Here is a 144,179-nt window from a genome sequence, read left to right on the forward strand (position 1 = left end):
GCGCCAAACACAGTGCGGTTGGCGCGGCGAGGCGGCGGAAGTTAAAATCATTAAACCAAATTTTGCGTTTGTTCTTTCATAATTTTTTCGTTCATTTCTTATGAATGAAAGACCTTGTCCATTAGAGATAGGTTTACAAAACTTAACTGTTGCTAGTAGTGTTGACAGGGCATCCCCAAAAAATGTGTTCAACACGAGTAAACGCGCCTTATGCACCCCTCCCCCGCTGGCACGTTCACTTGATGGTTTTTCGATGTTTCAGTACGAATGAGAAGGGGGCGGCAAAATACAGGAGGCCCATGGGCGGCAAGTAGGAAAATCTGGCCCTGGAGCGCAGTGAAAAAAAGCTCCCCCTAACTGTCGATGCCCCACATTTATTCCCCCCAATGCCCCCCAAATGCCCCCCGTGGCCCCCCCGTGGTCCCCCCGTACCCCCAGGTATGAATAAACTCTAAATTGTATAACACTGTAAACTAGGATAATTCTGTGTGTCTTATTGTTTACCCGGCCAATTCCTGCCTTGGCCCGGCCTGGGACACCTGGAATAAATAATCTGTAAAAGACCCTGTCCCAGTGTCCAAACTCACAATAAGGCTGTACTCAACCCACCAATTAGCATAATTATTCATAATCTCTATATTACTCTGTAAATTTCTTAATATTGTAAAATAGGTGATATTCTGAATAAAATCTAGAAAAAAAAATAATAATTATAATAAAAAACTGTCTATGCCCAATTGGACGTATTTCTATCAAACGGAACTATGTTCATTGTGACGTGAGACCTGCAATGCATATATTATTATAGGCCTCAGGGCTCATGTTTTAATGCACATAGTTCCGTTTGACAGAAATACGTCCAATTGGCTGAAGATCAACATAACGACGGTGAAACTACCAAACCATGTATCTCGGTTTGCGACGTCGCAGACTTCCTGTCATACTTTATTTTTTAAATGAAAAACTACTTAACATCCAGTCTTGAAAATTTCTGTGATTTTTCCTCTTTGTGCGGAAAAAATTCCGCGAAAATTTCAAGGAATGATATTGATTTGGTCTACTTCAAAAACATAAAATGTGAGCGTAGATTTTTAAACACCGCAAACGAGATACGTGGTTTGGTAGTTTCACTGTCGATAAAGAACTATTAGCAGAAACAGTATTGGAGGAATTCCATTGCAAACTACTCGTTTCGGGGTGATAACGGGAGATCGATCTCCGTCTTTGAAAGTACAATCTGAAGCAATTGGAAAGGAAATCAATTGAAATAGGTTCTGATGCTTCGTGAAGGTTTCGCGTGCGGTACGGAGGGTGTGACGTTAGCGTTAGCCTGGTAACCGCGCCGGTAAGCAAGTGAACATTGAAAATGGCAAATTACTCGTCCACTTACATCCCACGCTCAAGGCTTGTTTGCTTGCGTGAATAATGTCAAAACTTGTCTGTCATTGGTCATCGGTGATGCAGTGATGTTACACAGCCGCCATATCTCATCAGCGGACCGACAAATCTGCCGTGATAGCGAAGAGAGCAGTAAGGGTCAAATTTCCGAAATCGAGTTTCCATCAAAATTCGTCTAATCTCTTTTAGATGATATCACCGAAATAGCTGAAACAGCAAAATTAATCTAGTTTTCATGAAAACGAGACATGAGAAAGCCGTAAGTGCGCAAAAAATGACGTAGTTTCAGGCAAGACAGCAGTAAGTGACAATATTCCTGACTTTTTATGTAATTGAAATCGATTTTAATTATCTATACGATTTCTGGGAGTCTTTCGGACGATTGGTGATAATTTGAGAAAGAACGGAAGCTTCTTTCGATAAAATTTTCCTGTCAGATACTTCTGAGCCTGTTTTCTCAATACTTCAGTTTTGCACTTACTGTTCTCCTCGCTATCACGGCAGAACTGTAAGTATTCCGTCCGATGTAAATTCATGTTACTCAAGAACGCGAGACAGAAATTTTCGATAAGGGTATGAGTGAGCGTACCCTCAAATATGTTCAACTTTCCGTTACACACCGTCACAATCTTGGGGTTAAATCCAGAGTGGAATTCATTCCTGAGCCAAGTACGCCCCCTAAACACCTGAACGATATGAATAAATAGTGAAGTTCACTCCGTAAGAACCAATTTCACTCCACACTCATCATTTCGACGGTGAAACTACCAAACCACGTATCTCGGTTTGCGACGTCGCAGACTTCCTGTCATACTTTATTTTTTAAAGGAAAAACTACTTAACGTCCAGTCTTGAAAATTTCTGTGCTTTTTCCTCTTCGTGCGGAGAAAATTCTATGAAAATTTCAAGGAATGATATTGATTTGGTCTACTTCAAAAAAATGAAATGCGAGCGTAGATTTTTAAACACCGCAAACGAGATACGTGGTTTGGTAGTTTCACCGTCGATTTGCGGGTTTAGTATCATTCGGGAGTACACTCGATGTGGATAATGTCTACAAGCACATTACCAAAGAATGCCGAAACACTCATACCGACGAAGAAGCTTCCAAATCACGTATCTTGATTAACAACGTTTCTGACTTCTGGTTTCTGATTACTTAATTTTCTAATTGGAAAACTATTCTACAACAATTCTTAAAAACTGCCATGACTTTTCCTCTCGTGCGAGGAATATTCTGTGAAAACTTCAAAGAATCATGTTGATTTCTTCTCCTTTAAAAAGGTAAACTATAGGAGCGGAGATTTTAAAAGACTGCAAACAAGATACGTGGTCTGGGATTCTCACCGTTGGTATGTTGTATGTCTATTAGAGAGAGAGAGATCACAGCGAGCGATGATGCGCCTTCATTTTTGGCAGATAGGCCAAAAACTCACTCGCGGTTTAGTAGCAGGCTTGTTGTCTGAGCTGAAACTGGGAGTACTTTGGATTAATTTGCTATTTCAGTTATTATATTTCAGTCATACATTGAATAGTTATTGGAAAATATATGAAAGAATGATCTAATCTGCTAAAATACATGTGTTTCAAAGGGAAATGCCACCAGATGACGTCACTAGGCGGTGCATTTTCTCACTTTTAAAACTATTTTCACACTATTTCCTATATCAGGGAAAAATTATAAAAAAATACTGCAAAATCAGCTCTTTCAGCACTCTCAGGTGAAGCAATAGAAATTCTGCGTGCAAATTTTCCATTCCTCAAAACTGATGCAATTGTTTTCAGGGGACCAAGACCACAGAGGTTGAAGTACTATCCGTAAGGTACGGGGTCGTTTTTTGGACTTTTCTTCACTGCCTCAGATATTTTTTGAACATCATGGCAACCAAGGACACTTTGAAGATGCTTTACACCGGATTGGAGGCTTCGAGCTTGGCTCGGGAGTTGGGACCCAAGCGGGAAAGAAGTGGCACGCGACATTTAATGGTTTTCACTCCTTGTGTCTCCCTGTCAAGTGTCCACAATCCCGACCCATGCCCTGACGCCGCGTCGGCTTCCTTTTTCCAGACACCGCTCTATTCATTCCGTGGATTCTGGTGGATGGTGGAATATCCTCGGCTCACTCATCCGTCAGTAATTATGTCCTCCGTGAACAAGTGCTCATTAACACTAGTGAGACACATCACTTCAATTTTTGCAATGGAGATGTTGCATGTGTGAGGAATTTGCGATTTGACTATTGATTCTTCTGTAAAAGTTCGCGAGGAACACGATGGTGCCACTGGTTTTCTCTGAAATCAACTCCCGAGCTCAAAAAAAGCTCTCAAGTTGAGGCCAAAATGGAGGGGATATCCCACGCTATCCTGAGAGTCCACCTCTACATTAAGACAAGCTCTCCATGCTCTCCATGCTCCATGCTCCATGCTCCATGCTCTCAAAGATAGGGAGCAAATACATTGGCAGGGTTGCCGTGTTTTCAGTTTTAGAGTCCCCAAATAAAGTGGCAACCCTGTCAATGTATTTGCTCCCTATCTTTGCATGGAGAGTTTGTTTTGATGTAGAGGCGGACTCTCAGGATAGCGTGGGATATCCCCTCCATTTTGGCCTCAACTTGAGAGCTTTTTTTGAGCTTGGGAGTTGATTTCAGAGAAAACCAGTGGCACCATCGTGTTTCTCGCGAACTTTTACGTAAGAATCCACAGTCAAATCGCAAATTCCTCGCACATGCAACATCCCCATTGGATATTTGGTGCACGTCAAGTTCACACACTGAAAATGGAAACGATCGATCCTTAGCTCAACAAAAGTAATTTTGTCAATTTTGATATCCTAAGTGCGAAACCACGTATCTTCGTTTGCGACAATTCAGACGTCCTGTCATAATTTATTTTTCCTTTGAAAATCATGCAATATAATTTCCGAATTTTGTTTCCGTTTCCCGCAAGGATAACTGGCTACGCATTTTAATCAAAAGAAGCTATTATCCATTGCCCGGTCATTAGCCAGGTCATGCGCTTATTCTCATATGGGTCTAAGGGCTCATATCAGAACGAATATTGATTCTTTTGATTTTCATACGTCCAACTATTCGCGCTTCTGGTATGTTTTTTGTCTATGCGACACAATTGCGAGAGAAAACTTAAGGTGATTCGATGGACGCCATATTTTGTGTCAGAACGGCATGCGATATATCGTATCAATTGGTTCCATTTTTTCAGCTACTCGTCATTTTTCTCCAATTTTGAGATCGCAATTCTGTTGTCAGGAGACTAGAGCACTCACCAATTTTAACAAAGAAATTCAACGTATTAAAGGCGTGGTTTTTTCAGAGAGAAAATATCGCATTCAATACTGATATCGAAACTGCACTCGAGTGCGATATTTTCTCTCTGAAAAAAACCACGCCTTTATCACGTTGAATTTCTTTGTTAAAATTTGTAAGTGAGTGCTTTCGTCTCCTGACAACAGAATTGCGATCTCAAAATTGGAGAAAAATGACGAGTAGCTGAAAAAATGGAGCCAATTGATGCGATATATCGCATGCCGTTCTGACACAAAATATGGCGTCCATCGAATCTGTTAAAGTGAAAAATACCCACCATTAGATTAACAACATCGGCTATTGGCTCGTCGAAGATCTTGGAGCCATGTAATTGTGTGTTCATCGAATCAGTGGCGAGGCGTGCTTTGCGATACATCGATTGATTTGCCATTTAAACCTATGGAAAAATATCGGTAAACAGGGCGTTCGCAAAGAATACATTAATAATCGATTCTTCGCCATAGCTTCAATTGAGGAAATATAGATAGTCGATCATTCACGCCCCGCTACTGCATCGAACAGATAATTATTCACGCTTCCCGGTATGTTTTGTTGCCTACGCGACGAAATTGAAGGCGAACCTCCTGAGGATCCGTCAGCAAGTTTACGCATGGTTTACTGGTTTATCAAAGATCAGGGAGCGAGATTAATGTGTGTTTTTCGAACAGATGATAATTCGTACTTTCCGTTATGGACTGCTGGCGGCAAAGCTATCCGTACCGTTCTCTTTGACATCGCTTTCGTGATGCTAACGATTTGATGAGGATGTCTATTTCGCAAGTAAGTAGTCAGTCGTCCGTTAAACCGCCGAGGCTGGACCCCTCCTCGTTCGGAAGGAGTCACGGTAAGATGTCTCTGAGTAGGAAGTGGTGTCACTCCCTTTGATTGTGGCAAATGCATACTCTTCCAGGCAAGGACGACTACATTACAGGTTAAAAGTGAGGTGATAATCGGTCATAAAAAGAATGAAAATATTTGAAAAGTGGGTATGTTAAAATGGGATCAGTCACGGAGAAAAAAAACTCGTGCGTGGGACTCGAAGTTTAGGTCATATGGATCTCTGAAGTTTTCAGATTTAGCATCTGAACACTTTAGGTCTAGCTGCCGAAGTTCGGATCATACATCTGAAACTTCAGTTCTTACATCTGAAGTACTTCAGATGTGAGAACCGAAGTACTTCGGATGTGAGAACCGAAGTACTTCAGATGTAAGAACTGAAGTTTCAGATGTATGATCCGAACTTCGGCAGCTAGACCTACAGTGTTCAGATGCTCAATCTGAATACTTCAGAGATCCATATGACCTAAACTTTGGGTCCCACGCACGAGTTTTTTTTCTCCGTGGTCAATGTGTCTTCTTACTTGTCATCTTGCCTGTCATGCTCGAAAAATCTAAAAATAGTTTTTGTGCGAAGATTACTAAAAAACTCCGAGAATTGTATAGGATTTTCGAAACAACCTGAGTAGCATTGACTGTTCTGTCGTGCTAAGGAAGAACGCCGTATGAACATTCGAGATTTGCCAAATTGCCTCCGCTCAGGGCCGGATTTACCTACTTGCCGCCCATAGGCCGCCTGCATTTTGCCGCCCATAGGCCGCCTGCATTTTGCCGCCCATAGGCCGCCTGCATTTTGCCGCCCCCTTCTCATTCGTATTGAAACATCAATAAAAACCATCAAGTGAACGTGCCAGCGGGGGAGGGAGGGGTGCATAAGACGCGTTTACTCGTGTTGAACACATTTTTTGGGGATGCCCTGTCAACACTACTAGTAACAGTTAAGTTTTGTAAACCTATCTCTGTGCGGACAAGGCCTTCCATTCATAAGAAATGAACGAAACAATTATGAAAGAACAAACATGAATGTGGTTTAATGATTTTAACTTCCACCGCCGCGCGCCGCGCAGACTGCACCGTGTTTGGCGCAATGCGTGAAGTATTCACGCAGTCTTATAGGTGCCATGCGTTTCACGCTGACCGCACTGTGTTTGGCGCAATGCGTGAAGTATTCATGCATTCTCGTAGGCGCTATCCGTTTCACGCTGATCGCAATGACCGCACTGTGTTTGATGCAATGCGTGAAGTATTCGTGCAGTCTTGTAGGCGCTGACAGGCCCGCCACAAGGGGGGGGGGATACTGGGTCCCTGGTACCGGGGCCCGAGCCCCGGAGGGGGCCCGTGTTACCCGTGAAAAACCACTACGCATTCACATGCAACCCTTGTTTCGTAAGAAAAAGTGAAAAATTTACCCTAAAAATTTCGCAGAAGGTGAATAGATTTTCAGAAACACGCTGGAACACTGTAAAATTCTTCTTAAATTTTCAAAGAAGTATACTTTTTGGAAAATTTCTATCTATTTTCAAGATTTTGAGTACAGAGGGATATTTTTAGTAAATGCGTTCCATTTTCTTCCGTCGTCAGATGCTAAGAGTCTCCAGTCTGGGCATCCTCGACTTCAATGGCTCATGGCTCAACTCCCTTGCCATAGACAAACGAAGGGGGAGTCTAGAGGGACCTGGCCCTCTGAGTACTGAAAATGGTATCATATGCCCCCCCCCCCAAAAAAAAAACAACAAATTTTTCCAGATGTTTTGAATGCAACAATTCGCAAGTATTTTGTGCTGAAAGTAGAAAAAAAAAAAAAAAAAAACGTAATTATTCGGCAGACATCGATGGAAAAATTCTTTATGGAAGCTTCACAATGCGTCCGATTAGTTGTATAAATTCTAAAATTTCTCGGGGGATGGCCCTCGGACCCCCTCCCCCTCCGTGCTTGGGGCCCGGACCTTAAAACTGGTACCAGGGCCCGAGGTGGGATGTGGCGGGCCTGCCCCCCCCCCCCTCTTGGGAAAATTCCCGGATTTTACATTTTATTTAAATAAAGTGGAGGCTGGGAAATTTTTGCCAATCTTTGTCCAGTATCTACAATCTTATCGTCAATTCTGGAACCATTCAATCATCGAGGCATAGAGGTAAGCAACGTTGCCCTTTTAAAATAATATTTCTTTCTCTGCCTTTTCTCATAAGAGCCAACTCGGACTATGCGATGGGAGCCAACCTCCCTTCTCCTATAGAATAACTGAATACTTGAATAGGTTGACAGTGCATGATATACCCCGAAAATTTCGAATAATTTTTGTTTAATCACAAAAGACTTCGAAATGTCTTAGAAATTGAACCCAGTTGTGCCCAGGAAAATTTTGGGCCAATCAAGAGCCTGATGAGGTCTCATGATAAACGCAGGCATACTTGCGACATTTGCCTTTTAATTTTGATGCGCAAAAATATTATTTTAATGCTTCCACACAAACATTAGAAAATTAAGATAGCCAAGGGACAGTAAAAATCCTCTAACAATAATGCATACTCGAAATCGGAATACTCGGCACGATTGAAATTAAATCGAGTACTTGTATATGTTTAGGCAAATAAAATAAGAATACAAGAAAAAAAAAAAATTGGAAAACCAATAATGCACCTTTTCAGAGGTGGTTTGACTTTTATAGAGAAGAATGAGTTTTGGACGCCTGAGAGCTGAAATGTTTAGGCACTGTTAAAATAACTTTTAAGATAACTTGTAAACTGGAACTAAAATGCGCATCGAGTCTATTCAATGAGCTGAACACACGGTAATCGATGCGAATCATGCCCAGCATCACTATTACCAATGTGATGCTTACTAAAACCCAACGAAATCCTTCAAAAAAGCTCTTAAACAATCAGGGCCGATTTTCCATTTAAAGAACCCGCGCTATGAGATCGCCGCGGCATTCTCATATTACTACCATGTTGCCGCCGTTTTAACCTCTCGACCCGTTTCATTGGGCAGTAGACGAATATTACAAACTAGCGAAATGCCCGTGACTGGAGTCACGGGTCTAGAGGCCGCTAAAATATCTATAACCCCGAAAAAATGGTGGTAGGGGAGCAAGACATTCCATACAAAAAACATGATAAAATCGATAGAAAAATGAGTTGTGGGGAGAGGGTGTTGGAGCTAGAAAAATGAGCTGTGGGTGGGGGGGGGGGGTTTAGAATAAATGCTGGCAAAAAAATTAGAACTAACCTAGCAATGATTTATTAAAAAAAGAAAGAAAAAAAATGAAAAAAAGAAAAAAATAAATTGAAATAAAACATCAGCTGATAGCAAACAAAGGTTACCACGGAAACCAAGAAATGGAACTTTCATAAAAACAGTTTAGTGGAAAACAGCGTAAGTAGGGCACTTACGTTAATTACCGTGTATAAGTAAACGGTAAATGCGATTTAACCGAAAATTTATACAGTTCTTCATAGGACCAAAATGGACAAAATTGCAAAATTTGAAGAAGCTAACGTAAATCGAACGATAGTTATCGTGAATGAAAGAATTGCTGACATAGGTCGGGTAACTAAAGTGGGATGGGATAGGGCTGGCAATGCTGTTGGTGATTTCGGACTCCGGATACCTGCGACTCCGGAAGATTTAAGTTAAGCGGCGCGCGCGAAATCAGTAAACGCGCATTGGAGTCATGCAAAACCCATCCCCCGGATGTTCCCATTTACAAATTCTAAGACAGCTCATTAGGCATTCCCGTGAGGCATTTAAATTCATTTATCGATCGAACAGATGCCGATTAATTCTATGGCTCGCACAAGCCTCATGCAAGATTAAAAAAAATGTAATTTTCGATTGAAAAAGTGTCGACGAAACGGTGGTTTTTTCCGATAAGCGTTTTTCGAGCGAAAGAGTGTCGATGTAAAGATTGTCGATCGAATGTATGTCGATCGAAAATACGTCGATAAAATCTATGTCGATGAAAAATGTTTCGACTGAAAGGATGTCGATGAAAAAAATGTCGATCGAAAGAGTGTCGATCGAATCGAATTCGATTGAACTGCGTTTCTATTTTTCGATTGAACTGTGTCGAGTGAACCGACGTCGATTAAAACGATGTCGACGTAAAACTGGCCTTTTTCAACGATTTTAAAGAGGTTGTTCCAAAAATGCCGATTTTGGCCCCCCCTGGATCTGGCCCAAACTTTGCTCAGATGTTGTACTAAGTGTCCCCGATGTTTGGGCAAAATTTCAGCCCCCTCGGATAATTAGGGGGCAGGGGGCAGGGGGGCAAAGTTGCAATTTTTTTAAAACTTTAAAAATCGATATCTCGCGAACGGTTTGAGTGTAAGTGTTGCGGTTTGCGCTAAAAAACGTCAAAAAATATTCTCCACAAGAATATCAATGCTGTTTGCAAGGTTGCGTAACTTATCGCGGTCATAAATCGACTTTTTCGATTTATGACCGCGATAAGTTACGCAACCTTGCAAACAGCATTGATATTCTTGTGGAGAATATTTTTTGACGTTTTTTAGCGCAAACCGCAACACTTACACTCAAACCGTTCGCGAGATATCGATTTTTAAAGTTTTAAAAAAATTGCAACTTTGCCCCCCTGCCCCCTGCCCCCTAATTATCCGAGGAGGCTGAAATTTTGCCCAAGCATCGGGGACACTTAGTACAACATCTGAGCAAAGTTTGGGCCAAATCCAGGGGGGAGGGGGGGGGCCAAAATCGGCGTTTTTGGAACAACCTCTTTAAATTTTCGAACGAATCAATGTCGTTTGAATCTATGTCGATTGTGCCATCTCATATGAAGTAACCGTTATTTGTATAATTTCCTAGAAACCTTTTTTTAAACCCATTTTTGTTTAAACCCATAAAAACAAAGAGAAAACAAAAAATCATACAAAAGTTTTCATTTTCTTACTGGAATTATGTAATAGAGAAAACTTGGAATAAATTAATATAATTTATTACACAAAAACAACAGTAAAATCGGAAGTAAAAAGAGTGGTGACCTCTCTAGCGCTCAATGCGTAGGGTGAGTGTGTGGATTCGGTGTATGGAAAATATATCACTGGATTACCTTTTTGTGGAATGTAAAGTCCATACTGATCTGACCATTCTTTCGAGAGAACGTACCCCATGGTTCCAAACCGTTTCCTTTGTCAGTCGGAAGCCACATTTGCTTCGGTGCAATATACCCAGTCACAACAGGTGCTGTGCCATTCGGATACTTGTAAACAAAGGAAGAGTTGCACATTCTTAGCGATTTTGATATGGGTATATGATGTTCGGTCGGAAAAGTCTCCATTTGTGCCATCTCATATGAAGTAACCGTTATTTGTATAATTTCCTAGAAAACTTTTTTTAAACCCATTTTTGTTTAAACCATGTTTCATGCAGAGAAAAGGAAAATTACCAATAGCTACTGAAGTTTCGAAATGGCGAAAATGCTTCAAGTAGACATGCACAGCTAGAGTTATGTAATTCATGAACTGAGACTAAGTTGTCAAATTAATGCATCAGAGAGATATTATAATACAGATCTGATATAGGAATAAAAGAAACAAATAAATACACTTAATTTTTATAGGTAACAATTATTTAGGGTTATTTCACAAAAATACAGACTACTGCTATAAACTTAATAGGTATTAACAATATAATACAAAATAACGAGATAAAGAGGTTAAAATAAGAAATCGCTGACATTATGATCGCTTTGTACACCATGAAAATATAAATATGTATAGGTAGAATTATTAACATGTTATGGAATGCTAAAAAAAACCCATCCCTACAAAGTGTCAAGATCTCTCCTAATGTTGCACTTCTTTAAAGAAAACTGAGTGAGAGCTATTTTTCAAAATTTTCACGCCATTAATGAAAATCAAAAAAAAAATAGCATCTTAATGTTCAGCAGAGCTAGATGTTGCATTAATTATATGCGAATCACGAATTTCCAATAGTATTTTAGAACTGTTCTACATTTCATGCAGAGAAACGGAAAATTATCAATAGCTACTGAAGTTCTGGGCAGGAATGTCTTTCCATGTCTGCAGGAATAGTCGTTTATCCATCTGCCCGTCTTCTACGAAATAAACATGCATCGGGACAATTATTGCAAAGTGAAATACGTCGATGTTATTTTTCATTGCAACGTGCAAGTTGGTCACGGGCTCCACCCTTTGAATGGCTCCGGTTGTTGCAATTACTGGATGGCAAAGTCCATCATTGGCTGCATACCTTTTTGTGGAATGTAAAGTCCATACTGATCTGACCATTCTTTCGAGAGAACGTACCCCATGGTTCCAAACCGTTTCCTTTGTCAGTCGGAAGCCACATTTGCTTCGGTGCAATATACCCAGTCACAACAGGTGCTGTGTCATTCGGATACTTGTAAAAAAAGGAAGAGTTGCACATTCTTAGCGATTTTGATATCGGTATATGATGTTCGGTCGGAAAAGTCTCCATTTGTGCCATCTCATATGAAGTAACCGTTATTTGTATAATTTCCTAGAAACCTTTTTTCAAACCCATTTATGTTTAAACCCATAAAAACAAAGAGAAAACAAAATATCATACAAAAGTTTTTATTTTCTTACTGGATATTTTCATTCACTCCAGTGAAGAACTATATTCGCAAATACATCATAAGTCATCTTGATGTACAACAAAGCTAGGTGCCTTCAGATGTTGCGTTAATTAGGTATAGGCGAAATACGGTTGCAATTACTGGATGGCAAAGTCCATCATTGGCTGCATTACCTTTTTGTGGAATGTAAAGTCCATACTGATCTGACCATTTTTTCGAGAGAACGTACCCCATGGTTCCAAACCGTTTCCTTTGTCAGTCGGAAGCCACATTTGCTTCGGTGCAATATACCCAGTCACAACAGGTGCTGTGCCAAAAATGTCACCCAACAGACCAGTTGTGGTGGAGGATATTTGGGCATCATTGCCTAGCAAATTATCAAGACCGGTTGCCAGAAGATCCACAACTGGTGGGGTTGCTGAGGGTGGATTATAAGTTGGAGGAGCATTTAAGTCCATTGATAGTAAGTCACGAATTAATGAGTCTTGTGCAGGAAATATATTCGCGCTTGGTTGAGGAGTGGGTTCAGTTTTAGCTGGTAGGAACTTGCGTAATCTAGAGTACCTGTATAGGGAGAGTAGCGACAGATCGGTTCATGGAGGGCTTAGGGCCCAAAAGTGCAGCCACCCTTCTGAGCAACTTCTAACACACAAAATTTCACTGCCAGCCTACAGATTTCAATTCTAACCAAGATGGCTAAGAATGTACATAAATGAGCGTTCTTTCGCAAAAATAAGTAAATTTATGCAAAAAGTAAACCAAATACATGCTTTCTAAACGACGGTTCGTAACAATTGTATTTTTAAATCGCTCTGGACATTCGAAATTCATAGGTTGGCCGCCCTTTTGGGCCCTAACTTTATTCGCGGAGGCTTCGGTGAAGGCCTGATGGACTTTCGGAGTTTCAGATCTGTCGCTACTCTCCCTATACAGGTACTCTAGCGTAATCCAGCGCGACCTTCGACAAATGCTGTTGGTGGTTTATGGTATACAGATGATAAGAAAGAGATGTGACAAATCAATTCATCAAGCAGAGTTGGCTCCAACAAATCTGGCTCCTCAGAGATAGGTGGATTTTCTGCGAGTACAACTTATTTTGCTGCAGCAGGATCTGTTGATAACAATCGCCAGTAGATAAATCTTCTGTCACGCACATCTGGGTTATCTAAATCTTGTGTGGCCAAGCTTAGAACTTGTTGAACAAGTCCCTGGGTATCCGGAGGAGACTTCAAAAATAATTTGACAATCGCAGTTAGAAGCTGAAGTTGAACTGGGGTATTTTCATCATATAAACCTTCTAGGAAACTTTCTAAAAGCTCATCTGCATTATCGATCCGTTCAGCATACTCACCAATGATTCAGATCATGGAAGCTCGAGCTTCCGGCTCATCTAAAGTATCAAGATTCTCACAAAGTGTTGAGATAATACTTTCATATTTATTCGGGTACTTCCGGAAGATTTCTTTGATCACCACAATGGCCTCTTGGACAACATTGTTGACTTTTGTTTGAATAAGATCCAATAAAGTTTATACACAACGCTCAGCTGATTGTTCAACTTTGATGGCACATCTTCCAATCGCTCTCACAGCCTTACGTACTAAATCGACATCAACTTCTGTTGCGTATTCTTTAAGTTCAGAGAGCACTTGAGCAACTTTTCGCTTGAGAAGCCAAACGAATCATAATGTCAAGTTGTTGCGTTTTGCGCAGTTTTGCGTACATAAGGATCCTCATCATTCAAACATTTCCTTAGTGGCTCACACAAATACTCGGTGATCTTGTCAACTCTAATACATCCCATCGTGCGAACAGCCAAAGCTCTGATAAAAGGATTTGTATCTTCACAATCCTTGACAAATGTATTAACTACCATGATGGCCATATCTGGATGGCTCTTGGTGTAGTTCATCAAATAAAGGTAGACAAGCTTTTTAAGCTCCAAATTATCCGTTTTCATACAATTAACAACATCTGGAAACAAGGCAGAGACATATTTCCCTACAGTCATTGACGCAATCACTTTTTTCACAGCCTCTCGCTTCTTCTCTTTTTTGTCACTGTTCAATTCCGATTTCAGCTCGAAAATCTCACCTTTCTTGGTGGTTGTAAAGTATTTTGAGTCCGTCATGATACTTTGGAAGTTTGCCAAGGAGACTTTAACAAGTGAGGACTAAACTCACCCTTTGGAAATAAACAGTGCCGCTGGCTCAGTTGGGGTCGTCTCTCTTCTCAATTCACCCGATTCAATCAAGAAAACGCAGGAAGACGGAGGCAGAAAATAAAAGGGAGATCCAATTAGTGGTTCTGAAATTAGAGAAAAATTAACATCAGAAACTATTATAAAAGAGAAAAATCTACTGATTTTCACATTAGCAGAATTAAACACATCACTAGAGTCATGAGTGGTGGGTATGAACGATTTAGTCCACCTTTTCGAAGTTGGATGGCTGTAGTGTTTCCCTGAAGTGAGTCAGGTACCGAGTGGTTCGTCTCAGCATCATGTATATTATCTTAACTCCTCACTTAAATGACGAGTTCGATAATATTCTACAGAAAGCAACTAAGGAACAGCTCTTATCAGAGGCACGATGTCTACAGTGATTTGGTTGCTGCGCATCAGCATAGTTCCCCAGTTTACCAAACCTTAGGACTACTTAATATATCATGCTGACAAACTGAAAGTCCGAGTTTCTTTTGTCTTCTTCTTTCATCACCACCTACTTCAACTACCAACCGTTAAGCCTAATTCACACTATCAAACTTTTCATTCAACTTTTGGATGCAACTTGTCCAATGAAAAGTTGGATAATGAGATACTAAGGAGAGAAAACGACAATTTGATGAAAAATTGAATAGAAACTTGAATGTGACATCACATTCAATTTTTCGTTCAACTTTCCATCCAATGCCACCGATTTGATGGAAAGCTGAACGTAAGGCCTTGTCTCCACGAGCCGTTTCACGAGATTTGTCCCAGGGAAAAATCCAACTTACGAAGTTGGGGAAAATATTGAGTTAATCAATATTTTTCCCAGTACCAAGTATGGTACTTGTATCCCTAGGACCCACTGAGAGAAGAAGAAGAAGTGAAAACGAATTGTGCGATATTTTATTCATTACTACATTGTTCATGTTTGTTTAGTTAAAATAATGTGTCTAATTGTCAATTGAGTGCAATTATTCTTTTAACCCCGGTTATATACCCGACTTTAACTAATTTATCTTCCCGCGCAAACTAGTCGCAGGACTGTATGAGCCCCGTCCCGTGGAGACGGTAACTGGGAAAAATCCCAGAAGTTTCACTCCTGCGATTCGAACTTGGGACAAATCCCATGAAAACGTCCCGTGGAGACAAGGCCTAAAGTTGGAACAAAATCTTCCAACCGACATGAGCCGAAGCTGTATCTTTGCGAACCGCAGGCTGATGACTATATCACACTGTAGCAGTGATTGAATCAAACTTTTTTGCGTCCTGCTTTTTTCGTTCGACCATATTGGATGATAAGTTTGATAGTGTGAATTGGGCTTATGGATCCATCTTGGTGCTTGCACAAATTTAGGATGGTCACCTTGAGAGTAGAGGGCCAAAATGTACCATGCTCATTTAAGCGTATGACTACGAACAGCTATGGAAATAAATTCAGAACTTGTGTTGAAGGTACAGTAGAAGCTGACCAAATGATTTGGCGTTACTTAGCCCTAACCAAGAAATGAATGTTTCTGGCCCCGGAAGAACTGGCGTTTCTGGGGTCATGCCCCACGAATGAGCTTTGAAACCGCGATCAAAGAGATAATATTATGCCATGTTAAGGATGATTAGTTAACTAAACCACGCAAAATAAGCATAAACTGAGAGACAGAGCTAAAAGGGAGGGTTCAGTTGATAGAATTACCTATTGCCTCCTGTGACTTGGTACTGGTTTCCACGCTCCGCTGAAGAGGTAAAGTGGTGAAGATGAAGAATGGGTATGAACTTCTGAATGAGTGAAATCTAGTCTCATACAAGCGATTGGAAATAATATAGGCGCGACTAGCGATCAAATGGTGTAAGTGCCGCCCCGATAACAAGTTATTGATAAAATCGGAGAAGAAGAACGATGCCACGTTGGATGCCACACAAACCCATGGAGAAAACACAGAAGGCGGTGGCAAGACTGCCATCTTGAAGATTTGCTGTGACGTAGAAAATTACACGGACTGGCGCGCTGTTCAAAAAAAAGTACACTTAATGCATTTCATGATGGAACCTGTATAAAGACCTACATCACCAATTCACCACTCAAACTAACATTGAAAGTCATATAATTGAACATTACGTACCATGACTCTCCAATTTCTGCTTTTTTGACGCACAAAACGTAATTTAACATGGTTATACCTTCAAAACGGGACGAGTCAAGATAAAAGTTGTTATTATATGAAATATAAATTTTTAACTTAAAAATTATTTTCAGTTACAGTCGAACATTGATAAAACAAACATATTGAAACATGAAAGTCATAGTTACGAGTTTTTAGAGCCAATATAAGTGGGAACCTCACAACCTTTCCCGCTCCTTTTTAAATTTTAAAGCGGTCTCAGTTTTCCCGCGATCCTCTTAACCAATCAGAAGGGCGACTTCATTTTTAGCTGTGACGTAGCAAAGTACATTTCCCCGCTTGCCACCACCTTCATCTGTATTTTCTCTATGACACAAACCAAACAAACCGCAGTAAAGGAACGAGCATATTCTTTGCTGACGTCATGAAGCACGAAGCAGCTGAACCAATCAAAATTTAAAATGACATAAACAAATCTTAATAAACAGTGACGTAATCTTGAATTCTAGCCTCAATTTTTGGATTGTGAGTCGATGGTTTTGTTTACCAACGAAGTAAATGAACTAATAATGCATGTCTTAGGCTAAATTACTTTCCAACAAGCTGGAAAGAGCCTCCCAAAAAAAGGGTCTTTTTTGGCCCCTTTTGTGAAACTCGGGGACTTCATTCAAATGTGACCTAAACGAAACCTTATGATGACCCAAGACTCCAGTAAAAATTTTAGCTTGAGTATACGTCTGGTTTCGGAGATACAACGTTGCAAAGTTTGCATATTTATAAAGCTTTAAAAATCTTCATATTTTCAAATATTATCTTCGTAAAACTAACATGAGAGTGAACTTTACAATACTGAAACAAAGCGTAAATGAAGCATAATGATAAAGCAAGTCTCCAGTAAAAGTTTCAGCTTATGTATGACCCCTGTTTAGGTAGTGCAACGTTGCAAAGTTTACCTTTCTGAGCTTTAAAAATACTCATATTTTTGAGTTTCTTATTTAAATTCAATTTTAGTGAATGTCCAATTGTATTTTGTGGCACAAAATTAACCCCTAGTGGTACTCGTGGATGCATAGTGCATTGATGTAAGGCTACAATAATTTCAAATAACACAGCGTTGCAAAGTTTACATCTTATACCTCTGAACATGTCTTTTCTATTGTTTTTTTATTAAAAAAAAACTTCCATCAAACATGTCTCGGTATTTTAAAGCAAAATGTTAGGACTCTAGTTAGAGCTAGATGACAATTGGTATAAAAAATTACACTGTTGCCCATTTTTTTGTTTTCCTTCAACATTTATACATAAAATAATTTTAAAATTAGGATACTTCCAAAAATAATAATCTGATTTCAAAATCAAATTCAAGAGACTTTGTCATGCTTAATGGAATACTCATCAACAGCGTTTCAATCTCAAATGGATTGGTATCTCCCTCTGATCTTCTACCGTCTCATAATTACAACAGCAGGCATAGAGATATCAAAAACGTAAAAGTCCGACTGAAACTACCTGAACAAGATTGCAAATTTTTGGCTATCCAAATTATAAATGCTCTACCTTGGAACATTAAACAAAAACTCCGCGACGGTGATATACAGACACTTTTCAATTTACTTCGAGATCTACTTTTAAGGAAGGCATTTTATAATTTGAACGAATTTCTAAATTCAGCTGTTGAGTAACGTTCTATTAAACACCACCTAATGTAACAGTTGTAATTTATACTTTTAATTATTGTATAGTATTTTTTGACCTGTGCCATAGCCCTTATAATGGGGCTCTCATGTACGAAAGTTATAATAAATAGGACATTCGTGCCCAGGACATTCGTGCCTTATGAAGAGAAAGTGGCAAGGCCTGAAGGCTCATATGGCGTTTTTCCTCAGCACGGCAGAAAATGGAACCAGTCAATGTGTCTTACTTGTCACTTTACCTGTCATGCTCGAAAAATCTAAACATGGGTTTTTGTGTGAAGATTACTCAAAAACTCCGAGAATTTTATAGGATTTTCAAAGCATTGGCTGTTAGCAGCAACAGTGAACACTATGAAGGCTAGACTCTCTTGAGTACAATTTTCGAATAAATTTCATGTAAATGCGAGGAGAAACTACAATAAATTTTATGCAATGACAATGATTGATCATCCTTCGACAAAGCAAGACGTAACAAGAAATCTGAAACGTTCTCTCGCCATTTCTTTCAATTTGAAATTAATTAATTACATTACATTAAATTTAACATTGTTTGATTGCAACTACAAATTCTGCCCTAGCACGTGTTTTCTTGCTGTAACCTGGTAAACTAAACATGAATATTGCCAAACAGACGCGCCGTGAAATGCACATATCGAAAGAATTAATGGCTACCAAGCATTTTAAACTTACTAATCGGTGTATGCGGTTATTCACACAAATAAAATAATAATCCATAAGCGCATCTTTATCATGCAGTTGGCGCGGTGTGGCGCCTCCTAGTTTAGATCATGTTGGAAAGAGTGAGAATATCTAACACTAGTGACCCCGCTGCAATAAAAAGTGTAGATTTTAGTTTAACCTGATAACCTCTGAATAAAAATAGAGGAGGAGTCTCTTTTGTTTAATGTTGTTCAAATGGCTCCCTAGGTAAACGCTGAGATGACTCCACAACATGAGTGAAGTATACCTTCCTCTGCCTAAATTTTCTTTGACAACATAACACTTCTGCACATTATAATGAGTGTGCCGTTTTTAACCTCTGTCACTGTCTAATGTATAGTTCACTCCAAAGAATCGAAAAAAATAGCAAAAGGTGCTTTCTTTAGGCACAATATCACGAGGAAGTGAGTGTGTATTTTACTCCCTCTTTTGCGAGTTAAAAACTGCTACTAAATAAACCAAAATTATAATGTTGTTTCTACTGTTCCGTTTTTTTCTGTCTTCTGGGAATACCTGAGTGTTTAATTCAAGTGGTGAAAGCTAATCGGCATTTATTTCATTCTTTAAAATAATCGTAGGTATGAAGTAAAAAACGTATTGTTAGTATACTTAATTTTGTGTTCTTTCCTCAGTTTTATACGTTTCAAACTAGAAGGAGGAATTCCCAGATTTATAAGGGAGAGGAAGAGAAAATAGAAAACAAAGTAGATTGAACAGGTAGATTAGAGAATAAGAAAAGCTTTGAGTAAGTGGCAAGTGTAAAAGTGAAAGCGCTAGCTACCAGAGGGGCCTGGAAAACTCAATACAGAAGATGAGAGTAGAGTAGGGCGTTTCGAATAAACTGGGTCGACTATACTGCCGTGCTAAGGACAAACGCCGTATGAACCTACAAGACGTTGCCAACTTCCCTTTGATAAAGCACAAATTTCCTGGTAAATTTAAAACTATTTTTCTTCATTCCACTTTTTCAGATACTTTTGTTCGCAATTTCGTCTGAAGCTCTTGAAATTCTCAAAGAAAAATATTCATAACTTTCCTCAAAAATAAAAATTTCATCGAAGGAAATTTGGCAACTGTCGAAATTCATGCGGCGTTCTTAGCACGGCAGTATATCCACTCGAACTGTGACTACGATGAACAATGGATGGGGATGGGGATGTGAATGCGTTTAAAACAATAAGCCACCAGGGGATGGTTTCATTGACTATGTTCGGCAGTGGCGTGGCGTGAATGATCGATTATCGATATATCGCCATTTGAAGCTATGGTAAAGAATCGATTACTAAGGTGTTCGCTGCGAACACCCTAATAATCGATCTTTTTTGATTGGTTTGAGTGGCGTATCGATCGATGTATCGCAAAGCACGCCACGCCACTGACGGTCATCTGCAAGACATTTCTCGAGACTATTAGACTCGGATCAATCACAAGTAAGCACAAACCGTGAGTACATTTGCGGGGCACCGACGAGGCGTTGGGGCGGGTCAAAAATCTACAAAGCTCGGCCCAGCCCATCCAGAATATTACACTGAAACGAGGAAAGTCTCAACACTAAAACCCGATGCTCGAAGCATTTGGTCGAGGCTTTTGTTTGGTAATTAACCGAGTTCAATTCCAATTTCGACTAGAGTGATTAATGGTGATGACCACTGATGTTCGGTTGTAAGGGCTCACCGTTTGAAAACCATTCATTTTATTGCGACTAGGAAAATTGTACTAACTTCCAAAAAAGGCTAATTTTTGAAACGTGCTCACGGCCATGCTGAGGTTTTGCGACATCGCACCGGGATGCGTAATATCGTAGTTCCACCATCGCTGAGCGTTACTTCTCGTTACATTTTGTACATGGAGAGAGAAACTTCATGCACGGGACCTGAAGTTGAGGTCATATGGATCTCTGAAGTCTTCGGATTACGCATCCGAAAACTTGAGGTCCAGCTGCCAAAGTTCGGGTCAGACATCCGAAGTATTTCGGTATATACCGGGGGTTCGGGTCACACATCTGAAGTGCTCCAGTACATACCTAACTACTTCAGATGTCTGCCCCGAACTTCGCAGTTGGACCTCAAGTTCTCGGATGTGTGATTCGAAAACTTCAGAGATCCATACGACCTCAACTGCGGGTCCGATGCACGAAGTTTTTTTCTCCGTGTAGGCGCAGTGCAGAGTACAGTCCTGACTACTCGAGGTTTTTTTTCCAGTGTGGCCTTTTTCATGGAGTGTTATAGGAAATTTGGGGGTGAATCTACTCAACTTTATGAAAAATTATCTTTAAAGGCATGGAAAAGATCGCAGCCAAAACTGTTGCAAAGCTATGGCACCAACTTCTGTAAAAACTTTCCTCCAGTTATGATGTTCGCTAAAATAACTTCGTTTGAGGTGAAGTGTATTAATTTTTAACTATTATATAACATTTCTGCCCAATATTTTTGTTTTGTTTTAATAAACTTTTTTAATGAGCAGGATTTTTGGTCATTTCCCCTGGCCAAATAGCTTAGTTGTGGAATAATGTGGATCATCCGGGAATTCCCCTTATCCGCGGAAGCTCCGATCCCAAACATCGCGGATAATCGAGACTCTACTGTACTGCCGTGCGAAGGACGAACGCCACCCAAATATTTAAGAGTTGCCAGATTTCCCTCGATAAAATGTTCATTTTTGAGAAAAGTGATGAACATTTTTCCTTGAAATTTTCAGGAACCATAGGTAAAATTGCGAACAAAATTATCTAAAAAATTGGAAGGAAAATATTCATATAAGTTCACCAGGAAATTCGTGTTTTATCAAAGGCAATTTTGCAACGCCTGAAGGTTCATACGGCGTTCTCTCTTAGTAGCGCAGAATAAGTTTATTATCTGCACCATGATCTTTTACGGTATTCTTATTTCATCTACTGACACAGATGCAAATTAATTCTCTCCCAGAAAACCTGCTCGCGTTCTCAAGGTCCACAGATGAGACAAGCACATAATCATCTTGCTAGTCAGCAATTTACGTCAAATTCAATCAGTCAAATTAATCCAATATCCGTTCATACGTTCAAAAAATATGTTCAACGTTAGTATAATTCCTCTCTTATTTCCTTAAGGTAATTAGAGTTTTTCCATAGCTTTCACGCTCACAGTCTGGAGTAAGTCGTCGATCATCTCACGAAAGAACGTAACTGCTATTGGCGGATCCAACAAATTGGCAACACTGTCTTTCCTCCATTTAAACCTATGGAAATGTATCGATTCTTGGAGGGACCAGGTGCTCCGACAAGAATCGATAATTAAGCATAGGTTTAAATCGAGAAAATCCGCTGTTGCCAAATCGCTGGATCCACCCCTCGTAACTACATTTCAATATTGACAAATTTCTAGATTTATGAGGACAAATTACATTTTTGCGAGGGAAATATCAGGCATTTCTTTTTGAATGTTTTACTTTTGTCCAATTTCAATTTCACAATTTTCTCTGATCTCGTGTAAAAATAAAAAAATGTTCGGACCAAAATTTATTGTCTGGGTACATTCTTGTGTAAAATCGGATTGTCTAGTCGTCGATTTTGCAACTTGGAATGGAGTCAGAGGCGGATCCAGCAATTTGGCAACATCGGATTACTTCCCTTTAAACCTATGCTAAATAATCGATTCTTGTCGGAGCACCAGGCCCCTCCAAAAATCGATACATTTCCACAGGTTTGAATGGAGAAAAGACGATGTTGCCAATTTGCTGGATCCGCCAATGAATAGAATTACGTTCCTTCGGGGAAAGGACGAAGTGACATTTCGTGAAAATGGGTGTGGGGGAGTGTAGGAGAAATTTGTGTAGATGATAACGGTTGACAAATTATTAATTTAAAGTTAAAACTTAAAAATCTGCGATTCGGTCGTTTTTTTCCGACAGGAAAGAAAACGCAAAATATTTCTCAGAAATTTTATGTGAATATTTTTGAATGAGTTAAAATTATTTTCAGAAAATGTCAAGAAAAACTTTTAGTGGGTTTGCTTTTACTAAATTAAAGAAGCAAGAAAATAAAAGATACCAGCACCGTCACAGTCAGAGACGCACATAATCCGACTATACCCATCAATATCACGACTAGAATAGAGATTTTCTCCATTAAATAAACTTTTAATTGATAAAGGCATCACAAAAAAGCCATCGAGCTATGGTTGACCTCGCGAAGGAATCATTTGATGAAAACCAAGGAATAGGTTTAAATTTAAAGTATACGGATGGAAAATCTAATCTTACGTATTTAAAGAATCTTCAACGCAGTCTCCCAATATAAATAATGCAATTTTAATAGCAGGAAAAGTCGATCACCTGTAATATTTTTTCATTTACGTCTAATGAAGAAGCGGAGGAGTACTAATACTGGCCGGACGGATGGGAACGTTGATCCTTAAACTCGTTGAAAACCTGAATTCCACCCAGTCTAGCATTCGACCGATTTTACTTTTTTCACTTAATTGTTGCCCTATAAAGTACATCCCTCTAGTTCTCGGAACTTGTCAAATGATGGGAGGATTTATGATGTCACGGGAACACATTCAGCAGAGAGTTAAATCACGAATTAAAGTGAGAAAGAAGAAAAATGTAAGGGCGCCTGATTATGCACTTTGAGGCTATACATTCCGCCGCTGCTTTCATTCCATATACTGGCTCAGCTGCCAAATTTCACACACAACTCACCAATAATAATTCTGACTCACGTCTCCGTGAAAATTCAGAAGAAATTGAGGATGTCTTTCGTTTAAGAGCCTGTTCTGCCGTGCTAAGGAAGAACGCCGTATGAGCCTTCAAGCGTTGCCAAATTTGCTTATAAAGCACGAATTTTGGGGGAAAATTTTTAAACGTTTTTCCTCCAATTTTACAGAAAATTTTGCTCGGAATTTCTCCTAAATTTCCTGCAAATTCCAAGGAAAAATATCCATAGCTTTCTTTAAAAAAAAAAAACACTTTTTATCGAAGGAAATCTGGCAACTCTCGAATGTTCATACGGCGTTTTTCCTTAGCACGACAGTCTAAGGCTGGCAACGCAATTAAGATAGTGTTTTTTCAAGTACCACCCTTGCTGAAAACGACCAATTTTGTGACATGTTGAGATTATATTGGAACCGTTTGGATTGTGTTGGTGTCAATTTCAAAACATCTCAACATGGTAGCAGTATGATATCGATTAGATCAAAGATACTACTATAAAACCAGTACGTTACCGTATTGGTCCCATCGTGGCAAGGGCGGTCTCGCGGTCTGGCATGAAGTGCTATAGGGTGTCTCAGCACTGCAAAAATCCTGATGGGTGGTTTAGGGAGCCTCGGCAGGACTTCTGTAGGAGCCTTTTAGAACCTTTTAGAGCCTCTAGGAACCTAAAGTTCTTGAAATTTAATTTTAGGTTTAACCCAGGAAAAAACAGAAAACGGACGTTATGCTCTGTTTTTCATACTTTGAATTTCGGATTTTGCTGAAATATCGACGCCACATTGTACCTATCTACTTCACGAAGTAGTCAAATCCTAAAAATGCGCCAACCTCCTTTTTTCTCCACGCGTGGCAACATACTGCATGATTTCAACATGGTACCGCGCATGGTAACATGTTCGAGCCATGTTGGCGTTGACGTAATAATATGATTAACTTACCACTTTGGTCATTCTTAGTAGGGATTTACAGGAGGAAAAAGTATTTTAAAGCTTATTTTGGAAGAAACGAATTGCAGAGCTGTTGGATTTTTGCCGAAAATTATTTACGAATAAACCCAGTACTCTAACAGAATGAAGAATGAAAGACAATTTTGAGACACCGCTACCGAGAAACGTGTTCATGAAGTTTCACAGTTGATATTGTTTTTCACCGGATGAACCGGGAAATTTCAAGCAGTTACGTTCAGTTTTCAGAGGTTGCGGAAGCCACGAATCATGAACAACTCCACAAATAACACTAATGTGGCAACACGGATCTTTTAACTTTGTTACAGCCAGTGGTCAGGGCATTCCCAACATCACCAATAGTGCAAGCTATTTTGCTGGTGCTACATTACTAGATCAATGCTCAACTTTTCAGATTCGGCAAGACTTGAAATGACCATTTGAAAAAAAAGGGGGAAAAAAGAGCAAACCCATCGAGAGCAACCAACCTGTTTTTTCCCCTCCTTTTTTCTCCCTTCCGCTCAAAGTCACAGACAGGTCAATGCGTTGCGCATGGTACTGGTTTCAAGAACTGCAGCATTCGTTCCCAGAACCGAGGTTGCAAGACTCGTCGCGTTTGTTTTTAACCTCTCGTGACGCTGAGTGGATTTTTGGAAAAACCAGGCAACGAGGTCCTAACGATTGCAACGAGAGTCTCATCGGACCATGACCAAGTCCAAAAGCCGCAGACGGATTATCACTGATGTCGAGGATCGGTATATGATTCAAGGTCGGGGGAATTTCGATGAGTTAAGAGTTAATGGAGAAACGATGTAACACAACTCTTAAGATCTCCTTGAGGATGGATCGGTGCCTTCTCGAGGCTCAAGGAATATTAACCCCGAAAAAGACGACCCTTGCGGAACTTCCTTGATTTCAAATCTTCTCAGTTCTTCGTGTTCATGGACAGGGCTACCGATACGTGGGCATTTGGACGATTATCCATTTCGTGGGTATTTTGAGCTTCGATGGGTAATCGGTGGGTAATGGGTGATTCGTGGGTAATCTAGGCAACGGTGGGTAATATATGGGTATGTTCCTCTTCACCAAAATAAAAAGGAATAACCTTTAAAAAATTCAAATTTGGCAGTAAACGGTGGGGGAACATGGGTAAAGTTGGGTATTGTTGATGGGTAACCGTGGGTAAAGTTGAAGCTGGTGGGTAAACGTAGGTAAAGCTGGAGTCAGTGGGTAAAGTTTGGGTAAAATTAGAACCAGTGGGTGATCTGAGAGTAAAAAATAATCTGGTGGTCAGTTGTGGTTAGCAGAATGGGTAATCGAATCGGCAGTCCTGCATGGGAATGATTAAGTTCAAAGTACTCTTAGAGAGACTAGTTATGACGCAATTTCAAGGAGCCTTTGGAATTTTCATTTGAATTTTTCCTCTATTCCTTTTTCGACTAAAAATAAATTTTCAAGAGCGTGGTTGATTACTAGAAATCTACTTACATCAATAATTAAAATTAACGAAAGAATGACCCAAAAAAGAGAGAAAAAATAACCTTAAATATTTTGAATGGGTGACAAAATGTGTTAGACGAGTAATTAATACATAGGACCACAGCCAGGGGCGGTGATACCCGAGGCAGTTCGGGAATATTAGCAAATACCCTTAAAGACTCCACTATTCTGCTATGCTACGGAAGAACGCCGTATGAACCTTCAAGGTTTCGCAAAACTTCGCTTGATAAAACACGAGGTTTTGGGGAAACTTGTGCATATTTTTCTTCCAATTTTTCAGGGGAGTTTTTTCGCAATTTAATCTAAAGTAGCTGAAGACTTCGAGGAAAGATGCTCATAAATTTCGTCGAAAATAAACGCTCGATCACGAGAAATCTGACAACCTACAAATGCTCATACTGTGTTTTTCCTTGGCAAGGCAGTATTCGCCATGGTCACTCAGGTGTTTATAATATTCGTTGGACCAGTGCTGATTCCTCTACTTGGTACTTGGTATAACATCATTTTCCTCCATTTAAATGTACGTATACGTAGAACAATGGACTCTGGGTAATGACTGTTAGAATTGATATTTATTATGAATCTAAATTAAAGGAAAAACAACGTCGCCACAAAAAAAAAAAAAAAAAAAAAAAAAAAAAAAAAAAAATGAAACTTGCAAGGACCACTACTATGATGGAGCTCAGGAAACAAGCTACTGGCCGAATCGGCTAGATTTTGTGATAATTTCCTTGTTGCAGTGCTGGCAGCGATTTGTTGCCCAGCGCTAATTTAATGTGGTTTTATTGGGATTGTCGAGTTTGGCAGAGAAAAAGGATAAGAGAAAGTAAGCAGTGGTTTCAAAGCTTATAGAAGCCGCTGAAAACAAGAACAGAGAGAGCTGCGCGTCATTGCCACCGCCATCATTTGACACGGCTGCGCCGGCGACAACGACGCGTCGCGTCGCGGTGCGTCCGTCGCGTGGCGTCGCGTCGTTGTTGCGTTGCGGGTGGGCGCGCACCCGGTAGTCTTCTCGTTCGGCGGGTCAGGCGCCGACGCGCCGCGCCGGCCACCGCAAAAGCAGATGCATCCATTCAAAGTTGCCAAATCCTGCTTGAGCCCATTTTGAAATCCCTGAATTTCTCGAGGTGAATAGTGTTAATTTATTGAACTCCCGATCATACATTTGGGATCTTCAGTAGTTGTGGGTCCTCCTTGTTTTGGATGAAAAGTCAACAAGAACTTTGAGAGGGATGAGGTAGGAGCAGAGGAGGATGAGGGGCAAAAATGAGGAATAAGGAGCAGAAGGGAAAGAACACGGAGAAAAAAACCTCGTGCGTCGGACCCGAAATTTAGGTCATATGGATTTCTGAAGTTTTCAGATTGAACATCTGAACACTTAAGGTCTAGCTGTCGAGGTTCGGATCACATATCTGAAACTTCAGTTCTTACATCTGAAGTACTTCAGATGTGAGAACCGAAGTTTTTTGGATGTGAGAATCGAAGTTCTTCGAATGTGAAAACCGAAGTACTTCAGACGTAAGAACTGAAGTTTCAGATGTGTGATCCAAACCTCAGCAGCTGGACCTTAAGTTTTCGAATACTCAATCCGAAAACTTCAGAGATCCATATGACCTAATCTTCGGGTCCCACGCACGAAGTTTTTTTCTTCGTGAAGAAGAGGAGGATGAGGGAGGGAGTTAAATTGAGGATGAAGAAGTTGTAGAAAAAGATGAACGAGATGAAAAACGACGGCGAAACATCCAAACCACACATCTCGGTTTGCAACTTTGCAGACTTCCTGTCATATTTGAAACTACTCAACGGCTTCTTTTTGATAAATTATCCAGATTTTTCTGCTCTGAGCGAAGAAAATGCTGTGAAAACTTCGAAAAATATGATGTTGATTTGTTCACCCACAAAAAAGTAAAACAGGAGCGGAGATAATTGAACGCCGCAAACGAGATACGTGGCTTAGAAGTTTCACCGTCGATGAGAAGAAGTAAGTAGAACACGAACTCGTATAAGAAGTAGAACAAGAAGAAGGATCAGACGATGAAGGAGAAAAGGAAGAGAAGACAAGAAGCAGAAAAAGGATATAAAGAAGAGAAATAAAGCTCGTGGTTTTGTGACATTCATATTTGAAACTTGACCCACTATGTCCCTTTTTTCTTCCGAGTTGCGGGGTGTCTTATCCTTTTTTCGACGAATTTTTGCTGTTTCGCCTAATGGAATTGATTAGCCAATCGAAACTATGTAAACCCGCACCAATGAGATTACAGTATTTTTAGATGGTGATTTGCCCAGAGAGCAATAAAGTACGCCAAATGGATGTTACAACGTGAGATTTGTTTAAAAAATAAAAAAAGTTGAATTTCGTTAATGATGGACTTTCCTATTTTCTTTATAATCTCCTCTTTCTTTTTTCAGTACCATCTGGCATCATTGATTTCTTTTTTCATTTCAGTCTATGGATTCCAGGGTTCCGTCTTCTGCTTTCGACGATGGACAATGCTTTGCGACGCCCTTATCCAGCTGAATTCTCCATCTCAGATGCAATTGCAACTCCTCCGCAATTGCACTGGGCTGACCTGCTTCGATGATCGTAACCAACAATCGTTACTCCAAGCGTAAAGAGGTAACAATAATAGAGTTTGATGGCGAAATATCGAGACACGTTGGAATTCAATCAAAATCAAATTCGACGATTAAATTTGGACATTTTTTTCGCCTTTCAGTATCCCAGCTACCGGTTTCAAATAACCCTGAAGTGGACTGAACCGCGGCCATGGCCTAGATTGTTGTGCGTAGTTCAACTTTTAATTTCTGGTTCGCAAATTCTGCTACTCCCCCACTGTGAGGCACAGGAATCTCTCCGATTTTTGCCGCTCACTGCACCCGCGTAGCGCCGCACGTAAGCGACAATTGCATCATTCTTTCCTTAATGATGCAATTAATTCAGGCCTCCCTGTATGTCAACATTAGGAGGAATGAAAAAGTTGCGGTGGTAGCTTCAAAACCACAAAAACCGTTTTCATTCTTGTGGCTCTATAATGTAAGTAACGTTACTCTGAACCACCATTCTTCGTAAATGTAACGTTTATTTATTTTCAAACCATCTTTTCTTTTAAAAAAGGGTTGAGAAAAAACGGAGAATTCCAGAAAAAAATGAATCTTGTCTTGACGATGTGTTTTTGAAACAAAATGCTTAAGAATCCTCGAGAAGAAAGACGCAGTTCTGTAAGAGGAAGTTAAAGTCGACGTTTTTCAAAAAATGCCGAAAGACTAATGGAGAGCCTTGATTTCGATATATCGTTGTCAATGGATCGAAGTCAGGGCTCCCTATTGGCTTCCGTCTTTCACTCGCGGCGATTAATAATCGCCGTGTGTATTTAGGCCTTTATATAAGAAACCTTAGTCCTATTTCCGAAATCTAGTTACAGCGGGCTCATCTAGGGACTATCACCTCTCGATAACGGCAAAATTCATACTAAAAAACATGAAATAATTTGGGATATTCGAGTTTTTTAGCAAACGTGCGTAAAAAGTTCAGCTTAAAGCTGAAATCTCATTACACCTCTGTAATGGGATTTTAGCTTTAAGCTGAACTTTTTACGCACGTTGGCTAAAAAACTCCAACATCCCGTCTTACGACCCGTGCGTTCACCGCAATCGGTTTGTGTATGAAATAATTTACAAAATTTCAGACACCTGCAAATTCTCCTTTGTCGCACTGTCAAATGCATTGATGAGGCGATGATCTGATTGACTTTTGCCGATGCAAAAATGAGAGCCAACGCAGGGAACAGAGACAGGAGTCGCGTTGCCTTTGGCGTTTAACTGTATGTTGCATGATGAAGGGTTCTCGAAACTAATTAGAGAAAAGTTAGCGGCGGAAATGAGGAGCATGACGGAGCTCACTCTGAATGCCCACTTAATTGATTGGGTACAATTCACCGAAGAGCAGGAGCAAATGATTAGAGGTGTGCAAGTGTCGGAACCGCCTCCGATCGGCTTATACAAACAGGTTAATTCAATTTTCCACTTTCTACTCCGAGCGCCCACCTCATTGCACGCCGCGCTTCGTCAATGAATCGAGTAGCGAGTTACCAGGAAATCGTACCGCCGCGAGTTTACATAGTTTTGACCGGCTATTCCCTTTCCCGAGGGGACTCAGACATACACTGCCGTGCTAAGGAAAAACGGCGTATCAACATTTAAGAATTGCCAAATTACTCCGGATGAAACATCCATTTTGCAGGAAAGCTATGCAGACTTTTCCTTAAAATTTTCAGATATTGTAGAATAAATTTTGCGCAAAATTGTCTGAAAATTATGAAGGGATTTTCCCCATAAATTCCTTTTCTATCGAAGGAAATATGGCAACGCATGAAGTTCTATCCGCTATCCATACTCGATGGATGTCCATGTTGCATAGCCAAAAATTGAAGGCGCTTACGCTTTCCTCATACCAACATAGTTCAAACGTCTCGATACAACTATTCGTACTTGATGGATGTCCATGTTGCGTAGCCAAAAATTGAAGGCGCTTAGGCTTTTCTCAAACCAGTATAATTCAAACGTCTCGATACAACTATTCGCTCTTGATGGATGTCCATGTTGCATTGCCAAAAATTGAAGGCGCTTACGCTTTCCTCGTACCAATGACACAATGACACGACGCGCGTCGCGTCAACTTCACTCGAAGAGAAAGGAATCGTTGCCCTTACAACGCTCATAACACAACACCCCACTTACATTTCTAATTGAAATTGCAATGTTGATATCAACTCTTCTTTAAGTCCTGCTCCTCGATTGTTGAATCGATATCGAATGACCTTGATTGATATATAGCATTGTTAAGATAGGGGTTTATCGATCGGAAGCATTCGATAACGATTCAACAATCGACCCGCTGGTAGGGAAGCAGGTTAGCATAAAAATTACATTAAAACTACGGCTAGAAAACTAGGTGACGCCGTGAGAGTCCTGGAGTCCACCGTGATCAGATTCCATATGTAAGAGTTGATTCATTTTTCTCCGTGTAAGCTCCTGACTCAACCAAGGCATGGAGGAAATTCCATAATCGAATCTGGGAAAAAAAAAAAATGTGGGATAGCAACTACGACATTCCTCATTTTTTTTTTCACTTTTTCCGAGTGACCACTGACCACGGAGGGCAGTAGATGGGGCTATGGGGCAACGACAGACACAGCGGCGATTGCGGCGAAGCGCAGAGTGACTCGGCTTGATTGTGGATTCCCTTTTTTCATCGCTCGTCCAAGCCAGGAGGTCGGCCACTTCGGGCAGTGCTGCCGTGCGCGGGAAAAACGCCGTATGAACATTCGGATCTTGCCAAATTTCCCGTCATACACTGAAAAAAAAATCTCGGTGTATTTACTAAGAAAAGGGTAAAATTACCAAGAATTCAGGGTTCTATTTGATCCCAGTTTTTTCTTAGTAAAATTACCATTTATGGAATTGGTATTTTTACCGAGAAATCTCGGTAAAATTACTGAACTTTCTTGGTAATTTTACTGGACCTTGCTAGAAAAGCCAATATTTGCTATCGACTGTGGTAGAATTACCGAGATAAAATGACAAAGTTACGGGAATTGATTACCAATAAAAGTGGTATTCTTACCTGAAAAAAACAGTATAAATACCGGTTTTTAGGTAAGCTTACCATCCTGTCTTGGTGAAATTACCAATAATTGGTAAAAAAAAGTGAGATGGTAAAGGTGCCAACGGACCGTGGTAAAAACGGCGAGAATTTTTTTTCAGTGTAATACATTCGTTCTCGAGATTAAGACAATTTACGAATGTTCTTCCTCGAAATTTTCAGATATTGTACATGAAATTGTGAATGAAATCCTCTGAAAAATTGAAGGAGAAATTGACCGCGTTAAGAAGAGCCACATCAGCTATTGCCAACTTTAATCGGACAGTTCGATTATATACGTGAATACGAATGTGCAAATTTCAGTGAATTTTCTGCATAGTACGCAGCAAATTCCTTAAAATTTTCAAAGGAATCCACACAAACGTTCTCTCGTAAAAAATTAAATTGCCAAATTAAATTTTGCAGTAGCTGATGTGGCTTGGTTCCTCTCTGCTGAACGCGGTCCTAGTATTTATTTTCCCTCAGAATTCGTCTTTGATCGAGAGGCAACACCGACAGGCTCATACGGTGTTCTTCCTCAGCAGACCTGGACTAGTGGTGAACATATTCCTGGCATGACAGATGGACACTGGCTCGCTTATTTGGCTATCAGCAATTTCCATCCGAATCAGCAACGCCACATTCATCTTGACTCTCCTTTCCTCTCCCGTTTATTCCTTCCGATTTCGAGCTGAGACCCGATGTTTAATTTCCTCCTCATTTGAATCGGGTGCCCGAAAGCAACAACGATCTATCTGCCATTGTCTCCCGCTAACAGTAAGATCGTTTTTCGGTCAAGCGCATTTCAATCGATTCACGATTTTTCTTGGCTAGCTTTCATGGCGGTAGCCTTTGTTTGCTTTTGGTCTTTGACCTGTCCTTATCCGCGGCATATCGCTGTAGCTAGATCGTGCGAAAATTCGAAAGTCGACAGGTGGTGCCTCCGTTCGCGAATAAGATGGAAATTCATTTTCTCCGCGGGGACTTGACAGCGTGTTTCTTATTTGTAAGGCAGTGGGTAATCGTGCGTCCGTTTCTCTTTTTTCTCCGTCTGTGTTCAGCCCCGCGATGTGTCGCAAAAATGTGGAATTAGAATACGATCAACATTTCATCCGAGTCGGATTGTCTTGCCACGTTGAGCATTGCATCTTTTCAGGACTTACGAAGTAACGGATTAGCTAGACTGCGTTCAGCAGGAAGGAACCAAGCTACTTTTTTACAAGAGAAAGTTTGTGCGAATTCATTTGAAAATAAGGTATTTGTTTCAGACAAGACAAGAACCTGAAGAAAAAGAACGAGTATCAATACAGCCGAAGACAGGAAAAACCTATTCGGACCTCCTTTCCAACTTTTCTCCCGAATCTGAGCGCCATCTCATATAATAGCAGAGCATTGAGAGCTCACGCTTCGCGTCATCGCGCCTTCAATTTTTCAGATGCAGCACGGACGTCCATCAAGTACGAATAGTTGTATCTCTGCGCCGTCGCAAACGCGCATCCTTTCCCTCCCTCTATTTCCACATTGTGTTTGTTTTCAGTTTGTCTTATTCGTAATTGTGCTTCAAACTAGTAGCATGGAGCAGAGCATTGCGAGTTCACGACTCACGTCATCGCGTCTCACATTTTTCATATGCAATGTGGACATCCATCTTGCGCGAATATTTGTATCGCGTTTACACTTTAGATGTCTCTTATTTTTGAATTTCGAGATAAATTAAGGTTAAGTTTTCCCGAGGTATGCTATGGTATGTCCAAATCAATAGTCATTTTGAAAAGGAAGAAATATGAATAAACGTCTCTCTTGAGGTCTATAAAGGGTGAGTATGTCTAAGAATCGAACCGATCATCGCTTCTAAGGGAGTTATACATAGCGAATGAAGGAAAGGGATGATAAAGCGGCTGTATGTCAACAAAAAGGTGACAATTTCGCAGAAAAGTGTTTACGCCTTTGAAAGTAGTCCATGGACCTTGGTTCACCACTATCAAAAGCACCTTTCTTCACTCCTAACCCTCTCTTCTTCCGTTCATTTAGGAAATGTTCCGCATAAATTTTCGGTCGTAATTTTTTTATTTTTTATTTTGCTATCTGTCAGAGGGGCGCGTTTGCGGTGCGTCAAGGGGGCGTATCTGCCAAGGGCAGATTGGCCGTATGGCCAGTCCGAGCCTGCTCGTGCGCATAAAATAATGCTCTCAAAAATATTGCGATGTGAGAGGAATGAAATCGAACTATTTTTTGATGACGTAGGCCTCAATGACCACTGAACTGCACACAAACATGACAAAAAACGCAGAGGGCGTCGGATTAATTGGTTGAAAAACGTTAATAAGATTCGACAGGTTCCTTGGTAAATTGAAATTCCAAGATTTCGGGATCTGATAAAGAACGAGGATAATTATTCACGGAGGTTATTCTGTAATCACCAGCGAGGTGATGAGTTATTCAAAACTCTATTATCAATCATGATGAAACGGATATCTGTTGTCAAAATCTCTTTTTAATACGGGAATCCTCGCATGCCTCCTTTCATGGCTGAGATTAACCGGCATCGTGTTGAAGGAACGCACGGGCCGTCATCAATTTTACTCAGTTTTCGAAAACAGATCTATGGCTCTGGAGGCGCCTTAAAGTGGATCGAGTCAATCAGTGAGGTCGGACTTGAAATTTTTGACTAGAATTACAAATTTTGCTGTTTAATTCGTAAAAATTTAAATTTTAAGGGGTGTCTCTAGAAGATAATTTCACGAGAAAACCAACGGAACCAATTTTGGAACCCCAAGTTTGAAATAAGCGGAGTTGTAAGCGTTTAAAGTTTCCAAATTTTTTCCGACCTCTCCCAATTATTCGATCCACTGTGCGCCGCGGTTCCCGATCCCCAGTCCTCTGCTGCTGTGCTGAGGAAGAACACCGTATGAGCATTCGAGAGTTGCCAAATTCCCTTCGATGAATTGTTTATTTTTTAGGAAAGTTATGAATATTTTTCTTTTAAATTTTCAGAATACTTGGGTAAAATTGCGAACTAAATTATCTGAAAAATTGGGAGGAAAATGCTCATAAATTTACCAGGAAATTCGCGTTTTATCCACGGAAATTTGGCAACGCCTGAAGGTTCATACGGCGTTTTTCCTCAGCACGGCAGTTCGGGTCCGCGACCTTCCTCCGATCAGGATGCCTTAATCCGTCCATCCATCCACCCGATTCCAAATCCTGAATCTCAACTTTGAAATGGAATCAACAGTGCAACCCTCACCTGAAAGAATATCTGTCCTACGAATAAATCGAAATAAATTATACATTTTCATCAACACCGCAGAGTTTAAATAGATCGTATTCCATAGTGTTACAATTGTGGTCGTATTCATTTGTTCCAAATTTCAATAAATTTGGTCCTCCATAAAAATAAAAACTTTTAAAAAATGCACATTCTGAATGAATGCTGCTTTACGGTAAAAACCAACATACTAATACCTAATAAATGGGCTAAGAAGAGATTCTCATAATTTTTCAGCTTTGTCATACCCGCAAGATTTCCGCTCACCGTAGACAGAAGGTGCCCCTACCTACACCTTTGAACCCTTCTGCTGATTAAGACGACGGGAAAATAGTGAAGTTTATCGATAAAAGGGGTGCGTATACGGTAGAGACACACGCCATCTCTTCATTCGATTATCATCCGGAAGGGTTTCCTTCGAGAGAAAGCAGGATGTGGCGTATTTCCCTTTGAAACGGTTATCAATATTTGAGAACGGTCCTCACTTTACACAAAGCGTTGAGTCGGCTCAAAAGAAAAAAAATCAAAACGCATTAGATCCCCGGGCTCAGCAAATATTGATCTGGGCTCTGAAAGGAAGGCATTGAGCGATGATATGGTACTCAAGTGCCCATTTTATCTGGGTCTGCAAAGGTCAAAACTGTCTCGACGAGACGAAAAGTGATAAAAAGCGTCTGATTCATGTCGCGCCATAATCTACGCGAGCAGCCTCATAAATTAGGATGCACGTTGGCTCGATGTGAGTTTTCACCCTGAAGATAGACAATCGATATCGGTAGGATCGGTCGACGAGAGCCATTAGTTTTTGAAGATTCTTCGAAATTCCGAAAAAGGACAGTCAAATCTGAGTTTAAGAAATCGAGGCAAATTACGAGACCTGTGACATTACGATCCAAACAGCAAGTGACAATCCTGCTTCAGAGGAGTTGTAAATTCTTCGGGGCAAGAATCAGCTCCAATCACAATAGCCACACAATTTCCTTATTTGGAAAATTTTCTTCACTTCGCGAACAGATTCTAAAAAATCCCAAAAATCAGCGTGATCTTCTGGTTTTATATCTCATTTTTTCCATTCCTCGCTCGAAAAAAAGTTCCATCGAAAAATATCACACAGTTGTTTTGCTTGCGTTTTCAAGCGAGCATTTAGTTCGCCCCTCTCCTGCTCGAATTTATTGAAGCGCTGAGGATCGAAAGCTGCTATTCACATTTATTTCGCTGTCTAAAAATTTTGCCGATGATTTACTTTTTTACAAGGAGATCTGATGAGCATCTGTTTTCATACTTTCCCTAGAACTCTCTGTGTACTGCGAGACAATTATAAAGGTTTTTACGGAGGAAGTCATGTTCGTTATTACTCTTTTTGAAAATGTAAACATGCGTCAAATTTCTCGACAGGGGAACGGAGATGCAGGTATAGGGTAGGGTAGGTGCCTCAATAGAGAATTTGCAAGTGTCTGAAATTTGGTGAAAATTGTAACTAAGTGGAAACGACTGAGTGAACTGAAAACGAGGATACCCTTTGTTCATAAATTGAACAATTATTGGCGGAGATCCGACAAAATGATCTAATCTGCTAAAATACGTGTGTTTAAATGGGAAATATCGCCGGATGACGTCAGTAGGTGGTACATTTTCTCAGTTTTAAATCTATTTTTATACTATTTACCACATCAGAAAAAAATTATAAAAAATACTGTGATATCAGCTCTTTAAGCACTTTCAAATGAAGCAATAAAAAATCTGCATGCAAATTCTCCATTGAATCGCTGGGTGCGGAAAGGCCGTTCCTTCGTCGCAATGTCTCAGAATCTCCGCTAACGTTTCATCCATTTTAGTTACAGCATATGAATGGAATTCTTTAATACTTTTACTAAATCTTCATGATTTTACAACGTTGAGAACGAAAAATGTCAGAAAATTCACCGAGTAGTTTCCACTCTAAAATATAAATTAACAATGAAGATTTTGAGACACCGCAACCAAGAAATGCTTTTTCTGCGCCCATCTCAGTTATTACACAGTTAAAAAAAAAATACACAAGCTTAAGTTTATACGGGAACTGGGTCAAATGATTTCACAAGCCTTGTGTCAGCGTAAAAACTCGCACACATCCCCGAGTATATACTTGAACAGATTTGTGTTAAAATAGTCCATACTTTGATATTCATACACATCATTGTAAATGTTTTTTAAACAATTTTTTCCACAATTTTTACTCGTGTTCCAGGAAAAAAAACCCAACCCTGTGAATAAATACACAAAAACACCGAAGTTTATTCCTAGTATTGTGTTTTTAGAAATAGTCATTGAGTTTGAATAAACTCGGAAGTTGTCGATTTATTCCTAAACTCAAGAGAAAAAAAATATAAAATTTGAGTATAAACGCTGATCATTTGTGTAAATTCAAGCGAGTTTTTTTTTCAGAAATATGCAAGGCTTGTGTAAATATTTGACCCAGTTCCCATATAAACTTAAACTTTAGTTTTTTTTTCACATCGTTGTGCAAATTCCACTGAGCACAATGGAAGAAGTTAGTGTCCCTCCAACAGTTATCAAAGAATTTCAAACATCACAAATTCGTATCATACTCACAAAAAAATCAAACAAATTAGACTATAGAAACAAATCTTTGGATAGAAGATAGCACTGCAATAGTAAAGGCGTTCTATATCTATCGACTGTTCAAGTGTTCAGGAAGCAATTAAATAAATATTCACCATAAAGAAATTAATCTTGAGATTTATTTATTCAACAGTGCATACATAGATGCCGCCAAATGACGGCTATGATGCATGTCAAAAAGCAGGCTGTGTTAAAAGATTAAGAAGAACAATCACGTATAAGAACTCTTTTGAATCTTATGCATTTCCTACTAAACAGAACGTTTTCAATTGATAGAAAATTGCTACTAAGTTACCTTCACGAGGTAGATCCTTAAAATCATTAGGAAGAGAATTATACATCTGTACACAGTGGTCAGGAAAGCTAGAGTACCTTTATACCCAGAGTTAAGACATCTCGATTGTCAGCTGGCCATGGTGTCACAAAAGTGTGCACCCAAACGAACGATGAGAGATAAGGATAAGGAATCCTACGATGTCTGTCATCCAAAAACAACAAAATCAACAAAACTGATCAAGACCTAACAATAAAATAAAATTAGATTGATTAGTGGATAATTTCATGATCTATTTTTATTTTGGTGCGATGAAAAAAAAAAACAATTCCCTCTTGATAAACCACAATTTAGATATATATTCATTACTTTCGTTCACATTCGAGGTACCGCAATCTTGGTGCACTCACTTGTGACTCCTTGAGCGAGGACCAATCATAATTGGATTTTTTTTTGGGCCTCTTTCAGCCCAACCAAAAGTGAGATGTCATAACTCTGGGTATAAAGGGACTCTAAGGAACACTGAAAAAAAACTCTCGGCGTTTTTATCAAGGGCCGTTGGTACTTTTACCATCTCACTTTTTTTTACCAATTATTGGTAATTTTACCAAAACAGACTGGTAAACTTACCTAAAAACCGGTATTTTTACTGTTTTTTCAGGTAAGAATACCAGTTTTATTGGTAATCAATTCCCGGTAGCTTTGGCATTTTATCTCGGTGATTCTACCACAGTCGATAAAAAATATTGGCGTTTTTACCAAGATCCAGTAAAATTACCGAGAAAGTTCAATAATTTCACCGAGATTTCCCGGTAAAATTACCAATCCCATAAATGGTAATTTTACCAAAAAAAAAAAACTGGGATCAAATAGAACCCTGAATTCTTGGTAATTTTACCCTTTTCTCAGTAAAAACACTGAGATATTTTTTTCAGTGAAAACAACTTCCGCCCGGATTTTCAGCTAGAGTGTCAACGATTTTCCCCGTCCATTTTTGACGAGGAAAATCGCTGGAGCAAGCTCCGAGCCGAATCGAATCTTTTCATTTTGATAGGCGCCGGCTTCAACCCGATTGATTATGCGATGACCTTGACACTGCTCTAGCATCCCACGGCTTCGAAGGGGCGGGGCGGAGGGGGGAGGGCCGCGCGCAGTCGGGAGGAGGGGGTGGGGCGTGCACCGCGGATTAGTGCAGTGGCGGATTAGCGCTATCAGTGACAGTTCAGTGACGATAGTGGCAGGCCACCCCACCGCGGACAGAGCAGCGATCGAAGATGCTCACCTGATTTCTCGATCCTCCATCGTTCCCGCGGGTATTTCGCGTGTTTTGGTTTTCTGATCAGTGCATCTTATCGTTTCCCGCGGCGGGATTCCAAGTGTGAAGTGAGCGAATTGTGCTGTTTATTTTGGATAATTTGGAGCCGGAAGCTGTTTTTAGCGTAATGAGTTGGAGACTGCCTCGGAGCGGTGCACCGATACGCAGGTAAGACCGTAAGATCCTCTTGCATCTCATTCATAACTTCTGGCCTAACGCCCCGCCACCCCTCCCTTCTTCGCGTAGTTGGCTCCCCCATGGCTTACTAGACGAGTCTATTTGTGTTGGAGGTTAGAGTCCCTCGCGATGCATCAGCTGGGAGTGTGACACCCGTATTTCGTCTCCCGCATTCGGGTTTAGTTTGGTTCGCCCGGTCCTCCGCGTCAGACGGTCGCTGTTCTTCTCCGCGGATTATCACGTGGTGCGCCCCGTAGTGTTTCCGCAGGGCCAATTGCGCTGAATTAAAAAGGGGTGCTGTACGATTGAGTGTTCTCTTTTCGATATTTTTCGGAAATCGGCAGTATTTTGTGGACGTCCGTGCTGGAGAGGAATTTGATTCCTGTTGTGAAAATCTTTTCCTCGCGATCAATTACCGGCACGATTTTCCTATAAATTGAATAATAAACTTATTTTAAGGATTTATAACAACGATAAGTTTACGCGTTACTCTGTGTTTGTGCCTATTGTAGTGTTGATTTATGGAGTGATACTTGCCTTACAGAGGGATTATTCAGCAGCACTTTTCATGCGTACGTACTGATTTTATTTTTGCAATAAACTGATTTTCATTCTCACGAGGTCGGCGTCGGATTTAGGGCGATGGGAGCTCTGATACGAATTTGTCGTGGGGGCACCCAAAAATCCTCCTCAAAATCATACTTTTAAGATTGAATCGGATCGGGCAAAAACCGCTAATGCCCATTTTTCCAGCTTTAAGTTTTTCTGTGCAATTTAATCATACTTTTCAAGAGTGATTCAATCATGACAGTGGTGCAGAGACTTGTTATTGGATCATTATAACTCTTTATTATTACTAATGCCTCTTCAATGGTTGCATCTAACTCCAAAAAGAACCCCCCCCCTCCCCCAGAAATCAAGACTGGAAAACGGACATTAGCGGTTTCTGCCCGACTCATTATGAAAGGTTGAAATTATGTGAAGAGAGATGCTTAGATAGAAGCGCCGTCGAAAGGGATAGTCCACAAATTTGACTGCGTTTTGCAACCATGCAGGAACCAATATTTCTGGACTATCCATGGAGACGCGTAGCTGGAAGAGAAAACTAACATCAGATAAATGTCGTTTCTAAAATAAGCCAGAAATAGCAGTTTCCTATTCTTTTGCAAAATGTGGTCCAGTATCTAAAGAAGCCTCCGCTTCCCAAGCTTTGCCAATAACGCATCCGATTCTTGTAACATCGACCGCACCAGATAGCGTGGCGTGCTCTGCGATCTATCGATTTAGCTGTTATTGAAACCTATGGAAAAGGATGGATAAATAGAGTGTTTGCAACAAACACCTTACTAATCGACTTTTTACCATTGCTCTAAAAATGAGAAAATATCGATATATCGCAAAGCACGTCACACCACTGGACCGCACAAAAATGTCAATTTACAGGACTTCCATACAATCGACGCAATCTAAAATGAAGACTAGGTATCCCGACATATTTTGTCGTCTCTAACACAAATGGGCAAAACGAAGATTCTACCTTGCAAAGTTTCCACTCGCAAATTGAACTCTTATCAGGAAACTATTGAGCATTTCTAACTGAAAATCCACTCATTTTTCCTCTGACTGCACCGAAAAATAAGTCAAATTGTGGAGAAAAACTTGCACCGTGATTTTCTCGTAAAACATTAAATTGTTTGGTCAATTTTGCAACCTCAGAATAGAGCTACGTTTCTTCGTTTGAGGAACTGCAATTTGTATGAAGACGCACATGCTGTAGGTAACACAGGGAAAAAATCGTTAGCACTTTATTGTAGTGTAGTATTACTCTGAAGGACTGTAGTTCCTTTTTTTAGAGTAACTGAGAAATTGAACGCTCTTTGGGGAGCTTCAAACTGCCGTGCTAAGAAAAAATGCCGCATGAACCTTCAGGCGTTGCCTGATTTCCTTTGATAAAACACGAATTTCCTGGTATACGTATGAATATTTTTCTTCCAATTTTTTAGATAATTTTGTTAGCAATGTCAGCCGAAGTGTCTGAAAAGTTCAGGCTAAAATATTAATTTATTTCCTCGAAAATAAACATTTTAGTTGAGGAAATTTGGTAACTCTCGAATGTTTATACGGCGTTCTTTCTCACCACGGCAGCAAAGTTTGGCATCATGACGTTAGGTCAAAGTGACATTTTTTCACTGCATGCCGGGTGAATGCAGTCATTTCCGGGCATTGCCCGTCAACTTTTTAGCCTGCGAACGTTGTGACCTGGATACGTGACTTCCGCCAAATCCACCCCTCAACGACCTTGCACAAATGCGCATCCCCAATGTCTCGGAGATTTTGAAACGAGAGGGGTTCTTCCCGATTTTTCATGGCAAGAAACTATGCAGGCGTCAATTTTTTGCTTTTTTACTGGGTACTATCGATGGGATTTTTTACAGTCTGAATAATTCTAATGCTTGGTGGACACGTTTTTTTTCATCATCGAAGTTGGCTTAAGATAGTGGCAATAAATACCTACTGTTCGATTTAATTTTAATGAGTCAATGTAAAAAAATTGACCAATTTCCCAAAGTTATCTTTTGGATAATTTAAGATAGCAATGGAGCCAGACAAAGTTTGGTTTATCGGTCCCCATGCAGTTTTAAGGATCTTACTACATAAAAACTGTTTTTTCAGTCAGAATAATTGTCATAGTCGGTGGCGAGTAAATAATTTTCCAACATCCAAAACTAAGTTTGACCGCGTTGACTCAAGATAGCGTCAATAATCACTGTTGGAAGTAATTTCGATCAGGCCTCAAACGTTGTGTAAGTGATTATTGTGACAGTCGGTGGCAATCAAACATTTTTAACATCCAACATCCAGGTTTAACCGAGTTGACTCGAGATAATGTCAAGTCAATATATACTGTCGGAAGTCATTTCGATGCGACAGTGTGAAAGCATTGACTCATTTTCTCTAATTTTTTCAAAATTACTTTGAACAATGTAAGATAATGGAGCCAGAAGATAGTTTTTTTCCCATTCCATTTTAGAAATCATAATGCACCGTACAGAACTATTTTGTCGCAGCCGTATTAGAAAAGAAAATGTTTTTCAATGCAAACGATCCTGCACACTTGGAAGTATTTGTGCCAGAGGGAACTATGCTGTACGCAAACTCTATGCTTATGGTTCATTTTAGCATGGAAACGTTCATTTTACCTCTGTTCACAAAGTCTCCAACGTGATTCCCTCAGTCAATGATAATGAACAGGAACGCACACTATCATCAGAGGCGAGGTATGAATGTTCGATTATCGATATTTCCCCATTTGGAGCTATGGTAAAGGATCGATTATTAAGGTGTCCGTTGCAAACACCCTGTCTATCGATCCTTCCCCATAGGTTTAAATGGCAGATCGATCGATAAATCGCACAGCACGCCACGCCATCGACTATCATGTGCTAAGTTGGCCGCCCTCGAGTAGATAACATAAGCCATCAAAATAATTTTTTGCTCCCTCTCCGTCAGCGAGCGAGGAGTGCAACCTATGAGCGATATCAGTAAATATCGGAGCATAACATGAGCTGAAAAAAGTAATTTGGGTTGCAAACTAAGTCGATTTTTCCGATCGTACTGCTGAGATAGAGGAAAATGAACGATCAGAGGTGCACGGTGAAGCATGAGGTCTTGAGTCTTGAGCGCTAGCAATCGGTTTCCACGTTTGATGAACTCTGTTCATAACACCACATAATAATATGAGATCTATAATAAACACATTTCTATCGTCCATCGCTAATGAAGATATGAGTACTTCATTGCTTTGGTACGTGTGTGTTTTCTTATTTGATTTGTATGGAGCTAAGTCATGAAGTAATCCCAAAAATTTACGCTGTAAAGCACACATATAGGTACTCACAAATAAAGAAGAATCAGGGTTAAAATTATTCATTGCTCGATGCGAGTTCTTTATCTATAAGAAACCATAGCCAATAATAGTAATAGTTTACTAATAGGCGATCAACTAGTCATTTTACTACCGCGTAGTGGTAAAAAACCACCACTGATGGTTATGACTTGTGTAAATTAAGATTTTATCGGATCGTGCACCAATACCGTAATTTTAACCATATATGCTTCTCGGTGTAGTCATTTGTAAAAGTAAGATATCGAGGTATCTAGAGTTATTTCCGTATGGCTTCAATTAATTGGACGTCTTTCTGCCAAACGGAACTATATGCATTAAGACATGAGCCCTGATACCCAAAAGAATATATTCATAACAGGGCTCACATCATAATGCACAAAGTTTAGTTTGGCAGAATCACGTCCAATTGCAAATAGGTGTATGAATCGCGCAGTCGCAGCTCAATTTGGATCGTGAGTTTTTAATGTTATTGACGCGCTTTTAGATAAACATCATGCGCTTTCCACTCGAAGGATCTAAAATAGAAAATTCGAACTTTTGCTCCTCACTCTGGAATCATTTGTTCAAAGTTTCTTTTCATGATGGTTCAATTACTTTTTGAATACATTGATCCGTAACTTCGGTTTGATTCATGGGAGAATTGCACTGGCAACCCTGATAAAACCTAGTTGGGGCCCGTTTATGATTGAGCACTGAAAGGATCATGTAAACGGACCCTAACCGGTGAATGTGGGGTCCATTCATAATTCACTTATTTTTACCAGGGGAAGACAGACATTCATCAAACAACTTATAAATTACGCTTTAATGACGTTTTCGACGCCTGACTGCAATATTGAACAATTTTTTAGCACTCAATCGAAATGTTACGCATAAAATCGTACATTTTCAAGTCAATCGAAGTCAACGAGCAATGAATGCTCCACCATAATCTTCATTTCCGTTCTCGACACAAGACTTCGCGGAAAATTTTAATCTTTTCCATCCTCACACATACTGGAAAGAAGATGACGTTGGATTTTTCCGAAATTACGCAATTTTGACTAATTCCGCGCAATCTCCGGCGGAAGGAAAACATTTCCGCTCTTGAAAAGTCATAAAAGTCCCTGTAAGTGTTCAGCGGTATGTACACTTACACTTTCTCACCTCGGAAGACGAGACAAGCGTCGCGTCGCACGGTGGGTCGAGTCAATGACAGAGGTCGGACACGAATTTTTTTACTAAATCTGCAAAGTCCCACGTTTATCTCGTCAAATTTCTAATTTTAAGGGTGCCATTTGATGTAAAATTCACGAGAAAACTAGTGGGGCCATTTTTAAGACCTCAATATCACGGAATAACGGAGTTAAAAGCTTTTAAATTTTCCAAATTTTGTCCGACGTCTCCCATTGACTCGATCCACTGTGTGCCGTCAAAATTGAATGACCATCGTCTATTAAAAAGCGCGCTTACAGATCTTAAATCAAACTGTCTCGTTATCCATTTTGGATGGTCCTCCGCTTTAATGTTACGTTACGCAATTAGGCACCTCAAATTTTCTGAGCGATCGTCTGTTATAAACGATGACTTTGCTCGAGCTCGCGAGGAGGTGTCATCTTTTCAGTCTGTTTTATCGTGCCAAGATAAATGAATTGGTGCATTTTCGAGGCAAATGTGGGGCGAGGCACCAGACAAATTGGAGCCTGAGGCGGCGCGGATCTGTTAGGACCTATCGGAGCAATAAACTTAGATAGTCTGCAATTTGGACTAAACCCGCCACAATTTATCCGCCTTGACGCTCATCTCTAGATACCACTCAAAATTCCTTCGACGGGACTCATCATTATTATTAGCACCGGGTTTCATATCCATTCTTAACATGCGAAACCACGTATCTCCATTCCGGGGTTTCATAATTTTCGTCCCTATTTTTTGCTTCAGGAGGAAGAAGGCAATTTTTTAGCAAGGAATTTATATCGACGGTAAAACTACCAAACCACGTATCTCGTTTGCGGTGTTTAAAAATCTAAGCTCACATTTTATTTTTTTGAAGTAGACCAAATCAATATCATTCATTGAAATTTTCACAGAATTTTATCCGCACGAAGAGGGAAAAATACAGAAATTTTCAAGACTGGACATTAAGTAGTTTTCCATTTAAAAAATAAAGTATGACAGGCAGTCTGCGACGTCGCAAACCGAGATACGTGGTTTGGTAGTTTCACAGTCGATATGGAATATTCTGCCAGCAGAGAAGAAAAATCAAAGAAGCTTTCAAGAAATTACGTTGACTAGTTCCTCAAAGAAAAAATAGAGAATTTAAGGAAGTCAGCAACATTGTAAACTGAGGTATGTGGTTTCGCACTTTGGCCATCGAGATATGTTATCTTTTCAGTCAAAATTCTATGCAGAGACGCAAAGCTCGTAAGCGCCTCTTCCCTCTGCGTATCTACCCATCGATAGAAACTTGTCCAGTTGTCTACATAAACCTGTGATTTACTTTCCTCCAAAAATCCGCATTGTAAAATTTCTCAAAATTGAAATGTTGTGCAGGGTCGGACTGGCTCGCATCTGAGGCCGTAGACCCTTGGCTGGTTAAAGGGGCGTAATGTGATATTTCCTGGTAGGGCATTCCCTACGTGGAGTGGGGTTCAGAAAATTTTGGCAAATCAGCACAAGTTTACGCTATTTTCAGGCTCAAAGTTTATTGATCGCATGGAGTGAAAATTGCAAAATTGAACGTGAAGCACAGCATTGAGAGCCCACGCTTCGCGTCATCGCGCCTTCAATTTTTCAGATGCATCACGGACGTCCATCAAGTACGAATAGTTGTATCTCTGCGCCGTCCTAAACACGCATCCTTTTCTCTCCCTCTTTTTCCATATTGTGTTTCTTTCCGTTTGTCTTATTCGTAATGGTGCCTCAAGTACTACGTGAGTAATACAGCCGAAGGTAGGAGAGATGTCTTCAAGCCTTTTTTTAACTTTTCTCCCGAATCAGAGCGACGCTTGTTTGACAGCATAAAGCAGAGCATTGAGAGCTCACGGTTCGCGTCATCGCGCCTTCAATTTTTCAGACGCAACACGGACATCCATCAAGTACGAATAGTTGTATCTCTGCGCCGTCGTTAACGCGCATCCTTTCCCTCGCTTTATTTCCATATCGTGTTTGTTTGCGTTTGTCTCATTTGTAATGTTGCTTCAAACTAGAGAAGAGCATTGCGAGTTCGCGACTCACGGCATCGCATCTTACATTTATCATATGCAATGTGGACATCCATCTTGCGCGAATATTTGTATCGCGTTTACATTTTAGACGTCTCTTATTTTGAATTTCGAGATAAATTAAGGTTACGTTTGCCCTAGCTATGCTATGGTATGTCCAAATCAATAGTCAATGCTGAATGCGGTCCAAATAGTAGCTTCTAATTGAGATGTTGGGTGCAGTAAGGGCATTTCTTGGTTACGATGTTTTGGAATTTCCACTGCTAATTTATATTTTAGAGAGGAGACTATTGGGTAAATTTTTTTTAAATTTTTCGATTACAGCATTATAAACTTTCAAATAAAATTCATTAAAAGTTTCAACGAAGTCCGTACATTTGCTTCAATTATAATGAATGAAACACCAGTAGAGATTCTGAGTTACCGCAACCAAGAAATGTCCGTTTTGCATCCAGCGCTTCAATTTTAAAATGTAGTCCAATTCCTTCTTACAATTTGCTGTGCAGAACTTGTTCCACGAAATTACCTCTCGGAAACGGATCCAAAGCTCAACTTTCGCGGATCAGCTCCTTCCTGCAATAAGGAGCCCCTAATCCCATTGAATCGCGTTCACAGCATGTAAATCTACCGTAAGGAATGTATTAAAAAAATAGATCCAAGCTCGATTTGAAGCTCAAACAAAACCGTTAGCGTTTGACTCGCCCAATTAACGAGGGAATCCCGAAGTGAGAGTTCAAAAGCCGTTCCGACGACGGCGAGCTCAATCGCCGAATCTGACAACTCTGCGGTGACGCTGAATAATTAACTAATCAAGAGAGTTGGACCGAAATATTTCAATTTAGCGTCTGCGCGGCACACGGCCATAGCCTCATCTCCCCCTCTCTCTCCCTCTCTTATTCTCTCTTCGCCGCGCCGTATGGCGCTTGTACTTAGCCCTCTGTATCATACCTACACAGGGTGACTCCAAAGTCTCAGGAAATCCGTGTGACTTTTGAGCGACGGGAGTTAGGGACTTGACATTTTGACAGTCCCATTTGACAGCTCTTTGGTCAAAGTAAACTATTTTTTTTTACCACCCATCCTCAAATTTTCGGGGCCTCGTCCGGGGTGATGGGGGGGGGGGGAGCTATTTTTTTCACAAAGCGGCCCTCACCATGGGACACATCTTTTGATGAAGGTCTATTTTTAATTCTTGACACATTGGCAGCTTAAAAACGGCGGGAAATCCGTTTTTAAGGGTTTTCCGAGGGATTTATTTTTCGAGCAAGGCATTGCCGCAGAATCAATATGCTACAGTTTTTTACATTGCAGGAAATTCATCGGTAAAAAATGCAAAAAACCTTTAACTGAGGGTTTCCCCCCATTGCAGCTGTCATTTTGTCAACTGTTCTGATATCAACAAACACTTTCTTTTTTCATTTTCTATACAACAATATGTCTTGAAGTGGGGGATGCTTTTTGGAAAAAAGAAAAAATAATATTTCCCATACCCTAGGGGAGCGAGAAAGTAAAAAAATAATAATAATAAAAAAAATTGGGGTTTGTAACACACCCCCTATCCTAGTATAGGTGGTCCTCCAAAAATTTGGGCGGTTCAACATGTAGTTGAGTTTAATCAAGGAGCACTGTCAAAATTCGAAGTTTCTACTTCAATTTTCTCAAAAGTTACTGGGGTGTCCTAAGACCTTAGGATCACCCTGTACATCCTGTATCTCAATTTGAACATCATCGCCACATCGGATGATCATGGACAGACCAATCAGGTGGCCCCGTTGTGGACGCGCGACGCGCGTGCCGCTCCGCTCCGCACCGTAACGCAACGCAACGGTCTTTCCTTAATAACGCACCCCGACCCAATTCTTAATCCCCCTCCCCCTCCCTCACGCGTTGGCTGTGACTCATCAAATTTCGCAACAGGCCATTTTGCATCCCATCCTCTCGGTAGCCTTCCTTAAAACGAATATCCCCACCACTAAGCTGACTAGTACGAATATGCTTCACACCCCAATTTGTCCCTTTTCAGACGTAAGGGTGCAACTTCATTTCCACGTGAGCCCGCAAAAGCATGGAGTTGAATGGACGACGCGTATCAACTCAAAATTTAGTTACGCCTAAGGAGTAACGTATCTCCGAGAGCATATAATATATATAACTGTAATAATCATTGAACCCTGTCTCCATAGAGGAACGCGCCCCTTTTCGAGATGAGCCCTGAAATGCGTAAGGGTGCAATGTTTTGAGGGCTCTAAAAAAATGGACATGGTCGATTATTGATTATAATAAGGGTCGTTCACGAATTATAAAGCTGCAGGGGTTGGTGAATGTTTCCGCTGGCTGTGCGCAGCATTGCAGGGGGTGGAGTTGGAGTATTTTAAGCGGATCGTTATATAACGAGCTTTGTATCATAATTTTCAACAGATAATTTTTCTGTTCTTTTGTTCTTTTCACAACTGTCCTACCGTCATTATTTGTAGCGGGAAGCAACCCTCATACACTCGATTCATTCAATACCCTCTCGAAAGCATTTTTGAAACTCGAGATTAATTTTTATGGAACCAGCGCATCTTAATTTTTGGGCTGACGCATTTTGGCAGTTTGGTCATTGAAAGGGTAACTTCTCTTAATGATAATTTTCCATCGTAGTAAAGTAAATGTTCTCCTTAAATATTTGGAGATAAGCATGGATTTGCGGGAAGAAAGTGAGCAGTTCTTGTTTGGGTCAACAGCTCAACACCCCAAAAAATTATAAAGTTAGGGATCAAATTTGATCGAAAAGTTCTCATGAATAATCTGGAGATGACCGTAATACACCGTGATTTGTTTCGTGACCTGAACTTGTTTTCATGAGCATTGTGACAATTATAATGATTGATCTAACACTGAAATATATTTTTTTGCCGTTTAGTAATTGATCGTAACCTTTTGCTCCTTCTTTTAAGATTGATTGCGATCGTTAGTGTTTGAATCTTGAAGAGAAATCAACTCAATAGAGTAAAGACGGGCTGTAATAGCTTCGTACACGGTTGCGTGGCTGTCACTTTGACGTCTTTGGCCAATCTCCATTCCAATGAAATTCTTGGATGTGGTTTATTAATTTGCATCGATAAAAACGTGCCCTATGGTCAAAGTAAAAAGTCAGCATACTTTTACTTCTCTCAGGTCGAGACCTAAAATGGATAGTGGACGTCTCTCTATCACAGTTTTAGCCAAACGGATTTAGAATTCGAGTCATGTAGATTTACACGCCGTTTCATTTTATTACTTTCTTTCTAATTTCGTCTGATCTTATAAAATTTATTAATTTCGGCGATTTGACAAATTCTGCTTTGAACGTCTTTTCTTTATCTGTCAATACGTAACTACAAAACCGTGACACACGAGATAGAACGTACTATGTTATACCCGTGCTCTCGGCATTCAAAACGATCACAATTAAAAGTTTATAGGTTTTGGAGAAAGTTCAGCAACTACCGCTGACTTCTATCTTGATAACGAGGTATCGGACCAAGAATTTGCCTCCAAAACGAGAGCAATATTCTTTGAGCGCGATGAAGACGGAAAATGAAAGCTTCTAAAGAGAGGACTGGTGGTCTCGTATCGGCTCTCGGAGCGAGTTACCTTCTACTCTTTTTCCCTCTTTCTTTGCCCCCCTCTTTTTATGAAGCCATTGTTTAATTTTCTTATTTTCCTTGACCGACAATCACACTGACAGAGAACAACCGAAGTTTATCATGAGCGTATGAATGCATGGATGAATAAATTAATAAATTAGTATTAATTCCTTGCATGCCTACTTACTTTCAAGTTTTAACAAAGACGAGCAATTATAAATAATTCAACAACCTCTAATTTTTTTGCGGATATATTTTCATATCTTTTTGAAAGTGAAAACTCATGGAGAAAAATTTTACAGTTCTTTTCCTTTCTTTGAAGTTTTAAGTGCCGTAATTCATAATTTGTGTAGCTTAAATTGTTCCACTTGGACTATTTGTCCCTCTTGGCGCCTTGTGGTTTAACGACCATTTATCGTCACAATTTTCTTGGGGGCATCTTGGATAAGCCAGGCCCCCTTGGACCCTTTTACCCGCGTGCTGAAGTTTCTTTTTGTCTCAGATATACCTGTGCTCTGTAAATAACCAATGATGACTGCTTTATTTGGATACCGCCACGAAATAATTGCGTTAATTCATCAAAATCCGACGCTAATCCTACATTTTGACTGCATTTTGTAATTAAGAAATACTTAATACTTCGTTTTGGAACTTAGGAAATTGAGGTATCTAGAAGAATTGTTTTGAATAAAGTTCGGTAAAAATTTCTCGTTTATCAGATGGTAAGAAGCAAAAGCCTTAAATTTAATAAGATAATCTTGAGACGATAGCTGAATTTCCCACTGAATCTTCTGGAGGATTTTTCTTTTTCTGGAAACCCAGCTTGAATTCGATCGGTCCGATTAAAATGTCCTCATATTTCCATTGAAGTTTTGTTACAAATTTAGTTTCGCTGACGAATTTCATATTCAATTGGAAACTACTGTCTAACCTGAGCACGAGAACATCCTCTGTTTCTAGACTGAAAAATTATTGGAGGAGGTATGATCAAATGGACTACATTTTGCAATTTGGAACTATAAATTCTAGCCCGGTTTAAAAACAACGTGTGTGCCATTAGTTTCCCTATGAACATAAGTGTTTTTCCAGAGGAGCCAGAATTTATAGTTCCAAATTGCAAAATGCAGTCCAAATGATCGCATCTGCTAAAATGCACGTGTTTAAATTCTGCCTTTATGACGGTATACAAGGCGGTATATTTTATCACTCTTAAATCTATTTTTCTACCATTTTCCATATCAGAAAAAAATTGTAAAAAAAATACCGCCAACTTCGCTCATCAAGCACTCTCAGATTGGTTTGTCGGCCTCCTGTGGTGTAGTGGTTGTAGCGCTGGCTCTACAATCAGGAGGTCCCGGGTTCGATTCCCGGCTAGGCGACCCGAGTTTGATGGTCTCAAACAACGGTTGCCTTGGGCTGGTACATGGTAGGGACGGAGGGGGGAGGGCTCTAACTGGAAGCGCAAGGATTACCACTTGTGTGGTATTTGAAGTAGTAAAAAAAAAAAAAAAAAAAAAAAAAGATGGCACAATAAAAAAATTTCGTGCAAATTCTCCATTCGGATGACTGGTGGGTTGCGAGGGAACGAATCAGTTTCTGGCTAGTATTTTTCACGATGTCATCATGGGATGGGCTTTTTTCACATCGTGGACTCGGTGCATGAATCATCGCCGTATAGTGGATCGAGTCAATCAGAGAGGTCGGACATGAAATTTTAAAATAAAACTGCAAATTTTGATGTTCATTTCGTTACATTTTAAATTTAAAGGGGTGCTTCTAGAAGAAAATTTCACGAAAAAACTAATGGAGCCATTATTAGAACCTCAAAATTATGTATAAACGGAGTTATAAGCGTTTAAAGTTTCCAAATTTTGTCCGACCTCTCCTATTGACTCGATCCACTGTGCGGCGCGCAGCGTGGACGCGTGAGTCAGCCTCACTGTCACCCTTTCAAAATCTTGCTTCGGAATGTCAACTTTCCATCACGCGCCCGGGCGGATGCAGCTACCAGATCCTGAGAAAACACAATGGATTAAGTAAATATAATGCATCACACTCTGGCGGCAACTAGGAAGTTCAAATTTCGTGTCCGCTATTTTTACATTAAGTATCTTAAACATTTTTTTAAGTTCTTGTGTAAAGATTTGCACCAGAAATTTTTATTGGTTCACATAAAAGCATTTGATGAGTCGAATTTACAGGATTTGTTCACGATTACACTATTTTTCTGATGTGGAAACTTGGTGTAATGGATTTAAGAGGTAAAACATTTACCACTCTATGCCGTCATTTTAACGCGTGTATTTTCGCATCCCCATGACATTAGCAACCAATTTTTTTTAAAAACAAAAAAGCAAAAAAATACGCAATATAAGGCAAAAAATAACCAGTCTCTTGCTATTCTTTACCAAGCGATGACTAAGGGACAAAACCGCCTATCTGCGAATTGACAAATTTGCAGGACTAGAGCAAACTTCGCCATTTTTGTAATTTTGTCAACTGAATTTTATCGGCAGCACAAAGAAAATTCAGTGAAATTTTCGGACAGTTGCGTTGAACAATTTCTCTTTAAAAAAATAAAATAGCGGCGGAAATTTTGAAACGTTGCATGGCGCTTGTGATAATTTGGCCGGCAGGTGACGATATCTATTTTTCCCAGAGATTTTTGCCTATTTAGGAGTCACAGAGAGTTCACAAAATGAAATACATTTTAGTGAGCGCGGTGTGTTCCGCTCAGAAGAATTCGCATCCCCCTGGCGCTTGGACTCTGAACTCGGAAGCGCCGCGAATTCTCGATGACCAACCATCGACACGTAAGAGACTCGCTCGGAGGCAATGAATGACATCTGCTCTAGTAGTGAGGGGCGGGGCATATTACGCAAGCATAGAACCAGGATGACCGCGTTTTTTGGCGGTGCGGTTTTTTAACGGCGTCGCGCTGGCGCGTCGTTAAGTTCAAGAGCGAACTTCCCCTTTCGCGAGTGGTGACCCAGCGGCCGCAGCGCCCATCGGTCCTGACGCCGCGCCGCACAGTGGATCGAGTCAATTAGGGAGGTCGGGCAAAATGCGTAAACTTTTAACTCAACTTTAAACTCTCATATAACTCCATTCATTCGAAGCTTTGAGGTTTTAAAAGTGGCTTTATTGGTTTTCTCGTGAAATTTTCTTCTAGTAGCACCCCTCGTTTAAAATGTGACGAAATAAACATAAACATTTTCAGTTTTAGTCGAAAATTTCTTGTGCAACTTCTCTAATCGATTCGCTCCAGTGTGCGCCGCACAATAGATCAAATTCGTGCGAAAGATTGGACACGATAGGAAAAATTTAAAATCTCACCTTTTTTAAAACAAAAAACACAAGTTTAAAAGTGTTTTCATTGATTTTATCGTCCAATTTCCTGTAAGAGACATCTCTCAAACTTTATATTGCGACGGTTTAAACTTGAAACTTTTCAGTTTTAGTCAAAATTTAGTGTACGATCTCTAGCAATGGCTAGTTTTATTGTGCGTAGAGCCGCCAGGCGCAGTTAGCAAATTCTGATATCTTCGTTTACACAAAAAATAGAAGTTTAAAAGTGGTTCCATTAATTTTCTCGTAAGATACCCTGTGGGATACACGTGTTAAAATTTATAATGTGACGATGTAAACGTGAAACTTTTCAGTTTTAGTAAAAAATTGAGCGTCCGACCTCTCTGAATGGCTAGTTCTATTATTGTGCGCAGTGCCGCGAGGCGCAGTTAGCGAACCGTGCCAGTCAGCTGATCGCTCTGCACAATAAGCCCGACCCCGAAAGGTTTTTTTTAAATTTTTATTTATCTCCCATTGTTGCGCTCACCCCGCGGCGGACCCCATGGTCGTCGCAAGTGGTGTTAAATCCCATTCAAACGGGTTCGAATTGAGGAAGAACGTCGAACGAACATTAGGTCATTGCCAAATTTCACCCTGATGTAATGCGGGGAACGTTGCGAATATTATTCTTTAAGATTTTCCGATACTTTAGATAAATCTACGAGTAAGAATCTATGGCAGCCTGAAAGAAAAATGTTTGCACGACTTGTTTTGACCCCAAAATCACCGGGAACTAAACATCATCTCTACTGCCGCGCCGAAGAAACACGCCTTATCAACATTCGAGAGTTGACAAATTTCCTACGACAGGTAAAATGTTTATTTTTAAGGAGAGGTTTGAACATCTTCTCACGGCATTTTCAGATAATTATGATCCGATTGTGCTAAAAATCCTCCGAAAAATCGGAGGGAAAATATTCCCAGATTACCCTGGAAATTCGTTTTTTAACGGAGAAAATTTGGCAACTTATAAGGGCTTATATGACGTTTTTCCTCATCACGGCAGTCTATCACCAGCCTAGGGGTAGCGTCGGACGCATCTCTGGCCGTTTTTACTGTCCTGCTGCACTTGGTGCAGGTCAAAGCGAATTTTCTTCTCGCTCATGATAAAAGGAAGAAAAGTTTCCTTGAAAATTCGATATTTATCAAAGTAAATTTGGCAACATCTGAATGCTCATACGGCGTTCTTCTTTAGGATAGTAGAATTGGCCAATTAAAGCGCCCCTCTGACACCGCGGAAGGTATTTAGATCACGTTTCACGAGGGTTGTGTAATCTCTACCTGAGTGACTTCTGCACTCGCTCAGTCGCTCATGCCCAGGAAGGGTTGAAATCGTTTTGTACTCAGGGTAAATCTGCCAGCAAGGTGAGGCACGTCTGCACGCAACCCCTCTACGTCGATCGGCGGTAAATTTAAATAATAAGAATCCTTGAATTAGTTTTTAATTTTGTTGAGAAAACAATGGCACTTAATGAGTAAGAAAATCTCTGTGCATTGTCTCTTCTTTGATAACTCTATCGGCGTTATTGCTTTACATTACAATATCGACCTCCCGATGGTTTGATATTTGGCATTTTGAGATGATACTCTGAAGGGTTATAATTTTGATGTACCAATATCGTCCTCCCGATGGTTTGACAACTATGAATTTTAAAATCGGACAAAAAAAAAAAAAAAAAAAAAAAATTGGCGCATAACGCCTGAGGCGTGCAGCGCTTCGGAGGCTGGATTTCGAAACGTTCAGGAAGCGTAGCTACCTAATTAGTTTTAAAAACAGGCCTGTTTAAAAATTTGATCATAGAATACCCCAGGAAGTCTTTTTCTCATCTGGCGAAAAGCATCTAGTCAAAGGAACTCGCCTTTTGAAAATTAGTAGTATGTGTTTAACCCGCAGCGAGGACGTGAACCCCCAAAACTTCGGATGTTAAATAAAAAAAGCTCCATTGGGCATAGAACATCACCTTAGGTTCATAGGGCCGTTGAGACCTTCTTTTGAGACACCCTGTATAACTCGGAAACTTAAACGCATCGTAAGAAAAAAGTCGGCGAGAGCTTCAACTTCCCAATCCTTATACCTCGTTAGTGAAACTATAGTTGGACACCCCGTACAACTCGGAGACTTAAACGCACCATAAGAAAATATTCTGCGAGAGCTTCAACCTCCCAATACTTCGTCAGTGAAATCAGTTAGCATCCATGCCAATCGACCGAGAAACTCAGACATTCCACAAAACGGACACAAAATTTCGCGCAAGTACATGGAAAGGTATTTTTTTGCGTGGTTTGCCCGGAAGATAAACGAATTCTTTACTGAAAGCTGACCATCCGCTCTGATGGCTGAGGTTTTGAAGGCCGTTTTCGCAAGGTTTTGCCAATTTCTCACACGTACTTTAAAGCGTAATTTTCTCCCATCAGAACCGCATGGTTGCTTCTCAGTCCTTCAGTTCCTCGAATTTTTGGGACTTATCCGATGGTGGCCGATTCGGAACCACGTGCGTAATTAGGCCCGGCCTTGAGACGGGCTTCAGTTTTACTTTCCAACTTCCAGCTGCTGCTGTGTGTTATAACTGTAATTTAATCGTAACCACCGACGCTTATTAGCCACAACGTGATCGGTGCGTCTGATTTTCGTTTTTTTCCCTGATAACAATCTCAATAGACAATAAAAATTAGACCACTTTATAACCATGGTCATATCAACATCCGAGATCAAAAACCACAAAAAAATAGCGAAACGGTACGTTTCGAAATTTAACAAACCCTTTTTTCAATCTCCAAAAAACAAGGCTAGACAGAAACAATTGGCGATTTGCTTCTCCCCTATCAAGGTCGTCGACAACATTTCGACCGACGACGATGGCAACTCATCAAATTTTGAAGATCATAGTCGTATTTTGTTCGAAGGCAACACTCGCAACATGTTGGGAAAACAAGCAACAATCACATTTTGTACGAAGTTGTTTCGTGTTGTGGGGGTGGGGCTTCTTTTCGCGTGCAAAATTTGGGAACCCTCACAGCAACATTGTTGTACAACAACTGCAACGTGCTCAGAGGCGTTTTTATGTTGTTACTCAAGACAACGCTGTTTTCTAACCTAAAATTGGAATTCGCTTTCTCATTGGTTGTTCAAAATCACGCAAAAGAAACAAGAAAAAAAACAGAAACAATTTGTTGTTTCGAACAAAATAGGACTCATTTTAGGACACTTTGCAAAAAAACATGTTGTACAGCTGGCCGATTACATATGGTCTCGAGGGAAACATGTTACGTTTTCACTGTTTTATATCTTGAAAGCCCGATTTCTCTCTGCGTTTCATGCGTTGTAAATGATACCGAGCTAATTTATATAGTTTTTAATTTTAAGCCTACTGGTGCTTTTTCAAACGTTACGCCTATTTTGACACGAATGAATCTTAAATTTTAAGTGAAAGTATTTTTACACCTATGAATCAGCTCCAGAACAATGAACTATCCACGTATTTTTCGGCTATATTTAATTCAGATTTAAAATGCGCTTTCATTCTTTTATTCAATACCTACCTCTATAGCTTTAAAAATGTATGTTTTTTGTGGCATGCACTTTTTCCTTTGCATAGAGAATCTTTTTTTCGCCTTTATGATATGCTCCTGAGCAGCGTGCCTTTAACTCTACATCTGGAAGCCATTCATCGTCTGACCTTGCGTCTAGAAAGCGGGAACCTTTGAGCCACTCGGCATTGAGAACAAGGTTGGACCGAGAAATAAACAAACAGTTATCTTGGAGAAATGACACGCATTATTTTCGGGGGTGCGGCCGGTGGCATGTTGGAGCCAGATGTAGGGTGACCCGCGGACAATGCCAGGAAGGGGATGACACTTTCGAACAGGACCGAAGGAACCACGCTTTTCACATCTTCAATTCTTCACTCCGCCCTCTTCCTTTTGATTTAGACTCGCTTGCGATCAGCGACAACAAACGACTGTTTTAAGGTTTAACAAGACGAGAGCGTGAAATTCAATCCACTTAAGAGCGAGAGCGCGGTTTTAAATCACCGTGTATTTCACAGTCTTGTCAGTTCCTGCATTATGAATTTACACGCATGTATGAGCGCGACAAAAGGTCCTTATCAAGAATGATTTTCGAATGACACTAATGATATTAACTCATTTTAAAGAGTGACATTCAAATGTCACTACATTCGTGCATGTAAGAGAATTAGAATGCCTCATGTTTTACGTCAGCATTTAAACTAGCCAAGGACGATTTATGATTTTATCTATTCCGCAGACTATTAGCATAGTAAGCCACCAGTGAATAAATAGATAAGCATAAATTTCCGAAATAAAAGAATAAGATTAAAGTACTGATTATTTGCCCTTAATGTGATTAGACAATTTTTCCTATGATAGTAACGGGCACACTAAGGATAGCGTGTAGTGAAATCCGTGACCTTAGTTGGGTTTAGATTAGGCAAGCAACCAAACTAACTCCGAGACGATGCGTAGAGTATCACAAGAAATGAAGGCGCTCGTATAGCGTGTATGAAATCCGTGATCTTAATTGGGTTTAGATTGGACGAGCAACTAAACTAACTCCGAGACGAAGCGTGAAGTATCACAAGAAATGATGGCGCTCGAAGCCAAGATCATGCTTTTAAAGTTCATCGCCCATCAAAGTTTCCCTATGCTGATTTATCGAAACAACACATAAATCGATTGAAAATTGCCAGCCACTGCTAATTGCCTTGAATTTACTTGACATTTTCATGGAACTAAACTCGCATTTAGCTTCAGCGCATCTAAAATTTGAAAGAAAAATATTTGTGTATGTACTTCGAAAATAAATATTTCATCAGCGACATTGATAGTGATACATCGCTTTTTCCGGAGGACAACAGTATTCTGCCATGCCAAGGAAAAACGCCGTATGACCCTTCAGGCGTTGCGAAATTTTCTTTGATGAAAAATGAATTTATCGGGAAAGTTTTAAATATGTTTCTTCCAATTTTTCACACAATTTCTACGTAATCTAATCACTGGAAAAAAAAACACATTGTATCTAGAGTCCAGATCTTAAAAACATCGACAAGAAAAAATACTCTTGATTCAATCGGATTTTTGCTTAAATTGAGAACCAAGCCTCTTAATTTGAGCGGATTTCCTTTTGATTTAAGCAAAAATCTGATTGAATCAAGAGTATTTTTTCTTGTCAATGTTTTCAAGAGTCTGAACTCTAGATCCAATGTGTTTTTTTCCCAGTGAATCATAAAAATGTAAACATTTCCGGAAAAAATACGCATAACTTCTCTCCGAAATACATTCGTTGCCAGGGGCAATTCGGCAACATTCAAATGTTCGTAGGGCGTTTTCCCATAGCACAACCATTCCAACCGCCGTGTAATGAGTTAATGTTCGTCAACGTTTTCGGGAGTCGTGTTTTGACGGGGCGGCGTGAATAATCGATTATCGATATCTCGCCATTTGAAGCTATGGTAAAGAATCGATTAATAAGGTGTTCGCTGCGAACACCCTGATAATCGATCTTTTTCCATAGGTTTAAATGGCATAACAATCGATATATCGCAATTCACGCCACGCCACTGGTTTTGACGGGGCGGCGTGCCCCATGGCAATGAGAGAGGAGGCCGTTTTTGGGGAGAAACCCATTTTTAAACCGGAGTCTGGCAGTGCGCGTTCTCGTCATCGCAGCCGTCCGTCTGTCAAATCCGACCTCATCGCGGCCGCGGAACCGCCACCACCCCCCCTAGCCAACACCCCCGCACCCGTCGTCGACTCTGCCAGTTCCGAATCATCGGTTACCGGTCGGCAGTCGGTTACGACTTATTTTCGTCACTTTCACCCATGCACTCGCTCTCGCAGCTCCCGCACTCCGAAGCCACGCTTACACAGACAGCGGGTGGCGACGTGCCGTGATGTTGGCCGAGCGAAGTTAACCACGTACTAATTTCACAGAATAAATTTTTATAATGAAACTTCACGACATTTTTTTACAACTTCCGCAATGGAGTCGCAATAATACACGGAGGAAAAAACTTCGTGCGTGTGACCCGAAGTTGAGGTGATATGGATCTCTGAAGTTTTCGGATCGCGTATCTAAAAACTTGAGGTCCAGCTGCCGAAGTTCGGGTCCGACATCTGAAGTACTTCGATTTATACCGAAGTGCCTCGATGTCTGATCCGAACTTCGGCAGTTGGACCTCAGGTTTTCGGATGCGTGATCCGAAACTTCAGAGATCCACATGACCTCAACTTCGGGTTCCATGCACGAAGTTTTTTTCTCCGTGTATGCAATGGAACGCATACGTATAAAGCAGTATAAGTCTTTATTTTGACATTTTGAAAAAAAAGGAGCTTGAGTCAAACGAAGTTCCTTCCCGAAATTTTGGATGCTGGTTACGGGTTGCATACGCAGCCCCTGAAGAATCGTTGGAATTTCGTAGAAAATGAAATTCCACTTTTCGGGAAACTGAAAGGTTTGAAATTTTCACTATAAAGTCTTAGCATTGTCGTGCCATAATGATTTCTAATGCTTTAATTAGTCAATTGGTAAAATTCACGGTGCCAAAAGGGAAAATATACCACCATTTTTTCACTGGCTTTCCCATGTTTTAGGTCCCTAACAGCCCCATCTAGTAAGATAACGGCCCTGAGACATCCAGAAATGGATCCCGTAATGGTGTAGTGTCTATACTCTCCCCATAAAGGTACTCAAGCTACTGGTAGGTTTAAAATTATTCGACCCAATCGCATTGACTTGGCGCGGCTAATTTCCCGTCGCGCATTATTTGTGGAACCGTGGCTCTTGCATCCACTGCATGCTGCCTCCGTCCGTCCGTCGCCCCGGAATAATTTTTATTGCAGCAACAGGAAATATTATTTTATTGCTGCCGCCTAGAACCGACTCAAATGAACGCGCCGCAAAGTTCGCGCAGGAGTCGTTAAATTAAAAACTTTCTACGGAGCCGTAATTTTGGGCGGAAAATGTGAGCGGCACGTTTACTGAAACGTCCTTAAATTAGGCGAAATGAGAGATGGAAGCCCTGCCTTCCCCCTTCTTTTCGTCAAATGTATATATGTGTCAAGACTGGGAATGTAACGAGAGTACATTTTTCGATTTGCAGTAGGGGTTCATGAACTTCCTTACGCCTCTCATCTGATGAAATATATCCATGATAGAAATTGACAACCGCGTGTCTCCATTGCAACGTTAAAAAAACTCAAATCGTATTTTCTTTTTTCAGAAACAAATGGTTAGAGCTCCTCTTATACGACGTTTTGTCAGTTTTCTTTACGAATCCAAACAAAAAAATAAATAAAAAAATAAAAAAATAAACTAATAAAGAAAAAAATAAATAAACAAAAGAAAAACAACAAAGAACAAAACAACAGACAAACAGTCGGATAAACAAACAAACCAAAAAGGAAACATTCACGGAGACTTTCAAAGTCTTAATCACAGATACATAGTTTTTGCCATGAGCATGATTTTGATTTCGTCTACGATCTTTAGATATAAACTGTTTTTTCCATTTTTATAATTTAGACGCAGTGCAAAAGATTAAAAAAAAAGTAATGGATCAAATCAGTGCGTACATTTTTCACTGAAAATAATATTGGTTTGATACTCGAATAGTAAAACTTACTCACGCGTTCTCCCTGCACGGAAAAAATTAAATTGCTGATTTAACAATTCAATTGCTAAAAAAAGTGACTGCAATGTTTCAACGTAGAGTTTGCAACAAAATAAATGCTACTTTAACCACTACTGTATGCTATTTTAACCACGGGGGGTAGCATTTTTTGTTGTAAAATCTACATTGAAACATTGCAGTCACTTTTTTTAGCAATTGAATTGTTAAATCAGTAATTTAATTTTTTCCGTGTGTCTTTCTGATGAAGTTAAAATTACATATGAAATTGAATAGTGAAATGAAACGAAGACAAATCGTGTTTGTTCTTGAGATAGGAGGAGAGAATGATGGACGGGCTGGAATTGCCCTCGCTGAGTCATTTAAAATTAACCGACCGATTTTCCGAAAGTTTACACGTTACGTAAGTTGTTGAATAATATTTGACTCTGCAGAAGACGGCAGTACCGGTTTCTCCATGCGCTTATTCATCGGGATCTTCGCAACTAAATTGCGACTCCTCACCCTGAATTGTTCCGCAATTATTCGTAATGAATGTAATAATTTCCTCACCGGCATGCAATTCAAACGCAGAAAAAATCGGCTCTGCGAATTTGTGTCACTTGGATGCGAGCGTGGTGACCTCAGAAGCTGTTACTCTTTAATTGTATCCGCAAGTACGGGTTGAGTGGCTTGTGTTTTTATCAAGGAAGTTTTTCGATTATTTTAATTTCTATCTTCTCGGAGTTAGTGTCACGACCGTAACCTGTGCAATAGCGCAGCAGTGGCTGACCTAGGTTTTCCGTAGTTGTTAAATATTAAAAAAGTGCAAGGGTTGTAAAAATTGTGTCTCTTGAAATAAAGGTTGAACGGGATTTTTAAAACACTGAGGAAAAATTTCCGACCGTGGAAGCCGCACTTACAAGCTATATAGGCATACCGACCGTCCGTTCCGGGCTCAGAGGCCGAAAGTTCTGAACGCTAGAGCAGTCGAAGCTACGGCTCCAGCACCCGGATATCATGGCCTCTGATCTCGGAAAGGACGGAATGTCTATATATCTCGTGACTTCTCTTTCAGTGTAAAGACATTAAAAGGCTCAGGGATTCTCTAAATTTAACATTTGATGATTTTAATTAAAACGCGTAAATCTGTTGAAATATCAGTATGGAAAATAAACACATTCAGTTTTTCAGTTTTTTTTTTTTTAATAAAACAATTCAAATTCCACTGAAGTTATTGTAATCAGAACAGTTTATTATACCACGCCTGACTTAAACATTATCCGTCCTTTTAATAAACTGAAATATTCACAGGGTTAGGTTGCGACTAAACCCTCCTTTTTTTCTAAAATTATTATTTTCATGTAATTAAGGTTTTTAAAACCTCACTTAAATACCAGCACCAAAACTCTCAAGTAAAGATATGTCGACCGAGAGAAATAAAAACTTCAGATCAATCTTATTCCGTTATAGTGTAAGTGCTCTGGCTCCCGCCTCTAAATCAAATTAGATTCCACAACTTAATGTATATATCAACAAACCATAGCGTTGACGATTAGAGAATGATTGATGCTGGCCTTTCATCAAACTTCATGTCGCTCCTCGATTCCCAATTTATTCTCAGGTTCAAAAATTGAAATGTCGACGCCACACATTACGCGGAACTGCTCGCTCAAACTGCCGCGCTAAGGAAAAACGCCATATGAGCCTTCAGGCGTTGCCAAATCATCTCGATAAATCACGAAATCTCGGAATAGTTTGTAATTTTTTTTCTGCGAATTTTTCGGAGGGTTTCGCTCATAATTTGATCTAAAATGTCTGAAAATGGAGATGTTGCATGTGTGAGGAATTTGCGATTTGAACGTTGATTCTTATGTAAGAGTTTGCGAAAAACACGATGGTGCCACTGGTTTTCTCTGAAATCAACTCCCAAGCTCAAAAAAAGCTCTCAAGTTCAGGCCAAAATGGAGGGGATGTCCCACGCTATCCTGAGAGTCCACCTCTGCATCAAGACAAACTCTCCATGCAAAGATAGGGAGCAAATACATTAGCAGTGATGCCGTGTTCTCAGCTTTAGAGTCCCCAAATAAAGTGGCAGCACTGTCAATGTATTTGCTCCCTATCTTTGTATGGAGGGTTCGTTTTGATGCAGAGGTGGACTCTCAGGATAGCGTGGGATATCCCCTCCACTTTGGCCTCGACTTGAGAGCTTTTTTTGAGCTTGGGAGTTGATTTCAGAGAAAACAAGTGGCACCATCGTGTTTCTCGCAAACTTTTACATAAGAATCAAATTCCTCACACATACAACATCTCCATTCCAAGGAAAAATATTCATAAAGTTCTTCAAAAATTATTTTTTCCGAAGAGGCAATTTAGGAACATTCAAATCCTCTTACGGCGTTTTTCCTTATCACGGCAGCAAAGCTCCCTCGTTTGCCCTGACCGTGGTCGTTAATCTTGGAGCGAGAATTCGAGATCAGCGAATCGCAAATTATTATGTTAACAATCGAACTTATATCTCCTATTCCGGGATGTTCAGCTTTGCGATTAAAGTTCAATGCAGTCGAAGTTAAAAGGAAATCGCACTGTAAATCAGCGCGGTGGTTCTGCTTCAAAGTTACGCTCGGACCTCAACGAATTGTCAAACGGGTTCGCAGGGTCGGAGCGGGCGGCGTGATCGAACAGGTCAATATTCTTAAGGCTTTTATCTGTTTTTAATCTACTCCTTAACTGCATTTAAAAGAAGACCTTGTTACAGCTTTTATATAAATGGAATCGTCCCATTAATCAACGCTACCACTCAGAGCTTCGAAGAAAGTCACACCGACGGATTAGTGCTGTCATACAAGGAGAGCACATCGTGATGACACGTTAATTTTATAAATAAACTGGAACGCACATCGTGCATGGTTTACAGATCTCGATTAGGGATGGTCAAGATCATGAGGGGGTCCTCAATAGACGAAAATATACAAAATTATACAAAAATAGCCTGAATAGTTTGACTGAAAAACTTAAGAAAACAGGTGACCAAGGCTAAAACAACAAAACACAAAGTCTGGGACTTTTCGGAGTGGTTTCATTATTTAGGTAGAAACGCAATGAAACGTTCACGGTTATTCTAAGCTAATCTTCCGAGACAATTAAGGTAACTTCGAATAAAGGAAAACGCGGAAAACCTGATTTCACGTGTCTTTTAAATTAGGATTATTTAATTTGTTAGTCTTAATCTCAAAATTGATCTCCTAAGAGTAGCTATTAAAGGTAACAAAGTTACTCTCTACCTACTTTGTAGGTTTGATCACCGGTTTAAATGGGAAATCAATTTTGAATATTTACCTACGAGTTTAGATTGTTCGCGATTCCCCCCGGTTTTGTCTCTAGAGAGAGGGCAATAAACCACGGTCAGCCCAGAAAGTGAGTGTAAATGTTTTTAGCAAATACTTTATTTTGTTATCAGTGTGTTCAAAATTTCAGATGCTTTTTACCTTTCGGCCCTCAATAATTTTGTTGTTCGTAATCGAGTCGTTCCTCGTTACTCTGTGCGTTGACGTTTAACCACTCTCCACGTTTTTTCTGTTATCATGGACAACATGTCGTTCGCATTATTCAAATACAGTTTTTTCCCCGTCTTCTACCCTTCTTAGCAAGTTTAGTATCTTATGATAAAAATAATTTATTCAGAGGACACAATTTTAAACGGTAAGCATCAAACAGTAGCGCTTATGGTTGTTTTTCCCCGTAACTCTCCTTTCCGATGAATTACCTCAAAGGGGGCAATCATGTAATATACAATAAGGAAAAATACCAAATGCTTTTACCATAAAGCATGCTTTGACGACGGCTCATTAAAGTTGAAACTCTGTAATTCGAGGTTCCTCATGTTTTTTTTTTTTTTTTTTTTTTTTTTTTTTTTTTTTTTTGAAATAGCACAGACAAGGCAAAAGAATATTTATGATTGCTACTTATACAAACAGTGATAAGAGAGGTGAGACACAATAGCCCGAATGCAGACAACACTAAAAACACATTAAAATACAAAAAACAAATGGGTATACAAGGCTAAGGATAAATAAAACAAACCAGGACGTTTCGGGCCAATTACATGCCCAATTGCCCATTCTCAACTGGAACAGAATCTAAAAAATGTAAATATTAAAACGAGAAATTGAGCATGCTACTAACCGAGGTAGGAATCAGTTCAAACTGATACAAGCTTCTTACACAAACATGCTCAACTTAAATCCTCTTGTGTGTTGAGAGTTGAGGGTTTCTATTCCAAAATCCTCTTGACGAACGGAAGTAATCATAATTTGTGTTCTTTTTACACTCTTCTATCCTTAAACCTTTGTCAGGATCATATAAGAACACTCCAAACTCTCTACTCGGTCAAGGCGTCTCGATTATACTTCAAAGATTCTCAGTAACCTAGATGAGCATCTTTAAGGACCCGACTCTAGGGTAAATAGATTGTTATTTGTCTATTATTTTTATTTCAACGCCCCCTGACATTCTTTTTATTTCCCTGCCGAAAGTGTTCGACAGGGAGGAAGGTGTAATCCTCATAGCACGTGTACCTGATTAGTGCTTCAGAGTGACGCGCGCAGGCGCAAAGTTAATAATTGGGCTTACATAAGGCACTCAACTGGGCAGAATTACTGTTGCCATTTCGTCGTTTCCCGAACGAGGGGACGTAACTTCATTCCAAGGTTGCAAAATTGGCTCAAACAGTTTAATATCGTACAAGAATTTTCCTGCGCTTTTTTTTTGGTTAAACATTTTTTTGATTACAGCATGAGATTAGAAGAAAAATCAGTGGAATTTTCAGTCAGGAATTCTCTATATTCTCCTGGAAAAATGAAATTTGCGAGGAGAATTTGGCAACATTAAAATGTAGTTACGTTCTTTTGTGAGGAGAAGGCCAATTTGTGCCTCTGGCTCTGTTCCTCTCTCCAAAAATATGTAACGGCACCGACACTAAAATGGACAAGCTCTAAAGCACCGGGTTCAGGTCTCTGATCGTAAGTTTCGTTTCGAGATTTGCATGCTGATAAGGACAGATTTTACGGGCAACGGAACTAACTACCCAACCAGAGTTGGGAATTTGCGGAATGCCTTCGACATGTGTTCTCCCTCGATTTTCCTTTTAAAGCGGTCCAGTATTTAAATTAGCGGGTCAAAACGTTTGATATGTACTTTTCAAGTGAGAAAACCATTCGATCCAGTAGAATCATGATAATATTACGAGATTAGCGGTAATTTCTTCCATTTGCAATGCTGTCCCTAGCAAAAAAGTTAAAGTCTAATGTTTCAGTCTCTCCAAGTGCGATTTTTTTTGTCAACGAGGGAACTAAAAGTTGCTTTACAGTAAGAAGTTCAGGTAATCCCATGGAATAAATGATTCAAAATAAATTTGATAGAATTGCAAGGATAAGTGTGCACTTTTTACTGAGAAAAAGCGCTTTGAACGAGGAAAAAATGGAAACATTTTGATCGGCTAATGACTTTCTTTCTCAGAAGGGCAGTGAGGAATTGACCAAATAGGGACCAGTGAAAATGTTATTCAATTCCCCGGTAACGTGTTGATCTTGAATTTTTTCAGCGGGATTTACGCTCTCAAAATTTCTCAAAGAATCAACTACTGTGGCGTTCCCTGACTGATCATTGAAGAATGTTCATCAAAAACTCAACGTTGGAATTTTCGATCTTTACCTTGACGATAACCACCGTCCTGCACACCATTTCTCCATGTACTGAGGTTTCTTTCCCATGGACGATCACATTCAGAAAACGCCGGTTCTTATACAATGATACTATACAACCCTTACAACTCGGCTTCACGAGGCCATCGAGGTAGTCGCTCTGGGCGGCAAATTTTAGGACCGAACAATTTTAGAGGGTAGAAAAAGAGAATTTTAAAATGTATTTATTCTTTTCCCTTTAAGTGACAGCTACGCAGGCAAGACTTGTCGAAAAATAGGCCAAATTTGTTTAAAAAGTACGTAGGTTTTTTTGTTTCGGTTAATATCCCTAGAGAAGCCCTCCTTGGTAAATGCATAATTTTTCCAATCGCAACTATGACGAGGGTGGAAAAATACTACATTGCAAAAAAAGTATAGACATACCATTCGATCCGGGTTCAGAAGCCGAAATTTCCGGTTGCTGAAGCCGTAGTTTCGATTGCTCCGGGTGCTGCGCTCAGAATTTTCGTCCTCTGAGCCCGGAACGCAGAAGGGTATGTCTAAATAGCCCGAGAGTACGGCCTCTACGGCCGGATTTTTTTTCAGTGCACTTGCCTCAGGGCGGCAAAAAGTCAAATCTTGGCATTATCTTGAGTTGATTCAAAGAGTTTTTAGGAAACGAGCTCTGTCGTACAGATATCGCGTTTGAACGAGTGGCGTACACTGCCGTGCCAAGGAAAAACGCCGTATGACCCTTCAGACGTTGCCAAACGTCTTTGATAAAACATGAATTCCCTGGTAAACTCATGAATATTTTTCTTCCAATTTTTCAGAGAATTTTGTTCGTGTTTTGATCTAAAGTTCTTGGAAATTTCAAGGACAAATATACATAGCTTTCCTCAAGAATAAGCATTTTATCGAAGGAAATTTGGCAACTCTCGAATGTTCATACGGCGTTTTTCCTTAGCATGGCGTTCAGCTGCAATGCTCAATTTACGATTACCTCTTACAATGTTCCTCGGAATACCTGAGTGGCGGGCCGCAATCGCAAGTGAAGTGGAAGTAAGTACATGACAATGCCATCGAAGATCAATCATCGCGAGCGGTCCAAGTCAAATTCCGGCTAGACAGCGCGACGTCGCGACGCACGCCACGTCTCGGCGGCGCGCGATTGGAATCATATCATCATCCCCGACACACAGTGGAGCTATCCAATCGAAGAAGTAAACAGCCCGTAAGTACTAGAGTCCCTTTATACTGAGAGTCAAGACAATTTGAATCCATTTCTGATTGGTTCCCGTATTTTAGGCCTCCACAGTGTCACAAACGAGAATAAAGATTACATTTTCACCAATTGCAAAGATTATAATCTGAAATGGACCAGGGAATTACGGGTTCGGCAAGGAACAAACGGAATGAGAGGAGGAACGGAGAAAGGCATTTGAGAATGGGCCGATCAAAGATTACGAAAAACGTTCAATTTCTGTAATCTTTATTCCCGTTTGTGACATCCATGAGCCGAATTTCTTGACTCTCAGTATAAAGGGACTCTAGTAAGTACGGCTTCCACGGCTTGAGTTTTTTTTTTCAGAGCGCGTGGTAAATATTAAATGGTACAACTCCTGGCCGCTACGCGGCTCAACCCCCAGAGGGCGCTTAGCGCTTCCTAGGGCTCACTTTGCGGGTAGCGGGTACCCGTGAGTTAATCTACGGGGCGATGAAAAATTTACGCATCACCAGCACCACCAGGCATCATCCCGAAACTTTTGAATAAACTGAGAAAGCTACTTGAAATGTTGTAAACGCTCCAATGTCAAAGTAAACGACTTTTGAGAGCGTCCAAATTTTTAAGGTATCACTCTGAAAAGGGACGAGAATCCTAAGGGTTATGGGGTTGGTGCGAGATTTTTGGATCACCCTGTATATAGAGCGGGCTCACCTGGAAACCACTCTATCAATACCCGCAAAAACCATTAAAGTCGGCCCGGTGTAGATCTAACTGTGCTCATAAAATTGACTTTTACATCTTTTAAACGAGAAAAATTACAACTTTATTTACAAATATCTTGGTCATATCAGGGCCGGATTTAGGGGGTGGCCACATGGGCCGCGGCGCCGCTGCCAAAGTATTAATTTTGCAATTTTTTTAAATTTAGCTACAAAGAAAATTCGGATTCGGAAAAAACATTACAAACGAGAAAAGGTGACAAAATCTTTCATTTTCTGAGAGTTTATCTCTAATTTTGTCGTCTTTCTGTGATACAATAGACTGCACTTTTAATTAGTCGAGTTAAGACTAAAAGAGAAACCAAGCACGGAATTTGGCCTGGAACGGCGCGGCGGCGTAGAGAACAATGTTAACGAGAACGTGCGATGAAAAGGAGAAACGCGCGGCGCGGCGGTCGGCATGTAACACATATTAGCGCCTACAAGACTGTACGAATACTTCACGCATTGCGTCAAAGACAGTGCTGTCGCTGCGGTCATCAGCGGGCGGCGGCGCGGCGTGAAACGCATAGCGCCTACAAGACTGCATGAATACTTCACGCATTGCATCAAACACAGTGCGTGTAGCAGCGGTCGGCGTGAAACGCATAGCCCATACAAGACAGTAGGAATACTTCACGCATTGCGCCAAACACAGTGCGCGGCGGCGGAATTAAAATTATTAAACCACATTTATGTTTGTTCTTTCATACTTTTTTCGTTCATTTCATATATAAGGAAGGCCTTGTCCACATAGAGAAAGGTTTACGGAACTTAACTTTCGTGCCAAGTTCGGTGAACTTTTACTAGTAGTGTTGACAGGGCTTTCGCAAAAAATGTGCCCAACTCGAGTAAACGCGTTGATTCAATCGGATTTTTACCTAAATCAAGAACCAAGCCTCTTAATTTGAGCGGATTTCCTCTTGATTTAAGCAAAAATCTGATTGAATCAAGAATATTTTTTCTTGTCAATGTGTTCAAGAGTCTGGACTCTAGATCCATCGTGTTTTTTTTTTTCCAGTGTAATGATCAATCGTCAGAGCTAATAAGTAAATCCATCAGAGCCACCGTGAAATTTTCTTTGAGAATCACTCCTTAATATCCAGATCGTGACATTGTAAATACCCAAATTTTCAGGTCAGGTACCCGACTTGTTGCGATGACTCGTTCCTCTATGCGACGATTGAGATGCACGGGAGGGGCGTCGTCGCGTCGCACAGTGGATCGAGTCAATTACAGAGGCCGAACATACAATTTTTGACTAAAAGTGCAAATTTTGATGTTTATTTTGTCACATTTTAAATTACAAGGAGTGCTTTTGAAAGACAATTTTACGAGGAAACCACTGGAATTACTTTCACACCTCAAACTTTGCTATAAACGGTGTCACAAGCGTTTAAAGTTTCCAAATTTTGTCCGACCTCTCCGATTGACTCGATCCACTGTGCGTCGCATCGGCGTCGCGGCGCGCGTTGTCGACGTCGACGTCGACGTCTGTTCCGTCTAGAGGACGAGGCCGCGCGCTGCGTCGAGCGTCGCGACGCCGGAATTTGTCACAACGCGCCGCGACGCGACGCGGCGTGCGGGCAACAACCGCGAGAGACGCGCGGCCTGCTGGCGTGGCGCGGGCGGGTGAGATGAGATATGTAAGTACTTACGTGAGTGCGTGCGCGTCTCCGAGTTGCCCGAAATTGTTGCCCGGAATGCACTCCGGCGACTATCGTGGCTGTCACTGCAACGCGACGCCGGGTAGTTATTACGCCTCGATGGCCATTAGGTAATATTATTAAATCCCGCGTTCCTCGCTGTAATTATACATTGAGATGAAATATTTTTGAGTACCCCGGAGTCATCCAGATGCGTGTTTTCTTTCCTTGAGGATTCGTTTCGGAGAATCCGATGCCGTTGTTGGCAATAATGGACCATTCTGCCGTGCTGAGGAAAAAAACCGTATGAACATTCGAGAGTTGCCAAATTTCCTTCAATAAAATGATTATTTTTGAGACAAATTATGAATATTTCTCCTTGAAATTTTCAGGAACTGTAGGTAAAATTGCGTGCATAATGATCTGAAAAATTGGACAGAAAATATTCATAAGATTACCAGGAAATTCGTGTTTTATCAAAGTAAATTTGGCAACGTCTGGAGGTTCATACGGCGTTCTTCCTTAGCGCGGCAGCATTAGGGTGCACTTAACCAGAATTCCGCCATGCTAAGGAAGAACGACGGCGCCGCATGAACATTCGAGAGTTCCTAAATTTAAAACGAAAATTTTCGAGGAAAGCCGTGCATATTTTTCCTTGATATTTTTACATATTTAAGTTTTAAGTGCAGAAAAATTTAGAGACAAAATATTCGCAATTTTCTTAGAAAAAACTACTTTTCACTGAAGAAATATGACAGATTTTGAAGGTTCATACGGCGCTCTTCTCACGGCGCATTGGCTGAAAAAAACAAGAAGAAACAAATACTGTGGAATCGTCAACCCGATTGGAAACAAAAACACGCCTCCATATACGTAAAGGGTGGTTGCATTTCCGCACCCTAACAAGTGAAGCAAAAATCAATATCAATGACCTTGATTATTTTGAACCTACTGATGATTGATGAGCAACTTGTTGAACAGTTTTTGGCCCTCCGAATGATGACGGTACGATGAGTTGATTGAGAGGTTTGCGAGGCGAGTCAAATAGAGTCTTGGCTGCTGATGAGGTCGCTCAACACGTCGCTTGTCAATCATCATCAAGCATCAAGCAGAGAGAAATGTTGATTATCGATCGTCGAGAATGACTTTTTCATCCTCTGGACTCTCTGTGTCCGCATCATTTTACTTTTGAAAGATCGCTGAACTTTGGAATAGAAGAATATCATTTAGATTCAGAGCTAATTTTAAAATCATTCCGTTCTCTGTTCCCTCCTGTCCCTGGTCCCAGTTCATATTCCGTGAAAAATTCACCGCAGAAATTCAATTTTTAAGCATCAAAAAGTGAGTTAGAACTTTCTTTCGGCCATGAGATAATGTTTAACTTTTAAACGCGTATATCTTGAAATAGCAAGAACTGCACTTATCCGCCTTGTCCTCAAAGCTTCTCAATTCAGAGGAACATTTATCGAGACCTTACTGCTGTTGAAATCTCATGTGGGTATTTTTGGGCCTAAGTAAGGTGAATTTTCCGTGGTCAAACCCCTGATTTCTTTAATCTCTTGAGTCGTTCTTTATATTTTTAATTATTTAGTTATGAATTCAATAATTTGTTTGTCTATGAAAAAAGAAGCAGAGTTCATGTGGCGCAGTTTCATATTTTTCTTCGGAAGTCACAGCACGCCGAGGTCCTTAATTTTCGTGAGTTCCGTTTTTATTTACGAATGTAGGCTCATGCGTTACTCAATGCGACTAGATAACCTACTTCAATAGGAGATCGTAAAAAGAATTCCGGATTGCATCAGGCTGATGCCTCTAAAGAAAAAGTGATCTATGAGTGAAAGGGCTCAGACGTAAAAAATATCAGATAATACGGAATAAAATGTTAAAAATAGATAATGAGCAAAACATTGAGGTAGGTGAGTGGATGTTTGTAATAATTATTGCCTTCGCAGCTTCGTCAGTCGCATCTTCTCGTCCCTTTATCTAATTATCATAGTTCAGTTTATATATTCTTGAATATAATCTATCACTATTCCTCTCGTGCTCAATCCAGTTGTACAATTGATTAAATATTAATGTAAATAGATGAAGAATTTTTTAGTGCTTTGGTATCTCTTTAAATTGCGTCTTAATAATTATTAGCGCACTAGTGTAGTTTAAATACACTTCTGTACAGATTTCTGCGCGCTCCACTTGCGATTTAGCAAACAATCCCCTCAATACAGAAGGGCTCGTCTCGCAATTGTATGCGTTGCACAAATCCAATTAACATCAATAACGTTTTGAAATATAGTTTCATACTTCAGGGAGAAATCATTTCAGACTGGCAACTCCGTGCGTGATGTCATCATCAAATTGATTTTACAACTTCAAAGGAGAATTCGCACGCAAATTTCTTATTGCCTCATCTGAGAGTGCTTCTTGTGCTGATTTTGCAGTATTTTTCATAATTTTTTTTCTGATCAAGGGAAAAGTATAATAATAGCTTTAAAAGTGATAAAATGCACCGCTTAGTGACGTCATCTGGCGGCATTTCCATTCGAATAACCGTATTTCAGCAGGTCAGATCATTTTGTCATATTTCCTCCTGCAATTGTTCAATTTATGAGCCAAAGGTATCCTCGTGTTTATTTCTGTCAGTAGTTTCCCCTTAAACACGAAATTCATCGAAGTCCGGTTACCTGCAAACTCTCCATTGACACCGAAACGTCTTCAATGATTGGATTAAATTTAAGTGCATTAAACAGTGTCCATTTCTGCCATTCATTGAAATGAAAGAGTTGCGGTGTTTGCTATATTAGAAAAAAGAAGCGCAGTGTACACTGGAAAAAAACACAATAGATCTAGAGTCCAGACTCTTAATAACATCGACAAGAAAAAATACTCTTGATTCAATCGGATTTTTGCTTAAATCAAGAACCAAGCCTCTTAATTTAAGCGGATTTCCTTTTGCTTTAAGCAAAAATCTGATTGAATCAAGAGTATTTTCTCCTATCAATGTATTCAAGCGTCTGGACTCTAGATCCAATGTGTTTTTTCCAGTGTAAGAATTCCAGCGAATAAACAAATAAACATATATTTGACAGCAAGTTTAGTGCGCGCGGCGTAGACCTGCGCGGGCCTAGATTTATTGGTGAATCTGGAGACAACTTGCCGTCGGCAAAGCGTCTTATGGATAGTCCATCTCTCCGCTCGGACGTCAGAACACTAAAATTAAAACAAACGGACATAAAGGGCTTAACTTTCGCTGCAGCTTCCCATTCCGTTCTCTGTTGACCTATGCATTCGTAGGGGTAACGCAAGAGAATAAAAGAATCCCTGGATCCTCCGCCGATTCCGGCCAATGATTTATTTCAGCCTGGAACTTTCACTGGACTTGATTTCGAAGAGAAAAAAAGTATCAGCTTCGAGGAAGGATGAAATACGGACTCTGGTCAACTCTCGGCTTGAACTTGGGCTGCACTCCTGTGCTGAGGAAAAACATCGTATGAGCCTTCAGGCGTTGCCAAATCACCCTCGATAAATCACGAATTTTTTGGCAAATTTGTAAATATTTACCCGCGAATTTTTCGGAGGGTTTCGCTCATAATTTGATCTAAAATGCCTGAGAATTTCAAGGAAAATTACTCATAAAGTTCTTCAAAAATGAATATTTCCTAAGGGGCAATTTGGCAACATTCGAATGCTCATACGGTGTTTTTCCTGAGGATGGCAGTGCAGTGGGTAGGCGAGCCGCCGTCTCGCACCATAAATAGACCATTTCAACAGGAGTCCTCCTTTCGATTTTATTCAGCTCACAAGCTGTCCGCAGCAGCAAGCGGACAAGTTGGAATCGATGCTGGTGATAATGTGACCTGCGTTTGGAGCAACAACTTCTCTATAGGCTCGACGCCTATCAATCGTCTCTACTCGCGTTTGTCGAATATAATTTTTTCTCTTCACTTTTACTCGATTATTTATACCAACTTGTCGGAGATAAGAGAACCCGCATCCTTAAATAGTCATCAACTTGTAACGAGGGAAATAAATAAAGCGGTGTATGTAGCTTCACAGGGAATCCAAGTGCAATGAAGAATTCAACTTAGTTTAATAAACCGTGAAACAACAGAAACAAATGGACCACTAGACAGGGTACGAATTTAAGCGATCTGATACATGTCTCTTAACCAGAATTTCACGTAGAAAACGATTCACACAACAAAAATTACTGAAACCAATTCCTAACAAAGATATTAACGTTTTTATTACACATTGGTTACGAGGAATTTGAACTGCCCGCTTACAAGAAACTCAAAGCTCTATGTGAGTCAAATCGCCCACTACAACGGTTTCAGCAAGCTTCTCAATCGAGCAATGTTCATTTCCCACCATGTGTTGTTCAAACTATTAGCAATTTGCTATAACTGAGCCAAAGCGTCAAGATTGAGGTTGTCAGATTTTTATATCGCAGAGACTGTCATGATAACGTTTATCGCGCGATGTGAATCACGTAGAGCATTGAGTTTTCATGAGCGAGTGGTTTGAATGCACGCATCAAGAATCATTAAATATCTTCGTAAGGAGTTAATTTTGGTAATTTTCGTTGTGTGCATCGTGTTTTACGTAAAATTTTGGTTAAGAAACATGCATCAGAATGCTGAAATTCGTACCTTATCTAGTGGTCCATTCTTTGGAGCCAAAGGTTAATGTATTAATAAACACATGGATGAGATTTGAATTTTTCCATAGAGTGGCTGCGGGCTGCCGTTAGGAGGATGAGGGAACAGGAAAAATCTTTTAGAGATTTTGCGTTCATCTTTTTTGTTGTGTGTGTTTTGAAAAATTGAACGCAACATGTCTCTGAATGTTCCCATTTTGAATGAGGGTTCACCCTTCAATGTACTAATGAAAGAACCGATTAATAATTCCTTCCTTAAAAAAACTATAATGTTTGTAGGAGTATTCTCTGGTGGTTGTATGTGATAAGCCAGAAAGACGTAAAATATTTTATCTAAAAAATACGACTTTTTCCAAATTTTCGGTCAACAGTAGTATCCGGAAGTTTAATGCATGGTGTCATCACAGTCATAAGTGTGTTTCAGCAATTATATCAATTAAGGGCGGAAAGGTCATCATTATTTGGATTGAAATTGATAAAATTAAAACCCATTACAGCGATTAAACCAAAGTTTAATCCAAAAACTCAAAACTCTTTTAAAAGTTACCGCACGGGCATCGATCGATCACCAAATACGACTCGATCGTTGCTCATAAACAGACAATGACGCTTCTTGGCGTACTTCGCATATTTCTTGTATGAGCAATCTATGGAGCTGACTTTTCTTCAGAAGTTTCGTTGCTTTGAAAAAAGGGGTCACGAGCACATAGGTACATGATTAGAGTCAAACGATGAAGAGATGAGGATGAATTAAGGAAATTGCCGATTCATTCTTTGAAATTGAGCTGAAATAAGATAGTCTCTTTCAAGCTGGTGAAATCAAAACTAGCCTCATTCATATTTGGGAATGGTTCATTAACAAATTAAATCTGAGACAGCTGGCAGGGTCACCTTGGCGTATATGCAGACGTAGAGAAATTAGTCTCGTCCGATATTTTACTTACAAAATCATTACCTTGAGTCTCAGTTGTTAAAATCTGTAAAAATTACACTGCAACATTTCAATATAGGATCGGCTGAATTTTGTACCCCCCGCCCAATCTATTAAGAAGCAAATTTTGAATTAAGGACCTATCTAATGGTTGAGGAAAATGCTTGTGTTACTGTGTTACTTTTTGATTAAAATGGAAACGGAAAAACAACAACAAAGTTTATTTTGAAATAAATATCGTTGATTTCCACACACAGGAACACTGGAACTATCGAAAACCCCAGAATCAACCAAAAGCTTGAGTTATTTTGTGTTTTTTTCTCTATACCAATTACATTTCAGCATTATTTTTCACTTGGCACAACAGCACAAGGCAGCAACAGCTGAACATGAAATTATGAGATATTCATTATACATATAAAAAAAATACGCGATAAAGGGTCTTAATTTTCTTATCGTTTATTTACCTCCTTTTACCTCTGTGTAAAATAATAGCTACTTACATGAATTAGTTTCCAGGTCAAAGGTTTTGGGGACATGAGGATCCTGTCGGAACATAGATTTCAAATGAAGAGCCAAATCTCCAAACCGGTGCTCAATGCACCATTCTTTAGACACTAGAGGGGGTCTTTCTCAAGACGCTGGTTCACTTTCCTTACAAAAAATTCCACGAATCGCACAGTCGCCAGATTTCAAAGACACGCATCTCCCCCTGCTTTAGCGAAGTCCTTCTGTGTCCCTATTCCAACTTTTTTTAATGTCAGATCATGCATTTCTCTTCCCTTTTTAAGTGCGGAATCATTATTCTTTTCGGTATCCAATAGTGCTCATAGCGTCTCTGCTGCGTAAGGTCTTCTTAATTTTTTCTGTCGAATCGGTACCCGCAAAAATTGAATTTAATCAAACTTGCATTAGACATAATGGGATCGTTAGCGGGAATTTACCACCATAAACCATTGTCGGCACTTATATCAATAAATTAATGGTGGGTAACCATGAGCGTCCACCCGCGATCAAAATGCTCTGTTTGAACCTTGGATCACCAGTTTGCAAATTGCAGCAAATGTATGTGAAGATCAAGGCAAAACTGCAAGGGCGTTTGCTGCTTAGTGAACACAGAATTTTGTCATAATTACTTTCCCTATCGTAATTACCTGAAAATTATATTTATAAGTAGCCCGGGATCCTCTGATGCTGCTGACCAACATTACCTTTGTTATATCGTGGTTTTGGCGGAATGTTCCTCCTTGGAGCGAATGTATGAGTGAGTATTCGTCAGTGCAAGGTGTCACCATTCGGCAGATTTCAAATGAAGGACTGAATCTCCAAACCGGTGCTCAATGCACCATTATCTGATTGCAGATGATGAATTTATGAACGTTAAAATAAAGTTGGCATCGTTTTGTAATTTTCCGTTTCCCGGCGCTGGCGCTACCAGCACTGCGCCTTGGGTAGCCGCTCCGCGCCGCACAGTGGATTGAGTTAATCAGAGAGGTCGGACAAAATTTGGAAACTTTAAAAGCTCATAACTCCGTTTATAAAAAATTTTGCGGTTCCATAAGTGAATATTTTGGTTTCTTCGTACAATTTTCTTCTATGAACACCCATTGAAATTTAAATTGTGACGAAGTAAACATCATCATTTGCAGTTTTAGTCAAAAATTTCTTGTCCGACCTCTCTAATTGACTCGATCCAGTGTGCGCCGGCCGCTGCCCGCGAGACTGCATACTATCTCGTAGTGAAGAGATTCATTGATACATCTTAATTCTGAAAGAAAGACGGCAAATGATATTCATGGCAGTGCATAATAAAATATTCATCACTCCTGTAGTCCATTTGCTACTTTCCTCCAAGGATAATAATAACAATTTAAGTGGCAAATGTATCTTACATGTTTACAGTATAGCTTGGATATAGTGCGAACGCCAGATTTCCGAGGTGATTTTTGGGAGGACGATTTTTTTTCACCCAATTTAAGCTCGGCGGGCAGTGAAACGCGCATAACACTTCTTTACGAGATGTGAGCACACATTACTAAAGCGCAAAGAGCTTTAGGTATCAAATTCAACTTTACGCGCACTTTTTTGCATTTTAAGTCGACACGGAATTGAATTTCATTCAAATAGTATGAAAAACTGCAAGAATTAATTGCCCTCTAGAAATCTCTTTGGAAAAAATCCAATTGCACTCCTGAAATTCCGAAGTCGAGCTAGGCACAAGGAGTAAAAACACTTCAAAGTCCCAGAGAGACATCATCCGGATTTCCGATTAGCCATTGAGATTAACCCTGTACTGCCGTGCGATAGCGAAGAGAGCAGTAAGTGCATGCTAGGATGAACCTCGAGACTCATAAAAGCATATGCTAACCATGGCTCATGCAAAAATTGACTTACTGCTCTCTTCGCTTTCATGGCAGTACACCCTGGCAGGACTAGGCATACGGATTCGGACTGGGCTGGTGTCCATCCAAAATCACGAGTAATGTCATTTGACATACCTCTCTGGGCATGAGCTCTTGAGCGGTTTTTCTGTGTATATTGAAGGCATTTCACATAATATAAATATGGTTTTACTTATCGTGTGGATTCTCTTTTGTTCCAGATGAGAGCTGACAATGCCTTGAAGTAACGCGGAACGCCAACTTGGATGCTCGGTTTGAGAGCATTTTCTGTTTGACACACAAGGTGAGATCAATTCGTCAAATTTCTAAATACTAAAGGCCTTTTACCAAACATCTGAATACGCGATCAAATTCCGCACCAATTCTGATCAAAGTAGACCAGCTAATGACTGATGGTCACCATGCAGCAGTCCTCTTCGATCAAAATTGGACGGGCCGTCAAATTTTGATAAGAATTGAGTGCCATTTCCTGTCGCACGAAACATTAAATTTTTATTTTAAAAGTAAGCAAAGTTATGATTTTCAGATTGATGACTCCCGACACTTTGATGGTAATTGGTTCGGGAATTTGATCGTGTATCGAGGACTTAAAATCTTGAAGTTCGGAGTGAATCTCACGCCTGAGTTCACTCCGCAAAGAGAGTAGATTCCACTTTGTACTCACATTCGTCGGGGATTCTGCCGGATAATTATTGAAATTGATAAACAAAACTATGGACAAAGAAGACAAAAAAGGGAAACTCGAACGATCCTAGTGGTGGAAGTGGGAGGTTGCAATGGAAAAAGGAGCTACGAGTAACAGACTAAGTAATCCACTAACCAGCGGACCGATTATTGAAACTGATAGATAAAGCAATAGACAAAGACGACAAAAGGGATTTGGAGGGATCCTATTGGTGGAAACGGGTTGTTGCAATGGACAAAGGAGGTAGGTAATCGACTAAGTAACGGCAACCCACGAGAAACCCGACAGTTAGTCTATCATTTTCCCCTTAGTCGATGAGAACCACCCATTTCAACCAATAGAATTGCTTTATACCCCCTATGTCATCTTTGTCTATCGCTTTGTCTATCAGTTTCAATAATCGCCCCGCGATGGATCCTTTAGTCATTCTATCATTTTCCTCGCTAGCCTATAAAAACTAACCATTTCAAGCAAGAGGATCGCTGCTTTTTTCCTTTGTCTTCTTTGTATATAGATTTGTCCATAAATTCCAAGAATCATTCCGCTGGGAATATGAATACTTCTTTCCACGTTCTAATGAGTTGCTTGAAATGCAGCCGGTTTTCTCCAGCTTGGCGTAGACTTGTATTGTTCAGGCAGGCTTTATTTACTTAAGGTTCAAACTCTCGAGGTTTAAATGATTCTTATTCATTTTTGTCAATCTGTTAACCACAGCAGCAAGTATTCATAAAAGCACGATTCTATGACACTCAAAAGTAACTGGTCCATGCCAAAAAAATAGAGAATTTTTCTTAAAAAAGAAAAATAATATTAAAAAACACGTAATTTTAATTATATAAAATAGACAGAAATACAAATGCGGCGTGAAAAGAGATTTTGAAACGCTGCCACGGTGATAAGTGCTCTCGCATTCGCGCCATCCATACAAGAGCGCAGTAGTTAATGGTCCGGATCAGCTTATCTATAGTGCTTCATCAGATGTGAACCACACAGGCTGTGTGGTTATTTTAATTTTCCGGTGGGGTTTTGAGTGATGTCGGCGCTGTCGTCGGGGGATTGTTTTAAATCACTTCCTCCCGAGCCCGACGGAATCCAAATCTCAGGAGAGTGCTTCTCGAGATTTTCGTGGCATATTGTATGAGGACATATAATATGCCACGGCATATTATCGGCTCAAGCCTCGCTCACCGATGAAATCCCACGCGCGCGCAAGGCGCTCTCGCACCAACAGCCGACTGTCGTGTTAAGGAAGAACATCGTATGCACGCTCGAATATATTATTCCCAGATTTCCATCCATGAAACATCTTTTTTTCAGAAAACACTGGAAAAAAAACACATTGGATCTAGAGTCCAGACTCTTAAAAACATTGACAAGAAAAAATACTCTTGATTTAATCAGATTTAAGCTTAAATCGAAAGGAAATCGGCTCAAATTAAGAGGCTTGGTTCTTGATTTAAGCAAAAATCCGATTGAATCAAGAGTATTTTTTCTTGTCGATGTTTTTAAGAGTCTGAACTCTAAATCCAATGTGTTTTTTTCCCCCCAGTGAATACCTATATGAATATTTTTCCGTGAAATTTTAAAAGACGTCGAACTAAATTGCCAAGGAAGTTCCTCCAAAAGTTTGAAGGAAAAACTTAAAAAATTCTAAAGAACATTTAAATTTTTTACGTAAACATTTGGCAACGTTCAAATTTTCAGACGATCTTTATACTCAAGACGGCAGCAACTGTATTATTTCTAAAGCAGTTCTTTAAGAAAGGTTCTGTACATCTCTGTCTCGCAATTTATAACCATGAACATCAAAGGCCCATTGTTTATTTTTCTTCGGCGAGATATAAGCTCTGCATAGTAATAGTCGAATTACCAGAAATTCAATGAGCCCTGGCATCCTACGTGATCAACGAGAGCCAGGGTTCATGAGTTTTTGGACTTACTTTCGTTGACCAGAAACCGATTCAATTTGAATCAGTGAGAACGAGTCGCCAACTCGGTAACTCGAAAATACTCAATTTTCATTAAAAAAGACGCTCCTTTTTCTGGAAGTTCATTTAATTTAACGCATTCATTTCAACTTGGACCTTTGGAGTGTCCTCAAGTACTTGTCTTTCGGCACCAAAAATCTTTTTTTTTTATAAAAACTTCTACACCTACTGTGCATTTTTGTGTGCGTCTTGATCTTTTTATCTTTTCGAGTTGGTGCGTTTTCGTTCTCACCGACTCAATTTCTCAAGGTTGCTACGGTCACGGAATACCGGAAAAACCGAAAAATTTCAGGGAATTGCAAAAAGTCAGGGAGACCCTAGAAATATCAGGGGAAGTGACGTAAATGTCGGGAAAGATTGCCAAGCCATCTATATTTCCTTTCTCGAATGGGTTTGACGTTTTGAACAACAAATAGTGTCTGAAAACTATTTCAAGTCATGTCTTTTTGAGCATCTGCTATATATCCTATAATGGGAATGTTGCATGTGTGAGGAATTTGCAATTTGACTGTTGATTCTCATGTAAAAGTTCGCAAGAAACGCGATGGTGCCACTGGTTTTCTCTGAAATCAACTCCCAAGCTCCAAAAAGCTTTCAAGTTGAGGCCAAAATGGAGGGGATATCCCGCGCTATCCTGAGAGTCCACCTCTACATCAAGACAAACTTTCCATGCAAAGATAGGAGAGGTGGACTCTCAGGATAGCGTGGGATAGGGATATCCCCTCCATTTTGGCCTCACTTTGAGAGCTTTTTTTGAGCTTGGGAGTTAATTTCAGAGAAAATCAGTGGCCACATCGTGTTTCTCGCGAAATTTTACATAAGAATCAATAGTCAAATCGCAAATTCCTCAAACATGCAACATCTCCATTTTAAATCTCTTCGTAAGGAGTTAATTCCGGTAATTTTCGTTGTGCGTATCGTGTTCTACGTGAAATTTTGGTTGGGCAACATGTATCAGAATGCTGAAATTTGTACCTTGTCTAGTGGTCCATTGGGATTCTATATTGGGAATATAGGACTACTTTATGGAAAATTTTGTGGAATGAAGTAGAATCGTGAAACTGTTCTCTCGCGACCTCTTGATTAAATTATGACCTCAGGATAGAATTATTAAAGCTAGGAAAAATCAATGGCAAAACAAGATCAAAGGAGATATGGAAGGATCTCAGATATTGAACGATGATATAGCAGGCACCGCTGTCTTGAAAGCAAACTATTTTATTTCAAAGTCTCAATGGATTTTTCCGTCAACTTTTTCCGTTATCTGTAAGTGGAAAATAAATTTTTCCTAGAAAGTTTCCGCGAGGATCCTCTGTTTAATTCGTCTCCCAGCTGCATTGCATGAAAATTTAATACTATTTAAACGAAACATGCGGCGGGATGTGCAATTTTAAGAAAGGAACTTATCAGAGAGATCAAGAGATGCAAAGATAGATTCTTTTATCGCATGCACGGAAGTTCTGCCCCGCCATGCTCATGCCGCGATCGGTCATTGCTCATAAACGGCCGGGAATAGACGCACGAAGCCTCAACGTCTGAATACCACTATTCTAACCCCCGAGTTGCCCGTATTGCATACCCTCTAAATTGAAGGCGTTTTCCGTCAACCAAACGCTGGACGAATAACGATTAGGGGAATGCAAGTAAATTCATTTTCCGTCACATCGTGTGTATTATTTCGGCTCTCGAAGTCAGTAATCTCGCCTAACCCAAATCGACGACAATAATGAACGCTGATGAATGTACTATCGAAATTAATTCGTTTCGGCACACCTATGAAGTTTTAGTTTTTACACCGAAAAAAAAGTGAAGTTGATTTAGCATTCTAAATGTAAAAAAGTGTAGGAGAACTTATAAAATGCTGAATTACCTACTACAGCAGTTACTTTAGCAATGCAAATATGTAAAACTATAACCACCGTGCCGGGTAATTCAGTATTTCATAAGTTCTCACACACTTTTTTTACATCCCAAATTCACTTTTTTCGTTATTGTTGAAAGTTAAGTTCGGTTTTCGTAAATTGAAAAATTGTTGTAGATATAGCATGTATGTTGCCTGTTGCGCTGACAGTTCCCTTCGCGCTACGCCGACCGGCAAACTATCGAAAGAATTAGTCCATACAAATCTCTGTTTCGAGCCGGACCCGGTAGTGCGCCCATATCAGTGCGCGCGCCGCGCCGGTTCGTTGAAACCAGTCTCTTGCTTGCACGCGGAACTACTGAATATTATGCAAATGCTCCTAAGGGCCGATTTTATCTCCCCGTGTCAAGACGGTGTCAGAGCCGTATCAGCGTCTGACACCGGTGTTGGCTCAAACCTCGATTTTATGTCGATTTTCGCTGCGTGTCAAACCCGTGTTTGGGGGTGCGCGTCGGTGTTTGGCTGACACGCCTCCGGAGCTGTGTTCCAGGCCTTGACACCGGTGTTTAGCTGATCCCGGGTGGGTTCACGACAAAGAATTGCATCGCGGCTCTGCTCGGTGCTAGACAAGTCTGATCTGAACGTGTTCCAGCCAAGTTTCAGAGTGAAGATTTAAAGATTTTTGGAATTGTTTTGTAATGAGCTGATAGGAATTTGTACGCTCTTATAAAAAGGTCGTATAAAATTTTCCCCTAAAGTCAAGGGTTTAAAAGAAAAATGAGTAAAAAGGTCACTGATCATACGAATTTTTGTCTCCACCCTTTTTACCTAAAACCCTTATTTTTGGTCTCAAAAATTATTTTTTCGAAAATTTTGTGTAATCAACCGATAGGAAATTTTACGGCCTTCATAAAAGGTCCTATAACATTTTCCTCTAAGATTGAAATGTTTAAAGGAAAATGAGGAAAATGGTCGCTGATCGTGAGAATTTTAGCCGCGGCTTTTTTTAAACCCATCTTTTTTGTCACAAGAATTTTTTGTTTTGTAATTTTTTTGAAATGAACCGATAGAAAATTTTACGGCCTTTGCAAAAGGTCCCATTTTCCTCTAATATTGAAAGGTTTCAAGGAAAATGAGAAACTACGCAAAACTAACATCACGCCCAAGCAAGGCATAAGGAAGTATACGTGATTAACCTCAAACCCACGTAAACCATAGTAAACACGGTTGATAATAATGACACGAACTAACCTCAAACCTCAACAAACCCAGCAGAAACGATGTGAACAAACACGATTTTCCAACGAAACCTCGAATTTACGCAGGAAGGTCTTTAGCGAGAGCGTGTCCTGTGACACAGGCTGAATTCGGGGAGTTAAAATCGGTCTTGGTGTCAGCGGCCGTGTCAAGCTAAAACGGGTGTTACCTGACACCGGAATTAGCGCCGTCCTGACACAGAGAGATAAAATCGGCCCTAAAAGATATGCTCGCACCGCTAACCTGTGTCTGCACCCATATGATGAAATTTCTATCCATAAATTTCATTCGTTTAAAATATAACTTATTTTCTTGTTTTTATCTCTTTATTTCTCCTCTTTGCTTTTTTTGGATTCGCTATGAAGGCACAGGCGTATCTCTCTTACTATATCGTCCCTAAGGCATTTCAAGATCACAAAAGTAATTCAATTTTCTATTCTTTTTTACGTGGTAATGGCATTGCAATTTCTGTCCAAAATACTTTTTTTGGACTGAATTTTGCTAAGTTTTTGTGTGGTCAGGAGAAAATTCAATCATTGAAACTTTCAGATAGAGACTCCCAATAATTACCTCGTAAAAATACAATTTAGGGGTGAGAATAACGCAATGGTGGGTGCAGTTCGCTCTTCCGTCTGTGAAGCGTCAAGACAGTGGCGTAACGGACTTCCGCTGGGCCCCCCCGCAAAATTTTTTCTAGGCCCCCCCATGTCGATAAAATTCCAAAATTATCCCCCCCTCCCACCCCTTTCCATTTTTTGGCCCGAGGCATCCCAAATCATGGACTTGGACTGCCTCACCCCTCACCGTCTCAGATCCCGTACCCGATTATATGGGACCCCTAAAGGATCAAGGATCTAAAGGGTGGCGGGGGCCCAGCCCAGGCCCAAGGATTATTGGATCTCCCAAAGCCCGAAATACGAAAAGTGATAAAAAAAGGAAAACAATTTAGTAATCACTGAGTGGACATTGGAAGGCAGGGGCCCTCCAGCAAATAAAAAGTTCGGAACAGTCCGAAAGAAGTATGAAAAACCCCGAGCTAACAATAAAAATCGGAGGAAGAAGCCCCATCTCGGTAAGTAAATGCCCAAAGTTTGAAACCTAAGCTAAGCATCAAAGATAGAGAGAGAAAAAAGAAATTTTGGCGGCCGAGGGCCCCCTTGGCGCCTGGGCCCCCCTGCATAGCAGGGTCTGCGGGGGCGCTCGTTACGCCACTGAACACTTGACGGTCAAGAGACAAGTCTGCTTAGATTGTAAAAGCAGGGGTCACGAAACGTGGTCGGAAACGATGTCATGTCAACATCCAAAAGATGAAAATAACGTCCCAACAAGGAGAATGTAACTTTAGGCGGGGGCTCAAGTTCAAGTCCGCGCACGGATCACCGAAAATCCCGGCACGTATGAAAGAAAGTTCAGGAACCAGCTCACGCTTTCAGGACGGTCGCGTCGGGCCCGGTCGTATGCTGATTACTGCTGGGCGCGGCGCTGCGCGGTGCGGCAGTGGTTAGACAATGACCCTATCGGCGGCGGCGTAGAAGCCCGAAAATAATTGGTGTCAGACGCATACAAATGACTGAAATGAGTGACAAGAGGCGGATGATAGCCTGTCGATTCCACATTAACATCCCTGATCGCGTCCGCGAGATCCGGTCCATTGTTGCTAAAATGTTCCGACAATCCGATTTTCCCGGACGGTTCAACGACTTTCAGTGAACATGCTCGGGATAGACGCTATTAGTGGCGACGTCATCATAGGGATTCTCCATTATATCGGATTGAATCCAAACATTAACATCGGTATAACCTCTTTTAATGCTACCAATGCGAAAAATCGATTTACATCGCTTTTCTGTGACGTTGCACTAATAGCGTCTATAGACTGTATTCGATAGTGGTTCCATGTATCGTTTGCTTCAAAACCATAGAACATTGTCTCAAACGAAAATTTTAGGATTCAAGTCGGAAAAGCTAAAAATGAGAAAATTCCCGACAATTTCACTTTTCATTGGCATCTGGTACCAAGAGAATAAAAAATCTATCACAAAAGACCTGTTCCTTCAGATTTCTAGATTGAGTTCGTGAGCTGCGTTTACATGTTGAACCAATCGATATCGATACAATCTCACCTGTTTGATGAATCGAATACGATCTTGTGAAGCCGATCCTCATTTCTGGTTTTCGGGGTTCACCAAACGGACGGTTGGTGGTCATCGGGGTCATTATTCGGACTTCATCTGTATCTTCTGAAATGCCAGGGACCTGTGGTGAATCTGGCGGAAAACTCCGCGATAGGTCCGCACTCACCAGCAGGCTGATTATTGAAATTGATGATTCATTTTCGATCCACCTAACAGCTCCATCCTCAAAAGTATGATTTTTTTCTATAGAAATTTGGCAACCATGTTGCTGCAGACGCACTGCGGATTGAAATTAAAAGACTGCATCTTTAAAAATGAAAGGCGAATCATCTGATCATTCACTTCAAGCCGCTCGTTTGAATCACAAGTAAAGCTCCTCGCGACTAGTTTACATGCACTGCACGGTGCACATGCATCGGTAATTTTCGATTGTATCTTGGAACAATTGATAAGTCGGATGTGCGTATCTTTGATGTAACCTCTTGTCAGTCGTTTGGGTTGTTGCTACGGAACATGAACTTTTTAATAAGTGTCGTACACGGAGGAAAGCTAAAGATCGAACTTTGGTTCAAATGGATCGTCAAAGTTTTCGATCATCGCGATCTAAGTTTTTGTTTTCAGAAACCAAACTCCGATTTAGCTAACTGGTCTTCGGTAAAAATTAATAGTCTATGATAAGGATGACATTTTTTTATGGAACATGAACTTTTTTAATAAGTGTCGTACACGGAGAAAAGATATAAAGATCGAACTTTGGTTCATATGGATCGTCAAAGTTTTCGATCATCGCGATCGAAGTTTCTGTTTTCAGAAACCAAATTTCGGTTTAGCTAACCGGTCTTCGGTAAAAATTACTACTCTATAGAACGGATAAACTTTTTTTTGTTAACTGAATCAAATTTGTTTTTTTTGATCGCCGAAAGCAAGATTTGAGGCCATTGAAGATTGTCGCCTGGTCAGGACTCGATCCTGAAACTTATGGGGCAGTATTAAATTGCCATATAACCACGGTTAAAAAACTTTTTTTCTTTTTTTTTTATTATCCACAGCTCGTCAACTTCCATAGAACACGCTCGTCGGTATGTTTACTACACCATTTCATTCGGTAACGTGCCTGGTGATTCTACCCACTAATAGGAGTCATTTATACCTTTCTATCACCACTCACATAATGAAGATAAAGAGTCAGAGCCACGGAGACAACTTGACAAGTCAATTTAAATATTTGTCAGGCGAACGAATAGAGCAGAATCTTGATGTGAGATGGTAGCTGAACTCCCTAAATATGTGAAATTTGATCAATCAAAATGTTGTAGCAGCTCGTCCTGGTTACTTTAATGAGCTCCGAACGTTCTTCGTATGGAAATCGGAGTTTCCTATGTTGCTGAATCATCATGACAACAATTTTCGTATGTCTTTATTAGCAAATACACATATCGACGATGAAACTACCAAACCACGTATCTCGTTTGCGGTGTTTAAAAATCTACTCTCACATTTTATTTTTTGGAAGTAGACCAAATCAATATCATTCCTTGAAATTTTCACAGAATTTTCTCCGCGCGAAGAGGAAAAATCACAGAAATTTTCAAGACTGGACGTTAAATAGTTTTTCATTTAAAAAATAAAGTATGACAGGAAGTCTGCGACGTCGCAAACCGAGATACGTGGTTTGGTAGTTTCACCGTCGATATTTATCTTCACATTTTGTGGAAAATGACCGACACTGAGGAAAAATGAAGATGATAGCTGATTCTTGGTGATTATTCAAGTTGGGATCCGCACTTTACAGGATACTCTAACGTTTGTGTTTAACATTTTGCGTCATATTTTACGTGAATATGCACAGAAAACTTTATGAATAAATGAATTACAAGACGAATGAAGGTCTGTAGATTTTTCTCTCTCTTCGTGGAGCAAAATGTGCTGTTATGTCAGTTTTCAAACTCACTGCAAAACGTAAGAAAGGTAGAAAAAATTAAGCCTTATAAAATGCATACTGGAAAAAAAAACACACACACATTGGATCTAGAGTCCAGACTCTTAAAAACATCGGCAAGAAAAAATATTCTTGATTCAATCAGATTTAAGCTTAAATCAAGAACCAAGCCTCTTAATTTGAGCGGATTTCCTTTTGATTTAAGCTTAAATCTGATTGAATCAAAGAGTCCTTTTTCTTGTCAATGTTTTCAAGAGTCTGGACTCTAGATCCAATGTGTTTTTTCCAGTGCGACTGATGTAAAAAAACATTATTTCTCTCCTAATTTGTTGGTCAAAATCAAAATCTTTAATTTGGACTTTTTTCATAGCTGCCTATTTTAGAAAGTCTCCTTTCCATTTTCCTTTAACATTGCACTGCGCTGCGACCCTGCAAACCGGAGCAACGAGTCGTGAGCTCTTTGAACTTTGAGAATGGCACGTTGGCTCTTAGCCAAAATATCTCCACACATATTTAGAGAGAGGACGCTCGAAAAAAATTGAAAGGTTTTTCTCACATCCGCATATCATCTCGATCCTGAAACAAAATTGCGCAACCCAAATCGATTGACCGTGACGGTTTATGTCATATGTAAAGGCCCTGAGAGAATCTCCTAACCAGCGATAATAATTCAATTACTGCATTAATATTTCTACATTTAATTATCTTTCTTTTCTTTTACATTTTTTTTGGACCGAAACGAAAATTCTCTCTGACCATTAATATGTATCACTCAACCGACTCTCGTGCCTGAAAGTTGAGGGTGTGGAAGACAGAGATGCATTAAATTGCAACGTTCTAAATTTTCTTTTTAAAACTTATTTATTTACTCAAGAATAGCTGACAAATTTGTTTTTAAAAATAATCCGTGTATTTTATCTTGTGATTTGTAAAAAAATTCTGCAAAATTTCTTACGCAGAACTTGCGTTCGCTATAGTGGATACCAGTTATCAGTTGAAACTTTGACGCGTTGCGATGCAACTAAGTCCCTGTGGCTCTCGCTCCTCAAGTTCCGTTACCGAATGACTCTCTCGCAATTCGTTGTTAATTTTTCCCATTAATTTGTAGACATTCTTTATATTCGGAGGGTGTACATGTATAGTCCGATGATTAATGAGGCTTATACGGTCTTATAATGGTATTATACACCTAGCTTACAGTATCGCAACCCTAGTTCTGCCGTGATAGCGAAGAGAGCAGTAAGTGCATGCTGGGATGAGCTCCGAGACACATGAAAGCATGCAGTGGCGTGGCGTGCTTTGCGATATATCGATTGATCAGCCATTTAAACCTATGGAAAAGTATCGATAAACAGGGTGTTCGCAGCGAACACCTTAATAATCGATTATTTACCACAGCTTCAAATGGGTAAATATCGATAGATCGCAAAGCACGCCAAGCCTCTGAAAGCATGTGATAGGTAACCATGGCTCATACAAAAATACACTTACTGCTCTCTTCGCTATCACGGCAGAGTTGATGTCCTCTTGGGCTCTTTTTAGCAATTAAAAGTCATATCGACGGTGAAACTACCAAACCACGTATCTCGGTTTGCGACGTCGCAGACTTCCTGTCATACTTTATTTTTTAAATGAAAAACTACTTAACATCCAGTCTTGAAAATTTCTGTGATTTTTCCTCTTTGTGCGGAGAAAATTCCGTGAAAATTTCAAGGAATGATATTGATTTGGTCTACTTCAAAAAAATAAAATGTGAGCGTAGATTTTTAAACACCGCAAACGAGATACGTGGTTTGGTAGTTTCACCGTCGATATTCTTTTTTGTTAACGCACACTTTCTAACGGCGCGGCGGTGAACAGATGTCGTTAAACGAGGCTGCTTCATTGATCTAATTTAGTAACACGTGACACGCCATGCAGTTTTGCAAATTCAGCCGAGGCTTAACATTGGATGAAAGTTGGTCCACTTTATATTCCTTATCAACAAGGAAATATAGTGCTTATTATCACTATCTGGCAAGAGTCAGCGAGTGTGAGACCATCACGTTAAATTACATTCTCCTTGATCATGAGGCCGAGCTACGCCATGCGTGTTTTCATCGAAAGTGTTTCCACAGCACTGAGATTCTTGAAAGTTGACAGCTCTGGTCTTTTTCATAAAAACGTATGCAAAAAAATCGATATGAATCGGAGCAGGCTGCCTCGCCTAGAATCGATGATTTATACTGGATTTATGTAAACGGAGGCAAAACAGTGTTACCGATTTTAGACGATCGCAACGGTCTATTGCTTACACTGAGACTTTGAAAAATTCAGGACTCCTGTTTACAAGTATGAGAAATGATATCGACAAGGTTCAAAAGGTGAACGAGATAAAAGGTATGCTGATAAGAGGTTAATAATTTTAACTTAGCTTCGTTTCATTTTCTGATCAACGTCCCTTGCTTGAATTATTCGATACCCACCTTGCTCATACACAGAATTGACAGAATTAGGTAAGAGTTCAGTCAATGAACATTTGCAATGATTCCTCTCAAAGCCTTTTGAGTGTAATTTTCTCCATTCCGATTTAACGTTTTGAAATTTTAAGTCGCGTCAAAAATTGCTCTTTCCGATACTTTCATATCCGCACCGCATTTCTAACACAAATAATAGCACCTTCATAATTTTGGCGTATTGCTAATGAATGTCTTTTCGAGAGAAATGTGCTGTATGCTTAAGTTCGTCCAAAACTCATGACCCAGAAAAACCTTCCGGGGTTTCTCAAGCAGCCGCAATTTCTCGTTGTTTTCTGTACAAGTCCGAATGCTCCTACATTTATTCACTTCAGAGGATTGTACCCACTGGAAAAAAAAACAAGCAGAAAAATCCAACATGAATATGTTGGAAAAGCGTGCCGCATAACTAAAATGTTGGACACATACCTACTATTTTCACGTCTTTGTTATTTGCATCAATTGGTACTTTTTGGTAAATTTGGGAGAAAATATTGATTCATGAACGTTGAATGTAAATTGATTTTAAAGATTCCGTCCAATTATCTTGATTTTAAGCTGATATGCGGCATTTCGCACGACTGTGATTTGGGCGAACTGCCGTGCATCGAAATCGCGTTGAGTTAATCTCTTTGGATTTCGAACTGTAACTTCTCTCCTATTCGGCCGATTTTTACAAATGAGGTCTCTTTTTATTTGTACTTTAACGGAAAGTAAGGAAAAACTCGCTAAATAGACGGAAAACAATTTTTGTGAAAATTTGGTGGATCCTGGCGTCACGGTGAATGGTTAATCGGGCGTGGAAGATAATAGGTTCGACGCGGCGACCCTCTCCTCGCCGTCTTTTATTGCCTTGCTCGAAACCTGACACCCAAAGCTATATCGGGAGATAACTGCAGTGGTTTGAGTGGATTTCTGCAGGGGCCACGGTTAGTACATGGTATAAAGAGTCACGAGGCTCATCACAGATTGCACTTGCAGTGCAAGACGCTCATTGGCTAAACAGTTTTGGCGGGAAAGAAGGTTCTAGAGTTGAGTCCTCCGAGCGTAAGAAAGCTTCTATGAGGTTTTTGTCAAATGAAATAATACGGTTTTGACAGGAAAATGTTCTCAAGGGTTCCCAATTAGCAGTTCATTCGGTTTTTTGGTAAGAGACCATCAGGGCTTGACAGTATAATGGTTCAAAGACAAGAAAACGGGTCCGAGGAGAAAAATATTTGGACGGCCCGTTGAATAGCATTGGTTGATCGGTGTGCTGTACTATGGTACATCCGAGTGATTTCAAAAAGCGAGCCCTACTGGCACGCTTAAAACACATCGGATCTAGAGTCTAGACTCTTGATAACATTGACAGGAAAAAATACTCTTGATTCAATCAGATTCAAGCTTAAATCAAAAGGAAATCCGCTCAAATTAAGAGGCTTGGTTCTTGACTTAAGCAAAAATCCGATCGAATCAAGAGTATTTTTTCTTGTTGATGTTTTTAAGAGTCTGGACTCTAAATCCAATGTGTTTTTTTTTCCAGTGCCCCTTGCCTTTTTTTTACCGAATCACCCACATTTCAAAAGCCTCCGGTAATATAACTATAGGTAAAAATAATTGCGACAATACACAAACCCATCAAAACCGCTTTTGTACATACAGGGAGGGAATTTTGGTGGCAAGATCCTTTCAAAGAATAAATGTGAGGGAGGGCCGTCATCTAGATGCTGTATAACCTTTAGAAGTTTCGTTTGAACCGCAGGGTGGCTCAGTGGCTCTGAAACATAATTTTATGAAACATGCTGTATACTTTGACATTGGATAACATGCTCGGCTTACAATTCTAGAGGTACAAATGAAAGTAACAGCGCAATACATGTGCCCGAGCGAGGGAAGATTCTGCTCACAACTGCCCACTTGAGTAAAACACCATGAGATCCAGAAGCGAGGTGTGAATGATCGATGATCGATTATCGATTTTCCCTACTTGAAGCTATGGTAAAAGATCGATTTTTCAGGTGCTCGTCGCGAACGCTCCGTTTATCGATCCTTTTTCATAGGTTTAGATGGCAGATCAATCGATATATCGCGAAGCACGCCACGCCACTGGCAGTGAAGCACAGTAACCGCGCGCTGCGCCGCGCAGCTTATTGAATTAATAGAATTAGCCGTTTAGTAGAGGCATTCATCTCCGAGGGAAATTGTATTCACCTGTGTGCAAATTCTCTTCCGCGTAATGGGATTATTGTGGTCGTACTTTACCGGCATTATCAGAAAAGATCCTTTGTTTACAAAAAGATGCGAGGCTTGTTGCAAATGTGTCCACCGGCAGAACTCGTGAACGGCTGTGAGTTGCAGTGAATGGAACTAAACGTGCCTAAATAGTGCTGTGAAAAATTCCGACGGTACAGCAACTTTTTTATACTTATTTTTTCTTCACGTAAGCCTTACAATCATTTCTCCAAAATTGTAATAATGTGACAATGCGATTACTATTACTATTGCGATTATCAATGCTCCTTGGATCGGCTACGAAGGAAGAAGAGAGGATGGAGCCATTTTTTTCACTCTTGCTATTCTGCATAACAATTCACGACCCCTATTTTTAATCTATCCTTAGACCCCATAGCTCGGCACGGACTCTTTTAGTGGGTACGGCCTCCATGCAAGTATTGCTTTCTACAACCACTGAATTGACCTTCGATTCCAAACAAAGATAACCCAACTCCCTCACCCTCACTCTCACTTGACCTCTGCACGTTGTCATCTCATTTTATTTCCGAAAGTCGTAACATAAGCAATTTTTTCTCAAGTTTTATTGCAGATGTGATCTTCTCTCGCAGGTATGCGCACATCTTAATAAAAATATCTGGGCATGTGTATCTGGAGGTCTATAATTGGATTGTAGAAAGAGATATCTGCACGTAGGGTTCAAGTAAGGGTAAGCAAAACAGATAACTCTCGGAGGGAACCGTTAGTTACTCCGATGTCACTCTCATTCGCTATCGATTAAGGTATCAGTGGCTTTCCCTGAATCACATGAGCCACATAACGCACTCCTTACGAGGTTGGTTGGGTGCTGAGTTTCGAGAAATGCAGTGCGCCAAATAAGTCGATCAAACCGGCTTGTTTTCTAAGCTAATCACTCAACACATCTCTCAATAGGGTCGTCGCTGGTCAACGGTTTAGTGGTTTGTGGCCCTGAACGTAAGAGCTTCCACCACACAGGCGGATCCAAAAATTTCGAACGGAGGGGGTGAAGGGGGCTACAGGAAGCTTCCCTTAAAAAAATTTGAAGTAGGTATCTAATATTCAGTTTGAGTCAATTTCGTCATGAATAATTACCAAATGTAAGCGTCCTGCCTTATTCTTTCCTCCGTTCTTGCCTTCTTTTCTTCCTCCTCCTTGTTTGGGGGTGAATGGGGGGCGCACGCCCCCTATGCCCCCTACGCCCCTACACCTTCTACGTCCCCTACGCCCCCTTTGGATCCGTCTAAGTTCCGCACAGAAAAAAAACAGATGGTGCTGACGACAGAACCTTCTGTTCATAGGGCTCCTGCAGTTTCTTTGTTACACTTAAAGTATGTTTCTGTTGTGAGAACAGAACTTCGGTCGTGGGAGCAGAGCACTCTGTCTTCATAACGGAAGCTTCTGTGACTGTTACACGGAGAAAAAAACTTCGTGCATGGGACCCGAAGTTGAGGTTATATGGATCTCTGAAGTTTTCTGATCACGCATCCGAAAACTTGGGATCGAGTTGCCGAAGTTCGGGTCAGACATCGGGGCACTTCGGTATGTACCGGAGTACTTCAGATGTGTGACCCGAACCCTTCGATATATATCGAAGTACTTCAGATGTCTGACCCGAACTTCGGCAGCTCGACCTCAAGTTCTTAGATGCGTGATCCGAAAACTTCAGAGATCCATATGACCTCAACTTCGGGTCCCACGCACGAAGTTTTTTTCTCCGTGTACAAAAGAAGTGCAGGAGCCCTGTGAACAGAACTATTTTTTTCAGTGCACCATTGCCAGCGCACGGGACGTAGGGTCTCTCTTGTGTCTTTGGGAGGGTCTCTATTTGCTCATTTCCACGTCATTAGCATAGACGCCAAAATCGAAACGCCCGGCATCCCAAGTTTTTCTCCATGACGTCGCTGGGCTCCCAGACACGACATCGGTTCCTGCAGCCGGTCGCAGCCGGTGCGCGCGCCGCCCGCGTCGTCGTCGCGTCGCGTCGGCCGCCACCGTTGATCCGTTGAACCGCGTGGCGTTCCGTGAATCACTAATGGAACTGATGCTGTGCCATGACAACAGATTAGTTTCAGTTGCCGAGCGCACTCCGCACTCCGGCCCCGGCTCTTTCAAGCGTATATTTTTACATCCCTGCCGTCGCCATCCTCGTTTGTTGTCCACTTTGTTAACAAACTCGTTACGCTGCGATCAATCGACCCAGGCCACATGCCCCATGCCCTGTGTCCCGTGCACCTCCGCATGTTAATTTTAGACATCGCGTCTTTCTCGCCTCGCCTTTCGCCTCGCCTTGGAAAACGCCAGCACTCACTCCTGCCGACCGCTTTTGACGTTTAAGGCACTAGAAAGTTCTCCGTCCGAGGCTTTCTTTCGGTGAAAACCAGTGGCACGGCGCACAGTGAGTGGATCGAGTCAATCAGAGAAATCGGACAGAGAATTTTTAACTGAAACTGAAAATTTTGCTTTTATTTCGTTTATTTCGTCGAATTTTAAATTTCAAGGGACAAATTTAAAGCAAATTGTACGAGAAAACCAATCTTTATGACCTCAAAATGTTTATAAAAACGGAGATATGAGCTTTCAAAGTTTTCAAATTTTGTCCGACCTCTCCTACTGACTCGATCCACTGTGCTGGCGTGCTTTGTGATATCTCGATTGATCTACCATGTAAACCTATGGAAAAGGATCGATAAGTAGGCTGTTCGCAACAAACACCTTAATTATAGTTTCTTTACCATAGCTGCCAATGGAGAGGTATCGATAATCGATCATTCACGACTCGCCACTGGTGAAAACGAGGCAACCATGTGGTCGGGGCGTAAGGAACAACGTACTCTCTACTCAGCTGCAAAATAATCGGTTGGTATAATTGTGGAATACTAAGAGGCTACGCCACCTGGCCGCTACGCGTTCCAGCCCCCAGAGGGCGTTTCGCGCTCTTTAAGCCGCGTGAGTTTATCTAATATAAATCTAGCAGACTCATCTAGGGACTACCCCTATCGATAGCAGGAAAAAGCAGAAATCAGTCTGATGGAGCTGAAGAACGATTTGTCACATAAAATTCATACTTAATCATAATACTATAACATGCCACTCTTATAGCCTAGAGCTTTCGCGCTCTCTGCGACACCCAACCGCCTCTGGTAGAGATCCTGCCAGAGCTCCCCCGGCAAATCGTATCTCCTCATTTCCTGCCTTATCCCACCAATCCACGATTTGGCAGGGCAACCTCTACGTTTCTTGCCAGGGGTTCTTATCCAGATCCTTCTTAGACCAAAAAAAGTGATATTTACATTGGTAAAATGGGAACATTCACAACTTTATCACGTCATATAAAGAAACCTGCATGGGTCATTTTCAAAGACATAAAGACGAAGTGCTCGTATCTAAAAGCACGGGGAAAAAGTGAAGCCTGGTTTGGCGGTGGGTGCTTGTGTGAGTGTGTAAATGAGCGCGGGAATCCATGGCGGCAAACGGAAATTTGATTTGAACTTGTCCTCTTGATTTTTCCACATTTCTTCTTCGAAACGTATTTAAAATGCCTAAAACGAATATATTAAGAAAGTTGGGACTGCGTCCTATTATAATACACTTACTTTTGCTCGGTAACAGGCAGGAATCTCAGATAAAGTTAGTTTTTCTTCTGCTCATGGTGGTTCTGCCGGTTCAAACAGGCCGTTACAGTCGTAGATGACCGTTACTCCCAAATGAAATTAATCGGTCGACGACGAACCAAAACTAACCTAAAGTTATAAAAATAATATGAGTGTTTAAGTGAATTTGGGCAAAAATCAACCTAAAATACTTTGTTTCTGCAACTTTATTTAGTTCCCGCCCTACATTTGAATTTCAAACTTGTCCCGATTTCGCCGCCAATCCTCTAGCCAATAGTAGAGGTGATTGAAAAGAAGCTTCATTTTTTGCTTTTAGCGGTCCGTCTTCATGTCTTTGGTCATTTTCCAAAATCTGTAAAGAGAAAGCTCATCCAGGGGTTGATAATAGCAAAATTCCTAAAATTACGACTGATAGAACGATAGAAAGACCTGTGACAAAAATGAAAATTTAGTTGGTCACAAAGCTTAAAGTAACGATGAGATAAAAACGCTCCTATTCGCCTCTTAAACTACAGAGCCCTACTCTTCACGTTTTACTGGTTTCGGCAAAAAATTCTCAAAGAACAGAGAGGCCTTGCTCCCTTGGGCCATGATTTTGATTGAAACATTGTCAATTTGTGGAACGCCATCAAGACATCGTCACGATCACTTTATTAATGGATAGCTCGCACAAAAAAAGACAGAAAAAAAGGAAAAGTAAAGGTCAGCTTTTATCAGAAGCATTAATGTCGAATTCCTTTCTGACTGCGTCGCATTAAAACTCCTCAACAGTTAATTGCAGGATTGAAAAAAAGAAAAACCTTCTAATTTTTTTCTCACCGTATTCGACGTTTGCGCACTTTTATACATATTTCCTGGTACTCTACTCTATTACAAAGTGCATCAGAACTTTATGATAAAATTTGATAACTTCGCAGCTTGCACTTTTACCTCCGTGAGAAAAAATGTCATTCAGCGCCCAATGATAAGATTAATATGAAATGAGACTAATAGGGTGCCGTCTACCGTCTATAATCGGCCTTTGAAAAACTTACCAGCGTCCATTGGACTGTTGTCTCCCACTAAAGAAGAATTCCTTCGTAAAATCTGGTATTATCTTGGAGATTTAAAGTAAGGGGCCGTTCAAGCAACTGGGCCCTTTAGAGCCGTGCCCTCCCCCCCCCCCCGCCCTCTTGCATTGCGGGCATTAAATTTACACCACTGCGTAAAGTTAACCAGCAGTCTTCTACCCTGAACATGAGAGATGAAACTTTTTAATAGCATTTTTTTTACGTTTTTCAAAAGCAAATATGAAAAAATGGCCAAAATTCCGCGGTTTAATTTCACGTTTTTGGGCATCTTTGGTTTCAAAATGTTTGGAGAGAACTTTGTTTGACTTTGGTATCTGTAACTCAATTTTGAGAGGACTTTAAGATCCACTCTCCATGAACGGGCATATACAAGCACGAAGCAGTCGTTTTGAAGAGTATAAAAGGTGAATTGTACGTATATTTCTGCCAAACAGAACTATGTGCATTAAGACATGAGCCCTGAGACCCATAAGAATATATGCATACCGGGGCTCACGTCATTATGCACATAGTTCCGTTTGGTAGAAACACGTCCAATTTTCGGACAGCGCGCGAGAAAAATTATCGCTCGGCAGTAATTCCGCGTACATCCGTCGCCTTGATTTTAACATACCTTGAAACGTGCGTGTCCGGATGAGGGAGTAAAATTACGCAACATTGCGTTTATTGCAGGTGTTATTTCCGAAAGTTTATTGTTCATAGAGTCAATTCAGCCAAGCACGATGTTTAATTTCGAGAGTTGGCCTTGTACTCCATTGACAATTAAAGTAGCTTCGGTTTCATTGAGGTACAATTTTATTATAACTGCAGCCGATAACACTTTAGACTTCTGGAGACCCCCAAAAGTTGGCTTCTTACTGTTTTTATAAACCAAGACTTCTCGGACCTCGTTCACACGGGAAAATAAATTAAATAATTAGCAATGAGGTGCACGATTCAGCACGGTGACTATCGCACTTTTTCATCGTATTTTTCCATTATAAAACTCAGTTAATACGTTTTCATAACATGCGCCTCTTGTGGTAAGTTAACATGCATTCTCATTTTAGAATAAGTATCAAAATGTATGTACAAGGAGAAATCTACCTAAAATTAACTCTAGAATCGTTTAGTTTGGCATACATTTTGCCTCAAAAAATTTGGAGAATCTGATTACATTTAATTTATTATCACCCTGTTCTTCATTTACACGCCTCATCTTAATTTTTTCATGCTTACACGAGTTCAACGTGATTTTCTCTCTCAAAGGTCTCCTGAGCAGAGTTGTAACTGTTAACGAGTGTTCTGAACTTCTGATGATCAGTGAGCTATTTATCGTGTATTTTAAGTATTGTATGAAAAATACTGTTTTCACTTACAATATACAAACGAAGTTGTGCTTTTAAAGTCAAAATAAACAATGTTGTGACATTTCCAATTAACGAAAAGCACATATCCTTTTCCTCTGGCGCTGAACGATAACATATCTTCATCCAGATCTTTTGAAAAAATTTACGTTCCAAAACTTTTATTTTTTGACTGGAGTTAAAGTGGCTTTAAAACAGCGATGCACTTCGTATTACCTCATATTGTTGCAGCGGCATTAGAGAGCACAACGGAAGACTTATTATGGCATCGTGATAAGGTTCGGCGGGAAAATGACTCGGCGCCTTTTATAGAGTTTATCGGATTGTGATAGGTCAGTTCTTAGCAGTGTCGGTAGTGTGTACACTTATGAAGGTGCAATCGGGTGTTTGAAACCGTGTCGTTGTTACAATAAATTGTTCATGAAAAGAAACTTTTGTGAATAATGACAGGGATTAGATGCAGTGTAATCCTAATCATAAGGTACGTGCCATAAAATCAGTCTCGTAGATCTAGGCAGTTCATGTAACAACAAGCCAATTTCTACTATGCATCCGGGAATGATATTTAGGGTTTTTCGGTGACTAGTTTTGCATGTTTGGCCAATGAGAGCGCTGGAAAAGACATAGATTCTTTCAATTGTAGCGTGAATTTACAAGTTGGGAGGCGGATAAAATTGTTTCCTTCTTTTTACATTTACGCTCTATGGGTACCCTTCAAAATCTGTAAGCGTCTAGAGAAATCGTTAAAAAAACTCCATCCATTTGATGATATCTTGTTTGTCTACGAACCTCGGGCAAATTGTCTTTCTGAGATGATGATGATGATGATGATGATGATGATACACTGAACCGTCCAAGATGAACGTCAATTCAGTACAAAAAACCAATTTTTCCATATCCTTGGTATAATTTAATATTTTTAGCAACTGCCTCACAAGTCGTCGCTTCCCCGATGATGAAACCTGACACCACTCACGTGGCTCAAACACTTTAATTTCTTTAAATGCAAGTACCACGTACCTGTGCAATACTTTTCCAAAAATTTTCTGATTTTTGCATGAGATCAGAACAGAAACCAATGAAATTTTCGGTTTGAAATTCCCAAGATTCTTCTGGAAAAAAAGCAATTCGTGACGAAAAATTAGGCAACACTGAGATAGAGTTACGTTTTTTTGTCAGGGGAACGACGGCATTCATCATTCTTTTCCTCTGAAAGTGAACCATTCGGCAACACTGTGATGTCTCTGCAATAATCTCAGATTAATTATGATTTCAAATAAACTGAACGTCCTTACGCAAGATCATAAAAGTGCACGTCATGAAGATACGTCAGCCCGAACAGGAACTGATTGGTTGCCTGAATGGAAAAACCAAAGTTTGAATAGTCTAAAAATGTGAAAATAATATAAAATTGGAGTACTTCACGGGAGCCTCTACGGGTTTCATAGACAAAAGTATAGACAAAGCTATAGACAAAAAAGACAAAATTTATATGGACTGATACTGTTGGTGGAAGTGGGTGGTTGCAATGGAACTAACCGCAACCCACATGAGACCCTATAGTTAGTCCGTCATTTTCTCCCACAGTCTTTAACCACACATTTAAACCAACAGGATCGCTCGATACTCCCTATCTTCTCTTTCTCTATAGCTTTGTCTATCAATTGCAAAAAGCAGCCCGCTGGACTCCTCGCCCACCCTCGCGTAAAGCGACACAACGTTAAGCGCTCGGAGGAACACACGGTTTTCTAATGAAAATGTTACGCAGTAATTACTTCAAACGATATACGTAATTGGTGGTAACCGAGGGAGAATGAAGGGCAGACATGCGGGTGTTAGATTATGTATGAAGTAACGTCTCTGAATTCGTTTATTAGATAGTCACACTTCTCTCTAACGACCAGGCTTGTCAAAGTTGGATAAAGTCGCCGATGGATTACGGCATTTCCGTATCCGGAATCATTTGAGTGAGTGATCGATGCTTGCGTGGAAAAAAAAAGTATCATTCGGTATATCAGTTTGAATTAACGACTATGTGCCTATCATTCACCTCGGAATAATTTCCGAAGATCAGAGACGCTGCCGCTGCGTGAGGTCGAAGTAGAGATCTACATTATTTTGGGGTGGAACCAGGGAACCTTCAAATTTGTTTTGAGTGAGTTGAAGGATTTCAAGTATTTTCAACTAGCTGTGGCCACTTCAAAAAATATACAATAATTAATTACAATACAATTTGAGGAGCCCAATACTGCCGTGCTAAGGAATAACGTCGTATGTAAATTCGAGAGTTGCCAAATTTCCTCCGATAAAATGTCCATTTTGGAGGAGTTTTGAGTATTTCCCCTGAAATTTTCAGATGATGTAGATCTGGTCGCGAATGCAATTCTTTAAAAACAGAAAATTCGAAGAAAAATGCTCATAGAATTACTTGAAAATCCATATTTTATCAAAGGAATTTTGGCAACGCATGAAGGTTCATACGCCGTTCTTCCTTATAGTCCGGCAGAGTAGGGTATAACCTAATGTCTCGGAGCCCCTACTTTCATCGATGCTTATGTTCGATCCTTGTTACGAATCCCATCGAAATCTTTGCGAAAACGATGTATGTAATTTCTAGGAGGCCACACACAATACCATGGCATTAACCATGCCACCTCTCCATATCGCACGAGTGCAAATCAAGCACTTAGTTGCGTAATTTGACACAGTTGAGCATGCTAGACATTTTTCATGGGGGAGGGAAGCCGACGGTCAAAAATACCTTTTAGGTAGGGGTATGCTTGGATACAAAATTGCCGAAAATCACGAAAAAGGCCATTTTTGGGGAGACATTTTTCTGTCATGTGGGGAGGGGTTTGGACCGCCCTCTCTAACCCCACACTTACGCCACTGTGATTTGAGCTGCACTTCAAAGCTCATTCGTCGTTTCTGTAAAGGATGGCTCAGTTGCAAAGGAGGTAAACCGGTTAGCATAGAAAGTTTAAAAATTCCCGAAAATCACAGGAAGGCCATTTTTAGGGGGAAATTTTTCAGTCATGTGGGGAGGGGTTTGGACTGCCCTCTCTAACCCCACACTTCCGCCACTGTAATTTGAGCTGCACTTCAAAGCTCATTCGTCGTTTCTGTAAAGGATGGCTCAATTGCAAAGGTGGTAAACCGGTTAGTATAGAAAGGTGCGACACGAGCGATTGTTCCCTCGTAATCGCGGTTCTTAACTACAGCGGCCGGCATATTACATCAATTACCAGCTCAAATTAGGAGCATTGTTGAATTTGCGGGAAGAGAGGAAGACACCAGAGTCACGCTTTCTGGTTCACTGGTCCCCCTAGTTGCCTGCGCCTTCCCCGGCGAAATTACGTATTCCGGGGTTTCCGTACTCTCTCTTCCTCCCTCTTCCTCCGCGGCTCTCGATCCGCGAGATGGATGCAATGAACCGCTGACGTCACGCCGAAGGAGAGATTTGCACCGATATTCTTGACGCCTCATTCAACGACGTTACTTAATAGCCTAATTGCGTCCAATAAATCGCCCAGCCACCGGGAAAACCCCATTCTCATCGCGCCCGGACTTTCTCGCGATCGGTGGATGACGCACCGAAGCTCCGACAAGGTTTCCGCCAGTCTGGAAAATCAGCGGGCTGATCATTGAAATTGATATACACAAAGCTATGGACAAGGAAGATATAGGTGATATGGAGCGATTTTATCAGTTGAAAAGGGTGGTTCTTATAGACTAAGGGGGTTAAGGATGGACTAACCATAGGGTCTCCTGCGGGTTGCCGTTAGTTAGTCTATTACCTACCTCATATCGACGGTATCAGTCAGCAATCACATAACTCGTTTGCGGTGTCTGAAAATCTCTGCCTCTATGTTATTTTTTTAAAAAAAGAACAAACTGACACCATTTCTTGAAGTTTTTGCAGAATTGCCTTCGCACAGAGAGGAAAAATCACGGCAGTTTCAAAGAATTGCCGTCGAGTAGTTTTCCGTTTAAAAAATAAAGTATGACAGGAAGCCTGCGACGTTCCAAACCGAGTTATGTGATTGCCGACTTACACCGTCGATATGTCCATTGCAACCGTCCGTTTCCTCCAATAGGATCCTTCCATATACCTTTTGTCTTCTTTGTCTATGGCTTTATCTAAAAATTTCAACAATCAGCCCGCTGAAAGACAAATAGAATAAATGGAGCGATACTTTAACTGTGGGAATCTTATTACAGGAAAATGCTCCGCTTTGTCTCCGCGCACAACTCACAATCGGTCATCTTAAAAGTTGCTTTAATGTGAACTTATGAACTACCACATTTCCAACCTGCTCTATCAATGAAATATATGTAGATACCTCCCGATGGTGTCAAAACGATCCCGTGTACCAATGGTTTCACACATTGCCATTATTTAAACCACATCGCCTTCAGAAAACTGGATATGCAAAAATGGGGGCTTTAGAGCCGGAATAGTTGTATGCGGCCCCTGAAACACGCTCTCCCGATCCATTTGAAGGTAACGTGTGTAGCAAATGGACGCATTATATGCTAAAGGGAACTATGTTCCTCGCAACCCTATGCACATAGTTCTTTTTAGCATAAATACGTCCAAATAAGCCAGAAACATTAGTCTCTTATTCTTTTGCAAAATGTTGTCCAGTATCTAAGGAAGCTTCCACCTCCCAAGCTTTGACAATAACGCTTCCGATTCTTTTAACATCGACCGCACTAGTGGCGTGCTTTGCGATATAACGATTTATCTGCCATTTAAACCTAAAGAAAAGCTTCGAGCTTCATTTAATAAAGCTCCAAAGCCTTTTCTACAAACATTATTTGACAGTTTTGTTGAATTGCTAAGAATTTTAGTGTGACTTAAGATTAGATCATGATAATACGATACAACAGTAATTCGAACTGAACTCGACGATGAGCAGCAATGATTCTTTTCTGTGCGTGTGCTTCCCGTTGTAGAATGAGCTCCATAAAACTTGCACGAAAACGTATATGAAACATGGCAACACTGCGCTGCACCGAAAATTGGTGGATTTGAATCGAGAGCATGCAGCTGGACACTGTCCATTCGAAAGCTCGACGTTAACATTGTGTCAAGGTCAATGCGGCTCGTGGCGGCCAACTGGCCTAGACGTGACTGTGAACTTTTAAACGAAAATAGAGCTTCGGCAACTTTGCCGCTCCCCCGCCACCCGCCACCCTCGCCCACTCCGTCTGCCGGCTTCCCAATTTTTCTAGTCCTCCCGCACTTAAATGTCCGACCGAGTTCTATTTGCCAGAGGCAGAAAATTTATGCTCTCAGTTTTAGTGTAATTCGTTGGCGATTAATTATAGTGTTAAGAATGTTTATCTCCGCGGTTTAATTTTTTGTACCCTTTCAGTTATGAATAAAAACCGTGGTTTAATATGGATTTAACTGTAACTCTTCTTCTTCTTATTATTTATTTATTTATTTTTTTATTTTTCATAACGCAGCTTCCTAATCTACACATTGGTGGTATCGCGGCAATCGGACTAACGTTTCCACGTGTCATAAACCTCCATGTGTTTTTCAAAAAGTTTAGCCCAATTTAGTCCTCTCTTATTTTCCATTTCTCTCCAATCACATCTGATATATCTTCCTGAAGTCTGCATCAATTTGAGAATCTATAAAACTATTGAAAATTGCCACAGAAAGGGACCGATCGTTAATAGACGTGCATAAAATTGACGGTACACTCATAACACTTGTTTACTATCGTCTGTCTCAAATTTAGAATCTTACTCTTGTCAAGTTTTCACACGTATCCATGAACTTAGCACATAATTCTGCAATATCCACTTCTTTCTATCAAAGACTCGAAGCATAGGGTCTTTTCAGATTAAGATGTTAATCTCTAGAAAGCTGGTACGAATATTTCGACTAATATTTCAACCTCAGCCATCTACTTACTTTTCCCGCTGTTCCTGATACCTCAGAACATCAGTAGCAGAGTAAAAACGTCAAACGTGTACTGAGCACTTCATTGTCTCCAAGACTTGAAGCCTAGGGTCTTCACTAAGCTAGTTTACTTGTCGGGTACTTGTTCAAATGTCACAACTCGCTTTGCCGTGGGCGTAACTGGTCAGGGTAAATAAGATTTATTCCACAATCAATTATTTAGCGGATGCCTCCATTACTCAATTGGTACTTCACCAACAAACACAAGGCGCAATCTGACAACGGTTCCAAATGCCTCGTGACCCTGTCCGGGAAAGGGGGGGGGGGTTGGAGGCAGGAGTTCCTTATCAAACTAATTTTAACCTTTGACACGTCTTTGGTCAGGATGATCGTGACTTGGGCTCTAAATCTATCCAGAGCAGTAGTGGGACCCTAATTGTAAACCTTGCCCTTGTCTTCCCGCCTACACCCTCTGTTCTGCATGAGCTCTCTGTTTTACTGTGATTCAGGTCCCTTTCAAGTGAGTACTTGAGCCATTCACGAAGACTTACGTCCTTTTTTTCGTGTCAAACTTAGAGGCCTTCATTTGATTTTCTTTGAGGAAAAATTATCTGAGTTACAAAGCCATTAAACAACAGAAAAAAAAAAAAAATTATCTGAGTTTAGTACGCAGACGGCATTGCACTTAAATTTTTTTGAAAAGCGCCCCTTCAAGAAGAACTAGAATGGGACGCCAGACAAGGCATGAATTAATCCTACGCACCGTATTTCCTCTTGAAATCTTTCGATTTGACTAATCAGATGAAATATCTCGCGTTCGGGTACGTTCAGTTTTAATTTCGATGTTATACGAAGAAGATATTTTAAGGATACAGCTGAAACTTCTAGCTTCTGCTGGATGCAAAGTCTCGTACCACCAGCATCAGGAATCACCCCTGTAAATTTTGAACAAATTGAGATGGAGGCTTGAAAGTTTTTGAGGGCCTCCAGGTCAAAAGAAACGACTTTCGGGGAATTCTAAGTTAACGACTCTAAAAAGGGTAAAAATCTTGGAGGTTATAAGGGTGGTGCGGAATTTTTGGATCACCCTGTATATTATAAACTGATTGCAGTAGACGCACGAGTCATTCAGACAAAAAGTTGGCGATGTAACCGACGTGCGTTGAAAATGAGCATAAAGCTGAAAACATGGTCTGAATGGTCGTAACTAGTGTTGCACCAAACAGCACATCTCTTTAACACTGGAAAAAAAATGCATTGGATCTAGAGTCCAGACTCTTAAAATCATCGACAAGAAAAAATACTCTTGATTCAATCGGATTTTTGCTTTGATCAAGAACCAAGCCTCTTAATTTGAGCGGATTTCCTTTTGATTTAAACTTAAATCTGATTGAATCAAGAGTCCTTTTTCTTGTCAATGTTTTCAAGAGTGTGGACTCTAAGTCCAATGTGTTTTTTTTCCAGTGTATTGTGCTCACATGAGCTTTTTCCCTCTATATTGAGATTTCCAGCTTCATGCACGGAGAAAAAAACTTCGTGCGTGGGACCCGAAGTTTAGGTCATATGGATCTCTGAAGTTTTCGGATTGAGCATCTGAATACTTAAGGTCTAGCTGCTGAAGTTCAGGTCAGACATCTGAAACTTCAGTTCTTACATCTGAAGTACTTCGGTTCTCACATCTGAAGTACTTCAGATGTAAGAACTGAAGTTTCGGATGTATGATCCGAACCTCGGCAGCTAGACCTAAAGTGTTCAGATGCTCAATCTGAAAACTTCAGAGATCCATATGACCTAAACTTCGGGTCCCACGCACGAGTTTTTTTTCTCCGTGTGCTGCTTTTTAACGCACGTTGATTACATCACCAACTTTCTGACCCTGTATATTGTCTCGGCGACCGAATTTGGGTATTTTTAACTGAAATTTCTTTTCTTCGTGCGGGTAGGGTGGAGGCAAACTATTTGACGATCCTGTGGTTGCACCAATGCACCCTGTGTGTGTGATTGCGCTTGCATTTTGAAAGCCTTTCGATGGAAGCGTCCGTGGGGTTCGAGTGCGGGAGGGCACCGGGAACCCCTGCTGTTAACGGGACGGGGTGGGGGAGGGGGTTGCGGCGGGTGGGCGGAAGTGATCTCTTGACATTTTAATCCGAGACCGCAGACGTGGTGCGGTGTGGTTGCGGTGCCGCATGCCGGTGCACGTCATAAAGACGCAACGATATTATTACAGCTGTATATGGGTCATTGGGCTAGTGTTGTCTCCCGTGTTGTGCTCCGTTTCGGACGTGACGTAATCCTCAGCGCTCTTTTATTTGACAATATGAAACAACTCAATGCTCGTCTCCCGCCAGTTGCCGCCACGCACAGTGGGACGAGCGCCTTTGGCAGAGCTCATGCTTGAATTCTTCTGTCATTCACCGGAAAAAAAAAAAAAAAAAAACACATTGGATCACATTGGAGTCCAGACTCTTAAAAACATCGACAAGAAAAAGTACTTTTGATTCAATCAGAGTCTAGTTTAAATCAAGAACCAAGCCTCTTAACTTAAGCGGATTTCGTTTTGATTCAAGCAAAAATCCGATTGAATCAAGAGTATTTTTTCATGTCAATGTTTTCAAGAGTCCGGACTCTAGATCCAATTTGTTTTTTTTCCCAGTGTTTTATACACAGAAAGAAAAACTCCGGCCGTGGAAGCCGAACTTACGGGTTATATAGACATACCGTCCCTGCTCCGGCCGTAGCACCCGGAGCAGTCGAAGCTACGGATCCAGCACCCGGAAATTTCGGCATCTGAGCTCGGAACGGACGGTATGTCTACATAGTCCTTAACTTTTTTTCAGTGTAAATTTTATGGCATATCTCTGTCTATCACTTTGTCTATCAATTTTGATAAGTAGGTACCCCGCTGGAAAACGACGATATCGTTCTCACGAGATGCAAGTGTTTTTCATCTCGTATGTATATCGTGACCAAAATTTTACCCTACCTTGAAATCACTTTTTTAAGACAACTAAAATTAAGGGGTTCACGCTCTGATCGACGTTTTTTCAGAGGGGTGGCCACTATAGACTAAAGGAAAAAATGATGGACCAACGACAGGGTCTTTCGTAATTGCCGTTAGTTGGTCTCTTTAAATAATTTTTTGGTAAAATCAATAGAATCACTTTTGAACTTCCGGGGGGGGGGGGGGGAGCGTTCATAAATTACGTAACGCTGTAAGGGGGGGCAGGGGTGTTACGTCATTTGTTTCTACGTGTTAAAGGAAAGGGGCACGTCGCCAAAGCATTACAAGGGGAGGAAGGGGGTGGGGGTAAAATTGCCGAAAAAGTGCGTTACGTCATTAATGAACGCTCCCCCGCGATTCCTAAGAAGGAAATATAAACTTTTAAAGTTGTCACAATCATGATGTCCGACTTCTTTCGTTGAGTTGTCTCATTGTGCGACGCTCCAGGAAGGCAAACGACCGCTGATTGTTGCTAGTTCGCACGTCATAAATCTCGTATTTTAAAGCATGCAAATGGTATTCCGCCGTGCTCAGGAGAAACACCGTATGAGCCTTCGGGCGTTTTCAAAGTCACATCGATAAACCGCGAATTTCCAGGGACTCATGGGAAAGACCACCCTTTTATTTTTCAGAGATTGTTATTCGCAGTTTCATCTAACGCATATGAAAATCACCAGGGGAAATATTCATAGCTTTTGTCAAAAATCAACTTTTTATCGGGGGAAACTTCACACCGTTTGAATATTCATACGGTGTTCTTTCTGAGTACGGCAGTTTTAACCCGTAATCTGGCGACAATGCCCGGACACAATCAAGTAATGAAGGACAGAGGTCGTTTTATAGCCCCCTCCTAGTCAAAAGAGGGGGGGGGGCTTAGGGGATCGACCCCCTTTCTTCTCTTCCTTATCCTGTGCATCGCTATCAATCATCCTCCCACGAAAGATACAGGTGTTAAAGTGGCAAGCTGCCAACTTTTTTGCATCCCTGACCACCAAGAAAAAATTGCTTAGTACTATAATGACTAAGGAGGTAGGTCGTACGTCATCACCTACGTTTTGGTTAGGTGCAAGCTCTATCCTATACCAGCCAGTATTTTTTGGCTTACCCGAAATCCAGATGATGCTGTTTTGCTTATACTTCTTCAGGGTCGTAATAAAAATAGAGTGATTGGTGATGGTGATCAACCACCCACCCAGGGCCGGATTAAGGGGGTGGCCACATGGACCGCGGCCCATGGCGGCAAATCAAGGGGACGGCAAATTTTGCATTTTTTTTTTAAAAAATCGAATTTTGAAAAAAAATTACAAACGAGAAAAGGCGACAAAATCCCTCATTTCCTGAGATTATAGTAATTTCTAATTTTGTCGTCTTTTAGTGATACAAGAGACTGCAACTTTCATTAATCGAGTTAAGAGAGAAACCAAACACGCAATTTGGCCTGGAACGGCGCGACTTAGAGAGAAATGATGACGAGGACGTGAGATGAAAAGGAGAAGCCCTCGGCGCGGCGGTCGGCATATAACACATATTAGCGCCTACAAGACTGCACGAATACTTCACGCATTGCATCAAACACAGTGCGGTCAGCGTGAAACGGATAGCGCCTACAAGAATGCATGAATACTTCCCGCATTGCGTCAAAGACAGTGCGTTCAGCGTGAAACGCTTAGCGCCTACAAGACTGCGTGAATACTTCACGCATTGCGTCAAACACAGTGCGTTCAGCAGCGGTCGGCGTGAAACGCATAGCGCCTACAAGACTGTCGGAATACTTCACGCATTGTGCCAAACACAGTGCAGTCTGCGCGGCGCAGCGGCGGAAGTTAAAATCATTAAATTACATTTATGTTTGTTCTTTCATAATTTGTTCGTTCATTTCTTATGAATGAAAGGCCTTTTCCACACAGAGATAGGTTTACGAAACTTAACTTTCGCGCTGAACTTCTGCTAGTAGTGTTAACAGGGCTCTCCCAAAAAATATGCCAAACACGAGTAAACGCGTCTGATATATGCAACCCTGCCCCTCCGGCACGTTCACTTTATGGTTTTTATTGATGTTTCAAAACGAATGAGAAGGGGGCGGCAAGTAGGTAAATCCGGCCCTGCACCCACCACCTCCTACTTACTGCCAAAGAAGAAATTAAAAATATACACCAGTGTCTTGGAATAATAACTTTAAAAAGCAAGAGCATTTGCTTTACACTTAAAAAAAAAGAAATCACTCTGATACTTAACATGCGGCAACAGTGTTCCGCTTATTACAGTCACATGGAGCAATTACAATCAACGCACGAGTGCTTATTGCTTTGGGTCCTGTTTATTGCCACCTTTGCTTCTTCGCCGATTTGCTGTTTTACGTCGTTTGTTTGACCCATACCATCGCGGTTTTATTCGTTTTTCTCTTCTGTTTTTTTCGCTGTCATTAGGCGGAGGCTCACTTAGCGCGCGTAAAGCTATCAAAAAATCGTTTAATTTAATTGGTGCCCTTGCAAAAGTTCTCGCTTTCGAAGCACCGATGCTTGTCCTTATACAAACACATCAGATCACCTCGGTCACTTTTTATGGGTGTTCGTCCGGTGCAGAAATTAATTAGTGCTATAGCACCTTGTATTCCCGACAACTTATCGTCGCCTTCCTGGCAACAGGATGTAACTGCATTTGGCGATGACCCCTGTCGTCCATACTACTCAATGATTTCTCTGGCGCATCTATACGTGTAGTTACGTCCTTGTGTCAGTTAAGCGACGATATATCTTCCGGTCACTCAGATCTTGTATGCTTTACGTTTCAACCGACTTGTTATTTCCTTCATGTTTCGTTTTTCGAGGAGGGGCAGGGGAAAGCAAATTCTGGAGAAATTTACATTAGGTGCCCGAAAAAAGCAGGGCCAATCAAAGGAATTTTATTGGCCCTGTTATTTTGAGATGAACGGTTGCTGGAAAATATTCCTTGAAATATCTAAAAAATTTGTGCAAGTTTTTCACTTGGCTCTCCTTGAAAAGAAGGAATCTTTTGGAAGTATGGTTATCCATAAAATGAATAACTGCTATTCGGTTGACGACTTTGCAGACTTCCCACATTACATCATTTTATAGTAAGAAAACTGAAGAACCTAAATTCTTGAAAAAATCCGTAGTTTTCCTCATTTTTTTAATGGGATTTCTTTAAAAATTTCAAGAAATTCAGTTACCTCGCCTCTTACTGAGATTCAAAGTAGGAGCAGACTTTTTGAAATATTACAGTAGTTCTTGAGTTAAGGCATGGATATTCCATTGATTAAGAAGATAATATCTTGAAGATATTGCATGTCGAATCGAAAATTTGAAAATTTGATACTCACCTTCAAACATGTGTTGAATTACTTTTTAATGTATATTTTGATAAAAACTTACGTTGAAAATAGATGTACATCATATAAAAAGAGGAATATCGTCAGTGCGAGAGGGTTTTCACTCACTCATTTATTACTTGCTTATAATACTCCCTACCCCGTTCTCTCGTAAGACCCTATTTCTCATACACCCCCTTCCCCCTCCCTGACGTAGCCTATACGTAATACTTGAACGGAATTTTTTTAGTAATCCCGATTTTGTATGTTTCGCCATGCAGTATGTATATCTCTTGGAAATTGAACTACGCTCTTTTGAGCAGTCATCAAATTGGGTGTGGAGGTGTTCGATGATAGTCGAAATTTTCTCCGAGCGCAGCTAAAAGTTTCCGAGCGAGGTGTGATCGAACTCGATCGAACTTGGGAATTAGAACATGCGCGTCCGGTTATCAGACGATTTGAAAATCTTTTAATTAGCGTTTATCTGCACGCTTATTCGTAGATTAAGGTCCTCGTGGATTGGGAATCAGCGGAGAGCGAAGCGTGCCGATGCTGTCTCAACGGTCGACGCGACGTGAATCATCGTCGGCGCTGTTAATTTGTCAAGTGACACTCCCGTTAGTTTGATTGATGCTTCAATTTTGACAAATTCATCCACCGGCGGATTTCGAAGGCTGAATTTTGAATTTCTCGTGATTAAGTTAGCTCTTACACACTGGAAAAAAAAAACACATTGGATCTACAGTCCAGACTCTTGAAAACATTGACAAGAAAAAATACGCTTGATTCAAACGGATTTTTGCCTGAATCAAAACGATATCCGCTTACATTAAGAGGCTTGGTTCTTGATTTACGCAAAAATCCGATTGAATCAAGAGTACTTTTTCTTGTCAATGTTTTTAAAAGTTTGGACTCTAGATCCAATGTGTTTTTTTTTTCCAGTGCATTTCTGAGGTTTTCAGAGTCTTTCTCGATTGAAAGTTCCGACACACTTGTCGTTTACCAGACGAAGGAACGTAATTTTATTCCAATTTGTAAAATTTACGACACAAATTTTCTTTTCTACCGGGACGTTTCCGTGCAATTTTTGTCCAAAATGTTCATAATTCTTCATGAGATCGCCAGAAAATCCATGGAATTTTTCAGTTAGAAACGCTCAAGGTTCTCCCAGCAAAAATGCGTTTTGCAAGGGGAAATTCGGCAACATTGAAACATACTTACGTTCTTTCTTGAGCGGTAACGTCACATGATCGAATCGATCTACTTGCGTGTACATCAACACGGTCCTTCAAAATGGAAAACAGCCCATGGTTTCCCTCTGCACAGGTATTCGCCCACGGTAAAAGAAAATATTATTGTAAAGTTTGAGGCGTATAAACATCTATGCAATTCCCCCTATCCACGAAAAATTTCAATTCCTTAGGATGAAAAATAACCTGAATTTTTTCGTCGCTCTTGGTGTTTTAGCCGTATTTCGGTTGTTGTACTTGCGTAGTACAATAAGGAATTTTTTTGGCGATGAAATTATTTTTCCGTTGAAACAATAACACGTTTTTTATAGGTGCCCTATACATTGAACTTCCTTTGGTCTCCTAGTACGCTTACTCGTTTATCAATTTTGTTGAAGCCGTATCAATATACGGCAGGACTTACTTGGAAAGCAATGAAGTTGCAGTTATTGATACTGTATCGAAAGTGACATATCAAGTTCATTGGTCACTGCTTGACGTTTTACGCTTTCATTTTTAACCCTGAACTCAATCAGGAGACTTACCTCGTCGAAGAGAGTGTTCCGTACCTAGAGTAGTAAAATAGCCGTAAAGTAAACAAATAATTTGCATGCATGAAAAAAAAAAATACAAAAAAACTCGATATGATGTTTTTTGTGTTGCCTTACGAACTAATTCAAGGCCTTTAATTTTTTACGCAATTGATACAAACGTAGGATAATCGGAAAGGGCTATGTTTCAGGAAATTATTATTTTCAGCAAATTAGGTACGCGAAAAATACATGTGAGGGTGGCACAATACAATAGCGACAACTCAGCAATACGCAGTACACATTAACTGATGGACGACTATCTTCCTATTCGTGGCCTGTCGCCAAATTTTTTAACGTATTTATGAAACCTCCACGATTTAAGATTTCTCTGTACGCAATACATGCATTTTGGTTCCTCCCGATTCTTACAGTCATGGATGAACACGTAGACTTCTCCTCTTCGAAGCATAGAATTTTTTGTTACAGGAAAGGGGACCCCGAGACTCTAGTTGGAATTTTTAATTCTTTTTTTTTTACTTTTAAAATATCAAAAATTCAAAACTTGAGACTCATTATCATGTTAGAGCGTATATTACGCTAAAGGCTTGAATATATCAGCGGGTGACTCTAAATATCTATCTCCATATATCCTCAATTTCTCACCAAAATTTTCCAAAGAGATCGCTCATTTAATTTAGCCGTGGACCTAAAATCTCATCTTTTGCAAAAGTTCCATACAGTTTGGGTTTTTCCCGATCTTACAGGGGGGCATATAAGCATACATTGAAGTATAAAAATTGAAATCGATTATTTTAAGCAAGTTTCAGGTGCATCTTAAAAAGCTAACCTCATCTAGCGAGCTTTCAGAGAACTTTAAAATTCTTGGAACACGGAAAAGTCAAACTTTCTTAAAATATGTTTGAATTTTTTTAAACATTTGTTCTTCTCTTTCTTCATGGGAACTTTCTTTAAATTTTACGTATAACCAATAATACTTGTGTAAATCTTTAGAGGAACACGGAAAAAATGGATTGCTGATTCAACTATTAAATTGTTAAAAGATATGTCCGACATGTCTCAAATGTATATTTTATAATAGAAGAAAGCTAATCAAACCACGGGGTGGTCAAATAGCATTTTTATTATAGTAAAATTTACATTCAGACATGCACTGAAAAAAATCTCGGTGTATTTACTAAGAAAAGGGTAAAATTACCAAGAATTCAGGGTTCTATTTGATCCAAGTTTTTTCTTGGTAAAATTACCATTTATGGAATTGGTAATTTTACCAAGACATCTCGGTAAAATTGTTGAACTTTCTCGGTAATTTTACTGGACCTTAGTAAAAATGCCAATATTTTTTATCGACTGCGTGGTAAAATTACCGGGATAAAATGGCAAAGTTACCGGGAACTGATTACCAATAAAAGTGGTATTCTTACCTGAAAAAAAAAAACAGTAAAAATACCGGCTTTTAGGTAAGCTTACCAGTCTATCTTGGTAAAATTACCAATAATTGGTAAAAAAGTGAGATGGTAAAGGTACCAACGGACCTTGGTAAAAACGCCGAGAATTTTTTTTCAGTGCAATCTCATTTTTTTCGTGAAAGCTCTTTTTATGCTGGCGATTTAACGTTTTGAAAGTAATACAGCTCATTTCATTCTATTTCGACTCAATTTTAATACTTGTTCCGTCTTTTGTTTGTTGCAGAACATTTTGGTGAGCGATGTCTTCGTGGGTTCCGGCGACGACAACGGCGGCTCTGCTGAGCACACCGCTCGTCGTGATAATATTCATAGTTGGTCACATGGCTGTCACCGCTCCATCGGTCCCCTGCCCGACAGGATGCGATTGTTCAGAGGATAAAGTCGGCTTATTGACCGCAAAATGCTCGTTGAACTCATTCCGTGTCGACTCCGCCGAAGATTTCTTCTCCATCCAGCTCTTAAGTTTCAACAACTCGGACACGGAGCTGCCAATCTCATTGAAGGATGACATGTTCCAAGCTTTTTCCGGGGTCACCATCATAGAACTGTCTAATTGCTCAGTGGGTTATATCTACCCAGGGGCGTTCAGAGGCTTGAAGTTCCTGCAAGAACTAGACTTGTCCAACAACCACATCACGCATTTTCACCGTACAAGTTTCATCAGCACGCCAAAACTCTCATACTTAAATTTGAACAACAACCCGATCGAAATGACCGATTTATTCCTAAGCTCTAGATCCTTGCAAGAGCTGCGGTTGGAGTCTTGTTCGATTCAGCACATCCCAGCCGGGGCGTTCAAAGCACTGCCGAAGCTCAAGAGCTTGTCCTTGTACAATAATAGTTTGGACACGATACCCGCTCACACAATGCCCAAAGGCTTGAAACGGCTGAACGTGGCTAAAAACCGCATCATAAACATCCCGACGGAAGTTATCTATAACTTGAACCGGATCAGGATCTTGGACTTGAGCGAGAATTTGATCAATTGCTCTTGTAAATTGATGGGACTCCAAGACTGGTTATCCGGACGTGGTGTCATTTTCGAGAACGACGTGCTTTGCGCGTCCCCCGCAAAGTACCACGGAAAAAGCTGGACGACCGTGAACGAAGATGAAATTTGCGACAAGGAAATCAGGATGACGAAAGAATTGAGCAACCATGTTTTCGGGAGCTCCACTTCCGTCGACTCGGATTGCGACGATCTGAAGGGATCTTGCGACGAGCTCGAAGAGATCCTCCAAGCCGACCAGCCGTTGGTCAAACGAACGAGCGAACACGAACTCACACCGAACGACGCGCCAGCTGGAACGGAATACCCCGAGTCAGCTAGCGCGGCCGAAGAGACTTCGGACAAGAGCGATTCGGAAGAAGAAAATCCGAAAGAACCGGAGGCTGAAACCGCAGAAGTTACTAAATCCGATTTACAGGATATCGCGTCTGACGAAGAGGAGAAAGTAGTGGAAAGCACCGAATCCATCAAGAGTGACGCTGAGGAGAAGGCTGAGGCTGAGGTAGAAAATGTGACCAGTGAGGCTGAGGAGAAATCTGAACCTGAGGTAGAGAATGTTACAACCGAGGCTGAAGACAAAGAAACCGTCAATGACGAACAGAGTGCCGCGGTTACCTTGGCCGATGCAAGTAGTGGGTCTCCCGCTGTTGAAAATCAAAACATTGAGTCGGTGTCCACGGAGGCATCTCTGGCTTCTGCGAAAGACGAAGAGCCAGCCGAGGCAACGCCAGCGATTGCGGAAGAGACGCCTAACGTCGAGGAACCAGTCACCGAGTCGATTGGCACATCTGCCGACGGCCGAAGTTTAGACCTTTCATCGACCGAGTCTCCGAGTAGCGAGGAGCCAACTCCTATTCCTGAGGCAGGATCCGCTTCAAGCTCAGTAAGCCCAGCCGAGACGGACGTAGATACCTCCACCGAAGCGAAACTGGAGGAGTCCGAGACGTCCGTCTCACCGTCCTCGACGGTCGAACCCTCAGTTTCCTCACCCGTCACCGTTCAAGACCTCGGCCAGGAGCCTGAAACGTCCAGTGTTGGATCCTCAACGGAGGCCGCGTCGACCGACAGCGCCCCTATCGAAACGACGGAGAGCAGCCTATTCTCATCAAGCTCGGAGAGTCCCAGTAGCTCAGTTTCTCCTTCGGAAGAACCCAGCACTCCTGCACCCGACCTAGATGTATCTTCAGTTTCTTCATCTGTGGCACCAGAGACAACCCCTAGCTACACCGAGGTTTATAGCTCCGTGTCGCCAGATAGCGCTGACGTCTCAAGCACATCCGAGACGAGTGTGGACGCCATTTCCTCATCCGAGAGCCCATCCACAAGCGAGGCGCCGATCTCCTCAACCTCAACGGAAGGCAGCCCCATTCTAGGTGTGGGTCTCGAGGTGTCCACCGAGGAGTCATCCAGCCCATCGAGCACGTCCGAAAGCGTCACTCTAGGGCTCGAGGTCAGTAGCGAATCTCCGTCCTCCAGCGAGTCCCCCTCCTCCAGCGAAGCGCCCTCTTCGGCATCTCCCATCCTCGGAGATGTCGTACTCGAAAAGGACATGTCGATTTCGCGCGGAGCCTCGGACTCACTGGAGCCGCCGATGATCAGTTACGATAAAGTCATGACGGAGCTCAAGTCCAACCCGGGTGCGTACGTGGTCGGCGGCATCGTGCTGGTCCTCGCCGTCCTCCTGCTCGTCGCCTTGAGCAGGTGCCGCAAAGCGCCGTCCAAGAGGCGACTCGACATAAACGGCAAGTACGACTCCGAGATGAACGGCGGGACGGAGCTGCAAGAAATCACGTCCTTGATCCCTCCTCGATGACGAACGGAACGAAGATCGCGAAGTACAGCGAGAAACCGTCCAAGGACACGCAGAACCTGCTCTCCCCGGAGGAGAAGGAGAGCAACGGAGTGCTGATCCCTTTGCACGGCGATAGCAACGGGGCGGCCACGAACGGCACGTCTTGGTCCAATGGCAAGGCCAACGGCAAGAGCCACAACGGGACGCTCAAACCCGAAGCTCCTGGCTCGGTGACCTCCGTCAACAACAGAGGCTCCCAGTTCTTCGACGACGGTGTCAACCCGCCCATCGAGTTGACGAGGGTCAAAGTAACCATGCTACCCGACTCGGTACCAAAGACGCCCGTTTTCGTGCAAAGAAAATTCAGCGATGAGAACAGTTGAATTGGGCGAGCGCTTCGCAATATGTTGACCTCCTGAACTAGACTTGTATCGCATTGTAACAACGCGTACCCATAACCTGCCCTGTGTTCGTTTTGCCGTCGAATTTTCTGTGAATCGGCGAACTTTGGCCGCGACGCTTGACAATCCTCGTACTGTCGTCACCGTTTTATTTGTCTAAGTTGTCGACCAGATAGGGAGAAAAAAAACTGATCTCAATAGTGTTCATTTTAGGATTTTCAATTCTCCCCATTGAAAAGGACGAATGGTTTCCCAGGAACTTGATGAATGTATCAAGATTAATTCACAATATATCAGGATAATATACCACGTACCAACAGCTCGAAATGGCTTTTTAATTGAAAATGATTCCAGATCCGCAATGAAGTTCAAATTTCATGATTCCTTACCGTAATCTTCTTTTCAGTCGATCGTTTTATTTTGACTGCCCATTAAAAACATAGATTTGTTCAAAGCATCAGGATTTCGTCATGTATTTGTGTGCCCCAATTTTTGAAAATAATCAACTGTAAAAAGTATGTAAATATCACACGAGCTCATTAGTGTATTGATGTGTTGTGACTGCCTTTTTAGAACAGAGGCTGTTCTGCAATTCACCTATTAGATTTTTATGCCTTTATTTTTGGGATAGCTTAACTGAAATATAATGTGAGAAATCTTGGTCTGTCTAGACGTAGGTATCACTTCAATTGTTAAAAGACCCACTAAACCTGCCAAAGGTATTGAATTGCAGAAACAAAATAAGTGAAGAACCAGAAAAAAATAGTTCTTAAAGTTTTATAGTACAATTACTACCTGAATTAAAAGTAAAGTGACTTTTCAACCTTAAAAAATGATTAATTATATGTGAAAATTTTTATCTAATCTAATAATATTAAAGATTTACGTGTTCTTTTTCCATGAATATATGATGACCAATGTTTGAGACGGTGGAAATATTTATAGGGAAAACTTAGAAAACGAACTTCCTTAAATATTCCAATCACACATTTTGCTTGTCCTCAAGCAATTTTGAAAATGAATGATCAAAACTGTTAAATTACGTAAATCTATGTAGAAATGTTGAAGATTTTTGACATGTGTACGTTAGCTGTTAATATTAATTGTTCACTACTTTCACTTTCTAAACAATCCTCACGAAATCATCTTGTATCTTTGGAAGGAGTAGGTTTCAAATTTAAGTGTTAGTCAAAATGTGAGATGTGAGAGACTCATAAAGCATAATATTTTCCGCTATGCGAGCACGCATGGACCTGAGGCACAGGCACCAGGGCACCTCCTTGCGGTCACGCATCACGAAATCACGAGTGCCTTCCGTCTATTGCTGATAAATATTTCAGCAAATCCATTTTCATATTCACACCATTCAAATTATCCATGCTTTCTTTTTAATTTTAGGAACAATCTAAAAACTAGTCAAATATTCAATGTAGGATTTTGTATATTAATAGTGTTCAATTCTAAATTTTAGAATGGAAATCGCCTCTTCAGATGTAAAATCCAAAAATAAATCTCCCTTAGCCTGGTTGAGCGGTTAGTTTGACATTTCAATAATCTTGAATAACTATTTTCAGTTGAGCGACTCATTTTGAAATTTCTCTGTATTATTTAAGGTAAAAGGAGGGGATTTGAAAAGAAAATATTAAACGCTGTAACATGTTCTATCGAGTCTACGAGTAATCGTAAAACAATCATATGAACAGCGTTATATTATGTCAGTTCACTTTTCTGCGAGAAAAATTCTTCCATTTTTAATCCTTCATAGATTTGACGAGTTACACTCAAATAGCTGAACCGCGTCGTGCAAAACGGATTAAGTTCCTTTTTTGCCAAACAAATGGATTTCTTGTGAATGAAGAAACAGTAGAATTGCTCCCAAGAATAAAAATAATTGTATTATCTTATAATGAAACGCCAGATGTTTGGTTTCCATGTAAAAGTTTTATCTTTTCAAATTGTTTCAGTACCATTTTCAATTCTTAAAGGTATATTTTTTTACCTTTCTGAAAGACATTACCGTTCAAAAATTTTTTTAGCTCCACGAGGTCTTGTTATCGATAGTCTGAAAGTGATCAGGAGTACTTCTTTTCAATTCTTATAAATCGAGCACATTTCATAATTCTAGAGTCTAGGATAGAAATTATATTTTTGTAATATATTTCGATGAGTCAATTTCAAAAACATTGTTTTGTACAGATCTAGATGTTATAAAATGATGTTGGTTTATTTTAAGTGTGTCCATTGTTATGGTAGTGTTGAACTTCCGACTATTGAGATGAAAATAATTAAGAAAAATAGCAAACCGCCTTATGTGTGTTGTAAATAAATTGCAGTTGTATTTTTATAAAGTTCCCTTGTAACTACGTATAAATTACTTGTACAGTATTCCAGAACGTAGTGATGTTATTCCTTTATTTTTTAAGTTGATTTATATTGTAAAGTTTTTAATTACTCTATTTTTAGCCTCAATTTTTCAAATTAAAAATAGATAAAAACTACAGTTACCAAAAAATCCACTTATTCAAGACTTTATTTCTGTCACCTTACCAAGGTTGGGGTATTTTTTTAAGTAGATGAAGAAGAGAGGTAAAAAAATCATCGCGAAGAATAAAGTTTAATCCTCTAACGGTAAAATAAACTAGTGTCAAATGAAAAATTAAGGCACTTAACTTTTTTCCCCCACAATATGCTTGTTGAGAAATGCCAATATAAAGGGGAAAAGGGGAGAATAAAAAACAACACACAAAGCGAGAAGCTAAAGCAGAAAAAAACGAACAACTTAGAAACGACACCGAATGCACAAATTGTGGGTGTTTTTCCGCTTGAAAGACAATGTCATCGTATCTTTGTGAAGGTGTCGTATTAATGACGCATTGCCATAATAATTGGGAGAAACCCATGAGATGTCCCAAATCTAGGGTACCTGGGGAAAGAATATTGTTGTTTGCCAAGTTGCTTTATTTGTAAGCGTTGCTCACACAAACACACGAATAAATGTGAGAAAGAATTAGAACACATCGGTTAAATTGGTTTCTGGTAGAATGACGCAAGTCTCCAAAACCTAATTTTACAGGAGAGTAAAAAAAACCTCTCGTCAAGCAGGATGACTAAACATTTCCGGAGTGTTTAAAGGATGGGTCCATATATGTTTGAAAGTTCTGAAATAATTGGTTTGGTATAAAAATTCGTCGTTTCTCACACGAAAGAACGTAACTAAATTTCAACGTTGCCAGATTTTTTCGCGCAAATTGCATTTTTACAGGGAGAATTTTGAGATTTTCTGGCTAATAATTCACCTAATTTTTTATCTAATCTCATGCAAAGATCAGATAAATTTCCGACAAAAACTGTGCAAGTTTATGCTCATAAAAAATGAAATTGTTTGAGTTAATTTTGCAACCTTGGAATTGAGTTATGTTCCTTCGTGCGGAAAACGAAGAATTCTGAACACCCTCTTGGGCCAATTTAAAATCTTGCACATACATTCTTCTTCATGAAAATGACGAAAAGCTGAGGCGTTTTTAAGTGAAGAAAAAAACTAGGTTTTAAGCGAATTTGGAAAGTTTTATCAAACATTTTCGTCATTTAAGTAGAACCTTAAGTATGATGTTTAGATGAGGCAAAATTAGAGAGACACTGAAAATTCGCAGATAATGTTTAAGCACCTCTTAGCCAGAATGTTGTTGCAAAGGAAATATAATCTGAAAATGTTGAACCTGCATCTTTTCACCAGAAACCAATTCAATTCATGTTACATATGATTTCTGGTATCATTCCGAAACAATGAATTCTCAGAAGAAAGAATTTGCATTTTTTGGCGCAAAGAACACCCAATAAAGTCAAAAATTGACCCATGGATGAAATTGTAAAGTAAATTAACGATGAATTTGAATTTAAGAATATCACAAAAGAAGTTACCAGCAATGTTGGCAATCGTCGCCCGCTTCAAATAAAAAAAAAAAAAAAAAAAAAAAAAAAAAAAAATTCAAAGACTTCAAGCATAATTGATAATGCAAATTATGGTTTAGGGAATAAAATTATCAGAGTTTAAAAATATCAAAGAACCAATTGTAACAAAAATTAAAAATTTATATTTTGGCCCCAAATCGATTTTTCGCCACCTTGGAAAAAAGGTTCAATCCTTCAGTGGTCAAACAGTACTTTAGAGAACGATTCACCAATAAGTCGATCAATTGATAATTTCTGGATTTTAGGACATTTCTGAAGAATTTCCGAGAATCATCATACTGCAACGCATCAGGTATGTGCACCAAATTTGACCGCAAGGAGCATTTTAAAATAGCTTTAAAAGTACTTTCTGAATGAATACTGCAAATTGAAGGACGGATCGATTTGCAATATTCAGTCGGACCATAGCGTAGTATTGGAGTTTTTTCGAAGTGTCGCCTGGTCAAATTTTTTGTGAAAAAACTTGACAAACTTCAGCGCATGGTGATGCTCGAAAATTCCTAGGGAATTCCTTAAAATCCAAAATTTTTCAATCAATCGATTGACTATAAAATAGTTCTACAAAGTGGTGGAAGACAACCTTAAGAGTCCTCTTGTGTGACTACATCACGAATAATGATCCTCAGCACCGAGATGGGTCTTTTTAAAGTATGCTTTTAGTGACAGCAGGTCGCGGTCGTACCTACATCTTAAGAGAGATAAGTTTTGGAAGTAAAATGCGTTTTTGGTTATGAAACGGAAATCAAATACTAAATTCTACTTAAAAATACTGATGAAATTTTAGTATTGGGCGAAGCACTGGATGCAAATGTAGCATACTTCTACTGAAACTTCATAATAAGGTCTTCATTGCCGTGTAAAGTGTTAACTTAGCCAAGAGTGTAATAATAGTTAACGAGACCTATACGAGTGCTTTTTGTCCAAAAAATACTCGAAGAGATTAATTCCACTCCGAACTACGTGGTGACACTCAGCGTTCGATATGGGTCCATTAAGAAGCGGCTTCATATGTAAATTAGTGGGAACTGCACCAGCCTTTCAAATCCCTGAATATTTCTGTCATCTAACGAATAAACTGAGCCTAAAAAATTAGGTAAGGTGTGAAGGATAAATTGCCTGTCTTACCAATAACAAGCAATGAATGTGTATTTTCATTCCATCGATAAATCAGATTTTACAGAACGTTGCTCCCATCTGAGTTAACGCGCGTCTTATGAAGCGTGCGATTGGTTTTTTTTTTTTTTTTTTTTTATTTTTTTTTATCGCCTACACAACTTACCGATGAACATATATCTGCCTGAGACAGAAGGCCTCTGATGCAGTATTACTGTACTAATGTTCAAACCGATTGGCCGCATTTTAGCTGAAAAGAACTAGTACGTAAAAAGAAATTAAATCAAAAGGAACTAAGCACGAAAATATTATGCACATTGTTCATTTTGATTTAATTAATTTATTCATGGTTTCTTTCAGCATGAATGGTCCCTACTGAAGGCTCGAATTCATGAAAGTGTAAAATTTCAGTTCCGTGAAATCAAAAGAAATCTGTTTAACTTGTATTTTAAAACCTAGAATCATAACTCGACATTCCATTGAGAGCATGTCATGCTTTATGATTCGTTCGATCCGAAACAACCCATTGGCCGTACTTTTCAAAACTTCAGAGAATTAGACATAAATTAAAATGGGATTTAAGGGTATAACCAAAATTATCTTTTGAAAAGGCACATTTCATCCCCGAAGCATCAACTTGCCTGAGAAGAATGGTCAAAGTTAACTGCCTATGTGTGCGCCTTCAAATCGACAGCGCTGCAAACAACATTGACCATAGCTCACAGCATCCGTAATATTGATGGAATTGGTAGAGTATTGATCAATATTAACATCTTCATGGAGAATTCAGACTGCATCGAGACTCCTGAATTTGTGCAGTGGCTTCAACCCACCGTTTTCGAAAATAAAATGGTCTCAAGCAACTGCATGCCTGAGTCAGTCACACTGAAAAAACGGGTTGCGATTTAATCGTCGAATTTTAGCGTGCCGACTGCCGAGTATCCCGCGAGAGGAATTGACGATCACACGGAAGTTTTGCCGGATCGCCTATTTCTTGCTGAATTGACGACTCTTGAGAGCTATTTTTGCAGATTAAAGTTAACTGGTTTTGAAAAGGTCTTTGCTTTTGTTAAACAACGTTCGGAGAATATAATTTCACCGGGGTGTACCTCGTATTAAAAAACGGCTTACAGACATGTAGTCAAGATATTTCTAGGAGAGGAATTTCGGTAACCCATTTCAAAGATAAGGGTTGTGTTCATAGTACTTCATAGTCGTTACAGCTCTTTGCCTCAGCAGGACCCATATAGTTTACATTGTGATCATCATCTTAAAAGGGCACAATTATTGCCAACCTCAAGTAAAATTCATCAATATAACATAGGTAATGTACACACGCAAGGCAGTACAACGATTCCACACTGCAAAAAGTACAAAATACGGGGGAAAAATCTACGATTTTGACGAACTTTAAGGTAAGTACTCTACTCTAAATCTCACAAAAATCGCAATCTAGTCTCTCTCATATTTTGAATTTTTTTTTAGGAGTAAATAATTGGAATCCCTCTCAAGGGCCCGTGTCAAAAGATATGCGGCTGAGTTTTTGCTTTCGGTCTGCAAAGATCGTCTTTTTTATGATGCTGCGTTAGGAATCTATCTGTTCTTTATTCACAATTGGACGTATTTCTATCAAACGGGACTATGAACATTATGACGTGAGCTCTGTTAGCCATACAGTCTTATGAGTCTCAGGAGTCATGTCTCTATGCACATAGTTTTGTTTGGCAGAAACCAATGCGTCCAATTTAAACCACGCGATGCCTCCTCAGAAAAAGAGCTGTTTACGGAACGACATGAATACGACCTCAATAATGAGAGCTTTCGACGAGGGACTATGGGAGCTGCGAAACTTATGAGAAATCAGTAACGACATCTTTTGGAGAAATCTGAAACTAAATAGGGGTGAATGCTCAGCATCTGCTATCTGAAGGGAAAAGTTCGCACTAGATGAGGGGTGAGTCGACCCAAAAGCTGCTGCCCTCTACAGTACATTCTTGAGAGCATTTTCGTCCTCTACGGCCCAGGGCCGTCCGGTTGACGTATAAAGTTGAGGAGGATCATCGTTGAATTTAAATTTCTCTCCGGGCAACATTCTCATTTTGAGCTAATGAAAAATAATAGCCTTTCGTCTTCAAAGAGCTGCTGCACTATCTTGGGGCGAAAGTACGGCGTTATGCTGGATTTTACCTGCTCTTCTGAGCTGAATAGAAAGGGTAGTGTGCGGAAATCGACGGGTAATAAGTATATTTTAACTCAGTTAATCTGTAAGCATTTATGCAAAAATATAGAGAAATACATCAATGACTAAATTTGAAAAATGTGGAACTGTATAAAGCGTTTCAAAATCTCCAACCGTGCTTTCTTTTTTCTTAAAGCGAACCTAGAAATCTCAGCGACCTTTTCCACGAGTTTTTTTATAACGAGTATCACAGAAAAGTTTCCAAAAAGAGAACTGTTTTTGTTATTTCCTTCATGCCAGAACCTAAAATATCACCTTGGAATTTTCTGAGAATAGATTCAAATAAGGAAAAGAAAATTCACGATCAATATAAAGGAGAAAATCCCGTTTCTCAGTTTTCTTGAAAGAAAATAAAAAATATACTAAAAAGCAAAAACCATTGACCTTTTATTTAATTTCTCATTTAATTTCGAAAAATATTTTCCAACATCTCGAATAACTATTTGTCTGACACTTTATGCTCTGTTTCACATTATGACATCCCACAAGGCTGTGAAGAATACATATCATACCTATATTCAAGGGCTGGATATGCAAATCCCACTAAATGACACCAAAAAGCAAAAAACATTAGCCTCTTCATTTAATTTTTCATTTAATGTCGAAAAACATCTTTCAACATCCCGAATATTCGTCTGATATTTCACGCACTATTTCGCATGAAATTTCAAGATTTGATTTTCCACGAAAAATTGCAACCCTGATGGCGTCGTCTACGTTTTGAACGGAGGCACCGATCCGCGAAATTCCCGAGTCGCCGATCGCCCGCGTCGTGGTCGTTCTCCGCGCCACACAAAGGGCCTAGTCAATAGGAGGAGTCAGACGAAATTTGGAAACTTTAAATGCTTTTAACTCCTTTTATATAAAACTTTGAGGTCCTAAAAGTGCTTCCATTGGTTTCCCCGTGAAATTGTCTACTACTAGCACTCCTTAAAATTTAAAATATGACGAAATAAACATCAAAATTCGCAATTTCAGTCAAACATTTCATGTCCGACCTCTCCCATCGACTCGATCCATTGTGCGGCAGTGTGCGTGCAAAGCGTGCGTCCTCATCTCCATACAAGTTTTTACCTTTTTGTGACTAATACCGGCACAATCCTAATATGAGCGTCCCATGTCCCCATCCGTCTATTCTTTCTGCTTCGTCGTCGTCGCCACCGTTTCTCTTGGGGTCTCTACATGGAAACATTTTACAACGTCTACACGTCCATTCCCATTTGTCCAGGTGTCCCCATCCTGAGTGCCAAATTGCGATTCCAAAACGACTTTAAGCCAAGCTCCCTCGGCCGATCGGCCAAGCACTATCTTACATCGCAGTGGCGTAGACAAGGGGAAGGGGGGTGTCCAAAAGGTCTAGTGCTCCCCCTCTTCTCCTCCTTAGCTTGTTAATTGTAACTTTTTTTTTTACTTTTGGAGGGCAGACATAAAATATTAACAAGGATGTACACAAAATAATGTAAATTTACCGTCACGTTTTTGAATGACCCCCCCCCCCCCCCCCCTCCTTAAAGAATTCCTAGCTACGCCACTATTATACCGTGCTAAGGAAAAACGCCGAATGAACATTCGAGAGTTGCAAAATTTCCTCTCACGAAACGTTTATTTTGAGGGGAAGCTATGCATATTTTCCCTCGATATTGTCGGATATTTCGTATCAAAGTGCGAACAATATTGTCTGAAAAATTTGAAGTAAAATAATCACATCTTTCCCAGTAAACTAGTATTTTATCAAAGAAAATTTGGCAACATCCGAAGGCTCATACGGCGTTTTTCCTCAGCACGGCAGAATGGCAAAAAGATGCAAATCTCTGTGCCACGTTGCAAGATTTCGCTAATGTTTATTTTTTTAAAAGGAAACAAATTAATAGATTTTCCTGGTCAGGTTCGTGAGTTGACATTATTTCATTCGAAAACTTTCGCAGGGAAATTCATGTTGATGTTTTTACGTTCAACAAATGACAAAAGAAAGGCTGCCATAGAAGATGCTGGATTGGGTTCCCCCTTGGAGGAGACAAAGGGGACGCCCACTGAAAGGGTGGCGACGGGGGGTTTCATAAAATATGAGGGAGTGCCAACTCCCTGAAGGGCTTTGGGAGGGGACTTCAGCGGCTAGACGGCGCAGAGCACCAGAGAGCGCTATAAAAACGGCTATAAAAGCGAACTATTTTGAGGAAAATAATTGTGTAAATTTTAATACTGTACATATATTGGGTATTTTTAAAAGAAAAGGAAAAGTTGCACGTCCTTCAAAAACACTGTATAATTGCGGTGGTTCCTTTATACTAAATGCGATCCAATTCATACCATGTCTAAATCCTCATCGATAAATATAGGGCATTCGTAAAAAGACGAAAATAACAAAAATACAAATTTAAAGTGTTTTCTCTTACAGAATATTTGAAACTGTGACGGAATGGCATTTCTGAGCAGTGGGCAATGTTTTGGGTTTCAAAACCTTTTTTTCAAGATAAAACATATTTCGGAAATATTTAGAGAATAAAGGAAAGAGACCCCAGGAAGGGCAACACTTTAAAACCTTTGAATCATATCTCGCTTCATTTTAAACTTATTAAAATAGGTATTTTGCTTCAGAAGATTAATTTTACACACGTTTATTTTTTTAAATAGAAAAAAAGAAGGGCACTATCGTGATGAAGCAAAATGCCATATGAGCCGATAAACATTGTCTCATTGGATAAAATGCAAGTTTTCAGAAATCTTTTACATATTTTTCCTCGATGGTTTAGAGAGAAAATTAATTAAATCTAAAGTATCTGAAAATTTGGGGGAATAATATTCATAGCTTTCTTCCAAAATAAACTCTTTGTCAAGAAATATTTGGATGCATCTGCGGCGTCCCTCCTAAGCACGGCAGGACGAATGTCTATGATAGTAAGAGAGCAGGTATATTCATGGCTACAAAATCGCCTTCAATTTCACTGGCTGTGATGATGCGACTACGTGAATAAGGTTTTGCCTAGGCAGCGTTTTGAAGGCGATCGCTTCTTTCGATTATCCAATTAGTGACTGATGGGTACTTACGTCGAACGTATATTCGATGTTTTTCTTTCTATCTATCTACAATCTACTTTTTTCGCTTTATTTGTCTTTATTCTTCCTTTCTCCCTTTCATTTTCACCTCCCCCTTTTTCAACCAATATTTTCTCTCCTCAGATTTCAGTGCTCCTTTTGTGATGGCAATTGGTGCAGTGGATGCACAGACTGAATGAAATGAACATTTACCTAGCTATGATTTACATAATAAAAAAAAATCTGACCATGCAGTTAACGTCCATTCATTTGTACATAATTATCAAAAAGATTTCCAAATCTCACAGAAAGAGCGCTTTCGCGGAGGAATGTTTGATGCTTCATTTAACTCATCATCATGCAAAGAGCAACTTTTTAAGTGGGGTAAAACGCAGGAAAACAATAAATAACAAGGCACATTCGGGAACTTTAAAATGAGCACGAAAAGACGTAATTAAAAGTTGGCAGTAAGTGAAAGCATGAGGGGAAAAATGATAACTTGTCTTAGCTGGGTATTTTTTTCAAAGCCTCTTTCCTTAAGTCTAAGCTCTGTCGGAGTCTCGAGGCATCTAATCCGCCGGAGTATAGACTTCATGTTAAAAAAAACTGGGGTGCGCGATGGTAAGAACGTTTACGGGGGAGGAAACAATTGCCCAGATAATATAATCTAAATTGTCGCATGAATTATACATACACAAAGAAGGTTCCTCCTTTCGAAATTTTTGATGCTTGCATCGACAACATTATCCTTCGTCGTTCTCTCCATCAATCCCTCATGTTTGTGCAACTGTGCATAAGAGATGCATCGCAATAAAGAATCTGGACGAAAGGTAATGTAGTTTTAGGTTTGGTTGACTCAACTTTAAACTTTTAAAAAAGTTCGAATTAATTGTACCGTAGTTAGATTTCTTTCGAGGCAATGATTCAATGAATACGGACCCAAAGGAACAATATCAATCCATGTATTTATGCAAAATTGAAATTAAATTAGGACAAAAAATATCATTCTGCGCGATAAATCTTATTACAAGTGGTGTCTTTTTCCAGTTTTTAATGATGGTTGCTCCAGAAAACGGGACGAGGAATTTCCTGAGGAGAAAACATTTATTATTTGTATTTAAGTATACCCCTTGTTCTTCTTCGAAATTAGAGGTCCTTCCCTCTGGCTTTCACGGCAATCTTTTGGTCATATCATTAATTAATGATGAGAAAATTAAATAAATTCCTTAATGCTTTTTAGATCAAAAGTCAGTTGGCCTTTTGTTTTTTTTTTTTTTGATCTCCTACATGCGACAATTTATTGGATCGAGTTAATCAAACAGGGCCGGATTTACTTACTTGCCGCCCATGGGCCGCCTGTATTTTGCCGCCTCCTTCTCATTCGTTTTGAAACATCAATAAAAACCATCAATGAACGTGCCGGAGGAGGAGGGATGCATATGACGCGTTTACTTGTGTTGGACACATTTTTTGCGACAGCCCTGTCAACACTACGAGCAAAAGTTCACGATACTTGGCGCTAAACTTAAGTTCCTTAATCCTATCTCTGTGTGGACAAGGCCTTCCATCCACATGAAATGAACGAAAAATCATGAAAGAACAAACATAAATGTGGTTTAATAATTTTAACTTCCGTCGCCGCGCCGCTCTGACCGCACTGTGTTTGACGCAATGCGTGAAGTATTCATTCAGTCTTGTAGGCGCTATGCGTTTCTCGCCGCCCGCTGCTGACCGCAGCGACTGCACTGTCTTTGACGCAATGCGCGAAGTATTCATGCAGTCTTGTAGGCGCTAATACGTGTTATATGCCGACCGCCGCGCCGAGGGTTTCTCCTTTTCATCTCAAGTTCTCGTCATCATTGCTCTCTGCGCCGCGCCGTTCCATGCCAAATTCCGTGTTCGATTTCTCTCTTAGTCTTAACTCGACTAATTAAAGGTGCTGTCTATTGTATCACCGAAAGACGACAAAATTAGAGATATACTCTCAGGAAATGAGAGATTTTGTCACCTTTTCCCGTTTGTATTTTTTTTTCTGAATCCGATTTTTCCTTATACCTACATTTAAGAAAATTGCAAAATTTGCCGCCATGGGCCGCGGCCCATGTGGCCACCCCCTAAATCCGGCCCTGTAATCAGAATGTAACCAACCCACATTTTCGAAAAAATTGAGTTAAAAATGTTTTTGAGTTTCACTAGTTGTTTATTCTCTCCTGTAAAGATCTGAAAGTTGCAAAAGAGAAATCAGTTTGTGAATAAGGAGGGGTTGAAGTTCACATTCTGCATTGAGCCTTACGCAGGAAAAAAAAAACTTCAAACCTCTCTATGTCAGTTTCATCTCAATGTGGGTTGGCTCCTGTCGGATGAATTCGGTCCAAATAAAAAGCAAAATAAGACAACTCTCTTCAAAATTTTAGCCTGGAAAATAATATAAAAAATCATGAAGCATATGCTACCAGTGCGAGTGCATTGAGTATCAAGCACCCTTTCCTCCACGAGTACCTGCCTCCGAGAGGAACCATCGATGGGAAAACGGAGTGGTCAGTTCAAAATAATCCAACATTGCATGCCCGGCACGAAGACGATGAAAACCGGACGACGGAAAGAAAACATTTTTTGCGAGACGAACGGAAATAAATAAAAACCCGTGAAAAAAATTGGAAAAGAACAAGGCAAGAGGCAAGGAAGGGATAATGATACTCTTAATGTAATCTCTCATGAAACGAGGACGGGAGGGCAAAACATCTGCCAAATAGTGCGGGTAAAGATCCTAATTTAATCAAAGACGAAGGTAGAATTCGAGGGTTTTTCAGCCCGGAGCGGCAACAGCTCGGAGGAAAGTTCTGAGAGTCGAGCGGTAAAGCTCCGAACGGTAAGACTGTCCGTCCTAAGACCGGTGACGTCTAAACCCTCTGAAAAGGAATTAGAGGCAGCTCGACCCATGCCCGGTCATCGAGATATGAAACAATAGTTCTTTATTTGCATGATCTGCAGATCCCTCCTGCTTTTCTGCTCTCTTAGGTCACCATAATTTTCCTGTCTAGATAATCCGCTCAGCACAATTGGTCTCCCCGTCAAAAAACGAGCGGTGTCCCGAAGGTTCACTCTCCCGGATTCCACGTCGACGTCGCGGCTTGCGGAAAAATAACCCCGCCGATTTCATTAAATGATGCTTGTCAGAGGATATTTGATCCTCCCCGCTTATTTTGATAATGAAGGGCTGAGGACCGTATTTAATTTAAGGAGATTCCTTATTTATGGGTACTTTGGACTGCTTTGAGTTACTTCTTTTTCGGCCGGATCACCAAAAAGCCTTGGTTGAACGACCAAACTTTTTTCTAAGTAATCTTAGGGAAAATGCTTCTTTTTTCGCACATTGATTCAATTCATAATGAGAAAAATATGGTCCCATTGACATATAATACAATCTAAACTGCGCATACGGATATTTTGATGAAACGCTAGGTAGGCAATCCGGATTGCATGTAGTACCGAAAAATTCGAAGAACGCAGCACCTTCAGGCAAAACAGAGAAGAAATCTCTTCTTCCCGCAGGGATAACTTTTCTCTTCGGAGGGACAACTTGTTTCTTCGGGGAAACAACTTTTTCCTATGGAGAGAAAACATTTTCTCCGGAGGCACAACTTCTTTTTCCGGAAAGCTATTCTCCCACCAGAGAAAACTGTTCTCTCCGAAGAAAGGACTATTCCCTCCTGGGAAACCCGGAAAAACTATTCCCTCCTGGAGAAACTAATCTCTCCGTAGAGAAAACTATACTCTCGGGAGAGAATACTTTTCTCTCCGGGAAGGTTCCTCCTCTTTCCTTGTCTCTCATACAGCCTCGCCTAACAATTTTTTAGAGAAGGTTGAAACATTCACTCAGACGGAACGTGTACACCTTCATGTGGGGCATTCGTTTCACTTTCGAGACGGTTCCCACTGCTTTATTTTCTTGTCTGTTTTGCCTGAGGGAGGGTGCCGGGTTCCTCGAATTTTCCGATACTACATGCAATCCGGGTTGCCTACCTAGCGTCTCATCAAAATATCCGTATGCGCGGTTTAGATTGTAATACATGTCTATGGGTCATATTTTTCTCATTGTGAATAGAGTCTGTTGCGAAAAAAAGAGGCATTTTTTCTATGATAACTTAGCCCATAAGTATGAAAAGGAGAATAGAAACGCTCTCATCTTGCACTATTCTATACAACCCGAGCTTGTGACTTTGATCATAACTATTGATAATGGAAAAACATTCGCCATGAATGGACTGTGTTCATTCCATGAGTTGCGGTTATCGAAGAAGACTTCATGAGGGAAGTTTCGCGACGGGTACCTACATTTGCGTCAGCTCTGAAAATGATCGCTGAACTTGGGAAGCACGACGATATAATGATGAGCGCAAGTCAGAATTATCGAGCCGGACTGATCGGAAAATACACTCCAAGTTTGCGGGGACCCGGAGAAAAGACTCAGGTAGTTACTTTGATGATGATAAACATTGAAACTTGGAGTTGTTAAGTAAACATGGCATGAACCACGGAAATTAGTCAGGAATTAGAGGGGGACTATTTGCGTTCGACCCTTCCAAGACGATACGCAAAGACGCAAATTCCGTGGTTTGTGTCTACTGGTTCAAAAACCGCGCATCTCACCATCAAGAACAAGAAGCCCGCTCGATACGAGCTCGGACTAGGCCAGAAGTTTGGATAGGAGGCGTTATGATCGCACTCCTCGTTAATAGATGTTAGTAACGCGGTTGGGAACTCGAACTCCGGGCTAGTTGCTCACAATCGGAGCGAAAGCCCAGTGTGACTCTGGTGAATTTAATATCAAAGGAGATTTCAAGAATTAGAATAAGTCAATTTTAATGACCAATTAGGGGTGCAGATTGAGTAATAAGTTAGTGGCGTCTCTGGCAAATAAGAAAACGCTCCCGAGCTCCAAACTTGTGTCGCCGCGGCGCCGCGACCGCGCTCAACCGAACCGTATAACGTCAACGTATACGTTCCCTCCCCCTCTCTATCCTCCCTCTCTGCACCTGACCGTGCTTCCAACTCTCTTCGATGTCCAAGCATTTAAGCAGTCGAACATCAAGCTATCTATTTTATATTTCCTTGCTTTCACGATGGATCATGCGTTTACCAGTCAATGTAAAGCTTCACAGATATTTAGGGCAGCTTGGGATCTATGACATTGATGAATTTTTAGCCTCATTGTAGCTTCAAGCCATTTTTGATCTATTTTTATGTACATTCTTCTAATTAACTTTTGTAAATAGTTTCTAAGTTGAAGTTTTGTTCGCATCTGTGCAAAATTACAATAAAAGGTATTTTATTATTATTATTATTATGTGGCGGTGCGTTGCGTGTATTAGTTCCACACAGCCACGGACTCACCAAGTTCCTAATACCACCTATTAAAAACATCTGGTTACCTTTTATCCAGAATATCGTCAAATTATCAGCAAACTTTGACTAATTACATCGATTTATTCTGTCCGCTCGACTTTATATCAAACTTTGAAAGCTCAAAATTGTGTTATCAATATATTATGAAATTTAGTCGAACTTTTGGTTTTTTTTTCTGGTCAGATTTTTTCAAACATGTTACTATCTCAGGCTTAAAAGCTTATCTTTGATAAAAATTTTGATAGCCGGCAAAATTTTCCCCGCGTAAAAATGTACAGAATGTGCGAAACTCGCGGTGTATTTTCGTTCGCGTATTTTGTATATAATTTATAGAGGTAAAGCATTGCAATCACATTCAAGGTTCCATTTCCAAAAGTTATATACTACTGAATTTCACCAGAGGTTGGCAACAATTGAACGTATTTTTGTCAAACGGAACTATGTGCATTGAGACATGAACACATGAACGTTCATGCCATATCCAAGAACATCAAACCACAAAACAAGATCATGTGAAGTTCAAATTGCGCGTCTCAGGATAGATCACACTTTTTTTCAGTCCAGGGCTGGATTTACCTACTTTCCGCCCATGGGCCGCCATGTATTTTGCCGCCCTCTTCTCATTCGTATTGAAACATCAATTAAAACCATCAAGTGAACGTGCCAGCGGGGGAGGGGGCATAAGACGCGTTTACCTCGTGTTGAACACATTTTTTGGGATGCCCTGTCAACACTACTACCAAAAGTTAAGTTTTGTAAACCTATCTCTTGTGGACAAGGCCTTCCATTCATAAGAAATGAACGAAAAAATTATGAAAGAACAAACATGAATGTGGTTTAATGATTTTAACTTCCGCCGCCGCGCCGCGCAGACCGCACCGTGTTTGGCGCAATGCGTGAAGTATTCACGTCAGTCTTGTAGGCGCCATGCGTTTTCCACGCTGAACTGCACTGTGTTTGGCGCAATGCGTGAAGTATTCTTGCATTCTTGTAGGCGCTATCCGTTTCACGCCGACCGCAATGACCGCATTGTGTTTGATGCAATGCGTCCAGTATTCGTGCAGTCTCTGTAGGCGCTGATATGTGTTACATGCCGATCGCCGCGCCGATGACTTCTCTCTTTTCATCTCAAGTCCTCGTCATCATTGCTCTCTGCGCCGCGCCGTTCCAGGCCAAATTGCGTGTTTGGTTTCTCTCTTAACTCGACTCATTAAAGGTGCTGTCTCTTGTATCACTGAAAGACGACACAATTAAAAATTACTACACTCTCGGGAAATGAAAGATTTTGTCGCCTTTTCTAGTTTGTAATTTTTTTTTCTAAATCAGATATTTTTTCAAAACTACATTTAAAAAAATTGCAAAATTTGCCGCCCTCTAGATTTGCCGCCATGTGCCGCGGCCTATGTGGCCACCCCCTTAGTCCGGCCCTGTTTTCAGTCATAATCATAGCATCTGCAAAGAAGATAAACCCATCTGTAACTTCTGCAATTTATCACCTCTAACCGTCGAACACGTGATTATGGACAGCTCTGCCCTCTGGGATCTGCAATCACAGATTTACTCACCTACAGTCAAAAGGAACACAAACCCACTAACATGCGATAAACTCAATGTCACCACCAAAATTCTGAAACTCTTTGCCTCTCTTAATTTAAAATCATTTTTGTATATACACCCATTTTCCAAATTCTTTGTAAAGACGTTAATAGCCTGTGACGCTGAATGTCTTTAAATACATTAATTAACATTACTAACTAACTAACATTACTAACTAACTAACATTACTAACTAACTAACATTATTATTTCAATATTTTTTCACTTATTTTTTGCACTTATCTCACTTGGATTGCATTTTGCAAAAAGGAACCACTAGCATTGCAATGTTGCTAAGATTGTGCAACTTCTTTTGTCTTGGAGGAAAAACCCGATTATCCATTAATAGTTTCTATTTTACTCGCTAAAAACTGTAAATTTAAGACAAAAATTACCTCTAAATTTCATAGTTTTTCACATTTCCGCAATTTTATTGCAAAGATGAAGTTGCACAATCTTAGCATCATTGCAATGCTAGTGGTTCCTTTTTGCAAAATGCAATCCACTTGTCTTCCAAGTCCCTCATTTAACCTCCAATAGCGCAATTTTCCGAACGATCAGAAAATCACACTCGTAAATATCGGTTTCAACCAAGCTAGCTAAATCGGTTGCAGGATATGCATTTTTCGACTTCATCCGTGGATATTATTTTGCTTCCTTTTGGATGCACTCAAAAGAAAACTCCGGCCGTGGGCGCTTCTTCGCGCAGGATACACAAACCGTCCGCATTCCAGGGTCAGAGGCTGAAAGTTCCGGGCGTAGCACCCAGAGCAATCTGAGTTCCAGCACCCGGAACTTCCAGCCTCTGAGTCCGGAACGAACGGCATATCTATATAGCCCGAAACTTTTTTTCAGAGTGAATAAGACGTTTCAGCGACTCTAACGGAAGAAGAAGCGTGGGTGGTGATTTCCGTCTAGTCGGGGGATGGACCGGAGCCGTATTTCAGGGTAGGAAGATGGAAGGCGCGTTGCTGGTGGCTGGTCAGAGATAAAGAGGAGCTGCGCCTTGGCAGATAGACTAATGACCCGACAACGCGCGGCTGTACACGCTCAAGTCCGAGCCGACGGCTACGGCGCCGCGGCTTAAGCACCTTAATTGCTCGCTCGTGTCAACTTTAGCCGTACAGATGGCGCATTTGTGTAAATCGTTGCTGAATTATTATTCCGCTCATTGTCAGCTCCACCGCTTGCCCCGCATTTCATCATAGAATTCCCGATCTTGCTCCTTCCGATCGCGATCGGCGCCGCACAGTGGATCGAGTCAATCAGAGAGGTCGGACATGACATTTTTTACTAAAACTGCAAATTTTGATGTTTCTTTCGTCACATTTTAGATACAAGGTGATTCAGGGTTAAACAACCAGACTGCAGGAGCGTCTTCCAAGGGTTAAAATATGACTTTTTTTTTCGTATAAAGTTTTTTCCAAGAGTGTCCCCAGTCGGAGTTAAGCCCCCCCCCCCCCCCCCCCAAAAAAAAAAATCGGATAGTAAATCGATTTTCCTGCATTTTGGCAACGGTTGTGAGCCAAACCTCATGAAAGTTTGTACTTACCTGTACTTTTATGCCCTGAATTCATAAATGATCTAAAAATTATCGAAATCTCAATGTAAAAAGGGGGTTTAGAGGTGTTTTGGATCCTGCAGTCTGGCTGTCTAACCCTGGATCACCCTGTATTATAGGGTGCTTCAGGAAGAAAATTTCACGAGGAAACTAGTGGAGCCATTTTTAAAACCCCTAAGTTTTGTATAAACGGAGTTATAAGCTTTTAAAGTTTCCAAATTTTGTCCGACCTCTCCTATTGGCTCAATTCACTGTGCGACAGTCTCAATTTGGCTCCGACTGCTCGCTTGACCACCGAGAGGCTCAACTCACGGTTCGTTTTTTGATAGCGCCTGATATCACGACGAGGAACTAAACCCGTTTTTTATTGGGTACTTTATTGGGTCTTTAATTTAATACTGCAAGCATGCCTGCTCGGGTCGGATATTCTAGCGCCGGCAAAAGCATTACGCATGAAACCGGGGGTGTGACCGTGATTGCAAAAGCTGTAAAAATCACTGCGATATTCGAGTAGCAGCTTTCAATCAGTCCAGCGGGGCAGCCATGGAAAATCGGTTCAACCCCGAATCCCACTCTCTAAACCAGAAATTCCCCCAAAAAATACGTCATTTTTCGTGATTACCAGGATTTTTTAATCTTTGGACCCCTCTCCTATCCGGTGAAATGCTTTACACCGAAAGGAAAAAGAATCTTAAATTTGCCGCCTAGAACTATTTTGCCTTAAATCAAGAATTTTGCTGCTTATTATAAACTACTTTTTGCTGAACCTAAGCATTATTTTTCTTGTATCAAGAAAAATTCAGCTTGAATCGAGATAAAAAAAAATTCTTGGCGGCAAATTCAAGAATCAGCATGTTTCAGTCAAGCATATTTCTTTTTCAGAGACCCCCCCCCCCCCCGATGAGAAATTTTTGACCAGGGAGCCACTTCTTTTCTGAATGAAACATATTTGACTGCACCAGCGGGCTGATTGTTGAAATTGATAGACAAAGCGATAGACAGAGAAGACCAATGGATATTAGAAAGACCCAATTGGTGGTAGCGGGTTGTAGCAGTTGCGATAGACAGAGAGGGTAAGTAATAAGTCGAGGCACTCACGACCCTTTAGTTAGTCAATTATTTTCCCCCTTATAGTCTATAACAACCATCCGTTTCAATCAAAGAGATCACTTCATTTTCTCCTCTGTTTTTTTTGTCTATCAATTTCAAGAATCAACCCTCTATTATTCTGCTATCTTCTTAGAAGTGATATAACATTCCATAACTTGTGTCACGTTACAGAGGATGATCCTGTGTAATTGAGATTTTAAAGAAATATTTGAGCGAATGGATATTTTTTTAAGTGAAAATCATCATGATATCTTGGAAAATTTTAGATTTTCTCTTCCTCTGTTTTCTGGGGTGGATGAAAAATTGAACCACGTTATAAAGGTATCAAATGGTTAGAGATGAAGAACGTGTTGGGAGAATAGCACAATTCGTCGCTTCCTCTGACGTGAGGGTGTATCTCGATTTCGGGATGAGCCCTAGAAAGAATGGATTCATACAGTGGCGTGGCGTGCTTTGCGATATATCGATTGTTATGCCATTTAAACCTATGGAAAAGGATCGATAAACAGGGTGTTCGCAGCGAACACCTTAATAATCGATTCTTCACCATACGTTTAAATGGCAGAACAATCGATATATCGCAATTCACGCCACGCCACTGGATTCTTATGTAAAACAGGGTTCACGAGGAAATTGAGATACTCCTTTACGTCAGAGGGTTGACGAGTTGTGGATGCGGAGATGTGGAGGAAGGGGCGAATGGACAGGGTGAGGTTGCGGAAAGGAATAATTGTATCATTTAGCGGAGATAGTGAATGTCGGTGGTTGTTTCAATCCACGCAGCCCCTGCAACCCATGCAAGTAGATACTCCGTGACAAACCGCAGGCTTCCACGGCTTTTGGGGACGACTCGACTCTATCTAGATAATCCCACGGCTTTCCTGACTCTTTGCAGAACGACACGGTCTGCTGAAACAAACGATGAGTCCAGGTGACCCAAAGACGTGAGATTTAATGCCAAAACAACTTCAGGAGCGGCTTCAAAAAAGGAAGCTAGATTGGAATTGACACATCGATGATTGAATTGCTGAAATGTGTATCGGTTTGCGCCGTTGCAGACTTTCTGTCATACTTTATCTTTTTACGTGAAAAACTACATATTTTCTTAAAAGCTTCGGCGTTTTTACTTGTCTATTTGAAAAATAGTCTGTCGAGATTTCAGGCCAGAATTTTGGCTCGGTCTCGTTTTATAATTTAAAATAAGGTCTGGAATTTTTTGAGATAGAGTAACAATCGGAACAGCCTTAAATTCTTGAGTAAAGGTATGCCGTAATTTATTGGCAATGGTCTACTACCTCAACAATTTACATCTCTTTGCAAACAGAACATAATAATACGAAAAATTTTTACATTTAAAATCCATATTGAAACAAAGAAAGAGGGAAAATTAAGGCCAAGGAGAAAGAAGGAGAAGTATTTACTAAAGAAAGTGAGAACATGGGTCACAGGTCACACGGTGCTCGCTCTCGTATTTGATGAGGGACTTCGTTCTCCTTCAATTGGCGCTGAGTTGAATTCTCGTATACTTGTGTTGTGCGGGTCGCATCCACTGATCTCGTCGGTTCTTGTCAATCCTAGCTCTCGCCTCTTGACTATATGCTGAGATTCTCATTATTAATTATTTATTAAAGAAAGAACATAAAATCTGTTAACAATTTTTAGTTGTCATTGAGCACACTCGGTTGGGAAAATATATTTGTACTCATACTTGTACTTTTTTTGTCGTGATATTGTGCATTTAGATGAAGGTTTTTTTGAAATAATCTCGATCAGAGGAAGGCAGTTGGTACCACAGAGAAGCTATGTTATCCTATTCAAGGGCTTTAGAGGACAAGTTGGATAGGTGCAGTTTTTGCTATTTCAAGAAATTCGTGTTTAAAGTCTCAAAATTACATGGAGCCTTATGACGGAAAGAAAAGTGGGAACTCCCATTTTGATGCCCAATAATTGGATTTTAGTAGTGAATATCTCACAGAGTTTATTTAGAGACTGGTTTTGATTGAAATCATTAATACCTCAATTTTTTTCAAAAACTGTACTAATTCCACTTGTCTTCCAACCCCTCATTTGTACCAGCATCTGTGAAGGGGGTGGAGGATTTGTTTAATATATCACTGGATAATAAGGAGATTTCGAGCATCCGTGTCTCCTCGTTTACAAAAACCTCGTTCGGAAAAAAAAGGTTTGTGAAACATATTGTTAACACTCACAGAAAATTTTATTAGTCGGTCAGTTTTCTTTGAAAAATCAGAACATAATTGGACATTTTCAAACGTTGCATTGGAGGTTTTGTTCGACTTTATCTAGTAAAGACTAGCATCTAGTAAAGACTTAACCTTGATATAGTAGAGATTAGTTGGCTCATATTTAGCAAAAAGGAACCAGCGCGATTACAGTGTTTTCAAAACCGCGCAACTTTTTCTTTTCTTTTCTTTTAAAAAATACTCAATACATGTACAATATTAAAATTTACACAATTATTTTCCTTTGAAATTAACAACTTTTTGTTTGGGAGTAAAACTGTTTGGTGTACTCTAGGAGATTTCAAGATCATTATGAAGAGGCAATATTCGTACAACACTGTAATCGCGCTGGTTCCTTTTTGCCAAATGCGATCCAGTTCTCCAAGGTTGCCTCTTTAGCATTCCATCCAAATAAGATTCTGTATGAAAATAACACTCCATCCATACCTTCCCTCTAATAGCTCCAAGTGAAAGGCTGAACAAGACCAGGAAGTCAATTATTCAAAATAATAGAATGCGAAGGGTGGATATTTATTCAAGGGTTTTTAAGGATTCGCGCTCTCAATATCACGTGATTTAAGGCGGTTACCCGAGTAAACTACATCATCTTAATACTCAAAATCTATTTTCCGGGGGCGGATATCCTCGAAAAAAATAAAATCCTAATAAAATAATGCAGGGGGAGGAGGAAGGATCCGCGCGATAATATATGAAGCCGCGTAGAGGGCGAGGATACGGAGTGCAGGGGCACTTACACTCGCGGCCTTAAGCTCGCTTGATATGCTTAATGCGCTTTTTCCTCACTTTTTACTCCGCCCGACCTCAAACTGGGGCTTTGAATGCGTGAGTGGCTTAGACGTGAATTGATGTGCCGGGTAAACTCGCGACTTCTCAGCCAAAATTTGTCAACCTCCGCACCACGCACACCTATCTGGCGTAGTAGGGAAGAACGCTGTATGAACATTCGAGAGTTGCCTGTCCTTCGATAAAATGTTCGTTTTTGAGGAAAGTTATGAATATTTTTCCTTGAAATTTTCAGGAACTGTAGGTGAAATTGCGAGCAAAAGGGTCTGAAAAATTGGAAAGAAAATATTCATAGGTTTACCAGGAAATTCGTGTTTTATCAAAGGAAATTTGGCAACGCCTGGAGGTTCATATGGCGTTTTTCCTCTTGGAAAATACTTATTTTTGAAGAAAGTTATGAATATTTTTCCTTGAGATTTTTAGTACTTTAGTTCAAATTACGAACAAAATTCAGTGAAAAGTAGAAGGAAATATAATTCCAAGTTTTACCGCTTGTCAACTGAATTTTGGCAACGCCTGAAGGCTCATACAGCTTTTTCCTTAGCACCGCAGTATCCTAAGACACGAGCCGCAGCCTGAGTTCAAATGAAAAAGCTGTTTAAATACAAGAGAGGAATACATTAAGGTCACGTCAGGTCACCTACTATTTCAGCGTAGGTAATATGAGCTCCCACGTGGTCGAATACTGGTATCACGGTGATATCTGAACACAGTGAAAAAATAGCCTTTTACCAGATGGAAAGAGGTAAGTAACTTTAACGTCATATTAGTTCGCCTTCAACATTTAGTGTAAGCACCATGAGCTCCCACGTGGTCGAATAGGTAGTTAGACGGTCTCAGTTGGTGAATTCATTGCGGACACGACAATTTAGCTGCGTCAATTTAAAATTAGCTTATTCAAAATTTTTCGGTTCGATGTTGACGAATTACTCAAATTTACCAATTCTTGGTTGGACAGTTTTTTTGCGAAGAAATGCATTGATCTATTTCAGAAAACTTTTCCCCTTCAAAATATTTTTTTTGCATTAACGCAGTCAACCTGGGAAAATTCCCAACAATCAAATCTTAAACAAAACTCTCCGTTTGTTTAATCAAGATGCTTAAATTTTCGGAAAATTTGAGAATTTATGAAATGTAGGTCCCGAATCTTTTAATCTCAGCTCCACAAAATTTGACAATATATTTCCTGTCCAGTTACATTTTTACAGTTTTTTTCCTAAAAATATTTATTTTGCGAAAACGAATGCAAACGCGCTAAATATGAAAAATCCAACGCTTTTGGCAAAAAATCGTAATTTTCCATCAAGATGAGCAAAGGTCCACAAATTTTCGAAATTCCGATTTTTTTCGATTCGATTTTCGATTTCCTGAGGAAGAATAAAATTTTTTCTAATTATAGGATCGCTACCCCAAGAAAAATAGAATCGATTCTAAAAATCGACGTCCATACATAGGTGGGTACGAGGACATCGGACGACGAGATGAAAGAAGCGAGGGAGTATCTTCGTCGGGGTCAGAGTAGGAGCTGGCGGAAAGAAGCTCACCGAGGGAGCAACGGGAGGGTGAGTGACGGGCACCGGGGGGGGGGGGGGGGGGGGGGTTGGCCGGAGCGTTAGAGTGCATAAGCTAAGAGCAGCTTGTTGCACGGGAGGAATCCTTGCGGTGGCGCTAAGGCCGGTTTCACACTATGCGGTTTTTCGTCCGGCAGCCCGAATCGGTGAGCAGGTAGAAAACCGGGTGGAGGAGAACCGAATGTCCAGCGACCGTTTCACACTTATTCGGCGCGCTATCCGATTTTCATACATTCCACGGAAAATATGATTTTCGCCGCATGCAGTCCATGCCGTTTTGACCATGGGTCCACTTGCAGCTATCGAGAAATAGTGTTTGTACCGCAGATTGAAGAGACGTCGCCCTTATGAGGTGTGGATACATATTTTAAATGAATCGCATTTAGCAAAAAGGAACCAGCGCAAATACAGTGTTGTTAAAATGTTGCTTCTTTATACTTATCTAAAAAAGCTCCCAAAATGCAAGTAGTTTTTACATCCCACCAAATAATTGTTAATTTCAAAGGGAAATAATTGTGTAAGTTGTAATACCGTACAAACATTTATTATTTTCAAAAGAAAAAAATAATTTTACGGTTTCGAAAACACTGTAATCGAGGCGGTTCCTTTTTGCTAAATGCGATCCAAATGTTCAAAGGAATTTAATGGTGCTTTTGTCACATTATACCGCGAACTCCAGAAGGACGGAAAAAAGTTGTTTAGATAATTACTTATTTTTTCTTTATTAATTATTTATTAATTTCTTTCTTTTTAAATTAGTTTAATCTTTCGAAATTATTAATTTCTTTCTTTTTTGATTATTTATTTATTATTTCGATTGCCACCAGACTTTTTAAGCACCGAAAATAAAAATTGAAGGTTCAATTTTTTACTTGGAATGAGAGCCGCGAAGAGATTTGCAGCTGCACGTGCAATAACGGTCAGTGCCAAACTATAATACCTGGCTACCAGGTGAAGTCGAGAAGCCTTTGCGAAATTGCAGAATTTGGAATGTCTTGGAATGAGTTTGGAATGGAGCTTCAATTAGCATAGATGCATGGTGTAACCGCAGCTCACGCCAAAATATTAAAATGCCCCATTCCTTGAAGCCTCATCCTCTGGGCTCTTGCAGACGTGATATTGACTGTGTGCATTGCTCGATAATTTCGGCGGAATCCGGACGGGCCGCCGGGTTGAGTGTGAAAGGTTCCATTGGCCGCAATGCTCTTTCAACCCATCAGGCAACCGATTCGGGTCAAGGAGTGAGCCACTGACACACGGCACGCCGGCGTATGAAAAACCGGACCGGGAAAGTGTGAAAGGCTCCATTGGCCGCAATGCTCCGCGGCCCGGGTCACGATTTTCTACCTGCTCACCGATTCGGGCTGCCGGACGACAAACCGAATAGTGTGAAAGCGGCCTAAGGCGGAGGGCGGGAGCCGTGACGTCACACAGCGCAGGGCTTTCCGAGTAATCAGAGCTTGGGCTGAACCATTCCGTTTGTTATGAGTGCGAACGCCGAACGCAAAAGCGGACGACCGGTACTGCTATGCTAAGGAAGAACGCCGTATGAGCCTTCAGACGTTGCCAAGTTTCCTTCGATAAAAACCGAATTTACTGAGAAAATTTGTGCATATTTTTTCCCCTAAAATTTCAGACTATTTTGTACGCAATTTAATCTAAAATATCTGAAGAATTCAAAGAAAAATGTGCGTAAATTTCGTGAAAAATTCATGTTTTATCAAGGGAAATTTGGCAACGCTCGAATGTTCATACGGCGTTCTTCCTTAACGCGGCAGGGTAGTCGGAATCCGCGGGAAGCTCAAGCCGAGAATCCGACGCCACGGACACCGAGTCAGGTGACGGGGGTGGCGGCTGGGGGGTGGGTGGGGTGGGGTGGGGTGGGGCGGGGTGGGGGAGGCGAGGGCT

The 144,179-nt window shown here is 40.4% G+C and overlaps 1 protein-coding gene and 1 pseudogene across 4 annotated transcripts; one reads left to right on the forward strand and one right to left on the reverse strand.

Annotated features, from left to right (window-relative positions):
- Nucleotides 1-10,437: 10,437 nt before the first annotated feature.
- On the reverse strand, nt 10,438-16,269 carry LOC109044366 (AP-1 complex subunit beta-1 pseudogene; annotated as a pseudogene).
- Nucleotides 16,270-39,017: 22,748 nt separating this feature from the next.
- Nucleotides 39,018-120,139, forward strand: LOC109044298 (uncharacterized). 4 transcript variants are annotated; one of them, XM_019061943.2, is made up of 3 exons: nt 39,018-39,296; nt 78,506-78,588; nt 114,649-120,139. In XM_019061943.2, exon 3 carries the CDS (start codon nt 114,665-114,667, stop codon nt 117,245-117,247), a length of 2,583 nt encoding a protein of 860 aa, XP_018917488.2. In that variant the 5' UTR covers nt 39,018-39,296; nt 78,506-78,588; nt 114,649-114,664; the 3' UTR covers nt 117,248-120,139. The 4 variants fall into 4 exon arrangements, with proteins under 4 accessions (XP_018917488.2, XP_018917489.2, XP_072153867.1 ...); XM_019061944.2 differs by lacking the exon at nt 39,018-39,296 and adding an exon at nt 39,419-39,877; XM_072297766.1 differs by lacking the exons at nt 39,018-39,296; nt 78,506-78,588 and adding an exon at nt 92,933-93,052.
- The last annotated feature ends 24,040 nt before the right edge of the window (nt 120,140-144,179 follow it).

The sequence above is a fragment of the Bemisia tabaci genome, chromosome 3 (genome assembly GCF_918797505.1).
Source record: "Bemisia tabaci chromosome 3, PGI_BMITA_v3".
NCBI lineage: Eukaryota > Metazoa > Arthropoda > Insecta > Hemiptera > Aleyrodidae > Bemisia > Bemisia tabaci.

Coding starts and splice junctions, on each gene's coding strand:
- LOC109044298 (XM_019061943.2), top strand. CDS start 114,665: ATGTCTTCGTGGGTTCCGGCGACGACAACGGCGGCTCTGCTGAGCACA.